This window comes from Thunnus maccoyii, chromosome 2 (genome assembly GCF_910596095.1).
Source record: "Thunnus maccoyii chromosome 2, fThuMac1.1, whole genome shotgun sequence".
Classification (NCBI taxonomy): Eukaryota; Metazoa; Chordata; class Actinopteri; order Scombriformes; family Scombridae; genus Thunnus; species Thunnus maccoyii.
Genome location: NC_056534.1, coordinates 32,660,815 through 32,766,397, shown reverse-complemented (window position 1 = coordinate 32,766,397; position 105,583 = coordinate 32,660,815). Strand labels below are relative to the sequence as shown.

Genomic DNA, 105,583 nt, shown 5'->3' with positions numbered 1-105,583 from the left:
ATATTTGAATGAAGTAAACTAAAAAATAGTAGCATTTAGACTAAAATAATATAGATAATCCTGACTTCTGATGAACTCTGGTGAACTCTCTGTCTGACGGCTGATGAAGTTCAGAAAGCCCTAAAAGCCTGGTTAAAAAACAGACTTAGTTAACAGAGATCTTTTAGGTTCAAATTCAGTCTGCATTTTTTAAATATTGCCAATAAATTTGTCTCTTGTACAAAATTAAATTTTCTGCTTTGGTGTGCATCCAAGAAAGAAGAATATTAATTTACAGCCCTTTTTATTCAGTCATTTATTACGTGCTCTTTTCTTATTAGCCTATACGACAAGTTCAGGTCCAGATGTCATGTTAATGCAGAGTATAAGGCATGAACAGTTTCCCATTACATGCTGGTAAAGACTTTCCTTAAATAACCCCTAACTGAAATAGATGATATGTCTTTGAGATGTGAGTATACTTTAAGTACAGTAAGAATATGTAGTCTACATTGAATACAATAATTAGAATAGAATACACTTTTATTGTAAAATATAGGTGTAAAACTGTCTTTGGCCCATCTGGCAGTTCATTAAAACATTACACATAGACACACAACACACATCAACAACACTGACAGTGTGTCCACAAGGATCCACTTTCATTTGGCTTCTGTCACCCTCCAAAACTACAAAACCCAGAGGCTTCCGCGTCTCAAATCTCTTTGCGCTGATTGGTCAACTCAGAATCCAATCCGTTGGCGGAGACGTGTCTTGCAGTCAGAGCATCCTTCCGTCATGGCGTCTGTTTGGGCTAAATCCTCTGCTAACCTGCCGGCCCTGTCCGTTGTCCTCCTCCTGTTGCTATGTCTGCCGCCCGGGGGAGGCCAAAAGAAGAAAGAGGTAATGCTTCAACCGTTTGAATGTATTTTTCAGTGAATATTGTCGTGTCGTTTAATGAAAGGGGAGTGCAGGTTGAATCTGCCGTTGTGCGTTAAGGTAGCGAGGGTTAGTCAGAGAAGGACAGGAAGTTCGTCAGAGCCAAGCTCGTGTTATGCAGGTACAATAAATGCAGATCGAAATAGATAACGTTAAATGTGAACATTCTTTCTAGCAAAGAGACACTGCTTATAAGGTGTCCGGTTTACGCTTTGTTTTGGCCATTTTCTATGCAAATGAGCGTTGCTAGCTTTCTGCACATGACAGGCGTAACTTACATGGCTGTGATTGATTGGACACAGAAAATTATCTTATATGGTCTACAGCATACACAGAATAGTCAATGGTGTGATGGAGGACAACTAAATATTGTATTTCCGTAGTATGACTTTGAAAATAGCCTCACGGTTCCAAAACATCGCTGCGTGAGCGCTAGAAGAAATTTAATTTCGAAAATAGTGAGTATCCATACAGGAAGTGCTTTTACTTTTTGGAAGCTTGACAGTAGCGAGAATCACACAGTATCGTGCATCTTGTACAGCTAGTCACAAGTAGCTAGCTGTATGTAGGTTACTGCTCATTTCCCGACACAGTCACATATCACTGCGGTTGGTTTAGAGAAAGCGGACATGTGGTAATTCCAATGAAACGATAGTCGGTCTGTTTCAGCTGAAAGGGAGATGCGGAAGACGCTTCTTTGGCTTGTTTGCTCTATTTTGTTACTGGGCTGAAAGGGCTGTTGGCTCACATATTGTGTCTGTTAACGTGCTTTATATGGAATCAACTGAATCTAGTTATAAATATGCTAGTGTGATTATAGTAATGTCACCCACACGTGTTGGTGATAGATTTGGTGTGAGCTGTATACTATTTTACATGGGAGGCCTAAACAGAATGAAATGCTGAATCTGAAGCCCTGACAGTTGAAGTGTAATATGCAATTTGTAGTGATAGAACAAAAATTATCTTTGTGATTATTACGCATATTTATTCATTCGTCTGTGTGTACCTTGATCTTTTTAAAGCAACTTGAATCCAAACCACTCTGTCTTTCTTAAGGTATCTTTAGTTCATTTGGTTATGTGCTGGTGATTCCTGCTTTTTGTTATCTATAGATTATAGATATATATATATTTTTATTAGAAATATTAAATATTATTATTGATGAATTTTCATAATATACCTTACTTAGAATTATGACAAATACTGTATTAGTCATTGGAGCATGAAATTTAATACTTGACCATGGAAATAGAAGTTTAATTAATCTTAACCCAAGATCCAAAGCTTTCCACCAACTTTTGTAGACTGTGGGATTATTTTGTTGAACTATATTATTCATAGCCTTTCTCCAATTACACTACAGTCCAGTGCACCTGCAGAGCAGCTGTCTCAAATTACACTCCTTCAATAGATTATATGTCAAGTTCCAGGTTTTATCTGTACAACTAACATTTTAGTGCCTTTACTTGCATCAGCTACAATATAAAAACCTCACATTTTCACACAATCAAAGAAATAAGAAGTGCTCATCCTCATTATAGTGCGGTAAGAAGATACCTGACACATTGTTGAATAGTTCTCCTGCATGGCCCCCACTGACAGCACTGACAGCCGAGATTGTAATCACATTGGATGGAAGCACAGGAAATAGTGCCAACGTCTGGTCTAGTTCAGGTGAAGTTTAGTTGACCTCACAAACATCCAGTGCAGCTGAGAGTGTGCAAAAATAGAGTGTCAAGAATAAGGGATTATGCTTCTCTGGTCTGCTTTTCTACAACCTTTGTCCCTGTTTCCATTAAAATTCTGTTTGCAGTTAGAATATTTTGAGACAGTTGAAGCATCAAATTGATGACTGATGTTTCAACTGTCAACATGAGGTTCAAATCAGGGGCTTGAACCAGTGATGTTTAGTGGGGAACGTGTGCTGTTAAGAGCTGCAACGATTAATTGAGGAAACGATTAGTCGACCGAAAGAAAATTAATGTTGAACTATTTTGATAATTGATTAATAATTGAAGTAATTTTTCAAAGGAAAATACTTTTGATGGTTTCAGGTTCTTTGCTTGGTATTACATCATAGTAAACTCATGTTCTGATGTTTTATAGACCAGACAGTTTATTGATTGGAAAAATAATCAGCAGATTGATGGATAATGGAAATAACTGTCAGCCTTCGTGCTGTCGTAACTATAATGTTGCACCCCCCCCCCCCCCCCCCCCCCCCCCCCATCAGCACCTTTCTTCTCAGCTGATTTTTGCATATGAATAGAAAATTGATTGAGTGGACAAATTGGGGGAATGAATAAAAGAAGGAATGCATGGACAAATACTTGACAGGTCAACAAATATTTGAATGAATGAATAAATAATTGAATATAACAAATTGAATGAAAGAATAAACTGATGAATAAATGGACAGATTAAACACTGATGGAAAAGTGTTTGAAAGAGTGTGAGAACGAATGAATAATTCAGACTGACATATTTGCCCTGCAGTTCCCTGCAAACACTTCATTTTTTTTCTATCACTCATTTTGATGGCTCGCGAGGTGTGCAGTACACAGTATGTAATGAAGGTGTCACAACCGTTGGAGCTGTGGAGACACTCATCACTTCTTTTTTTATTCTAATATTTGGGAGACTTTTTTCTTAATATTTGCACACATAGACACAAGGAACTAGTTAAATGATTGTATAGAACCAAAATGTAATTTAAGATGTAATGTGTATGAATATGCAATTATATCTTGCTTCTATCTATCTATCTATCTATCTATCTGGACAGAATCTAGTCCGTGGATAGCTGAAACCAAATTGTAATATCTATAACAGTTACAGTTAGGAGTTTAAACTTCAATTTTAACCTTTTTTTTTTGCCCAAGGACAGTCTACTGACACCAATGCTTATTTTCAGCAATGCCTTGCTTCACATTCACAAAAGTACACCAGGGAGCTGCCCATTATAGCCACAGTCTGCGACTGTTAGGCACTGACCTACTCAAGGACACATCTCTACATTATCTAATGAGTGACACAGAGAGCATTTCTCAATCACTTACCCAGCTGAAATGTATCCAGCTATTATTAGTTTGCTTCTTTGACATTGACATCGCAACTATCTTTAAACCTTTGAGTTAAATATTTTGTCCGTCAACATTTAACTTTGGTTAATCCCGTCTGAAAGATCTGAGTGTGACTCTGCACTTTGCTGGTTTCAGCTGCGTAACTGTCCATAAGAAGATGGGTCTTGGTAGTATTACTGGGGACAGCTGTACCGAGTAGCAGACAGCAGAAAGCTGCACACACGTACACACACGTACACAAGACATACTTTCAATGAGCCACAGGAGAGATATTGAGGGGTTATAATGTGAGAAATGTACCTTCCCAGTTGCCTGCCTGGGGCTATGGCAGTGGAGGTGGACGAGATGGAGGAAGATCTTATTTAGCTGGAAACGGACAAAATGGTGAAACAGCATTTTGTATTCATCTCACTAACTTCTGCTCTCCTTCACAGCCATTCGTTTTGTATTTGTCACCATGAGTTTTGGATCTTAACTGCAGCGGCGGGTAACATGGGCTAAAAGTTATAATGAAGGCTGTCCATAAACATTCCAACATTCAAATGTTTGTTTGTTTGTTACAGCCGTATTTAAATATTGACTCAGTATTCAAAGCTGCGTTTATTGATTTGTCTGTCCTTGTCTCGTTTCCCCTCCTTGGTTCAGCAGTTACTTAATTATTATGGTTATAATGACAGCTACAAACTAAATCATGTCTTTGTTTCACTGTTGCACTAAATGCAGTTTTAGGCTGTCAACTCTGTCTTTGCAGTGTGGAGACAGGAAGAGAAAGAGAAAAGAGACTTCTGACATTAAAACATCGCTGTCAGGCTTTGGGTCAAGTTTCTTATGTAGACTTCTTTTTGTAGTGTTACTGATCAGAGTCACCATTGCTCTCTGATACTGTAATAGGCGCTGTGGACAAATACAACAAGCACAGGAGAAGGCCACTGTAGAAGAAGAAAGCATGAAAATCTGCATGTTACAGTCATTTGTTCAAACTTTCACACTGGCTGTGTTTGCTGGAAGCCCCTGGGTCAACTTGCAGTTTGTCAGTTGAGTTACTGCTTCTTTTTTTTTTTGCTGCGTCATTGTACACAGAACAATGCAGGAAAATGGCATGACAGGCTGTAAACTTTAACAGTCTTGTCTTACATTTTTAACTAAATAACTGTGATGGAAATAGAGAAGGGTGATGGAAGTGAAGGACAGCGCCACACAGAGGAGTGTACAACAAGTGTACAAAGTTGGCTAAACAAGTCGCTTCTACTCTTTCATCACTCAGGATACGCATATTTCTTCATTTCTTCTTGTCGGCAGGAAATCACATCTTTGGCAAATCTGTTAACTGACGATGAAGTTCAGTTGAGGAAGGGCGCTGTCATGCTTTGCCTCTGCTCAGAAGGCAGAGTGGGTCAGTGTACCACACTTAAGCCGTAGTCATCTTGCTTCATGAGTTTGCAATGGAATTTCAAAAGTGTGCTGTGTCATGCCAAAGGAAAGTGATATTACTGTCAGAGCACTGAGAGTAGCAGTTTCCAGCCACTGATATTTATGTTCAAGAATTTTTCTTTTCCTTAGAGGCAATCAGGATGGATGTACAGGTGGGTGAAAAGATAAAGAGAAAATTGGACTCTGATAGGGAAAAGGAGAAGTTAAGAAGAAACGTTAAGCATCAAGATTGTGACAGACTGTAAGAAAGAAGGAAATTAAACCATATTAAAAAAAAAAAAGGAAGTTAGGGCAGCAGTGCTGGACCCCTGTCTTTTTAAAACCTGCTATATGCCCCTCAGGGAGTGAAAGAAATAGTCATGGAGAGAGAAGGAATATTTATAGCCCTTCAATACTCCCTCGTTCATCACCCCAGCTCTGCTAGATATTATATCTAGCTTGTGTTGTGTTTCTGTCTTAAGGCTGACTACAGCACAAAGAAAGAACCAATGTAAGCACTTCCTATAACTAGGCATATGGAGGCAGGGGAGGTAAAGAGAGGAAAAAAAGAAGTCCAGGGCAGCGAGTCTGAGGCAAGGAGAATTATATATATCTAGAGAGTTATATGTCTATAGAGAGATAAAGATTGCAAAGTAGTGGGCTTGCTACCACACCCAGGGACCAGTCTTGTAAGTGGAACAGAATAATAAGAGCCGGCTACTTTTGCACACAGAGGTGCAATAAACTACCGGGTAGGCCCTTCAGGGCATAACCCAAGCCACTTGCAGAGTTTAGACTGGGGCTTACGAAGCTAAACACTGTGTAAGCAGTATTGACTCTTGGTTTTCTGTCTAACCTGTTCATTGGAGAATAAACCATAGCTCACTGTTTAAACATACTGCACTATATGTTTCTGCCCATGGATTTTATAGTATAGACAGACTATCTGAGAAAAGATAGCTTTTACTGATGAATTCCTACCATTAATGCATATTTAGTTTTTGACATGTTTCAATTTATAGTTTTATACAAGATGCATTTGTTCAGAAAATCTGCACTCTTTATAACCATTGCCTACCACATTGACATGTTTGGGGTGATATGATAAAAACAGATTTGATGTTGAGAGATACTGCAAATATCTGACTCTGGGACATATTGTATGGAGCTAGGATGTTGCTCGGCTAAAAGACCTTCTTCACATCACAGGCACACCTGCAGGACACTGTTTGACCACGTTTGTGATGCAAGTTGTTCTCAGTTACTTCAAACGGTTCTTTTCGACTGAGCTACAGCAGTGTTGCATTGTTCAAAGTGAGCTAACTTTAGCTTTGTGTGGCACAGTGGTGACCCACTGAAAGCAGGGTGTTGTGAAGCTAAGTTTGCTCGTATTAATTTTCCCCTTCAAGTAATATTATTTGACAGCCTGCGATGTGCATTAAAAAACTCTGCCTGTTGTTTTCTGTGTGAAATTCCACACAGCAGGTGGCATCTTGACACATATAAACTCTCCAGAAAAACATCCATTTTTATCAAATTCACTTAACAAATTGGCTCATCACTACTGTACTCTGACTACTACTACTACTACTTCTGTCTTTATAGTGCATTCGATATGATCTACAGCTGTTTTTACATGACTACATGATGGGGTCAGTTGAGTTTTACTGCCAGCCTTCATCAAGTTTAGCAGAGAGAAGGAGAGAAGTGGTCAAGGAAGAGAAAACGGCAAGAAAGAGACACATGGCTATAGACAACAAGCACTGAGATGGAGAAAATGATTAGGGCTGCAACTATCTTTATTGTCGATTAATGTAGTTATTATTGTTTTATATTTATTTTTTAGTCTCTAAAATTTCCTGGAGCCTAAATTGATGTCTCCAAATACTTATGGGAGGCCAACAAGTGTAAAAACTTGTAAAGAAGGCAGAGCTGTCTTCAAATATTCGTTTTGTCAGTCTGGTCAAAACCCAGTGAAATAAAGCCAATTAATCAATATATTGATTCATGTATCATCACATGCATCATCATAATGTATTTATAAATACAAACACTGTCAATTTCTTCCCATTGAGCTGATATGAAAACTATTTTGCCGTCAGTCAGCCTGGTGAAGGCAGTTTGTCCAGCCGCTGTCCTCTCAGCTCCCCAGGAGCTGCAGCTGACAGATGGCTGCTTCTGTGGACAGAGACACTGAATGCAGGTCGGAGATCATCATCATCATCATCATCATCATCATCATCATCATCATCATCATTACTGGATGATGTTGACATCATCACTATGTTGTCAACATCATCCAGTGATGATGATGATGTTGTCCTCCTCCTCCTCTTTGCTTGACAAAAGAAGAGGAGAGTCTTAAATCCCTTCAGTCCACACCGACTCTGACTTGCATTCAGCATCTATGTCCACAAAAGCAGCTGCCTGTCAGCTGCAGTTCCTGGGGAGCTGAGAGGACAGCGGCCAGACAAACTGCCTTCACCAGGCTAACGAACAACACAATGAGCTGTTGCAAATGCGTGTTTCTGTGTTTCTGTCACAAACTGTATCACTGCCAGTATGAATAGTTTTGATGCAAAATATTCGCAGGTGAGTATTTTGCATTTTCATGTCATTTATTCGTCACATCCCTTGTGTTTAAAGGCCTTAAGTGTGGTACATTTTTATGGCCCCATCATTATCAATGAGGCCACAATTTCAGGACTGTCTGTGAATCGGACCAAGTGACTTAACAAGTTTCCTGCAAATAATCTATTGGCCATAGGAGTTCAGAAATGTTTCTCTGCTGCTAACTTGCTTCTATGAAAAGCCAGCCCTTCTCTTTAAACAAACCCATTGTGCCTTTTATCAAGCTGTGCAGAGAACGTGGATTGTAGTTTCAATATTGTCCCATGCTGTGTAGGTGCTGTTGTAAGTGTGTAGAGTCGGAAGGAAGGAAGTTGTTTACTGTGTATGCCTTCATGCGTGTGTGTGTGTGTGTGTGTGTGTGTGTGTGTGTGTGTGTGTGTGTTTTAACAGACACCACACTGGGTTTGATTTAGGCTTAGTGCTACCAAATTGTACTGTGTTTGTCCTTACATTTTTGTCAATTTTTGTTAACAACCACTGCACTCCAGCAGCAGTTGTTAACACTCCAACATCATTGCTTCTGTTCTTTCTTTTTTCTGTTTCACTTAATTTATTACAGTCTTTGTTTATTTCTGCCTTTTATTTCTGTCTTTTGTGAAATGGGTCTTTTTCTTTGGTGCTCCTCTCGCTCTCTCGTCTCTCTCTCTGAGTCTCTGTTGATTCCCTCTGTCCCTTTTTCCTTATCAAAATGAATATGTATTCAATATGTTTCAAGTGTTAGAGATGAATTTTGTATCCATTCCACCCTTTACCTTGTGTGTTGCCAATACAGTCCAAACTGCAGCTAAAAAGCAGCCATAATGGTGCCATATTTTGTGCAGTGAAATGTTTCAGTGTTCTTCCAGTGAATTCAGGGGTGATTTGTTTGGATCTCGCTCATTAGCCGTAGTCATCTGAATTATTGATGCAGTAGTGTCAGGCCTGTTTTCCCAGTGACTGATGGCCTGTGTTCCCAAGTCATTTTCCACCTCTGTTATTCCTCCCTCTCCTCCTCCTTTTTTCTCTCCTCTTTCCAACACTTCTATAACTAATTTTCTGCGTGGCAAAAGGATTCAATCTCCCGCTCTCCATCCCCTTACCCACCCTTTGCCCTCCTGTGTCACCTCTGCTGTATTTTTTTCCCTCAATCACCCTTCTCAGCGCACCCTTTTAACATTTCTATAATTATGTGGTGTTATGAAATTTGAGATTTGTGTACTCCAGTGATCCTGAGAGCTACGCTGGATAGGGTTTTATAACCCTGGTAGGTAGCGGTGCAACGGATTGTAGTTGTTCTGTGATACGCACGGATTGCCCCCACGGTTCGGCATGCATGTGAACCACGGATTAATTGACACATTTTCTGACACCAAATAAATCCATCCCTGTGGGGACATGGAACATCCAAACCATGCTCCAGGCTGGCAAGGCTGCCATAATTGCCAAAGTAATGGTGTGCTACAATCTCTCAGTCCTGGGCTTGGCAGAAACAAGATGGACACAAGTCAGGGGAGGTCAAATTGGCCAGTGGGCAGTCCATTATCTACTCCAGACATGAAGTTTAGGGAGCATACAGAGGGAGTGGCCATCATGATGACGAAGGAACTAGAAAGGCTCTAACTGCATGGAAACCCATCAGCATCAAACCCTCATCTCTGCAACCTTCAAAACCATTAACAGGAGAGTGAAAGTCCACGTAGTTCAATGCTGTGCACCCACCAATGATTTAGATGATGAAGTCAAGGCCAGGTTCTATGACAGCACCACCTACTCAATAGTATCGGACCCAGAGACCTCATTATCCTGATGGGTGACTTCAACGCCAAGATTTGAGGCCAAAATGAGCGATAAGAGGCAGCGATGGGAAAACATGGAGTGGGGAAAATGAATGAAAATGGGGAGATGATTGCTGAGACCTGTGTCAACAATACTCTAGTGATTAGGGAAGTGTATTCCCCCATAAAACTATTACCACAAAATACTTGGATGTCACCAGACCATGTCACAGAAATCAGATTGACCACATTTGTATCTGTAAAAAGTTCAGAAGGTCCATGGAAGATGTCAGAACAAGAGGAGGAGCAGAACAACACTGAATACCTCAGCAAAGGTCGAGTGGCGAAGCAGTTCAAGGATAAGGGAAAACACAGAGCTACAGCAGAGAAGGATGGAAGAATGGACAATAAACAAGGAGTGGGAACACCTAAAAGCTGTTTGGAGCTCAACCCGTCAGAAGGGCTTAGGGAGAAGTACCCAAAAGCATAAGGAGTGAATAACACCGGAAACCCTCAACACAATCCAACAGAAGAGAGAGTTAAAAGAAAAAGTGAATAACTCGAGGACAAGAGCTGAAAAGTCTTTGGCCCAGAAGTATTACAACAGATGCCACAAAGAAGTGCAAAAGAACATCAGGAGGGCCAAGAGAACACAGGTGGAGAGGCTAGCCAAGGAGACAGAACTTGTGGCGACTCAAAGGAACATAAAGGAGTTATCTACCATTACAAGGAAACCAATTACAGACAAGAACAGCCAACTGCTTTCAACCCAGAAGGCGCAGCTCAACAGATGGGTAGAGCATTTCAAAGAGGTGCTAAACAGGCTACCAGCACGCACAGGCAACGTTGTGTGAGCTCGATGTCTGCCTGTGCATCATCTCTTGTTTTGTCTTGAATTAACTACTGAAGGAAAGCAGATCCATTTTCTGACATGCATATTTACTGTTGCATATTTAGATAAATAGCCTACAACTACATGGATGCAGTCAAAGTCCTTGTTGCATAACCTCTCTTAACTATGCTCTTATTATATGAGTTGTATTATCAAACCAATGATGCAAATCAGGGATTTTATAGAAATAAAATGATCACACTTCATTAATATACTTGATACTGGTTCACTGTGTGTGTATAGGGCAAGCATTAAGCTGGGGGTGCACAATGGTAAATGGACTGCATTTATATAATCTCTTTCTAGTCTTCTGACCACTCAAGCGCTTTACACTACACGCCAACATTCACCCATTCACACAAACGTTTATACACTGATGGCAGAGGCTGGCATGCAAGTTGCCAACCTGCCAACCGCCGGTCTTACGATAAGTGGACTCTGCCTCTGAGCCACATCCGCCCAATGCAACCCTCAGTGCTGACACAGTCGAACAGGTCCATCAGAAGAGTGCTCGCTCTTGCTAACGGTTATTCATATGATCATGGGCAATATCAAGCAGTTACGCAGGTCTCCTTGTCAGTCCACAGTCCTGAAGTCCGACCTGCCATACCTTCAGCTGCATTCAGTTGAACATTATGAATGTTATAATTTCTTTATTGTTGCTATAGAAATAAACATTCTACCGGATGCATCTGGATGGTATGTGTTTGCTAGCTTTCACACTGACAAAAGCATACGTTATCGGTCTAATGCGGATACTTTCCATAATGTGAAATGGATACTGTCATATTAATTGTTGAGTTAATGACCATCATAACTAATTCTAGCAAGACATTAATTAAACTTCAAAAGATTAAAATGCTTCCAGTTCACCTTTGGATAACAAAGATCATTTAAAATTGCCCCAGTTTTGCATTTTGTGGTAATGGAAACTGGATTTTTTGTGTTGGACTCACTAAATGAAAATCCATAATAAGGAAACAACACAATTTTCTATTTTGAGGATAAAATTCAATGGAAAATGGCTCTATTTCTATTTTTAAAACATTGTTACAAACATTGATAATTTTAAAAAAGCACACTTTTTTCTGATTTCAGTTTCAGAATATGAAATCAATTGAGACAAAGGTACACTGATTGTAGAGGGATACACTGTGAAACTGCCTAAGAAAGGTGACCAAAGAAAATGTAACAGCTACTGAGGGTTCACTCTACTTCCTGTACCAAGTAAGACCTCTACCAGGTCATCCTCAACTGTCTCAGGATTCAGGATAGATTGCTCATACACAGACCACTATGCATCATCATTGAACAGTCTATTAAATGAAGCACACCCCTGTACATCAACTTCATCGACTTTGAGAAAGTGTTTGACAGCTTAGACAGGACAACACTATGGCGCCTAATTGACCACTATGGAATTCCCACCAAGATCTTAACCTAATCAAGAACTTGTATGATGGAACCTCATGTAAAGTCGTGCATGCAGGCCAGCTGTCCCAGAGCTTTAATGTCAAGATGGGTGTCAAGAAGGGATGTCTACTATGACCATCCCTGTTCATCCTGGCAATTGACTGGATCACGAGGGAAACAACTTAAGGGAAAAGAAATGGGACTCAGTGGACATTGTAGGAGCAGCTAGATGACCTTGACTTTGCGGATGATATAGCTCTTCTTTCACACACACAGATACATATGCGGGAGAAAGACAGACAGACTCTCACAAGCTGTGACAAAACTTCGTCTTACACCCAATGCAGCAAAGACACAAGTGATCCACTCCAAAACCAGCAACCTTATCCTCATGTACAGCACTGCCCTAGTGGAGGTAGACATATGCACATACCTAGGCAGTGCTGTGTACACCACCGGAGGGACTGATGCCGACATAAAATGCATGATCAATAAGGCTAGGGTGATGTTTACCATGCTCATGAAGATCTGGAGCAATACCAAAATACGCATCTTTAACTCCAACATGAAGCAGGTGATGTTGTATGGATCAGAGACATGGAGAACAACAAAACACACAACAAACAGGCTGCAAACATTCATTAGCACCTGCCTGAGGAGAATAATAAACATCTGGTGGAGAGACAAAGTAAGCAATGTGGACCTGTGGAAAAGAACAAGCCAGGATCCCATTGACTTACAAATTCGAAGGAGACAGTGGAGTTGGATTGGACACACCCTCAGAAAATCTGCCACAAACATCACCTGACAACCCATGAAATGGAACCTCCAAGGAACAAGGAAAAGAGGTCGCCCCGGGGAACAACTGCAGAAGAGGTCGCAGAAATGTCTGGGAGTGGGCTCAACTGGGAGGATCTCGAAAGAACCGCCAACAATCGAGTGAGGTGGAGGACATTTGTCAACGGCCTATGCTCCATAGAGGAGCAAAGGGCTTAAGTCAAGTAAGTAAGTCATGAAATGGTTTCTCTCTTTTTTTTTCATCACCTACCTTTCTCCGCATCTGGTCTTCTCCTTTTCCTCTTTGCTTTCCTCTTCCTTCCCCTCATCCCTCCCTCCTAACTCACCATTTTCTTGACATTTTTGAGGCTAATTTCTGTGCCAGCCCTGTTCAATCTGAAAGGAGTGCAGGGTGTTTCCTTGTTGTTGTGAACATTCATTTCTCAGCGTCATTCATCACTTGCTGCCTCAGAAGTGTCCCTCTCTCTGTTGCCTAGTTAGCCATTCAGTAAGTCATTTACTCTGCTGGATAGTCAGTTACTTATTCACTAAATCAGTCAGTTATTTATGATATCATTAATTTACTCATTCACTCACTTAACTACCATTCAGTCATTCTCACTCAGACATTTCTTTTAGTTACAAATCGTTTTATAGTGTCTGGTCATTATTAGCAAGTTATAACTTTGGTCATTAACGTCTTTTTGTCAATTGCTCTGTAGCATGATGTAGTTGTTAACTCAGTCATTCATTTATTCGCATAGACACTGCCTCACTTAGTCAGTCATATGTTGACTTGCAGTCAGTCATCAAATCTGATCGTCAGTCACTCGTTCACTCGGTCACCTATTCAGGAAATAAGTCAGTCAGGCAGTCATGTTCTCATTGATGAATAATTACTAGGTGTGTTTTCAGTCTGTCACTCAATCCTGGGTTTTGTCATTCATTCAGCGAGTTAGTTAGTACCCATTCATGTCATATTGGAGTTACTGTAATTACTATTTTCTGACTTGTCAATAGTGTTTATGTCAACATTAAATTTGTATTTACAACTGGGAAACATATCCAGGTGGTGCTAAGTAAAATGGAATCACCTGAACACCAACATGGATGCATCATTTTAGCCAAAGTCAGTCTTTGATTAAACCCAAATTCAGTGTTTCCCACAGGTTTAGAATTTACTTGTGGTGGTGGGTGGCACGGCCTGTGACCGATGTGCATGCAGAGGCTCTTGTAGTTTAGAGGGGGAGAGTGTAACCGAGGTTATTTTATGTAGCTGAAATGTACAGATGTCCCCTAAATGCCTCACATTTCAGACATCAGCAGACCCTCCAATTTACAGATGTACCCTAAACGCCTCACATGCAGACTATCAGTAGATGCTACAATTTACCAATGTTCCTTAAACACCTCACTTGTAGACGCAAGCTAGGCAGCTGCGCACTGAGAAGCCTGTAGTCCCCACTCAGTTAGAGCAGCATACAACTCAGACAGATTTTATCTACCTGAGTGGGTCTTAATCTACCTGGGCAGGCTGTCTAAGTAGAGCTATGTATGGGAAATGCTGAAATTGATATCCATATAGTGTTATATTGTCAGTGCACATGTATAAACATGGGAATATTTCCCTCCGCTAACGTGACAAATAGGGCATTAGATTTTCAGTCAATGATTGACTCAAGCATTGACTTCTGTGTGACTGCCAAACTTTAATATGCTAATATCTGTCTTGTCTGACTGTTGCATCAGGACAACTAATGCTAAGATAGTCCAACCTTTTGTTTACTGGCCGGACAGTCTGTCTACCTGCTAACGACTAACCAACCATACCTCCTCTCTGATCATTAATTCCTGTCTTTCTTCATCACTCCTTATCTCCAGAGGGAAAAGTTGTCATAACTCTCCTTTGCCCCCCCCCTCTCTCCTTATCTGTCTCTTCTCTGTCACTTCACTTCTCCTCTCATCCCATTTTCCATTTTCTTTCCCCCTCATCCTCCATGCCTCTACTCCCTTCCTTCTTCGCTCCCTTCTGTCGTCCCCCCTCACACACCCCCGCAGTGACAGGCCTTGCCGTATGGCTGATATGAGGTGGCATATTATCCCATTGTGTGTGTGTGTATGTGTGTGTGTGTATGTCTGTCTGGCTTGTGGCTGATAAGACGTCACACTCTTATCCTCCCAGACAGACCTGTGTTGCCGTGACGGTTCACAGGCCACACACACACTCACACACTTATACATAATTGCACACAGAAACACATAAGTATACATGTTAACAGATATGCACTTAGATACACACAGTCTTGAAATGTACTAGGTTGTTAGATTGACACCTTATAGTGGAGCTTCTCCTAAAGCTGTGTATGTGTAATATATACGTGTGTGTGTTTTTGTGTGTGTACATGTTGCCTGTCACACATATCTGATGATTCTCTTATTAAACTATTAGTCTTTCTGCTTCACTGGCAGAAAGCCTGTTAACACTCAGAAAGCCTGTTAACACTCTACACAAGGCGTAAGACTATGTATGTGTGTGTGTGTTTTGGGTTTCTCTGCATGGTAGAGAGGCTGTCATAAGACTGCCTTATTGAAATCACTTGTCATGACAGTGTAAGTACAGACAGTAGGGAGTAGGGTTGGGAATCGAACTCGGTACTTTTAAGGGTACTGACAGAATAGCTGTAGTACATTGGTACTACCAAGCACTGATTCACATTAGAACAATTGGTACCAAATTTCGGTACCTTGTGGGACTGAGAGTGCAGCTCACTTACATCTTACACGGAGGCTCTGACACTGATGGGAGCACTAACCCACAGATAGAAAGAAATGCGGCAGCTCCATTTTACCAGCCTGTACAGCGGCTAGCAGCTAGCTAGCTAGCATGGCCGTGCTGTGCTGTGTGTAGCCCATAGGCCGTATAAAAATAAGGTGTAGCTGTGGTTTCTCCAGTTTAACAGCACAGGTGACAGTTGTATTTATGGTGTTTTGTGCGCAGAGTCACACAGTCACACAGCTGATGGACTGTTAGCCTAGCATGCTAATCCTATATAAACATATGGATGAGACCATATGTTTAGGTATAGTCTCTCTGTAATAACAAAGTAGTATTAGTTTGTTATTACAGAGAGAGTAATGTACTGAAAAAAGGTAATGTTGGGTACCAGTACTGAATTCTAGGTACCGGTAACAGTATCAGTTCAAATGTTAATGGTACCCAAATCTAGTAGGGAGAGAGAAACTGAGAAAGGCAGGTTTCTTTTTCTCAGAGTTCTGTCTTTCCTTGTTTGACCTGAGGACAGTGCTCTTGTAGCCAGAGTGAGTCCTTGTTAAGTAAAGCTACACCTAGAAATAATCGAACTGGTTATGAATTATTGAATTATGTTAACATAGCCTTTTGAAAGCATGTATTTATCCAGGGAATGTCAAGTAATCACCATGGTCTTTCTAGCTCTTCTCCTGCTCAGACACAGTCGCTGCTCAGTGGTCTCGTAGGTGTATTATAGATTCAGCTGGAGGAGGGTGTGTGATGTCGAGGGGCGGGTGCAGGCATCTCTAACCTGTAGGCTTCGTTGGTTATTGAAGTAGAAAAATTCATCTGAAAGTTAAAGTCCTGAGAGAAAAAGTTAGAAATGTGCGCATCCTCCTCCACCTGGTTGCATTAAGATTTATAGGAATTACAATTCTGTCTAAGCTTGCCTGTGTAACTGACAGGTTATTTATGGCCCCAAAACAAGTTATTAAGCACACACACACACACACACACACACACACACACTCAGAAAAATGGTAATATAACATGATGAACTGAAGCAGTTTAGCATAAAGCTGTAGTCAGGATAAATGCTAAATGCCATTTAGTGTCAGACCAAGTCTTTTTCTCTGTCCCTCTCAATTTCTCACTTTCACTCCCACTCTGTTCCTTAACTCCCTTTTTGTGTTTATCTTTTTTGCTCTACTTTTTTTTGGGAAGTAGAGTATGGTTACCAATAAATCAGCAGGGTCGATATACCAGCCCATATTAGCCTTTTGCAGATATATCGGTATCAGAGTATGTCAGACAGTAACAAGTCTGTAACAAGTGTCAGTAAAGACATAGATACATACATACATACATACATACATACATACATACATACATACATACATAGTTTGTCCACCAGAAAGCACTGACAAATGCCCTGTCTAGGTACGGCCGAGACAAAACATGAAAAAGTAACATCTTTCCCAAGTCCCAAGCAGCCACAGAGATGGATATCTGAGATGTAACAACAGAGGTATTTATTTACAATGTGCTTTAAAATAGAGGGAACTTAGAATTGACTTCAGGGTGGGCAAAGGCCAACATAACAAATAAAACAAATCTGACTAGGAAGGTAATGAATGTGACTTAACAAAATCAAAGAAACCAAATTATAATGGCTTTACCCCCTAACTAAAATAAACAGGAAAAAAGATCAAAAGAGTGCCAGCTTATAAACATGTAGATGAACAAGTCAGGATTTTTAAAAATTTCAAAAGTTGGCTCAGCAAATGTTGATGGGAAGAAATGGTTTTTTTGTACCAAAACAGGGCAGACATACTGCATCAGCTTTGGGCATAGCAGCTCATTTTGCTCATGGATCACTGTCCACATGCTGTCTGAAAGCTTAAACCTATTTAGAAAGTAGTTGATGGTAAATAATGCAAACAAAAGCCAATGCTTTCAAACCATCCATGTGTTCAACGTGATCACTACCCAAAACAGATGACGTGCATGCTGGTACGTAGAAATAGAAACATGGGCAAGGAGAAAAAACGAAACAGCAATTTATTGTACGGGCAATTTATGGATTCAGGAGTAAGAGCAGCTTTTCTATTACTGCAAACTGGAGAAGACTGTCTGACAGAATCAGTCATTTCAAAGTTTTGACTAAACCCTCTAGCGGCCATAGTACTTATGACTGATCCTGGCATCAGATCAGAAAAGGCCTCTATGTGTCATTGTGGCGTGAATGGACCGACCAAGTATTTTGTCTCTGAATTCACATGATACTGACATCATTACCTCAGTAAGGATGCTTAAAGTAAAGTTGTTTTTCAACACCTCCAACAAACCCATCATCACTTCACTTGTCACTGTAGCAGTAAATAATGAAAGGAAGTGAAGCATTTTGTGTTTATAAAGTAAATCAGACAGATGGAAGAATGATTTGAATATCATAATTTTCAGTATTTGGTCTTGGGCAATGTATTAATTCATATCAAATCAAACAGAAGGAAGATCACCACTAGAGATGAAACAGTATGAAAATTTCACATCACGATGATAGCAACCAAAATGATCACAGTTATCAGTATTGTTAAAATGTGCTGATACACACACTGAAATCATCTCACCAAGCTTTATATTGAAAACCACAAATACAATTAGCAACACTATGAACTTATTGTTTGCATAAACATTAAAATAATAACATAGTCAATACCTTATGGAAATACATTAAAGATAACATTACAGATGGCACTATGCAGGCATGAGAGGTAAATGCACTTTGCACTGCAACAAACAGGAATGCCTGTCTCATCTATTTCATGTATGTGCTGTATCCCTGTTCTCATTAAGCTGTTGCTTTTTGCTTTTCTTTTTTCAACTTGTTGTTCTACAACATACAGGAACTCAGCTGCAGTCAGACTGAAAACAGTGCTGTGTAATACAATACAAGGGGTTGTGTTGGTGTGAGCGTGTTGTTTTAAAATGCTGGTTGAGACAATGAAATACGATCCAGCAAGTCTGCTTAAAGGCTGATCAGAAAAACAAAGCATAGCAGTTTGTAATACTCACAGGGTGGATTTTACAACTCTGGAAAGTTATCACACAGCAGCCCCGTTTACTTGCGGGCACATATGAATTGTGCACGCCTGCGAGCCCATGTCTGAGAGACTGTTGCTAACTTTGGTTGATACTGGACAGTATTTACCGTCAGTTTTTCAAAGCATGGTGTTCAAACACAGCTTTAATGATTAAAATTTGAAATGGTAACACTAACCGTTGGCAATTTCACTGTGGTTTATCATGAAACCAGTAACCATTTCTTCCCTAAACACGACCTATCATTATATTCAAAGTCAAGTCAAGTCAATTTGTCAAATTGAGTCATCAGAGACATGACTTGAGTCCACAAATCTGCTATTTGGGGATGATAGTGGCCAAAAAAAATCAAATTCTTTTTTTTTTTTTTTTCAAGCTTTGGGTTGATTCACAATTTAAGTCGATTTTTGTTTGCCTGCAAAATCCAGGCTTGAAACACCATATTTTTCAAAGACATATAACAGATAAAAGACATGCACAACCTACAAGGCTATCATCATTATGCATAAAATGCAGCATTCAACTAGCTAGCATTAAAACATGTCTTTGCTGCAAGCGGACCTCATTTATTGTAAATCGTGATGAAAAGGTGTCTTCCTGGACCAGGAAAAAATACAACTTTTGGATGCATGGGACATTAAAATCTAGGCAAGATCTGTTTTAATTAATCTTTTAAATAATCTGGGTACAGACAACACTTGAAAACAACATGCCTTAAAATACAACAGCCAGATCAACACCATCCATTGTCCTTTTCCAATACAATATGAAATGCCTGATACCAAATAGGTCATGACCATGTCCCCAGCTTAACAGATTGTTTTGAATCCCATGCTGTCAAAAAAACAGTATTTTCTCAGATTTGACATCCCCCCTGCTGGAATGCAGTGTAAACTTACCCTGATTGTAACTGTAGTCTTCACTAAAATAAACAAGGAGGGTAAGGGAACGCTCTTTGAACTATGGCTGACAGATCATGTCTTTAATGAGGAGCTTGATTTGTGCTGATTGTTGCACCCCTTGTTTCAACTGAGCAACTGGTGGTCACTCGCCTTCCCAGCTGTTCACATTATTGACCAGCCAATTAGTCTCACCAGCAGAGCTCAGAGCAAGAAATGATTAGTGCAACTAGCTCACCATCTCCCTCGTGAGACTGACACTACTTTGTATTTGGCAGTAAGACAGCTGTAGCTTGCTGGGCTAGAAGAAGTTACATTACTGTTATCAGAGCACTGTAAGGCTGCATTCAGACTACTTGGATGGGGGGGGGGGGGGGCTTTAATGCATGCATTTTTTTCCCAGACAATAAAACGAGAAAGATTGTGGACAGCAGCTTTCCTCTGGTAGCTTTATTGCTGGCTCGTTCTGAAATGAGCTCTTTAGTCAGTATGCCAGCCCATTCAGGTCTAACTGCTTCATCAAAATTATTGTGTGATAACATGTCTAGAGGGCATTATGTAAAATGTTCCCAGCATGTCATGTTGTACAATGTCTTTTCTCTCTGTCTTTACATGATCTTTTCTCTGTCTGAACAGAAATCTTAACAAAAGGAATTGTAAATCCATCGAGGCAGCGGTAGCATAGCAGCAGTCTTCATATTATCCTCATTTGTGTCCAATTTTGAAATATATTGCTCATGAAAGCACTGCTTTTTCCCTACAAATTGCACACCACTCCTAGTTTTGGCATCATATTTACCTGAGGTAACATTCTATCTTAAGGCAACTATATGTGTAATCACAGTTTCTCTTGCATACTGACATTAGTAATACGTTCTCTCTGTGGGGAAGAGAAAAACTCAGCTGTGTGAGTCATTGAATTCATTTAGCACTTTGTTTCAGACCAGAAACTTGAGACTTAAGTTTGCATGTAAATACAATGAATACAACTATAACATAAGTACGTATATTTTATTTATGTAGCACTTTTTAATAAACCAAAAAAGGCTGTAGTGAGATCTTTGCCCCCAACCAAAGATTTTCCTAGTCGACAAGTAGGTGTTAGCTCAAGCCATTAGTCGACTAATCATCGCACATTTATGACATTAATTTAATTATTTATTTTAAATATATTTTTTGGGGGGGATATCAGAAATACAAAACTCCTCCAGAGTGAGACGTCTGTCCTCCCTCCTGCTCTCTGCTGTAAACACACGTAGCTGTTAGTGAGCAGCTGCTCTCATTACTCCCCAGCTCTCAGCGCTAGTTTTTAGCAGAAACTCTCCTGCTCCCTGGCCCCGTTTACACCTGCCGTTAACATGTGTCTCCTCATGTGTCTTGAGTGACCACTTGTGATTTCACTTTCCCGCTCTACATGCAAATAAACACGGACATCATTTCCGTTTGCAAAGACCAGATTCGTTAGTTTTTAACTGGTGGGAGGACCAGAGGTCCATGTACCCTTCGTACAAAGCTGTGTTCAACTTGTTTGATAACAAGATAGACAAATATACAATGTATTGTGTGCCCCGTCATGAAAATCAAATGTCCGTCCTATTGATTTGCTGTAGCACCGCGTAGGAACATATATGTGTAACAAATATAGAGTTATATGCAGTGATCTCCCCATTGAGAGACGCTGTGCACATTTACGCACGAGGCACAGCAGCGTAACTTCACTGAATAACACGCTGACAGGATCGGTCAGGATCTAATGTTAATTAATGTTCTGTGTTCTACACATCCAATAGGTCAGCTGTTACACACACACACACACACACACACACACACACACACACACACTCCAGGTTCATAATGTTTGGAGTAAAGCAGCCGTCCTCCGTTATGTCGAGCAGCACAGCAAAACTAAAAACTATCAACTTGACAGGACAGAGGAAACTATCCAGCAACGTTTAGCTTCTGAAATAGTTTTTTAGACAGACAAGCGAAAAACAAGTTATTTTCTTTTTGAAGAGGAAAACAGGTTAGAGGTGGATTACGCTTTTTTAATTCATATGAAAAACAAAATAATGCATTTCTTTATCCTGTTATCAAGTCAAATTTATTTATATAGCACACTTCGGCAGGCGTAAACTCAATGTGCTTAAAAAAGTAAAGGTCATACATGACAAAAACATATAACATTACATTAACATTACATATATAAAACAAATAAGATAAAACATAAAATAAGATGTTACATATATAAAAACATTAAAAAAAATTAGAAGGTGAGAAGGAATTACAATAGGAGAGTAGGGTAAGAAGGTATTATTATTATCATTGTTAAAAGAAATAATAATAATACTGTTCCTAAAAAGAAAGTTTTACCCATTAACCTAACTAAAAGCTTGCGAAAAAAAAAAAATTAGTCTGCTTTTAAAGGAAGACACTGTCACAACAGATCTGAGTTCATGTGGTAGAGAAATGTGGAAGAGTAGGACCATAATGACTGAAGGCACCATGAGCTGATTTATTATTTATTCTAGGTGTGGTGAGAAGACCTTTATTTGATGATCTCAAGGGTCTGTCTGGTGTGTATTCAGAGAGCATGTCAACAAGGTAGGAGGGAGCTAGGACCCAGGACACATCATGTTTACACTGCTAAATGAATGTGGCAGCATGTGGCTCAGACCACCTGTGAATGTGAGCTGAGTGATTGGATCTCAATGCGTCCTCAATGAGTCTTGGGTGCTTTCACACCTGTACTTAGAGCTGTCCACTTGTGATTGGATCACCCGAGGTGCATGTTAATGCCAGGTGTAAACAGGGGCTCTGACAGCCTGCTCTCAGTGTGACTCTCTCTGGATGGCGGGCAGGATGCTCCGGTCCTGATTCAAAGCAGTGGTCGTCCTCTAGCTTGTCCCCGTATCCGTGTGCTCCGCAGCCTGGCTGTACACGGAGGAGGACCTGCATCAGAAACTTGTCCTCGGCCTGGCTGGTCCAGTTCTTCTCCTCCTGGTGCAGATACTGCATCCAGTATTCCAGCACACGGAGGGCCCTGGCCCAGGTTGTCAAATAATCTACATTATTTGATGGTCTGCTTTCAGACTCGACTTAGTTCAACGTCAGCCTCAGGCCTCTGTAAACAGAAACACCAATCTCTATTCAAAATATGGCTATTTATTCATTCCTCATTAATCAGTAGAACAACTTGTAAAGTATCACTTGGTGTGTTTTCTGATTCTGTTTCATCCTCTGCTCAGTTCTGAGTGATGGACTGATCCTTGTACTTTTTCTTTTCCTTGTGGAGTTTAAGAGGTTAACTGGGGTAAATATCTTTTTTAAGGTAACTTGTGGGTAGTTTGTGTTTCCTTTGCACAATAAGCCTAGTGTACTTGAGATATTTTCGGAGATTCTTGACTGCTATTCTTCCACGTGTAATAAGTCTAGTGAGACTGGATGCTCACCTAAGCAGAAGCACAAATGTGAATGGCTTATGAGGCTAATTAGGATCCCATTAAGCTCACAGTTATTAGGCACTATTACTAGTGTTAGCTTCCAAAGGCTAATGAGGTAGCATACCAGGCCAATTACACTTGTATTTCTAATATGCTTATATATGCATTGTGCGCTTACCCCTGACTTTGACCATTAAAAATGATTACAGGAGGCAGAGTATAAAGTCTGCATGCTGGATAGGTGCATAAAGTTAAAGGAGCGAGAGGACTAAATGGAGGGTTTAGAGATAAAGGTCACACAGTAGTGAGACACAGCACACCTGGGAAGCAGAACAGAGGAGGGCAACTGACCTGATAGTCAGACAGGCTAGCAACTTCATGACCTATAGTAGGTCCAAATCCCTCACTTCCACGTTTTCTGTCTTTTTACTTTACACATAAGCCAGCAGTTGCCACCTTTGCTTCTCCCCTTTCTGTTCTCATCATGGAGCTTTTTTTTTTTTTTTTTTTCTAACACCAATTATTGCTGCTACAGTATTGTTGGCAACAGAAGCAAATTCAGGTCAGTCACACAGGGGTGAGATGGTTCTCTCCTCTACTTGGAAACTGGAAACGAGGGTGTGACAGTATAGACTTTTTCTTACCACAGTGATAGGACAGCACAGCAACAATCATTGCATATACATGGACTTAAGTAACCATGTGACCCCAACCTGTCATATAAATGTGTTTTTTTTTGCTATGTACACGAGTAACAGGGTTTCTAATCGGCTTTTTACATTTCATGATATAAAAACTTCAGACTTGGAAAGTAACAGTGGAGCAGATGGATGAAAGGAGAGATAATTAGTCAGAGCAATGCTTTGTTGTATTTAAAATAATTCCATCCAAAGTCCTAAAGCTGAAACTAATACAAAGTAATTTATTTGCTGCGACTCACACACACACACACACACACACACACACGCACACACACACACACACACACACACAAAAGCAGTGTCTTCTGTGTTGATACCATTCTAATAAGCAAACCATGCAGGCTTTACAGGAGAAATCTGGTTACTTATTTTCAGCATGTATACACGTCAGGCATGTCAACGTGTGTATGTCAACCTCGGTGATAAGTGTTTTGGTGTTCGTGTCCCCTTTTCCATCTTATGAGCTCACTGTAGTGGTTCTTTTTTTCTTTATCATTCCACAGGGAGGGAAAAAGTTCATATCTTTATAGTCGTACTTTGACAGAAAGCTGTACTTCAAAAAGTCTCAACAGTTGACCGGTGAAAAGCTTTAATTGTGAAACAGCGGCAGGAATTATTATGTTCGTATCACCAGAAACTTCAATCACAGTGGAACTTATGAGGAAACCGACACTAACCTGATTGTTGATGAAAATTAGTGGCTGCAAAAATGGTTTTCACTGTAATAAGCCAAACTTCTCAGTGTGCATCAAATTACCACAGCGATAAGGAAATACTCGCCTTCGCACAAAAAAATAATGTTCAATTGTCTCAAGTTTCAGTTCTCTCAAGTTTCAAGTCTCTTTTTTTTTGAGTTGGATCTAATTATTAAATAGAAGTGGATGGCATAGCATATTAATGTTGTAGTCATCTGGTGTTAGACTGGGCACATTGTGAACTCTGAATTTGTCAGTGCGCTAAATTCCCCTCAAAATTTACTGCATTTCTTTCCTCATCAGTCCTTATTTTGTTCTTTTTAGTCTCCTTGTTGTGTCTCTCTTTTCTCTCTTTTTCACTTCTACAGGGTCATATGCTAATGATATACCCTTTAATCACTCAAAAACCTTTTTAAACACACCCGCTCACCATTACACACACACACTATCATAACCTCTGACATCCTTTGACTGAAGTCCTTAAGATTTGTTAATCAAACGGATGTTTTTTCTTTCTAATTTGATGTAAGATGGAATAAAAAAGGACGCAGCTGTAGATCAAGCTGTACTTCTTATTCTGGTTTGTCTGTAGAGCTTAATTACACCTTAAGAACACTCACAGCTGACCCGCGTTACTAAAATCACTAAGCAAACAAAATGCAAAATTTGGACTCTATATGGCTCTTTCATCTCCTGATCACACAGCACATTGTTTTGAAGGCGAGCATTCAAGTACAGGCAGATGAACACACACAGTCACAGCAGTAAGTCTGAGCCCAAACATGCAGAGCCTTGAATCTTTGTGATTACTCACCCATGGATAATTTTGCCCGAAGCAGCAAGTTGATAAGTTATTTATTTATTTATTTATTTATTTTTAACTCAAGCCCTCTTCAGAGTAAAAGGGGACTGAGCTCAAGTAAAGATAATAGGGTGTGGAAAGACTTGATGGTAACATGTCCCCCTACATTATGATGAATTAGATGAAATGTGTCAAAGAGATGAAGGAACCCTCATATTCATTTAGTCTTCCTTTCAGATTCAACAGAATGACCAACACTTCTCTAGGGCTCCATTTCTGTCTTTTCTTACAAGAATCCACTAGTTCCAAATATATTTTTTTGTTTTTTTTAAGTTTTTACCCTAAAGTTGGTTTTGATTGCTTTGTTCTTTTCTTTTACTAAAGACAGAAATGTATAAACTTGGCTATACTTTCAGCATGTAGTATTTATAATCCATTACAATGATTACATCTCAAGGAATTAAAATAAATTTCAATTACTTTGTCAGTAGCCACATACCCTACCTCTCCCAACCCAAAATACTCTTTAATACTACTACTACTCATAATAATACTAATACTAATACTACAAGCAAGTTTCAGCTCATTGTTTACCTGTTCAGCCCACAAATTTATCTCTTTGGTTCACTCTCTCAGGTCTCGTAGCGTCGTTTTTGGTCGCAGCAGCAATTTCCTCTAGTTGATTAACTAGTAAAGGCAACATTTCCTGGAGAAAACTTGAAGTTGTTGTTGAAGCGGCAGCCAGAAAGCAGTTGAAACAGTAGCCAAAGTGGAAGTGTTAAAAAAAAAAAGAAAAAAAAGTGCCAGCCGAAGTGCACAAATTGAAAGGAGAAATGTCAGTTAACATGTAAATGGTGAAAGCAGCTGAACTTGCTCCCGGAGAGACAAAAGCAGCCAAAAAAGTCAGTTGCCATGCAATGGATGAAAGCAGCTGAAGCGTCGGTGACAGTGCAAGTGATGAAAACAGTCGAAACCTCACCTAAAGTGGAAGTCGGCGAGGCAGCCAAATCTCCTGCGAAGCCGAGGAGCCAAAGCCCCCATCGAGTCTGATGACGTCAGCTACCCGAAGCCTGAACACTATACGCAACAACACAAATATCAGTCTAAAAACCAGACGAACTGGGCCACAGAAAAACATGTGGCGCTGCATGAAAAAGCCGAACTCTTACAATAAAGTACAAAGAGTGGAGAAATACGTTTTAAATAAAGTGGAAGGCGGGAAGAGGAGCTGGTCCAAAGAGAAAAGAAGTAGCTCTACTATCACCACCAGTAATTATAATAGTAACATTGACATTTTCTGTAGTTTCTCCTGCAGGTTACTTGCATGCATCTTTGTCACTTGCTTCATAGACATCTTCATAGATATCAACATGATCCTGTCTAAATATCTCTGTTTAGCAGGAAATAGAACATGTGATCTCACCTATTTTTTCCTGGAGGTCTTTTTGAGTGGATCATTCTCTTCCCTGTTGCAGCGAAATCCTGTTTGAAATAAGAGTTTTTTTCTGTAGTACGTAATTTACTTTCTCCCCCCCCAAGCCGTTTTGTGTCCCAAATCAGGAAATTCACCCCGTTTGAGTGGGGCCGAGCTCCTGCATTAGGAAAAGAACAGTATGCTCAAGTTATCTTTAGTTTATTATGACTCATTCCCAGTTTGACAGCTAGGAGTCCTTTCACAAACTGAACTACATCTTCCCCCTTAGCTCCGCCCCTCACATTAAATATCCTGATCCAGTTTTGTTGTGATTTGTTCTCTAAAAAGTCTATGTTGTTGGCCGTATCTTGCTAATTTCTCAGTATATTGTTGATTTTTTTTTCTTTGTTCACACATAAGTGGTCCTTCCTCCGCCTCCTCTGCCTGTTCTCAGGTATCCTTCAGCTCTTGTTTAAGTTCTTTTACATCATGACACAGATCCATGAAAGCTTGTTTTGTTGTTTTACAACTTCATAACCTTCTGAGGTTTTAGTTTTGACCTGAACTAGAAAAGTTATATGTATCAACTCATTTGTACAGGACTGAGATTGGTATATCACATAAAGGAATATTTTGTAATATGTCCCAACCAGGTTTTACAGTAATTTAATCTGGTAAATGTTTATCTATTGCACCAGCAGTAGAGTGATTGCATGGCTTACAGAGGTCTTTACTGTAGTCCCCCGTAGGTGCCTGGTTCAAGGTACGAGGGCCACAGATGTAGCTGTAGAGGAGAGAAAAAGCATCTTTTACTTCCTCACTATGCAGAGATTTTCCTGCCTATCCCCTCAAGGAATTTGAATTACTTTTTTCAAATCTAGTGATGCGCTTTTTTTTTTTTTTTTATCACATTTTCACCTGCTGTTGACTGCTTTAAGCTTACATAAAATCCCCCCAATAAATGTAAATCCTTGAGGAAACTAATTTAACACAGATTTGTTTTTCCTTGCATTTTGCCAGATAATCATGCGCTCTCTTTATAACATGCTTTCGGCTATTAAACTGAAAAAGTAAGGTAATCATTCTGTTTGTTTGTTTGGCTTCATGGCTTGATCCCACTGGGCGCATCTGCGTCGTGTTCCAGCTGTGACGCGGCGGCTGGAGCTGATTGTTGCCACTCTAGTCAATGCTTGTCATCCCACCAGACGTGCCGCACCGCGTTTCAGAAGCGTCCCTAAAAGCGGCTTCTCTCCGCTAAACATACACGCCTAGTCTATTCTTGACGGAAGCCACGTTCAGCTGCATGTAGCAGATCTTGAACCGGGCGGGAAGTCAGACACAGGAACGGCGTAGAGCATCTGGTCAATTTTGAAAATAAAAAGCCCTTTGCAGACTCCCAATCATATTTCACATCACTACATCAACATTACGTTATAACTGGTGGCACCAGGCCAGGAGTCAACCAGTCCAAGGATATTTGTCACCATGAGGAGAGGAGAGGTTCATCTTGGAAGTGGAAAATGACAAGATTTTATATGACACCGCTGCTGCCATGCCCAGGTCCCCTGGCTTCTTCTCCAGGTAGAGAGAGGGGTGGCTCTTTTCTCTCTGGAGCTGCTGGAACAAAACGCTCTGCTTCTCAAATGCTCCCAGTGGGGTATAAAGCCGTGCAGAGGACGGGAACAAAACCGCGTCGCAGCAGGGAATGCGACGCAGCCGTGCCAGGCAGAATCAAGGCAAGACGCACTGCACACTGTGTATTGCATTGATCATCTTAAACTACAGCAGGGATAAGGACTTGTGCACATTTGTGCATTGATCAACTTAAAATACCGGTGTGGTATCGACTGGTCGACGCTCTAACATTGTATTTGCCCAGTAGCCACTGGTAAAAAACTAGGAGCAGCTCCCTCTGTTCTTGACTTGATTTGTAGCACCAACCTACAGCTGTATTCAGGTTTAGTCATGTATTACCAGCATAAAATCAGCATGTTGGTGTCTTTTCAGCCTCTCGTATCTACCGGCCTGACCGCAGAACTTAATTGTTGGTATTTATTTTATAACTACTGTCTTTCTTTACCTTTTCTTACTTTATTGCTTTCTGTCTTTTTGTCTCTTTCTTTTTACTTGCCCAAATCGTTTTCCTCCTTTCTTCATCCTTCCTTATCCCCTCATTTCCTCCTTTTTTCATTTACTTTATTCTCCTCCCCCTCCATATCTTTGCTTTATTGTGGGGAGCAGTATAGTGACCATATGCTCCTCGAGTGCTTGCGTTTCCCCTGTTGTTTTTACAGTAGGATTGGCCGCTTGCCCTTTGTGTCCATCCCTAGTTTTTTATTGGGATGCCTTTATAACAAAATCAAACTGCACTGATGCCCCATAAACTCAATTGGAGTATGTGCTCTCCCCAGAAAAATGATCCCCGCAAAGACAAGGTAAAGAAAAATAAAGGGGAAAGAAAGAAGGGGTGAGGAGAGGTCAAGCAGACTGACTAAACAGTTCAGCCTCGGCACGCTGCTCCTATTCTGTGACTGAAAAAAAATGTATAGTAACTACATTACTCATGGACCCGGTGTATTGATGGTTCACATGACTGGACCAGCTGTAGTTTGGCTTCTCACACCATATAGTGTATTGTTTAATATTCTCCCATATGTTTGAACAGACAAAGCGGGGCTGGAGAAGGTGAATGAGTAATTCTCTCTCTTTCCTCCTCTCATAAACTGTGCAGATATAAATAACCAATGAAAACTGAACTGGGCAAGTTCAGAGACAACTGGAAACAATCCCAGAAATAAATAGATAAATAGATTTTAAAAAAGCTGCAATTTTCTGTTAAAACAGTTTATATTAAAAAAACCTTAATTTAGTTTGTGGTCTTAATTCAGTTGTGTTATAATTTGGTGTTCTTCCAAAGAGAATTCAACCTAGCCACCCAGACCTAATGCATATTGTTTTATTATTTTTCACATTTCGCTGAAGCTTCAAAATTAGTCTCATATCTCCTCCTAAGTTGCATTTAAATCATCTGAAAAAGTTCACTTGATGAAACTTGCAGACACCCTAAACCAACAAACACAAAAGACTTTTCCAGGCGCGGCAGAGAAAGGAAATGACAGAAGATTTAAACCTGCCATGTGGAACTTTTGTCTGCCCCTTCTGGCAGTGAGAGTAAGTAGTAATTACCTGGATGTAACTGTGGCTCTACATGCGTGAGCCGGTCCCCGTCGGTACTGTTGTGGCTTTAAAATGTTGGATAAATTGTTTTGAGCATCACAACCCCTACGAAATGACTCTGAATGTCAGAATTTGATCCATTTGGTCCGATAACATTTGTAAAGTTATTTATCCCTCAAGTTAGTGGAGGCTAAACAGGAATTAGCTGGCTTGGCCGACAGAAGTCTCTGGCTTGCATGCTCCGTGGGCACCCTTCAGCTTTGGCAAACCAGTCATTGCTGGTTGACGTAAAACGCAGCACTACCGGCGCGCCAGTACGGGAATGTCTCCACAGACACCGGATTAAAAACTCTGATATCCAGTGAAATACAGAGAGATTTACCTGGTGGGGATAGGCCTTATCAGCATTGTGTGAACTTGTTCGGCGAGGGCCTGAATGTAATGGACGTTCATTTATATGTAAAAGAACTCCAGCTTTAAAATGTCACAACATGTGCTTGGAAGGTTTAAAGAGAAGCTGTAATCTGTAGGGGAAAAAATACAAATCTTATTATATTCTATAAGCATCACAGAGAGACACAACTGCTGGCACTAATGGGGAGAAAGATATAAAATAAAATAAAATCACCAGAGGGTGACGGACGGTAAGACGTAGACAAAGGCGGGTGGGGGGGGGATGCATTTTATTTCAAATAATTGTTATTAGGCAGATAAGCTGACAAATCCCCACCCCCCCAACCCCTTCACTGACAAGTCATGGTATTTCTGGGAATCACAGATTATGGGCTGACAAATGCGGAGCTGGCAATATGAAAGCATATTGGTTTGATTTAGTGGAGATGAGAGATGGAAGACAATAACGCTGACAGACAAACTGACTCACATAGACAGACACGCTATCACAATGTTGAGTTGGTGTGTGTGTGTTTACATCTCACTTGATCAACTGCTTCCTCTTTCCCTCCGTCCTTCTGTTCTCAGGACTTCGCTTATTGCCTCCGATGTCGTGTGTTTGTGTGTGTGTGTGTGTGGTCTGGTCTGCTAGAGGACAAACAAACTGAGGCAAATAGCAGGTTTGTGTTGTGATTGTTAGCGAGGGAGGAACATTCATATATTTCCTCTCTTCCTCTGCTTATTTTTCTTTCCTTTTCATTGATTCGCTCTCTTCCCGTTTCTACAAATAAATAAATAAACCTCTGAGTAATGGTGATCTTTTCTTCCCTCCTAATTTCTTCTGACCTCCTGGTATCCCTTTGTGTGTGTGTGTGTGTGTGTATGTTTGTGTCTGTGTGTGTAAGTATTTTGAGTTTTACTCAACACAGAAAGTCCACAAGTCATCATAAGCACACTATGATTACCAGAATTGACTTGCGATACGTTTTTTGTTGGTTTTTGCTTACAAATAACTTCTTTGTGTGTGTGTGTGTGTGTGTGTGCGCGTAGGGGAGGAGGAGTGAGAGAGAGAGGGAGAGAGATGAGTCTTTGTGCCTTGTTATACGAAGCCAATTTCCAGTAATCCCCCTTTCAATGGGAGAATTGGAGGAAACTGTATTGGAGTCTGATGGCCAAAGCCGAAACCCATTCACTTTACAATAGACCTCTGTTTAGACCGCTCAGAGCAAGGGATTGTGGATTGAACAAATGCTCTTAGCTTTTCATGTTGGAAGGTTCACAGATCAAACCCCTGACTGGCTGGGGAAATGTAGGCTGGCCCTATCCAGTGACTACAAGGCACTTAAAGGTACCCTGTGGGGGTTTTCAACACTAATGGCACTGTAGAGCACTTGTTAAAATAAGCATCGCCCCATAAATACGTAGCATACAGAGATTTCTAAGCATTTCATGTCACAGTTAATCGTTACAAACATCCTCACGGCTGGGGGGGACAGTGTGAACCTCCCCTCGTTATGCCCTCATCACTGGGCGGAACACATGACGGTGACCACCTCATCATAAAACAACATCCTCAGTACGTCCTGTTTGTCAGATTGCTTAGGAGAGGGAAATAAATGACAGAGTTCAGCCGTAACAGTGTTTGCTTCTCTAAAGTGTAGACCACACAGTTTGAACTGATAGGTCAAGGTGATTTGACCAGCTCAGACGTGATGCCCCCTGATGAGGTCCCTTCATTTTAAGGGGTCTTCCTGTCCTTCCCAAGTGTGTTGATGTCAATCTTGGGTATACGGTACATTTGCATTTTCTTTGCACACCATAAGTTATTACTGTTTGAATTTCAACTTACCGATTTGCTTATTAGCCAATCTGCTGACTAAATAACAAATGAACTGACTGACTGTTCATCTGAGTGTCTGATCATTTGTCTGGTGATATTTGAGCTGGCTGGTAGAGTGACCATATGATTGAAGAACCGGCTGGCTGATAAACTAACCGTCTTCAGTCATGCCACCCATAACCTCTTACTGTGTGGTCAGTCCGGCCTCACACTCTATGTGTCATCCTTCTCCCTGTCTCTTATTTTCCTCCGCTTTCATCATTTCCTTTCCTCACTCCGCTTGTTTCAATTCTCCCTCTCAGTTTCTATTTTTTTTCTTTTCCTCCCCATCCGAGTGCTATTTTTCTTTCAGTTCTCCAACCTTTTTTTTTTTTTTTAATCTCCTCTTGGTCTGTGGATGCTCTGCTAGAGAGAGATCATTTTTCTTTTTAAGTGATTTTATTTATTTAGCCTTTTTATTCTTTATTTAGCCATGATATCCGCTTCTGAAGTCACAGTAGTGACTTTGCATCACAAGAAATGAGGAAACGAGTGGGAGTTACTAAGAAGATTATAGGAAAATGAAAAAGTAAAGAAAAACAGGAGAAAAGAGAATTGAAGATTAAGTAGAAAAATGGACGTAATGATAGAAGAGAATGAGATGAAAAGAGGAAAAGGGGAATTAGAGAGAAATTTAGTCCACAGTTCAGTGCTACCCATAAAGTCTGCCGTCCACCCTGTGACCTATAATGTGTGTGTGTGTGTGTGTGTGTGAGGGAGAGAGAGTGGTTATGACATTCATAGACTGAGTAACACAAAATCAGACGGATAAAGCAGGATATCTGCAGACAATTTGTGCGTCTTACTCACACACACAAGTACATACACACACATGCGCAAATGCACCCTTTAGATGTGATTCATTTCAGTGCCCTCTGTGCTCAGTGGGGTAGAAAATAAATGTTTTTAATGGTCTTAGGCTGTTTGGAGTGCTTATGTGTTGAATATATTTGTGTGTGTAGGTCAGGTAAAGTAGGGAGAGATCACACTGATGTGTAGGAGTCACTTGAAGGTCTAACATAAGGTATTTAAATAGTTTTGTGCATGAATTACTCCTCGGTAGTGTTTTAACTAGTTTAACTAGTAATTTACAGTTATCATTTTGCGTTAATAAAGGCAATAATGATTACAGTTAATTCTCAAATAGTGGCCATATTTACCTCATCTAGAGAGTATTATCAGGCCTTTATTTGAGATGGAATATTGTTATTAAAGACGGGTCTTTTATTTCTAATTCCCTCGGTTTTATAAGGTCAGATAATAAGAAGTTTTCCCATTCTCTGATCTGCTTTTGTTTGCTGTGTTAATTTGCTGTTGATGCTATCGCACTCACGAATCAATTCTAACTGGTTCAAGTTTGCATACCAACCACCATAGCTTAATTCTCTTAATTCTCCTTTGACTGCACAAGTGGATCCTCATTCATTTGGAGACAAAAGGGCTTTTTTTTTTAGACAAAGCATACACAAATATTTTAGTTTTAACACATATTTTTAATGTTGATGATGATACTTGACTAGTCAGTAAAAGATTCCATCATACTTATAAAATAGGGTAATAAAATGCCAAAACTAAATAATGATAATAATAGTAATAAAATAAAAGTCTGCAATGTTAGCTTACAATACACACTTACATACTTTTGCCAGCTGCCCTGCTCTCCTTTGTTTTTCAGCACCTTTATCGTCTCATACTTCCCTCACAAGTATTGCTTCTGTATGGATTCAACACAGTTGGTTGTGTGCGTTTGTGTGTGCAGAACATGAGTACGGCAGTGCATCATTATTGCCGGTATGATTGGCATCCAGGAATTTCCTTTTTTCGAGCTGAATGCACATAGGCCATAACTTGGTAGATAAATTACATACAACAAAAAGCAAATGTGTACAGAAAGGACTTTGTACTTCCTCCTGTGTGTATGTATATGTGTTTGTATTGATGTGTTGTATCCCATTTGTGCTGTGTTTCTTAGTGAATCTCCTCCCTCATTATACATGGCCCATTAGCACAGGAGTGTGTGTTGTCTAAAGTGAACAAGAACTACAGCAGAAACACATGTCATGCTACTGGTTGTCTTTTTTTTCCTCCCTCTGTGTCCCACTCTTGTTTTTTGTTTGTCTTTGTCGAGCTTGTCTCCAGGAAACTGATTTGAGAGATTTAGTCTCCAGCTCTCGACTGTCTGCAGCCAAGCCTATGACCTGATATGTGTGTATTTGTGTGTGTGTGTGTGTGTGTGTGTGTGTGTGTGTGTGTGTGTGTGTGTGTGTGTGTGTGTGTGTGTGTTGTGTGTGTTTGTGTGTGTTTGTGTGTGTGTGTGTGTGATTTAGAGAATGAGAGAGAGTTTGTGCCCGATTAGCGGTAGGAGTGAGGAGCAGTACTAAATTATTTAGCTACCATCTACTTGATCCAATACTAGTGAACTGCTGGGAAAGTAGAAAGATGAAGAGGGAACAAGAGTGGCCAAAGATGTCATCATCATGCGTCACCCTTTGAAACTGGTGTAAATGGATTGTGGACTGTGAAGAACAGGCGTGTTTCTTAAAAGAGTACAACCACAAACCATTAATTTGAGCTTTTCGGAGCTGCTTAGAACGGAGTTATTATATCGGGGTTAATTGTATTACTGCTAATAGTGAACTATGAGGAGACTGGTTTAATCAAGCCAGAGCATTAAATGAATATCAGACTGCAATGCTCTTTGAGTCATAAAAATAAACAAGATATACCCTCTATTACACATTCCCATTAACAGTAAGTTTGTTGCTTAAGGAAATGGGTTAAGAAAGGGAAGACATTTTTATCAGTGTTTCTGTATGTGTTAAACTTGGAAAGATGCTGAGATGGGGACAAACATCTTGGATGAAAAATGCATGACAAACCTTCAGCACAGATTCAGCACAGTCTAATTCACAGAGAAATGCTTTACGGTGTAAAGTGAAAAATGCTTCCCGAACAGATTTTTTTTGCTGTACTGTTTGCCGGACCAGATTTAATCAACAGCAGACTCCTACAGTTCACACACAAACACAACAAGAAAGAAATACCCAAGAAATGTGGCTTTTCTGTGAATACATACACATACACACAGTTAGACTGCCAAGTCAGAGCTCCTTTTCTGGAAATTATCACCAGGTTTGTTGTATTCCATATTCTTTGTTTGCATACCATCAGTCTGTACAGGCCAAGAGTCAAAATTTAGATCTTGGAACTCGCATCCAGCAACACCTTGCCATGTATAAGCCTTGGACTTTCAAAGCAGCCAGTATATACACTAAGGCTTCTGGCAGGTGAAGGGATTTTTAGAATGTCATCAGATTTTAGAGATGTTGTCTGTTTTAAGGCAAGAAAAGTCAAGGAGTTTGATATCTGTGGGGAAGAACAGAAGAGAGTACAAATGGGAAATGTTATTAAAATGTACCAGAATGTCTTTGCAACTTCTGTATACTTCATGTTTTTTTTTTTACTTTATGGTACATGCATTTGTTCCGTAAAATTCAGTGTTTTTAATGTTTGAAAACATTTGCCATTTCTTAACATTGTTGGACTCGCAGGAATAATTATCCTGCTTGAATCTGAAAGTCGTAATGGAATGTGTTTCACTCTCTGCCCTTCTCCTTGTCTGTGTGTCCAGAACCTGCTGTCAGAGAAGGTCGACCAGATGATGGAGTGGTCCTCTCGGCGTTCGGTCGTCCGGATGAATGGGGACAAGTTCCGTCGCTTCGTCAAGGCTCCACCCAGGAACTACTCTGTCATCGTCATGTTCACAGCTCTGCAGCCTCAAAGGCAGTGTTCTGTCTGTAGGTATGTATACGTACACAGAGAAACACTCAAGACTGGTGCACCTACGATAATCCACAATCCGGTATGCCTCTTGTAGTAACAGCCATTCATCCATCCTTCTCTCTTTTGCCTGAGATGAATCATGTCCTCCTGCAAGTGTACTCAGTTCACTGAAGTTCCACCTACAGTGGAAGAGTCTGTGAGCTCTCAAGTCACACACACACACACACACACACACATAAATGTCCCAGAATTCATTTGATATTTCACGTACCCTCCTTCCACATATACATATAGACTTGCACCTTGGAAAACACAGAAAACAGTATGATATAAGAAGAACTTGTGGGTCATGTTGACATTTGGATGAAAGGGACTCCAGCCAGCTGTACTACCAGAGGTGAATGAATAAATTCCACAGAGCAAGGTCAACAAGACCTACTTACCCACTTCTGCACTGAAAGCATGTAATGCATTGGACAATAGCAAACTTTGAATTTTTACATTTTACAAAAACAGACGTACATCATGTTTGCAGCAGAGTCTTCTGCAACATGGCACCTAAAAATTCTAATAAAAGATTAGCAAATTCATTTTAAGGTTTAGTTTGGGTATTTAAATTAATTTCTATCTCAATCAAATCAATTCAAACTCCTAGATGATCCCAGGATTTCAGCACCATGGACAGCTCTCCACACAGCATATACTAGAACTCTGGAGCTGTCCGTGGTTCTGAAAGCTACTCTGGAGTGAGGTCAATTGTCAACTTATGCTCATATGTTATGGGTGTTTCGTGAGTATCCCAGGATCCTCGTGTCTTTATTGCAAGATGACTACTTTGCTCTGTCTCTGATCTAACTGGGACCGCATGTTGAAGCAAAAATGAAATAAGTAAGACACAACTGAAAATGCAGCACAATGAGTGGTCGTAAACAATGAGTACAAACAAATTTGTTAGAGTATTCATGGTTGAATGTAGGCTTTGTCCTATAGATTGATGATAATGCTGGATAACCTCTGTGGCTTACAATTGTGACTTAAGACAGAACCTGCTGTTTGTATACACTAGTGGTTTCCAAACTTTTTTAGACGACGACACCGTCTAATTTTTTTGTCATTGCAACCTGATGAAAAACCACCTGGTTTGAACAATTTCATATTATGTTAGGCTACATTATATCATTATGAAGTTAATAATAATATAGGCTCATTCTCAGTCAATGGATACTGTTAAATATGTTAAATGTATTTCTTTAATTTTCCTCAATTAAAATGAGTTTATATTTAAGATGTATAAGGAAAAACAAACAAACAAAACAAACAAAAAAGCTGCAAACATGTTAATGGGACATGTGAGCTGTTGATGTAGGGACAGAGAACAACCTGCAGGTCTGACTCCACTGACAGGACGTCTCTGGTCTTGTTTTATATTTACATATACCAGCGATCAGAGAGCCACACGTGTAACACCGCAGTGAACGCACAGACAATGACAGATATCCGTCTTCCACAAACAGCCAAACCCTGTCTGTTAAGCTGTTAGCAGAGTAGCTTTGTCGGTTGGCTCAGATTCACTTGTCTCTGTGTTGAGAGCTGAGATGTTTCAGCATTCCTTTGCACTATTTACCGTCTCAAATCTTTGTATCGCTGCTCTGACGCTCACTTCCTTTTTTGACTGCTGAGCTCCTCCAAAGCTTTCCCGAGCCAGAAAGCGTGTTGTGTTACTATGACATCCAGCAGCAGGGAGTTGTCATGTCAGCTGCGACTACCTGCATATTAAACAGTTTTTAATATGGTGATTTTTGATATTTTTTGCTTATTTATTCTGTTTTACTGTATTTGAAAACATTACATAAAATGGTGTTAATGTAAATGTGGTGAAACGTTTTTAAAAATGCACAATAGATGAACAGTGATATAATCTCGCAGCACCCTTGTCCCATCCTCACGGCACCCACTTTGGGAACCACTGGCATACAGCACCTACACATAGAGGTTTATTCAGGGTCCTGTGAATTTGATTTGGTTTTATTTTTCTTTCTTGCTTTGATTACTTTGTCAATAAATTTATCTATACATTTTTTTGCATTCGTATTTACTTCTTTGTATACCAGTGGCTACTCTGGTATTTGGGAATAACTGAAAATTGTGGCATCCCACAACAAATCACTCTCTCTTTCTGAAAAGTATTATTATTTGGTGAACCCAGGTTTGAGACCCATATCAAGAAATAGACTAATGTGGAAACCAGGCTTGTGATTTTTCATTTTTTTAGGTATGAACATGTCAAGTTGCTTCACTGAAATTCATCCCCTTGGAATGCATGGTATACAGTATGTTCTGCAGTCCAGGCTATTAAAAACTGGCTCTTGATGTTCTAGTTTAGAGTAATCCATGATTGCTTCAAGTTGTAAACCTGGCTAGCACCTTTTTATGTTTAGTATAAACTAGACTGTTGACCCATGTTCTGATGTCCTTGGGGAAGTCCAGTTAGTTGATGAAATCAGCATTGACCTTCTAATCAGCCATTCCTCTACTTCATCAGTTACTTGATTAGATAACTTATTCATCACTCATGTCAGCACCTCTTCGCATCCTCTCCCTCTCTCTCGCTCTCTGTATCTCTGTTCATGTCTCTTTCTTTTTTTTCCTCCTCATGAAAAATCTTTTCAGTGCAAACAGGTAGAACAGACACATGTTATTTTCACAGTTGTAACACAACACACACACAAACATAATGTATTTCTATGTCTCCTTCATAGCTATGCTCTCAAATTCAAATCCGCCTTAATTGGCATGACCATAATTAAGTGCGATATTGCCACAGAAGGTTGTACAAGATTTACAATTTTACTCACACACACACAAACCCACTCATAATTTTATGTGGGGCTGACCCTTGACACCTGTAGACCCTTTTCCTTTCCTTATTTTTCCCCTAGGTCTGGTTCTTTCTGTCTTTGTTTGTTTATTTGTCTTTTTGTTTCTCTCTGTCTTTCTCTTTCTGCCTTTTCTTTCCCAAAGGTGTTCTCTTAACATAAACGATAGCATCACATCTATGTGAGAACAACAAGAGAGAGATTAAGAGTAGGAGATGGATGTCAGATGGTGACCTGAGCATCTGCATTAAGGCAGTGAAAAAGATGGCTAATCACCGGGGTCCTCACTCCCACATCACTCTTAAGCTTTGTCCCAGTTCCATACTTACATACACAGTCTAACAGGCTTTCAACTAAGTATTGCTTTCTCACTGGAAATGTGACAAAAGTAAATATCGGCAAAGACAACCTTTTATTCCTTTTTTTCTTATTCACCTTAGCAGTGACATTGTACTTTCATTTTTAGAGAATGTGGCTCAGGCAGACAAGAAACACAGCTGCTTACAGTATACCTATAACAATACATACTTAAAACACTGAATGTAATTTATGTAGGAATATAAATGTAAAATGTCATACTGAAAGACAGCAGTGTGTAGGGATTTTGTTACCAGACTTTAAAAAATAAATGATTTAAAAAAGTATTTATAATTTTTAAATAATGAATGTCCCTACCTTGTTGTGCTGGTTAATTTATGATGCCTTGGTGAGACAGATATGGAGACTGCTACTATAATTAAATGATCAGTTGTCATAGTTACACAGATAAGATGAGACACACAGAAAAAATTAACATACTGAAAGTGAGGATTACATCGTTTACACTGGTTGTGTTTGGGGAACACACACTTGGAAATCAAAAGTAAAAAGTATTGCTGTATTAAATGCAGATTAATAGATAAAGGAAAGTGCTCGAAAGCAAAATGTGTTTGCCTGCAGCAAGAATCTTCATGTATAACTTAGGTTTGAAAATTAATAATTAAATGTTACACTTTTTTTTGTCCTTTTTAATAATCAGATAGTGTTCAGATAACATGAGTTACTTCACTGCTCACTGAGGTATGTATTATTAAAGTGTATTATGCTGAATGACAAACACACAAGCAATCTTAACTTTCTCACTGCAATTTTTTAAAATGTATTTATTGTTTTTTGCAATGATGATTTGATGGAATTTCTTAATTAAAGAAAAACTCCACCAACCCCCATCAGTGAAACAAACAAACCAACAATAAATAAATAAATAACATGGACTCTCACAGTGATGTTGATAGGTTTTCAATGTACGGGACCCACAGGTGGTCATTTGTGTGGGTCCCCAATAAAATGATGGTGTATATTCATGTATGTTGAAAGTGTATCTGGAAATTAAACAAATAAAATCCCAAATCTGAAAACTTTATTTACAAAACATTATAGTGTCTGTAGTGTCACAACCCGGCTCAAGGCTGGACAAAGGAGGGGAGACCACACATGAGTTATAACTAAAAATACATTTATTGTACATTACTTAAAGATAAATGAAACTAAACACAACCAAAATCAACATAGTGGAAGGTAGAGGGGAGAGAGGGCAAATGACTGGACTGCCTCCAGCTTATATGGAAGCTGGTCAGTCCAGGTGAGCTGAATCCTCCTGACGACTCGACTCCACCCGCCAGGCTCCTGCAGGCAGAGGACTCAGAGTCTGTTCAGAGAGGGTCGTCACAGTAGCAACATAATAGCACCAAAACAAATGATCAAATTAAAGAGAGTTGAGTATAACACATGTGAATAAAACAGTACAGTACACAAATGTATCATCACCATGTCACAGTCTACAAATAAACAAACTAATGTCACTAAATTAGCACCAAAATCATCTACCCAATGGATACACAAGATATATGCATATGGCTTCAACAAGGCGTGTCCCCTGGACAGTAAAGCATCATCGGTCATAATCAACATGAGTGAATACAGCATTGATTAGAGTTGATCATTCTTGACAGTAGCCACGTGAGTTTATTTACCACGACCAAATTTGTGGCTTTGATTGTTGATAATAATCTGTGTGGTGAGGATTGGTATTGTTGCAGTGAAAGTAGCATTGCCACAGTGATTTAGACTATGAACAGGAGTCTCGTCTGCACAAGATAGATGCACAGGTGGTAAGAAAATGATGACCAGTGGAGTATTTTATTTTGACAGCGAGGTTTCTATGGTTTATCTTTATGATTTCAACACAGATTCGTGGTTCACAATGTAGCGTTATCAGGGAAAAAATAGGGTGCATCCCCTGGACACGTCAATAGTGAGTTTACTGAGTCACAGGACGCATATCCTGTAACATCACATCATTATATTACATATTATATACTATGATATTTTCACATTTATCCTATTGTGTTACTGTATGGAACCGGGCTTCACAGTCAACTGTTAAACCCGTTACATCATTATTCCAATAAGCACTGAAAATAATGGATCAAAAACAAATTAAATGGCACCACTGAAAAAGTACAAGCTGCTTAGTTATGACAGCTTTAACAAGTTTTCCTTTTATCAAATAAGTAACATAAACACCATGTAACAAAAATAAAGACCAATAGAATCACCACAAGTGGATCAGCAAATGGCAACTGCAGGATGGCACAGCGCTAAACTACTAATCTTTTTCAGTAAAAGGGATACATCTTTGTACCCACGGAAATAAAAATACAAACTGATCTGAAAACATTTAATGAAAAAGTGAAACACTGACTGAAACAAAAACAATGATCATTGATCTATGACCATGCACATGCACAAACAGATAGAGGAACAGATACATACAGATAAACATACATGCACACTATTATTGATTATGCATGTATGAACACGGACACATACACCTATAAATATTATGCACATAAATACATCATTGCCATGAATTAGGTAACATACACATGTGCACACATATGCAACACATGTAAACTGATTGTTATGTGATGTTAATACTGTTGTTATTGAGAATTTCACTATTTATTATGAGCTTTATTTAATGAATGTATCTCTGGTAATGATATGTTAAATGAAATGTGACATATATATAAAGTTTTATTATTATTAACTTAAATGATCTCATGCAAAGTGATATCCACAGACATAGATGAGCACCGTTTTAATCCCTGACAGTCTGCTGGCCTCAGTTTCAACTTCATCTCCGCTGACTTTTTTAAACGGTAGACATTTCAAAGGGACCATCCCTAACATTAGCTGCGAAGATAACAATGCAACATCACCGCGCATAACACATCCTGACAGACAGTTTCCCACTAATTAAAGCCAGCACAAGAGGCAGTTGACATAAGACAATGTCAAAGTGAAGTTTAGCAGAAAGAGAAAGCCATATAGCTTAAGTCAGAGGAAAAAAACGCAGAGATGATAGAAAAGAGACTGCTTCTTGTCATTTCGCTGTTTATCTTGTCATGCGAGAGGACAAGGTGATATTCTGGTCTGACTGTGTCTGGTTTAAATAACACGTTCATTAGGCTAAAAAGGAAATAGAAATAAAGTGACAAATGAGGTTCTAAAAAAAGAGGAGGAAGAGAGAAATGAAGAATGTAGTACCTTCACATGTCATGAAAACCATAATATGAGATGAGAAGAGACACTACTAAAGGACCTAGTGTTGAGTTTACCTTTCTAACTCACATCATCTTTTTCCTTTTCTCCTCCCTATTTTTCTGACCCAGCATCTTTTTTTGAGTCTAGCACAGTCTCTTTCACTTTGTCCCTCTGCTTACGTCTCCTCTTCTTACCCTATCTCTGTCTTTACCTTTTTGTTTTTGAGGTCATTAGTTGTGGTTTTTCAGGTGTTATTGTCCTCCTTTTTCAGACTCCTATTTGTCTCCGTATGAATAAATGCTTTCATTTCATCCTTCGTGCGGTGCCAGTACCCATGGCTAGTCAGAATCAGAATGACACTTTCTGCAGGTAAATAAGTGGAAAAACTGAAAAAAGACAGGTAAAAGTATTTGTAAAAACACATTCAGGAGCAGAGGAGAATAACTGAAAACGATGTCAACAAGACATCTTGTATATGTAACATTTTTTATTTTGGCAGCCATAATGTTTCCTTTTTGATAGCAATATTTGCATCACATGTCTTTAGATGATGCAAATGACACAAATACAATTTTGACATCCACAGAATTTGTGGATAAGGAATTAAAAATGATCTAACGACGTTTTCAGAAAAAGAATACAAGAATCCACTAACATAAGCAATGAAAAGTATGTGAGTGTCTACTGAAACACAGTTTACATTTTAGCATCAGAACACTGAACACTAATACAAGTTTAGGGTCATTGTCTTGCTGGAAACACTACATGTGTGTGTGTAACTAAGATTCAAATAAAAATGTGTTTAATTTTGTTTTGAGTGTATAAGAGTCCTTTTTTTGCCTACATGTAATATGAATAATTTGACTTTTTTATTGATTTTCTCATTCTTTCTCTTTCTCATTGTCATATCATAGGCAGGCTAATGAGGAGTACCAGGTCCTGGCAAACTCATGGCGTTACTCATCTGCATTTTCAAACAAGCTCTTCTTCACAGTAGTGGACTACGATGAAGGAGCTGATGTTTTCCAACAGGTAACTAGTTATTTATTGTTATATCAATCCAAAACCTACTACAACTTGAAACTGACGTGCTTTTTTTCTTACTCCGTTATTTTACAGTTATATGTATTTCTTTGTCAAACGCATGTCCAAAGTGACAAAGAAATGAGGTCTTATCTGAGCCGCAGTAGATCAAGAGGAAGCCACTGAACGCTCGGTTTCATATGCCCTCTGCCACAAGTGCCACATGGTTGCAGGCGCATTCTGCAAGGCATAAGTCAACAGGAAATGAGGTTTTTTGTTTTTTTTTTGTTAGAGAAAGAACATGTTAGTTGATTAGGTAGTCTCAGAGGATGCATGTCTTTAGATTTTTTGAAGACAGAGATCGATTCAGCCGACTGAATCAATTTGGGTAACTTGATCCACCACTGAAGGGATGAAATACATTCACACTGGGCCATGAAGTCCACGTAATACACCCTTTGTTGCAAGTTTAAGTGTTTAAAATTAATCGCTGTTTGATATACTAAAGGAAAACTTGAATTTTTTAGATTTTATGGCTGGTTTATTTTTTATGACAGGGAAGGTTTAAATTAAAAGGCTAGAAGAGCAAAAAAAAAAAAATGCCAAAGATAATTGCTGTTGTGTTGGCATGGGATTAGGCTGATGTTAAATTGCTTTGCTAAATTTATAGGTCCTGACACTGCATAGTGAAACTCACTCACTCTGAGCTTCAGCAGTAGTTCAGCAAACGATCTTACAAAACATCACAGTACACACAGAGGGACATATAGGCACACAAACATACACACAATCTGCTACCACAGAAAGACATACAAGGACAAACGGACAAAAGGCAGACAAACATATAGATACACACAAAGAAATACATGGACAGATGAACACACGCACATAAGTGTTTACATATGTCGAAGGACAACCACAGACAAAAGTCATGCAAGCAATATGCCAGCTGCATGCACAAATACATACACACAGCACATCCTGTATTTGTCTCGCGTAGGTATTGACAAGACAGAGTCTAAAAGAAATATTTAAAATGTTTTAATAATCTGTGTATAAAGAATTGAAAGAATAGGTCAGAATTGATCACTCCCTGCTCATACATTGTACAAACAGCTCCAGTTTGCCATCTAATGTCTAACGTAAATATTAAGGTGTGTTCATACTTAACGAAAATGTTCTAGGCCGTGTGGTCGAAGGTGAAGGCACATCTATGCCAGTTGAAAACTCGAGTGAAAAATTTTGTTCCTTTGTGTTCCTCTGGTATGACTATGATATCAGAAATGCAGATAAGTTATCAGATAAATTAAAAACTCTTCATCTGAGGCAGCACCTGCAACCTGCAACTGCTGTCTACAAGCACTTTTAACATGAATACAGAAACAGACACAAAATATGGAAGTTAATTCCCTGTTGTCCTTTTTTATTCTGTCCTCTCAGAACTTTAAATAGATATGCCCACTTAGAAATAGTCTAATTTTTTTTGTTCCTTTATCTTGGTTTTTAGACTGATGTATACAGTTCAGGTAACATTAAAACATGGTTCTAAAGTATTCAATATTTACTTCAGAAGTCTGCTATTGATGATTATGATTTTGCTTGCTATATTTCTTTATTGCTTTAATTGTTACTTCTTGCTTTTTTGCTTTCTTGTGACATCTTTTTTACTTTTCCTAAAGGCTGTTTGCTTTCCATGCTTCTATACACATCTTGGCTATTGAGGTTTAAATGATAGTAACATACATGCACTTCCTTTTGTACTTGTTTTCTTTTTTTTGTGCATGTGTTTGCATGCATGTTTTTGTATTTGTATTGTGTATTTGTGTATACTTAGGCTACACCTTTATACATGCGTGTATACATTTTCTTACATTGGTATGCATACGTATGCATACAGGCATGTATCTTATACATTATTCACCTTTTACCCCTTGAAACAGGAGGCTACTCATATAATGGAGAACGATGAGCTGCATAACAGTTCTCTGCTCCACTTCTTTCTGTCCTCTCCTTCTTTTTCCCCTCCTCTCCATTTTTCTCCAGGTGTCTTAGAGATAACAGGAGAGAGTAAACCAGTTGACTTTATTGTTGTGGATAATTGTAGGGAGTCTTGGGATTTGGAGTTAAATAGGTGTGAAACATTGAGGGAGGGAGAGAGAGGGTGGAAGAGAGAGATGAAAGATGTTTTACCCATTGTCTTTATTTAGCTCTGTGTTTGTGTGTGTGTGTGTGTGTGTGTGTGTGTGTGTGTGTGTGTGTGTGTGTGTGTGTGTTTGAAAAGAAAGACAGAAAACACAGTAATGCATTTGAACAGTAGAATATATTAAATTTATGCAAAATACAATTATTGGAGAAGTCCTCTCTATCCAGTTATTATCTGCAATAGCCAGAACACACCCACTTCCTGTCTTGTAATTAGATCTATACATGCACACATACACACAGAGAAGCATATGTTTGCTATACACCGATATGATAGAAATACATTACACCGATGTGGTTTCTGATATCTAATAATCTGTGTGGGTTTTCTTTTTGTCACCACTCCTGTGGTAAGTCCTTTCATATTGAGTATCTGCCCAATACAGAGTCCCCACCCAATACTGTTTTCCTACAAAGTACAGCTGCATAGTGCAACAGTTAATCAAATTTAGATAAGATATTTTAAACAGTGGAATAGATCTCCATAATAAAATATAAGCTTTTCTTTAATGGTTTCAGATAGTATTTATAGGTTTGTTATTGTGTATCATACTTGATAATAGATATGAGGAGTGTCAGTCCATAGCGGTTGTGTTGGTAGGTGTGGATTTTCATTTGGAAAGTCCTTCATTGGTAGCATGAGCAGAATATTGAAGTTCAAATGCAGATTTCAGCCAACAGCATCACTTTAGTTGCACTGTGCACATGAGAAATGTCACTGAAAGAGAGACAGAGTAAGCGTGTGCAGATTTGCTCTATTGTTGCTGTCAGTAAGGATATTTTGATCAAAAATGCCGGCTGATATTTATTTGTTTGTGTTACTTTGGGCATCACTTGCTCACAAAGCTGTCTGTGTTGGGAATACTGGGAATACACCGTATCAACGTTTATGTCACAACTGTGAGAAACATTTATTTATTGTCGTGTAAGCTGGCTGCTTAATTTTTAACAAGTTATGAAAATTTAAAAATGGCTGTGTTAAGCAAAGAGAATGATCACATTCCTTGTGAGAAAAGACAGGATTTACTTTTTAGAGTGAACCAGTTTATCAATTTGTTGACTGAAATGTAAAAAAGGATTTAAAAACAATCTACCTACATACGGACATTACACATGGCTACATAGATAGATGGAATGTTGGACAGCCTGAGCAATTATTGATATTTCTGTTTTGTTACTTGAAGGACACTTTAGCTATTCACCCTCTGACGTTTTGCTTTCATAAAAGTAGAATTTATGGCAGAGCGGATGTATTGGATCGCATTAGATTGCACAGGTGTTCCTTGTAAAGTGCTTGGTGAGTGTACTTTTTCAGATGAATTAAACAAAAAAGAAAATAGGCCTCAGAGTTGAAATTTGTATCTTTGAACAATGTGTTACTTCATTTGTTTGAGAAGTTATACATTAATTTAACATCCCGCCACATTTACTTTCTCTCTTTCTTTCCAGTTGAATATGAACAGCGCTCCAACCTTCATGCATTTCCCGGCCAAAGGAAAGCCAAAGAGGGCTGATACGTTTGATCTGCAAAGGATTGGTTTTGCTTCAGAGCAGCTGGCTAAGTGGATTGCAGACCGTACAGATGTCCAGGTATTGTATACACATGTATTTACAAACACCCACACACGCGCATTTGCAAGAAATGTAAAAGCCCATTTGGTACATACGTCCCCAATAGAAATATATATGTAGTGGTTTGAGCTATTGAAAAGATTGAAAAGAAAAAGATTCTTTATGGAACAGTTGAACATAGACGGAAAATTCTGTCAATTAAGAATTTAGTGTGATGTAGTGTTGCACAATAGTGCTTTCTGAAGTGTTGTTCCACACTGGTTCCACACACCAGATGCACCTTAGATGTGGTTGGAGACCCTCCCTTTCAGGCGGTCTTGGTTAGGTTAAGTCTACACCGAAGTTTGATTGACTGTTTTCACACCAGTCTAAATAAACCGACGGGGAGGGGGGGGGGTAGTGTGATCTGACCTCAATTCAACCCAACTACAAGGCGTACTCTGCAAGTTTGAGCTAAACAGCTCCCATAGCTGTATAGAGTGCTATGCATACTAGGATGCAGCTAGTTGGAGAATGAATCAAGGTCCTTCCCATAGACTAGCAACAAAGTGCTTTGTCTTCCTAATATTGGGGCAGATAGGACCCTCTTCAGGATCCTTTTCCTATGTTTACATTCTTGGTACCGCTCCAAATACATCTAACCAATGAGTAGAGTTAACATCCTCAACTGGCTTTTAGTGATACATTTAGATTCACTTTCCTTTTTTCTGTGGGGGGAAAAAAACAACCAAAGGGAAAATGCGAAAAGTTTACCAACTCATTCACTTTTTCGGACCAGAGCAAATGTACTATAGTCCCTTAGTCTTTTCAAGGGCAGATGCAATGCTGACCATGTCATAGCCTTTCAAGCTCTAAGGAGCAGAGTGTTATGCATGCACATGGGCGTCACATGCCCCTGCTTGGAGGCACTTAAGTTGTTGGCACCTGAGAGATCAAACCTTCGACCGTCGGACTACAATTTCCTCTTCCTTGAACAACCTGTCAGCCAAGTACCAGTAGACATAGTCCAAGCATCCTGCTGACATCCTGTTGATGGATCTGGATTCAAAAGGCTGCCTTTCAGAGAAGGCGAGGGGGAGCACTTACCCTAAGTGCTAGCTGTCAGGCACTTCAATGTGACTTTATGAATAAAGAACAGAACAGAGAGGGAAAAAGAAAGGACAGATATATGATTAAAAAAATACAGAAATTAATAAATTGGTGTGATAGAGGGACTATTTAGATGTTTAGGTTTAATGACAATAAGGTTAGATGGGGATAGTGCAAGAGGTTAAACTGTTGTGCAAACAGACAGCCAGAATTTCCTGCTGTTCTTTTCTGTTCTGTTACATAAGCTTCACAAAAATAATTGTCTGATTGACTTAATGTAGTCTGGGCAACCACATTTGTTCAGGACATGTAGGGAGTGACAACATTACATTACATACGCTGTCATACCCATATTACTGCTCACTGCACTATTAAATGTTTTATTGAATTACAATTAGAACATTTAAATGGATTCTAGACAGAGCTGTTTTGATTATCTTAAAACAAGCCTCATCATAAAAATTTAAATCAAACACAAAAACTGTATTTGCTTTGTATATTTACAGTGAGTAACCCATAAGATGAAGTCTAGTCTTTGTTCTACATTTTTTTCTTAATTTACATACACATATTAGGTCATAGGCCAGGCTGCAGACTCATATGTGACAGAGCTGTAGATTAAATCTCTTTTCCCCTTTACTCTGTCTGAATCATGTTTAAATCCAATAACACTTTGCAGCAACAGATGGCACACACATTTTGAAGGGTGATATAATTAGCGTTGGTGACACACACGTGTTCTGTGTTTTGGAACATTTTACCCTTGCATTTGTTAATAGCAAATACAACATGTTGTCAGTCTAGCTTAATGGACACACACAGACACATACACACACGTACATACACCAGTGGAGGCTGGTCCATAGAGGCAGAGGAGGTTGATCCTCCTCTATTTTTTGAGAGGCAAAAGGGAGATCAAAATATAAAAAAGAATATTTGGTTGAAATAAACCATTACAAATCTCAGTATTATTTATAAATTATTTTTCTCTCCTCTTTGTAAAAAATCCATTACTGAAATTCTGTTTAGAATGCTTCAACAGTGACACCTGCAGGGCGGGAGGAGAAAGGGCAGTGTGTGAAGTGGTTGGGGGGGAGGTGCAATTGGTGGAGGTGGAATGGGAGACAGAGGAGGACGGGAGCCTGCTGTCCTCTGCAGGGCGGGATCTCTTACATTTGACTTAATGTATTTCTTCTTTTTTCATGCTAATATGTGATTGGCCATGACACGTAAAGTGACGCTCCAAGGGAGGCTGTCCTCCCTTACCAATCAACAAAGCAGCAGAGTAGCAGCAGTAGATAGCTCCTTGCATTAGCCAATGCAACAGCTGGCTTGTTGTAGCAGCCTGAAGGACTCTTCATACATCCACAGAAGGACTGTTAAGGACCGTTGTTAAGCTAGCGGGAGAAATTATCTGGACTGTGCAGTGCAGCAGCAGCAGGACGCTGCCGGGGAGGCTGGAGAGAGAAGCAATCGGAGAAACAACCAGGAGAGTTAGCTTGTTTGTCATTGTTGCTAATGATATCAGACTGGTTAAGCAGCAGCCATAAAGTTCTGTTAACTAACATACAAGATGACCAACAGCTATAAATGGACGTTATGACATGAATACTTCATCTCCATGAAAGAAGGAAGAAGACAGCAGATAACATGAGTCAGATACAGCTTCTCTCTCTCTGTCTCTTTGGTCGCTAATTTCATCTCTGATGGTTAAATGTCTCTGTATGGCTTTTTTGTGTTTTTTATCTGAATGCAGCAGAGATCATATAATGTGTTGTGGGTAACATTAGTTTGCTTGTTGAAGTTACAGTGAGCTGTCTGGACTCACTCATTCATTGTTTTTAATTGAGTGGTTGTTCAGTCACCTGTTGATGTTGTTGTGTGATTAGTGAATGAGTGCAGGAGGTCTGGCTGCTTGCTTCTGACAGTTTCTTTAGTTCGTTTTTAAGCTGAGCCGTATATTGAGTAATAAGCTTAAAGTAACTGGAATAACACGTGTTAACTAGTGGTGTAACAGATCGTAGTTGATCCGTGATCCGTACGGATCGCCCCCCACGGTTCGGCAGGCATATGAACTGTGGTTTAATTGCAAAATTTAATGTCTCATTTAAGACAAAATAAACAAACTGCTCTAAGTACAAGTCATGGGCAGACAGCGTGTCGCTAACAGGGATTTTGAAGAGCAACAATCAAACCAGCCTCTAACAGTTCCAATGTGACATTTGAGTTATGTTTACCTGCTGTTTAATGAGCTGCAGCTGAGCAGCTTATTAGCATCTAGCTGCTAACTGACGTTAGCGGTGAATGTTTGTTATCATCAAGTTTTGATGATGTGGACAGAGGCTGTTTCATTCACTGTTTAAAAGAGGAAGGTTTCATGCCTCACATTGCAATAACTGAGCATTGAATATTTTATATATTTTATTTTATTTTATTTAAACATTGGACATCTTAAATGTTGTTTTCATTAAAGACCATGGGCAAAAGTCCATTGCTGTTTCTGGCTGTAAGTGTGTTACAGAATAAATGGAAAACAAAGTTTTTATTTGTCTCCTCCCTTTTTTTTTCGCTGATCCTAATAATGATCTGATCCGTGACTCAAATCCATGATACGATCCGAACCGTGAGTTTTGTGTTCATGTTAACACCCCTAGTGTTAACATGTCAGCTTTGTAGACTGTATTTTGTATGTGGTGCATATAGATAAGAGTGTGTAAGTCATGTATTTGATACATGCATTAATACTTTCTGATGTGAACCTACACTTTTAGATCTGTGAATGTGTTTAGTGTTCAATCTTTCTAGTATTCAGCACTGATCTGTTCCTGTATCACATTATAAGCTTTGTGCTACTTTATATATTTCTGTATACTAAGAAAATACATAGGAAACACGTGTAAATCATGTGATATGTTGTCTGTTTTTGATGAGAGCATAAATTTGTTGTCACAATAGAATAGTCCTATAAATTTGAATTTCACTTTGTTGTTAAAATGACACATTTGAACCACTCCATGGCTAAAATGAGCACTTCTTTGTTTAGAGACATTATGTATATGCTAAATGTCTTTAAAGAAGCAGCCTTTTCACCACTCAAGCAAATTGTTTTATTGGCATATAAAATTGCCCCTTGGATTTCATCAGGTGGGACGATGATATAGTTTGATGCGGTTTGTTGTAAGATTCCATGTTGGTTTTCCTCCTGTCCTCCCCAATTTTTTGAGTCACCAGCCACCACTGACATACACACACACTCATGTCATGGCCTGGACTGTGTTTATTAAATTTAATAAAATGCTGCAGAGCTATTGCTAAGAGGTACAGTTTGAGGTGTGTTTTAATCATTCGAATCATTTAAATAAAGGCCTGCAAATCATGCTTTTTATAACATTTTTAATTAAATTATCTTTTTCTTAAGGGACTTAGCGAACACTTCCAGGATTCAGTTTCAGGATAACGACATGACCGAGTAAACCCTTTTCATCATTGTACTTGTTTTAAAACCATCCAATGGGATGTAATTTCTTTAAGCTGTCTTTTTAAGCTATTTTTTGCAGAAGAGCATGGAAACAAATGGATGGATTATTTTAGTGACATCTGCATTTAAAACCCAAAGATAAAATGGTGCTGAATTCGCTCTTCAGCTCACAGTCGGCACATTTTGACATAAAAGAAAAGAGCTCTAATGCTGCATTGCTGTGAATAGCATTAGAAGACCGCTAAGCCATAAATTTCAATGAACAAAACCTGCAGATGAATGTCTTTCTAACTTTTCCAGTGAGGGGAAAAGTTCAGAATTTCTTTCTTATCAAATGTGCCAACAAGTGAATGGATGTCTATTTCTGTGTTGAAGTTTTAAACCTAAAATGCTGCATTCTCACCACCATTAATGACTTGACTCTCTACTTTGCTTCTGTCATATGTTGCCAATAAAAAGTTAAACTCATAGGTTCACTTCCTACTTATGGTAAGTGGTTAACAACTTAACAACTGGTCACATAAAAAAAAAAACATCTCACTTTTATGCTTTGACTTTGTCGTGGATTTGAGGCCTTTGTTTTCTTAACTTTGTCCCTCTTCTTGTTTCCTAGCTCAGTGCAGTGCAGTTTTGTTTTTATCGGCAGCCTGTATGTTTTTGAGAGCACTACCCATTTACTGTCCGTTCACAAACTGAGTTTTACCATTCAGTTAGACTGAGTCACTGCCGAGTCCAATCAAACCAAACGCCTTTATAGTAGAGAAAACAGACAGGAAACAGAGAGAGAGATGCAGCAAAGATCCATAGCTGGATTTGAACAAGGGGTGTTGCAGTTCATGGTCAGTGGCTTAACCCCTAAGCCACGCCGGCACTGTGAAAAGAATAGTTAATTAAAGATTACAAAACTAAACATTTTAAATAATATTAAAGTAGGTCTATGAGGATTCTCAGTCATGGGAAGACTTAATTCAAGGGCAGCTGTACTTCTTATCCAAAAGGCAAATTCGGTTCTGAAGAAGCAGTTTGGATAAGAGGCAATGAGAAGATAACAAGCGAAATGTCTTCAAGAATCTAAAGCAAGTCCAGTTGCCCTTGACTTAACCATTATAGATATCAATAATGGTAACACAAGTCTAAAATTTGTCATAAACATATCTTTTCATACTTAAACTTGTTTTTCACTGTCTTGCTTTCTGTTTTTATTCATGCCCAATATCGATTAACATGCTCCTTAGTTCTGGGTTGCTGTGTATTTGTGTATGTGTTGAGATGTCTTTCTGTCTTTGTTTATCCCTGACACTTCAATCCAGTTATTGTATGTACTGTTTCCTAACTGTCTATCGGATCAAAAGGTGTTTCTCTACAAAAATTCAACTATACAGTACATTCAGACCATATCAAGATTATTCAACGTGATGTTTTTAAAACTTGCTCTATACAGTAGTACACAATTAAAGAATATTTTTTTCTGTTAACATCATTGTGTTGGGGATAGGTTCCAACCCTGACATACAAAGGAAGCAGAAAACTTATTCTGTTGGTTTTAACCAGGGGAAAAAAAGAATGTGTATTCACAGCATTGACCACATAAAGAAATGCCATTTCTATCATTTATACAATTCTAAAGTGAATATATACAATAATTGAAAAAAGTGTAAAAGTTTTCTTTCTTTCTCTTTCTTTCCCTCCAGATCCGTGTCTTCCGCCCTCCTAATTATTCAGGGACTATTGCTTTGGCTCTGTTAGTGTCTTTGGTCGGGGGTCTGCTGTATCTGAGAAGGAACAACCTGGAATTCATATACAACAAGACTGGATGGGCCATGGCTGCACTGGTATGACAAACACACACACACACACACACACACTAGGGGAAAAGTTAAATATACACTATGCCAGAAATATCCACCCTCATAAGCCAGGGACATAAGTTAAATGAGACTGCACTGGAAACAAGCTGGAAGGACTAATCTCCTTATTAGCAAAATGTTCTGCCTATTTTAACAAAACTTATATTTTTATGTGTCATAGTGATTTGTTGAGTTGGATCAATTTCACACTGGCTCAGTTAAAATCATATTGATAATACTAGCATTTCCATGCTAATGATATTTCATTCAAATTCTCTTCTGTCTGACTTTCTCCTCCATTTCTTTCTCTCTCCTTCTATGTGTCTCTGTCACAGTGTGTAGTTTTTGCAATGACATCCGGTCAGATGTGGAATCACATCAGAGGTCCTCCTTACGCCCACAAAAACCCCCAGAATGGACAAGTGGTATGAGTCATATATTTTTTTTCCTCCTGTCTCTGTGTATATAAATTCATCTTACTATCTGTTTTTCTCTGTTCTTCATTCTATCCTTCCATGTTTGTACTTTACTGGCTACATGGCTTTCTTGCTGCCCCCTTCCATCTTTTCTTGCTTCCATCCTTTATTTTCTTTACAATTGGTATATGTGTTTTCAGGAAAATAATATTTGAAGGTTAATATGAATCTGTTTTACAGTGTGGAGAGTAAGGATGTATTAGATCCATGATAGGAACATCTGTAAAGCTGTTGGCCCCCAGTAAAGTACACTCTGGAGCATTACCACGTGCTAACAGGTCAACACTGGGACAGCGTGTGTGTGTGTGTGCGCGTGTGTGTGTGTGTGTTTAGTGGGCAGCTGGGAGCCGTCATTGTGTGTTAGTATCACCCCATAGACATGTCACAGTCATATTGGACCAAGCAGAGTAAGAGAGAGGGCAGAAAAAGTGTCTCTTTCTTTCTTTCTTCCTTTCTTTCTTTTGTTCTTTCTTTCTTTCTCTCTGTCTTTCTTCCTCGCTTCATTCTTCTGCTTTTATTTATCTACCTCACCTCGTTTATTTTATGCAGTTTCTCAGTTTTCCCGTACAATTGCCACTTATTACAAGTATGTGTGCAAACACTCGGTTATGCTCACACATCATTTGCAGATATAGTTTTGCTGGTCATCATTTAAGTTTGTTCATTCAAGTGTGAAATTAAAATAAAAATATGAGAAAAACTGAGAAAATGAGGGAGAAGTGAAAGAAGATGATCGGAAGAGAGAGAGAGAGGGAGGGACATGGAAGAGAGAGAGAGAGGAATAGAGGGAAGGAAGAAGAAAATTTACCTAAAACATGATCATGTACCAACAGTACTGTGTTTCCTGAGTGCCATGTGTGCATGTAAACCTTTCCGCAGTGAGCGGGTGCATGGGGTCACAGTCACAAGTATACAGAACAGTGAGGTTGTTGAAAGAAGTCATTTCAGCTCATGCAGAGAATGAAAAGTACGGGTATTCGTAGCAAGCACTCCAAGAGAACACACGCAAAGTCAAAAGAGAAAAGAAAATCACTCATGCCCCTTTCCTTCCGCTATCCCATACTGTCCCTTTCTCTTGTTCTGTGTAAAAGGCATTCTATTTGTCAGGCTCCGTTGGCTCTCTGTCATTTTTCGGTCTGTTTGACAACAAACAGCTCACAGCCTCATCCTCTGTAGCTCTCAGTCCTTCTCTTTTCCTGTTATCTCCCCCACTCCCCACTTTTTCCCACCTCCTTCCTTGCTTCTAAACCACTTTTATTCTTGCCAGGACAAGCATCCACAGGTGACAATGACACTATTGTTGCTGATAGAAGATGACTTCCTAAATCCTAATTGATTTTAAAATTTGCTGCCAAGAGGTTTTTACTTTTTTAGTGAATGATTATGCAATTAGACATACTAATACTTAATACACTCTTCAAGTAGTGTGCCACTTTCCTCTACTTTTGACACTATATACTGTGTCTGAGAGTATCCTGCTGAATATCCTGATGTCACAACTTGTGATTATTGTGACACTCTGTTATTGGCACTTCTCAATCTCAACTCAACCTCAGGATTTTTTTCTAGACCGGTGCAGCTGTCAAGTCAAAACTATCAATACCAATTTGATATTGTGAAATCTCAGTTCATTCTGGTTTTTATTAGACATTTTTATCAGTCAGTTGTTGGGATATATTTTATTTGGTGCTTATCTTATGATTTTTTGGACATTTGGCACAATTACCCATTTCAAATTGTATCTTTTATTTTATTATTTTGTGTCTCACCTTTCCTTCCTTCCTCTATTCATGACAAATCTTCCATTTGCCGTTTACTCCATCGTTTACTTCTCCTCTTGCTCTATCCTTTTTTCTCTCTATTCTCTGTTTAGTTTGATATGTCTCCTTGAATCAACCTGATTGAAATACAAAGGTGAGCAGGTCATTAAAGATTTATTACTGAGCATGCAGAAAACAAATTATGCCAGTTAGGGGCAGCAAGGCTGAAGCTGGCGGAGGGCCCATTGTATGCCCTTTTGAATTTGGGAAACTACTAGTTTACTCAGGCAGTTAGGGATTCATGGTTTGGGAATAAAGGAAACCCCAAAGCAGCCTCTGAAACAACTGAAAAGAGCAGCTAGTGGATCCAGCTTGAAATAATCCAGGTGAGGTCCAATGTGTCATCAAAATTTGTCACATTAATTCAGAAAATTCTGTTTTTATCTGTGTGAAAAAAAACACTTTTAGCTTTTAGCTGCATGCTGTGTTCTTAATTAAAGATGATTAGTTATCTAAGTAACTAGCTGCAAACTGTACCTTTGTCCACCTTAGAAGTACTTTACAGAAATGCCCCAACTGATGATATTCATACTGACTGTGACTATTGATTGTCAGACTAACAAAAGCTACCAGCTGCCAACATATTATAGAACTGCACCACTTTAAACTCTTAAGGTTATAGCTATCCCTTCAACCAGTGCACCAAGTTGTTGCATAATGCTGAAAACAACAAAAAAACATACTCCTTCTTTTATATGTTGTTTCTTGTTATTTGTATATTTGTCCTGATAGTGTAGATAGTGTAGGCAAGTAGGAGATGAAATGGAAATTTAGGCCAAAAGCTAAGTCTATCATGACATTTACTGTCTGACTCATATTATGTCATACTGCAATTAAAGAACAAAACGAGCAGTATAGAGTTTCACCTTTTGGAAGACAATGTAGTCTTAAAAACCTTCCAGTCAAGTAACTAATCATCAGAACATCAGTACACTTGTTGATAGTGGGGGTTATGTGTCAAGACTTTTACTTGTTCTCACCTGATGAGAAGGTATGATATTAGAACATGGATCCAGGCTCATTACAGTAATAGACATCATTACATCACAGTAGCCTGTGCTTGCTAGATAGCTACTTTAGCTTTTTCTCTTTAAAGAAGAAACAGCAAAGCTAACAGCCTAAACATCAGTGACTGTGTAATTTGATGACTAATATTGGCAAACATATAAACAATACTTAAGCTTTTTGTAGATTAAGTAAACCAAGAGAGATGTATTATTACTTATGTCAGATTAATACTAACTTCAAGATGCGCAGTAACCTCCCATATGCTGGTTTAAGTCAACCCTATGACAGAAAATATGTCAACTGACCAGTTAAATGATGTGAACCTATTATGGGCTGGCTTTACTTCCTGGTAATCTCTGCTACAGGGTTAGCCTCCTATGTCTCATAGCCTGACCTTAATCATTCCTCTATACTGTAACTGCAGTAGCCTCATTGATAACCCCAGCGACATACAGTACACATTTTTAGTCCATCCACTTTTTTCTTGAGCTTCCAGACTAGATTGCTACTCTTTAGACACTCAACCAGAATAGCAGCAGGGATAGCCACATTAGATCCTGTGTAAATGGCCCTCATCTCTCTCTTATTTCCTCCTTCTCCTCACACCTTTTCCACCTTCATCCTCCCTCCAATACTCTCCGTAAATCCTTCTTTTCCTTTCTCCATCCTCCCAACAGTGAAAGGCTTAAACTGGGCAGATGATATTAAAAAGATACCCCTGTTATCTTTCCTGTTCTCCTTCCCTCCTATTTTTGTTACTTCCTCTCACCTTCCTGTCTAATCTCCCACACTCTCCTCCCTCTGTCTCTCTCTCTCTCTCTCTCTCTCTCTCTCCCCCCAGACAGTGTAATTCCTTTAAAATGATGAGCGAGCGAGGCCAGGTAGACTATATTGAAAGGATTTGTCAACTGACGAATAGCACGACCAAGCAGATGAAATTGTATTGAGTGTCTCACTGTGCAGCCAAGAAAATACTGCTAGCTCATTTTTGTGCAGACACACACACACACACACACACACACACACACACGCACACACGCACACACGTAATGGGACACAGACACAGTTGTGCTTCAACAAAAATATACACACACTAAGACAAGCACACACATGTGAACCATACCCAAGCTCACGTACACAAGTACTCCTTCAAACATGCAGGCACCATTCAGACAAACTCACCCACTCGAAATGTTACAATCATGTACACAACAAAACTCAGTTATTAATGATGAAGTTAATTATATATCTAATTATAATCATTTAAAATATTAACATGTTGTTGAGTGTTTCAGCCTGAAAGGGGGGGTGGGGGGTGGGGGGTTATTTTTACACTTACAATGGGGAATACCTTTTGTGAAGCCAATGTTTCCCCCCTGGTTTTACTACAACCAAGCACTTCCTTTTTTCCACACTATTGGCTGATGACATTTCCATATTTCCAGCTGATTTCACATGATTGGTTGATGGCTTTTGGCAGCTGTTGGCAGCAGCCCTCTCTACATAACTGCTAACCTTTCACATTTTAAAGAAACACTGCTGTCACTTTTATTGGCTCTCTGCAAATAGTTGACTTTTGGCTTGCAGAGGACATCAGTGTGTTCTCTGTGTCAGTGAGGGTGTGTGGTATGCCACTTTTTTTTTTGTACCTGGACACTTCTCTCTGTGTGTGTGTGTGTGTGTGTGTGTGCATTTGATTGAGAGAGTGAATGCTTGTGTGTTTACCTGTGTGTTTTGAGCCGATATGGAGTGAATTGAACAGTGTAGTGAAGCAGTGAAATAAATTGTCCTTTAGGCTGGATATTTGTTCAGACCAGTAGACAATGACCATCAGTCTCTCTTTCTCCTCTCTCTGTTGCACTCACACCCACACACACACACACACCCACAGCCACACACAAAGTGATTGGAACCATTGTTTTTAGCAGAAAACTTTAATTAAGAACCATATATTAAACACATACCACCTGGAGGTAGGAGAGAAAGAAAAACAAAGGGAGGAGATTGGTTTGCAAGTAAAATATAGAGAAAAAGTAGTAGCAAAATGCAAACCATATAGAGAATGTAGTGATATAGAAATATCAAATTATACCTTCAAATAGTTTTAGACTGAAGGGATTTTGAGTTGCTCTCACAGCACTGTGTGTGTGTTTTCTTTTTGGGTTTTTTTATTTTTTTACTTTTATTCAGGAGTATGAATGCTCTTTTGCAGGAATGCCATGTACACACACACACACACACACACACACACACACACACACACACACACACTTTGATATTCCTGAGTACAACTTTAGCTATTGGCCGCTGAGAAGGTTTAAAGGAGCAGTTGGAGGTTAACTACATGTACCTTGCTCAAGGGTACCCCAGAGTGGTAATAAGAGAGTGGCAAGTGCTGTTCCCTTATCTCCTGCCTTAGATTTATTCAGACAGTAATGGGATTGAACCAGCAATCCTTTAAGTCACAAGCTTGCATGTGTGTGTGTGTGTGTGTGTGTGTGCTCTTTTTGACAGCTCTTTGCCAGCAGATAAAACCTTCCATATATTTAAAAAAAATAAATAAATAAAACTTAAGGAACGGAGAAGTCACTTCATTTTACTGATTGACATGTTTTCAAATAAAGAAAACAGCTTTTAAATGGCTTTAATTGACTCTTGGGTAATTAAACGAAACTCTCCATGGATTGTGTAAACATTGAACTGCATAAACAGTTAGTAGATAATGAGATTTTAAAGCATCACCTGAATACCTAAAATAGACTACCATATTTGTTCAAATGAAGGGTTCAGTGAACCTGCCCATAGTCCCTCTACTGTTCTGGATAAATCACTTTCCACATGCTCTCAGATCTGCTTAGAAAGACATTAAATCAGTGATGTGTTGCAGTTTCTCTTTTAAATAATAAATATTTAAATTCCACTATAGCTATCAATAAAACATGATTTTATTGCTATTTTAGCCCACTTGGAATATCTTATGAATGCATCATCCAAAAACTATAAATATATCCAACCAGGGCTGGATTTTGCCCGTCCAGTCTGGGTGTGCTGCAAAAATTGTCAGGGGTGCATACTGTTACAGTCGACACGTTTTATCCTTGTTTGTGCACATTTGTTGTTTTTAACTGTCTCTTCTCTTCTTAACTACTTCTTTGTGCATCACGGCCAAGGAAAAAAACACTAGTTTTGTCAGTGTTTCAATGCATATAAGTTGATGTATCTAAATGCAATTAATGTGAACATGCTTGAGGAAAATACTACTCTCATATGTTTTGATAAATCTGAGTTTATCTCCTCACTGCCACCCAAAATAGGACGGTAAAATCATTTACCCAATCACCCAATTTCACATTAACTTTATTATGAATTTTTGAAGAGCAAACTGAATTTACTACGACCTTTTTTCTCATGTTGTTATCCACTCACCATCAGACTTTTTTTTTCAGTATATCACAGTAACAATCCTAAACGTTTCAGGTTGCAGGTGGGATTTAATTTTACCATTTGTCTCTCCCTTCATTATTTCTACCAACAGAAAAATCTCGTACATGGCAGTGTCTAGATGGATGCTTGTTAAATCCCGTTTTGTAAACACAGTCTTTATTATTGCTGGCGTCAGACTTTTGAAAGCAATGTGTGCATCTTGCTTTACAGAGTATTCTAGTGGCTAAGTGTAATACCAGCTTGAGTTAAATGGACGAGGACCCCGGATAAATACCAGCATTAGGCACAATTTCAGCACAGGCTACAACAATGTGTTTGTGTTTAAACTGTGGTCTGAATCAATACCAACCTGTTATTGGAAGGGGTGTGAGGATCTGGGGCACCACAGCCGCCCACGCCAGCACCCCTTTAGATCAGAGCCCAACTTGTCCGACTTAATGTTTTGCAACATTTTCAGCTGATTCACAACCGAGCTCTGTCATACATACAAAAAGTACCAGTTGTTTACTTTTCAGTTTACAGATTCAGTCTCTCTCAGGGTTTTCTCTTTCATGCTGTTGCTCTCGTTTTATGTAGCAGGTATTCAGCTGACACTCTTACCCAGAGCACCTTGCAAGGTTCACTTCCTGGATCGCCTATCATTATACCCATTCCCACAGAGGCACACAGTCAAACCTATCTTTTGTTTATATAAATGAAGCATATATTTCCACCCCATCTCTCGTCCTATCCGTTACTTACTCTTTCTCCTCTCTGTTCTTTCTGCTTTGTTGACTTTTCATTTATCCCTCTTCCTGTCTGAGTGCCTCCTGACCTTTACCAAACAAAACACACGCACACACACACATTCACACACGCTATCCACACGAATACATGATACGGGATGGAAAAGGATGAATATAGCTATTTGTAAAGGTTATCTGGCCTACAGCTATTAACAGCTACCACTACAATGGTTTGGTTTTGGAGAGAGAGAATAGTAAAGAAGGAGGGACAAAGTATACTCGTTGCCCACATGCGTTGAGTTATCAGTGTTGAAATAGCTTGCCATTGATGCCAACTGTTAAATTTTTATTTGTACTGTTCCTGTCCGTGTAGGTTTTCTGTGACATGTAACATATAGGATGTGCGACATTGAGGAAATCATTGATCGCCACAGAAACAGATATGTGAGACGCCTATAGTGTCTCTCTCTGTGTATAGAGTGTATGTGTGTGTATATTTAAGTGGATATTATGTGCCTGCCTTGGTCAGACACCTCATTTGCTTCAAATTCTGATAAATGGGCTGTTTCATGCATTTCTTATATGAACAAAATTTTTTAATGTCAGTGTATTCAAATGAGCGCATAGACAAAGACACGCACAGGCTGTTCACATCTTCATTCTCGTAAAGGGGGAGGAGGGGGTCTAGATATATATATTTTTATATAGTTTTAACGTTGATATTTAGATTTTTGAATGAGCTAACCTTTTACCATTTATTTTCTGAAGACCATCTGGAGGATTTCTTTTTTCTTTGGCATTTATACAATGACCTATGCTCATAAATTCATAGCATAATAAGTCATGTTTGCCAAAACAGGTGGTTCATTCTGTGAAAACAATGTTGGGTCAACCGACTTTAAGTAGGTTTAATCTCTATACATACCGTACTATACAAGACAGATTTCTTTTACCTGTCAGTCAGATTTTTTCACATATACATCAATTTCAAGTTATTTCAACAGACCTGCTTTGACCTCATTCGCAGACATGTGGCTCTTAAAACCTTATCCATCAGATTAATTGGAGCAGTAGTAGACAGGTCCACAATGTGAACCTGCATAAATTTATGACTATAAGCCACAGTGAGGCTATTTAAAATGGGGGAAAAGTATGTGTCAGCATGGTGTGGCATAAATGACATTAAAAACAGTGATAGTATATGATTTTGTTATAAAAAATATGAACATGTCTATGTATAAGACATAGACATGTCTAGATCCTGCTAACACGTATTGTCTGTGTATTCCAATCTTAAAACCCCCATTATTGTCCAAAAACTAGTAAAAACACATCAGTGAGCCACATTATCCTGGGTGACATGTTCCTATTACGTACATGTAAATACTCACTAGGTCACTAAATGTGTATTAATGCGCAGCTGAAAGTAGTCCCAAGCATAAACAATGTTTACTCATTTTTGTGTAGCGTTTGCTAAAAACTACAGTGCCCACCTGTTTTGGGAAATGCAGACCTGCCAAGCTGTAAGCATTTTGCGTAGCAGAAAGTATGCTGGTATGAGTTGTTACTTTAAGGTAGCAAAAAGAGGCCAGTTGTCTTGTTTTCCACCTAAGTGATGGATAAAAAATGTAGCTGAGCCAATCAAGACATTCAGCTGGCATGACTGTTTCTTCTACCAATAAAAAAATGATGGTTTTACCTCGTACAATAGTTTTTAATGTCAGTTATGCCACACTGTGTGGAGCTAGAAGTTACTGTAGGAAGCCTCCCAAATTGGTAAAGCCCATGTATTTCTATTTCACCTGTCATGCTCTCAGACATGCCCGTTTGCTTGTGAGATTATATTGACTAGAAAGTCCAATTTCTTTTGAACGAAATGAGCTGTAGCACTCACAGGTTTGATATACATTTGACTGACAAAACAGGTGTTCTAACCACGAATACTTGTGATTTAATAGCGCTAACATTAGCTAACGGCATAGCTAACGGGTTGTCGGTAACTTCAGGGCTACATAACATGTTGCTGTCTTTTCAACAACTTAATTGCTGACACAGGTGTTTTCATTATTTTAACTTTACTAGTGTGCAGTGTTTTGCACGATAGCCAGCAGTAATAGATAGTAATAGAAACTATATAAATGCAGCACTAGTGGTAGGTTAGTGTGTAGCCCAAGTGAAATTGTGTTCCATGGTAAGCTATGTTTAGGCAGGTGAAAGACAAATGGACAAAGAGGGTTAAATGACCACAAAAACAGTGTAGGCATCTGCAGATATTTTTGTAAACAATCTGTTAATGGTATCAAGGTTTTTCCTATGAGTGCATCCCTCACTTCTTTGTCTGTTTGACCACTGTATGTATGCAAATTGTGTACAATAATTCATTGTGCGAACAGCAATGATTCGCATCTGACGCATCTAGGTCGCTGAAGTGGTACTCAAAAAATTTGTCAAGGGTTGGCAGGTCTGGAAATGGCTTAGCCTTAAAAAAAAAAAAAAGTATGTAATCCTGACCTGTTTTTAAAGATTTATGTTCTTGGGGATTTGGGATTTGTTAACAATTATAAAAATATAGAATATTGCCTGCCTCATCCTTTAATTGGTTGATAGCACGGTACCTACTGAGTTCCCTGGTGCAATGGAATTCATATTTCCCACTGTTCCCACTGCAAGCAACTTGTTTAGTGCTGTATTATGCCACACAGTGAGTCACATGAGAAGCTCTGACTATATCTAGACAGTGGTTTTCACCTTCAAAGTTCAAATCAGGTATTTTTGTGACTTTGCCTTCATAACTTTATGATTTTGGATTATTGAGCTTGCCCTGTGGCACCGTTTGGCAGCATTTATAAGAATAAAAACAGCTAGAAGGTCAATAAAAAAATCATCAAAATTTAACAAGATGTGCTTTTAAGACATGTAATTGGGCGCATGCCCTTGTCCTTGCCATGTAGTCAAACATTGTAGTGCAGTTTGGATGAGAGACACATGCTAATAAAAGGTGGGTTGATTCAAGCATTTTTCACAGGATTCATTCAAGCTTTTACAGACATGGGTAACAAGAACGATTGACCCTGTATATATTTGAAAAGGGCTGTTAGAGCTGAACAGGGCTGCTTTGTAGATGTGCTGTACATCAGTGAAGGTTCTCTTTTGATTCCACAGGCCTTTTGTCAAAGTTCTTTTGCTGTATGTTTGCTGTCAAAAGCATTGAAAACAGTATTCATCTATTTGATATATAGGTGTCGAAACAGATTAATTTGTCTCAGTCCATTGTCATTTAAATAATATATAAAACAGGCCCTTCTTTACATAATATCTGGCTCTATTCATCACCAAATCATATTTTAAAGGCTGTGTGACTACATTGGCATATTCACCAGTGTATTAGTTAGACTATGTAGGTAACCTGTGTGTTTGATTAAGTAAGAGCACTAGAGAGCGAGATGTAAAGTGTGACTGTTGAGTTAGCTCTTCCATTCATCTCCATGTTAACTTAATGAGCTGTGGCTGCTTTTACTTCCAGACCACCTCAATGGACATCTTTCTAGTGAACACACACAGACTTTCTTTCACGCTGACAAATTCTCCCTAAACAGTCTCATTCACAAACATGCATTTACCTACTAGTTTTCAGTATACATATGCATAGCTACATACACTGAAACACACACACACAGAACTGCACACGAATGAATGGACCTCCTGCATTCTAATCAATCAGATTAATTGGAAGTGCCTGGCCATGGATTGAGGAATTTTTCATCCCCCCAAGCACTGCTCTTGCTTTTATCCTCTATCTGCAGTTTCTGTTTACGTTGAGGAGGTAACATGCAGAGAGCAGTGTATTGAAAAATAGCATGAAGTAATGTTTGTTTAGTTTTAGTAATGGAAGAAAAATTTCACCCTTGGATACAGATGCAGTTAATCTATGGTTTTCCAAGCTTTTTTGTGATGTTTATAATATTTTTTTTCCCTCTACCCAATTCCCTTGAACCTGCCTCATCTACTCCTTGTGTAGTCACTGCACCAAGGTTGCATTTATGTTGGTGTCTATATGGCTATAGTTTGTAGTGCTGTTGACTTGTATTGCATTATATAAAAAGCTGTTTCTAAGGTTTTTTTTCCACCTCCATAAAGTTTAATAAAGGTAGGATTTATTGCAAAGCTATTGTGTTTGAGTGCATTAGATGTGTATATACCTCATAAACTGGCAACTCAGTGCATGTATAAGCTTAGATGAGAGTAGTAAAGGCCCATTTTAAATGAATGCTTTACCAGAGTGTAAAAGAGAACCTGCGAAACATCTGCCAAGTTCCATTTTCACAATTTTCAACAGACAAGTCAAACCTTTTTACAGGCTACCACAGTACTTCACAACAATGCAAGTCATTGAGCACCCAAGTCACTCTCCTCAGTTTGATATGCATGCATTTCTCAAAGCCAAATGCCATTAAGAATTCTCTGTCTGCAAGCTGAAGCGTAAGATGTTTCTATGCTTGTGTGTTTGTGTTTCTCCAAATTAATTTACTGTCAGCGTTAGACGAGCAAGTGCCCTAACCCTTGTGCTAGTGATTTTTACCTTTACATAACCAGGAATTTAACATTTTATGCAACAGCAGGGCCAGCACTCTAACCGCAGATGTCAGTGACTGACTGACTGGGTGACTGACTGAGTCGCTGAGTGATGAAGTTACACCATTGTTCGGCTGGCTGAGTGTTGGAGTTTCTCCTTTGGGTGTTGCTCTTTCAAAATGAATTGGCGCGAACAGTTTTCTGTTACGTCCTTAGGGGGCGTGTACAGCGAACAGTTTTCTATTACTTCCTCAGGGGGCGTTTACAACTGTTCCACTCATTGACTGCAGCTCATTCAAGTTTCGTCGCACGTTAAGAGTGTCCTGCAGCCGAGCCAGCAGATACCCTACCTCAGTCTGCACCTGGACTCCCACGCCATGATTGCACAACTGTTGGAGGAGTGTGTAATACGTTACTTCAGTGCACTTAAGCAACAAATATTACTGGGGCCACTACAGAAAATGGCAGATGAACATTTAATATCCGGGAATTCACATTTTAGACACTACCACTGACAATCACTGTAACACATTGGCCACAATTTGGTACATTGACCATACACAGTCCAGCTTTATACTAGGTTTTGACCTGGTCTTGTTTTTTTCTATTCTGCTTTCTTTGAATAGAAATTCCTCATGACCCCACTGAGTTGCACTTGCAGTGGCATTTGTAGTTATTAGGAATGCAAGAAGCAATCTCTCACCAACCTCCAAACGAAGTGCAGAACAATCAGAACAAACTTTTTTCATTGCGCTAATGAAGAGGCCCAGGTTACTTAGTCAATAAAAAAACATCATGATAAGAAAAACCCAGTTAGTGCAGAACAACAGGTTTGTGTTGAAGACAAAAGTATCTGTTTCAGGCTTGAGTCTTTTGTCGTCTTTATGTCTGCTTTCAAGTGCAAAAAATCTTCATTTCTCTCCACTGAAGCAAGAAAAAGCTGTCCACCCTTTACTCCTCCTCCTTTGTCATCTTCTATTCATCTTTCCGTCCTCATTCCTGTCTGATAGGAAGACGAAATGAACACTGGGGCAGTCAAGTGGAAAAACAGACCCTAGATGTGCCGTAAACCTAGACGCTAATAATAAGTGGGGATTCAACAATGTGAAACACACTGAAAGACTTCCTTCCTCTCGCTCTCCATCTATTTGTCTCATTTCCACAAGACTTCCTCCTTGTCTCTCTTTGTCTATCTCTCTGCCCCTCCCGCATCACACAGATAGATGGCAGTCAAATTAGGCCACTGACTTATCAAAGAAGCTTGCTCATATAGAGGTCTAAACATTGTACTGTTCAGTACCATCGTCAGTGGGATACATACTGCCTCTGCTTTAAAGGAGCTGTGTGGCCTCAGCACCAACTGTAACAGTGCTCTGTACCTTGATGTGTCATATTGGTTGGCCAGTTACAACACATTTACAGACAAAAAGTCAGAGTCAATATCACAGATGTTGGTATTCTGGTGGACATAACAATTTAATTCCCTCCCTAACCTGTAACTGATATACTCATTCTAAGCTAAACTCTACCCTCAACCTTTAACACAAGAACAACCCTAAGAAGTAGTAAGAACTGAATAAAACAACCTCACATAAGCAAGTATAAGCAAGAACACACTGTTGTGCACATAAACACACACATATACCCGGACATATGCATGGTATTACAAAGACAACTATTCGGGGTGAAATTGTGCACAATCTTCACAGTTTTATATTTACTAGTGCAGCAGGGGAAACAAAAGAAATGTCACCAGTAAACTCAAAGAATTTCACCACTTAATTTATGGGCTGTAATTTTCACTGTAAAAAATACAACCTCGTTGAAACATTTTCTCTCTAATGCTAATAAAAGCATCCAATCTGAATGAGGTTGTGGCTTCATCTTCTATCGTACTTGTCAAAAATATGGTACACAAATATTTGTATGTTGTCAATAAGTAATTGAAAACATAAAAGACAATATGTCGCCCATGCACCAACTGTGCTCATATTATAAATCCAGTACTCTTCATCCAGATGTCTTACTTTCTGTATCACAGATTTTATTAGCATCATTCAACAGAGCATCCTCATTCTTTAGTGAATTACTCACCAGCTGCGTCTTCAGTCCCTGCATAAAACATCAGAGTTTAAAGGCTCAAAGGTCACCATATGAAGGGATAAATGTTAATATGTCAATAACTGAGGTTAGAACATGTTTGTGTTGTTTTCTGGAATAAAACAGATCTTTAGAGATTTGTTTGACAACAGTGTACCATGCCTGTTTTGCTCATTGATAGATTTGGAAACAGCATTAATGCAGGATAGATGTATTAGAAGAGAACTGTACAACAGTGGCAAGTTTAGCCGTGTGAGTCTCAATTTAGAGGTTGGGCAGTGAACATACGTTAATACGATCTTGTGTGTGAGTGTGTGTGTGAGTGTTCCTGTAGGGTTAGATTGACCTCCCTGCCCACTCAGTGAAAAGGTAGCACCTCTTTACACCTACGCACTAGATGGAAGAATTCTTTATGACTCACAACACACAGGCACAGTCACACACATGCATGCACTCTTAAAATGATTTGCACACACACGCAAATGACATATTCTTGCTCATACATTTGACAGAACTATGCAGGGGTGCATCAAACACACACAAAAGCATCTTCCTGCTCCCGTACTGCAATGAAGACATATCATTAGAGGACAAATTACCGGCCAGTCTGTTCTAGTTCTACTGTGTTTATCATGATAAAGCAAAAGATATGATTAAGCTGGGAACAGGATGCCATTTTGGCTCTGAGTCCAAAAACCAAGGTCCACATTTGCCTTTAATTGGGACAGTCATTGTACTCAAAAGATAAAGAGATGGGAGGCATCATTTTAAGGTTTTTAAGCCAGTTTCTTTTTTTGGGATGGTACAGGATGGATCTTATGGTCTTTATCTTTTCTGTAACTTTATGAACAATGAAAACATTTGTCATAAAAGCTTATGATTTATCTTTATTAGTGATTTTACAAACCTTTACTTTTCTTCATCCATTGTTTCCACTGGATATCTCCTACAATCCTGTTCTTCATCATTCATAGCTCAGCCCTCCGTTCCCTCACTTTCTTCTCTTATTTCTTCAATCTGGACCTACACTGAGGATGTAACCTTTTGTCGATTTTAAACTAATATGTCTGTCTGTCTCCCTTTTCCACAGAGTTACATTCATGGAAGCAGTCAGGCTCAGTTTGTGGCCGAGTCTCACATCATCCTTCTCCTGAGTATCCTTTCACCGATGTGTTTGTGTGTGTATGTTTCATGTGTTGACATAAATTGAAACATGATTCTGCAAAATCATCCTGAGCAATTTAACACTATGAAATGTACAACAGCTCATCTTTGCAGCAAATTTCTTTAGTTCCTCTCACCACAATTGCACCTCCACTTTGTTACAAACAACACCAAGGAAGCCACCTTTTTATGTGTCTGGAGCAGCGTTCAAGTTTGTTTGTCTGCTACGTTTATTTTCTCAACACCAAAGGCTTTGTCATCTGTGTGCAGTCTCCATAGGGAGGCTGCCTGCTGGACTGAACAAACAGACAATACAAAGACAAGTGATTGTCCTCTTTTAACTTCACCTCCTTGCCTGATTTGCTCCAAATTCAACCCCTAATGATAGGCTGTGTCTGTGTGTGTGTTTACTCGTGTACTTGTTTGGCAGGCTAGATGTTTCTGTTTGTGTTTGTCTACTTCTCTGTCTGCTTGTGTACTCGTGTGTACTTGGACTGCTGTGTTGTATGTGTGTGGGTAATGATACCGTTCAATCCTAGCTGTTGTACTCATCCCCATGGGAAATAGCAGGTCCAAGGTCGCACCTGCTGCAGAGCAATATTTGTTTGTCCACGCACAGTTTATTTTTTATTTTCTGCCCATCTGATTACATCTAAATGAAACACACACACACACACACACCTGCTGAAATGCAAACACACCTACTCTTGTTGTCTGTGCAGGTGGTGTAAACACATTTTATGACGGTCATTGATGCAGTTTAATTCCTTAATGCGCACGCACACGCACGCACACACAGGTACCAAATGCAGTTGCATAACCAATCATTTTAAAAGAGACAGAAACACTGATATACTATATGGATATATGTATTTTTCTCAAATTCCCACACGGCCATATAGACAGACAGATGCAGCCCTAACTTCTCTCCATGTTTGATTGGCCTATATTGGAGGCCAAGGAAAACAGGATTTGAGCTTTCAGCACCCAACCTCTCAGACTTCTTGTTTTGGTAATGGAAACCTTAGCTAATCCTGTTAAATATTGTACCTTTATCTTATATATGCTAGTGTGACTTTAAAATCAATCAGTCAAGCAGGAAAAACGTCAATAAGGTGGTCTATTTAACCTGCTACACCCGTTCCTTGTGCTCTGTTGCTGCAGACAGGTGTGCAATCCCTGCAGGACCTGGAAAAGTCCACTTTTGTAGTTAGAATACAGTCCATTTCAGTACAGTCTCATTCTACAGTGTACTCTGATAGGTCTCTATTTGTCATCATGACTGTATTATCACAAAGCTTTCTACAACCGCCCCAAACTGCTGCCTTCAATAGTTCAGTTCTATTGCTGTGTGTGGAGAGTGTTTGCGTCACACCAGCATATCATGTCTTTTACCATATCATCAAGAGGATGCCTCAATTTCTTCTCTGTATCTACTCATGTTAAAGCCTTTGTTTGTGCACCCCATCAGGTTTTCTTCAGTTATATGGATCAGTATGCAGAGCACACTGAGGAAAAGAATCTGTAATTAGGTCTTATGCCACATGAGGCTGTGCTTTGCAGTGATTTCAGTACAGCTCAGGTGTTCAATGGTGCAACCCCGGATTCTGTAAAATAGAGATGTTCAAAATACATATAGTGCCAGCTTTACCAAGAAAATGGTGTTGCGCAAATGTGTGCTGTGGTTTTCATTTGCACCTTTTACACAGCCTGTTCAAGATGGGAATGCTGTGCCTTTATTCCGCCTTGCTGTTCTTTATGAAAGTGACAGACACGGTGGGGGGGCAGGATTGCTCCATCGATAAGCCAGCTACGGAGGTAGTCACAGAGCTGGATCGACGTCTGTGTAAAAGGGACAGCTGGCATGGTGTGGCAGGGAGCTGACACTTTTGTGTTACACGTCACACCTCTGAATCCGGAACACCGGCATGCTATGTTAAAGCACACATGGGGGCAGCATTATGCCGGCTTTATTAGGCTCAGTGTAAAAAAGCAAAGTAAAAAACAGCTTAATGATGGATCTTCTTTATTGCTATAATGCATGATCTCTGTATAAAAGAGCCTATTGAGTTTGCAGCCACAAAGCTTATTTTTTTGCCAGCACTACCGACTCATTAGGCCACAGTCAGACCGAAAAGAGCAGTGCATGAAAAAACGCAGCCCTCCCATTCACCTGAATGGGGGCACTGCGTTCTTGCAGCGGGGTGCCACCGCACACAGCTCGGCAAAAAAACGCAGCAGCCATCCAGCAATAAGTTGAGCCAGGCTCAACTTTTGCCACAACGCAACCTAATGTTATCCAGCAAGGCACTGCGTTGGCCAGTCACATACATGCGAGTGTATATTCCTGGTGGGTTACTTTGTAACATGAATGCTGTATGCAACTGTTTACCTTATGAGCGTCACAACAATAAATAACAGAGTTGCCGCCGTGTTAACTTTCCAGAGTTGTAAAATCCCGTCTGTGAGTATTATAGACCGCCTTACAGTGTTTTGGCTCCTGATAAGTCTTTTCTGTAACTCCAACTTGATTTCTTGGATCATATTTCATTGTCTCACCGGTACCTCAGACAACACGCCCTGAACACCGCAGCCCCTTGTACTGTTTTTGGTCTGAATGTGGCCTTAGTACACCAGCTACATCAGAAAACAACTGTCCAGTCGGAGAAGAGTATGTAAATTACATGCTCAATGCAACACACACACACACACAGAACTGCCAATTCATGAGAGGCCAGAGACTACAGACTACTTTGTATCCCTATGTGTGAACACACCGTAAGACAGCAGCTCATTATGCAATCGGCTCCTTTGCTGCGCCTGGTACTGCTCTCCAGGTGCATTCTGTGCGTGAAGGAACTCAGAAACTCAGTAGGTGCAGTTCAGCAGTGGGATTTCTGTGACATCACCAGGTTTAGATGATAGAGAATAAATAACATATTACCAGATGATTTATCAGAGATAAACTGATAAGGTATTATACAATCATAAAAGAAAGAAACATTTAGTTGCAGCTTGCAAATTCAAGTTTGATGAACACAAACCAAAACTCCCCGTTCACCAGCCTTCTCATTTTCATGATGGTAATCAGACACTGAGCTCATTAATAATAGCCTAATTGCCTCATTTGTTTCTAAGAGGCAATTTTTAGTTATACACAAGACTATATTTAACCCACTACAACCTTCCTCCTGTAAATCCCATTTGCACTTGGTCTTCAAAGGTCTTCTACAGATGCAATGACCATAACTGTTTTATAGCATCAAATATAATGCATTTCCTTCTGTTAACAAACCTCTTCTTTATTCAATGATTTAAACAGGTTGTGTTTAAAAGCTATAATGTGTTAACTTCAATCACTGTGTGTGCCTTTGTCAGTCTGTTTGTAGTTGACTTGACATCACCATAATGTGAGGGCTTTTACAAAAAATCATAGAATTGGGAATCCATTGTGGCGTTTTGCTTACAAGGCTAAGGTAACAACACAGCAGATTTATTTCAATAATTTAAAAAACAGTTTGTTGGTTTTGTGTTGCCATATGAGCCTTTATCCTTGCTTTTCACAACAACAAATGCTTAGGTCCCTCTCTATTTTCCTATCAGCAAAGTCTCTTGTGTTTTAACTGTAGTCTTCTTTTACAGCATATAATTTAATTGCAATAAACCATTAACTGCGGCCCTCAAAATCAACAGTTTAATTAGCTCGTCTCTGACGCAGTCTCAACAAAGCATGAGCTTAAAATATTTTTTTTAGGGCTATTGTACATGTTCATGTTATTCTGTCAACACCCTATACATATTTGACCAGTAACTGTACATGTGACCGATGTTCCTGCAAATATACTTGAGTGCTTCTTATATAAGAAAACACCTCTGTGCAATATCACTAAAATGTTAAATGATTCAAAATTGTATCATCTTACAATAATTGTAGTATTTTTAGTGTGAAGTGTAGGGTATTTGATCTTATTTGTAATTAAAAACAAAAAGGTTAGATAGACTAAACTGAAAATACAGGCCTCAGTGCAACAAAAGTGATTACACCTGTGACCTCCAATTAAGATTAATTGCCTGAACAAGGTTATAAAAGAACCTGTGAACTTGCTCAGTTTTGGCCTGGATGTGTCTCATGCAACATGGCTCCACATGGTAAAGAAAGCATATTGTGAGACTTCATAAAGATGGGAGAGGGTACAAGATCATCAGTAGGACACTGGACAGAAGCCAGAGCACAGTTGCAGCAGTGGTTAGGAGGTACAGGAGGACCCATAATACCAATAACACAAGGTGCAGTAGCTGTCCTCAAAAAATAACGGCATGCACAATTTGCTTTTTACAAAACCTTGCATTGAAAAACAGACGGGCAAATACTTCTGACTTGGCACAAGTATTATCTGTGGAAACTGGTGTTTCAGTGACTGCTCAGACAGTGTGAAGGACATTGCAGGAAGTCAACCTCTACAGATGACACTCAAAAAACAGCACAAAACTGCAAGATTAAACTCTGCCAAAGAACATGAAAAAGCCTGATGAATACTGGTGGCACATTCTTTGGTCAGATGAAATCAAATTAAATTGGTTTGTATCAGATGGGGTCCAGCATGTTTGGCTTGGACCTGGCCAGGAATACCGCAGTGACTGCACAGTGCCGACTGTGAAACATGGAGGTGGGAGTGTGCTGATGTGGGGCTGCATGGGTGCGATAGATGTAGGGGAGATGACATTTATAGACGGCACTATGAATCAAGTTTGTATACCCAAATACTGAATGAAAAGATAAGTAGTATTCTCAAGAAGGTTGGCAGGAGAGGAATTTTCCAACTTGACAATGATCTCAAACACACAAAAATCACATAAGAGTTTTTAAAGAAGTAAAAAGTGAAAACCATGACCTGGCAAGTATGTCCCTGGACCTGAATCCAATAAAAACACCTTTAGGCTATTTTAAAGAGGAAGGTAGAGCAACAAAACCCCCTCCAGCAAAGAGCTGAACAGAATTATCTGTGAAGAATGACAGAACATCTCCCACAGATTTGGGCAAGACTGATATCATCCATGTCCAGCAGGATCCAATCTGTTATCAAAAACAAAGGCGGGCATACAAAATACTATAAAATAAAATAATGGAGTCTCACTAATGAAGGGTGTGCTGACTTCTGTTGCAGTTTGTTCTTAAATATGGATCTTTCATTATAGTTAATTAGTCAAACATTCTGTTTTTCAAATGAATTGGCTTAATTCTTCTTGGGTATTGTCTAAAAACAAATACAATTGTATTACATGGACAGGATTTGTAATTAATTAACATGTTAATGATCTGTAAGTGCATACGTGTGTGTCCAGCAGTTCTTCTGGGGCAGTGTGTACTTCCAGCTTCTCCCTCTCCTGTATTGCGAGTGTGTTTTTTCCTTGACAACCTTGTCCCAGATGCTGCAATCACCATGGGGATGGTGCTGCTGAATGAGGCTGCCACCTCCAAGGGAGACGTTGGCAAGAGGAGAAGTAAGTAGAGAAGATTGTTTTCTACATTTGTTCTTCTTATTGTCCTTTTTCTTTCCTTTTTCAAACTCAATTCCCCAATTTTGGAGTGTTCCAAGTGTCAGGAGGTATAAACAAGGTGTATGTTTTTATTCATGCTGGGTGGCATAGTGGTTAGAGCCGCCTTGTAGCGAGCAGGTAAGTGGTTTATCCTTGCAACAGCCAAAGTCATTTTGTCATAATCAATGTTTTAGGAAGTAACACTGGTGAAGGAGAGGTTTTATTTTTTTGTAGCACAAACAAAAATCCTGTAAAATGTCAATTTTCATAAGATGTACAGTTGAAATCATAACTGAAAAAAAATATTTGAAGAAGTTACTCACATACATTCACACAGATATTGTTCAGCTCTAAATTTGTTAACTAATCCAAATTTCTTATGGTCACAGGCAAGTAAATTTAGGTCTTAATAAATTCTTCTGGTTCCTATTTACAGTCCTAGGTCTCATAGAAAAGGACATTTACTGACTACAACATTAACAGTCAGGAAATCCTCTCTTTTACTTACCCTAAGTGCCAGGAGGATTCCCTTTCTTTAAGATTGGACTTACACTCTCTAACTTCATAAGAAGTTAATTTTTCTTACTATCATTCACTATCACTGGAAAATAACATTTCATTGCTTGGCTTTCCAACCACTCCAGGCTATGCTGTGTAGGAATAACACTACACTTGAAATCAATATTAAGCACTAGTAAAGTTAATAGGGGCACTTCCTCTATTGGTTAATTAATTAACAGTAAATTAATAATGAATTAATTACTTAGGAGGAAAATAATTGAATTAAATTACTCAGTCTTATATCTGAAAGTCATGAACTCTGAATACAGTGACCTCCATCTTTGCTGTAAAGAAAGACAAAAACAACGTCTTGGCAATAAGTCAAGATATTTATTGAACTACCAAGGGATAGGGATGAAAGGGAAACACTAAGCATATGTACATAAATACAAGTAAAATGGGTGAGTGAATGGATGCATGACTGAATAAGTAAATTACGAATTAACAAATGAATGTTTTCAAAAACGAGTCAAAAATGCAATGAGGGGCCAAGACTCTAACAGCCAATAAAAATGTAATTTTTGCATAGCTCTTGCATCAACTCTGAGACAGAAGCATGGTACATGGTTTTCCTACTGTTTCCGTGGTGATGAGGGCTTGATGATGAGGCGAACTTCCCAGACAGTGCCAAGCATGGTGAAGCAGACTCGGTGATCTTCGGGTCACCAGAGTGACAGCCAGATGAGAACCACTGCAGCAGGTTGAGTGAAGCATTTTGGTTCACTGGTTCCCAGGAGGTTGAATCCAGTCTCAGACTAGCTGAGGCCACATAGCAGACACACAGCAGGGGTTTGTGTTCTGGTCTTGTTGTGTTCAGTGGCAGGCTGCAGAGTTTGGATGCTGGAGCTCTAACTAACCTAAAGAGTCCTTGGAAAAGCTTTTAAAAAGTTAAACTACACAATAAAAATAGGAGATTAGAAGAAATAATATATTAAAATGACAAACAGCATGCAATGGCTAATGATACTTGGCCTTTGGTTTTTAGGTGTCTTTCAGTCTTTCTTCTTAGGGAGAGTTTCTTTTCTGGAGCTCTCAGGGAAAAATGAAAAAGCCAATGGCCGAAATGCAACACGGCTGGCAAGGCTTAGAGGAAAAAAAAAAAAAACAGAAGACATCACAGCAGCGGTCAGCAAGCAAGCAAAACAAAAAAGAAGCCAAGTCAGACAAAGAGTTATAAACTTTTATAGTCTAGGAGGCGTGTTTTGGAAGAAATAAGTGAGTGAACCCCTCTATTACTAATTAATTTCTTTGTGTGAGGAGAAAACTGACCTTCAAATAAAAGGGAGATGATTTTATTTCCTATCAACTATCTGAAAATTACGTGCTTGCAAATTGGATATTCACTCATTTCTGTCATCAATGCCGATGTCATCAACACATCATGAAAACCAGTGAGATTAACCAAATAAAATACAGAATAAAACCCAAAACCTGTGGCTTCTCCCAAAATTTACAACTAAGAGATGGTTAGCTAGCAGAAGAAGGGAGAATGGTCTATCCAGGTTGGGGCAGTCTGTGTCTGAAAAGAAAAACAAAGACGTTCATTTCCAAAACTGTCCATTTTCCTCCTGTGGCTGCTGGAGGAAGGCACAGGTTTTTAGTCTTGTTCATGTCTCCTTGACATCCTTATGCCTTTAGGTCAGAGGTCATTAGGTCCATGTGTGTGTGCTCCTTAACCTACACACACAGACTTTTAGGCCAAAAGGAATCATAATGTTTTCAAAGAATTAAACTTTTCTTCTGTTTCTGGGCTCGTTGTCCTACAGCTGAATAAGACAAATGTCTTTTGAGCTTCCTCTCATGTTTTGTGCTTACTAGCCTATGTTTTGTCAGAATACATGCTCTATTGCTTGATCATAGTTTGCATCTTGACATTGGTACAGTGGGCACAGTGAGAGATGAGTTAAAGACACATGGTAGCATGTTACAAAATGTAATCTTGGGGGGTTTTTTGACTACACAAGCTTTTCAAAAATCATATATGTTTTAATGTTTTATTTGTTTGAATGGTTGGGTCTCTGTAAATTAAATCTTGGCAGTGTGTGACGCTGCCTAACTCCCAGCCAATCAAAAATGGGCAAAGAGGCAGGCCGAATGGCTGAAACAAGCCACCTAGCAGCTGGTGGACCTGTCACTCAAAGCAGCCATGTCTTTCATTATGCATAACTCTACGGCCGTACAGTTGTCATGAAAGGGGAAATAAGCTATAGAGACCAAAACCGTTTTTTGTACCAGGCTGTAAACATGTTTATTTTTGCTGTAAAGTTGGGCATTTTAACATGGGGGTCTATGGGGAATAACTCGTGTTTGGAGCCTCAAGTGGCCATTCAAGGAACTGCAGTTTTTGGCACTTCTGCATTGGCTTCATTTTACAGTCCCAGAGGTTGCTGCTTGGTCTAGACCTGCTCTATGTGAAAAGTGCTGTGAGATAACTTCTGTTGTGATTCGGCGCTACATAAGTAAAATTGACTTGACTTGACTTTCTACCAAAAAATATTTTATATAAAACCTGTTCACCGTGTGGATAATGCCAATTTATTTTGATTTTTTTTTTTTTTTTTTTTTTTTCAAATATCATTTTTCTGTGCTATGTGGAGCAAAAACACAATTCCATTCACCCCCATTGTAGTTGAATGACAGCAGAAATTTCAATGGTGGACATCTCTAAATTTACCAGCAGCAAATGGAAAAAATGTTGTTGGCAGGAGAACAGATCCTTTCACAATAAATAAAAAGTTTAAACTTGCCAAAAGAAACATGTCCTTAAACTTTAAATAATTGTGAGTTCAATCTCAACCAGCTCAAGATCAGCAGCTTTGAGGAAGACACTCCTGCCAAGCTGATTGTGCTGCATGGTACCCTTGTTGATGTCCACAATCTAAATCTAGATATGAACTGGAAGAACTATATTGATGAGTATATATATGTGTAGAGAAGTGGATGATAGACTAATGCACACACACACACACACACACACACATATCATTGCAGCACTTTCATTAGTGTGATGTGTATTTGCATAACTGTCAATTAGTTGGAGCGTCTCTGAAGATGAAAAGCACTTGTTTTGCTCTCCAGTTAATCACTGAGGTGACCCCTCACCTCCCCCATAACTGCTTCTGAATACACAACTATATTATTAAGATAGGCCAGATGAATGGTTGATTAAGTTTGGCATGCAAAGATCCCTTTTCTTTATTTCATCCATGAAATACCCTTAAATGTACTTGAGCTGTGGTTGATGAACGTTGACAAGCAGGTAGATTTTTTGTGACTTTATCGAAAAATAAACCTGATTTGGCTGAACAAGAAAATGATTCAGTTCGCTTGTAATTAATCAAATTAATCTTGAGACAGTTAAAAGTTAGTTATCTTACACCCTCCCATGTGTGTGTTTAAAGTCCCTCAAAATGCTGCTTTTTTTGATAGACCTAGTATTTTTATTTTCACATTCATGTAAGAGCCAAAGTTGTTCTTATTTGACACAAATACCATATGTTGAGGCGGCAAAATTATTTGTATTTGAACAAAAGGGGAAATAGGCATAACAATCCTGTTTTTGTTTTTATTGCACTTCTAATTTTAGGTTATTAAAATGTTAAAATAGATGTTCTTCAATAACCTATTTTGTGAAGGAGAGTTTCTACACTGGGCCTCGAACCCAGATCTCCCAGACCATGGGTGACTGCTCTGACCACTCAACCAAAGCTCTGCTCCATCAGACACACAGACCTGCAGCTATTTATACATCCTTGAAACACAGGGACAGACAGCAGAGCAAACCAGAGCAGAGAGACAGAGACAGCAATCTAACCAAATCCCTGCTGTGTGCTGTTATTTGACATGTCCTTTTTTCTTCCCGAAAACAAATCATTTTTAAAATATTTTTACAAAATAATTATTCATTAAAAACCCACTATTTGTGCTTTTCTGAATACTGGATTCAGATTTGGCTCCACCTCCAATGTGTTTTAATTCAGCTGAGGATCGTCTTTTTTTCCCATGTCATCCCCCTTTTTCTCCATGTTTCCTGTAACCCTGTACTGTTGCCTGTCCAATAAACAGCGAGGATGCAAAAACAAAGGCAAAAAATCCTAAGAATTGCTCAAATTGCACTCACGATCTATTCGAATTTAACATCTGATTTGACAACAACAGTAATGTCTATGTACGCACCCAAATATTTTTCTATTTGCCAGTGAAGGAGCACTTAAAGGCACAGTTCAGCGGTGGCCAGCCAACCTCAGACAATCAATAAACCAAATTTTTGTTATGCCTGAAATCAAAATAGGCTACATACAGTATATAACAAAGCTTAGTACACCACTGCGCAATATCACTAAAAAGTATTTATAATTAAAAACAAATAGGTTAGATAGACTCAATTGAAAATACAGGCCTCAAAGTACAACCTCAGTGCAACAAAAGTGATTATACCTGTGACTTCCAATTAAGACTAATTGCCTGAACAAGGTTATCAAAGAACCTGTGAACACAACAACTTTCTCAATTTGGCCTGGATGTGTCTCATGCAACATGGCTCCACATGGTAAGGAATTGCCTGAACAAGTAAGAAACCAAATTGTGATGGAAGATGGGAGAGGGTACAAGATCATCAGTAGGCTACTGGACAGAAGCCAGAGCACAGTTGCAGAAGTGGTTGGGAGGTACAGGAGGACCCATAATACCAATAACACAAGGTGCGGTGGCCGTCCTCGAAAAATGACTTGGCACTGACTTCTGACTTGGCATGAGGATTATCTGTGGAAATTTGTGTTTCAGTGACTGCTCAGACAGTGCGCAGGACTTTGCATGAAGTCAGCCTCTACAGACGAAGTCCAAAAAGAAAACCATTGCTCACAAAATGGCACAAAACTGCAAGATTAAACTCTGCCAAAGAACATGAAAAGAAGCCTGATGAATACTGGTGGCACATTCTTTGGTCAGATGAAACAAAAATAAATTGGTTTGGATCAGATGGGGTCCAGCATGTTTGGCTTGGACCTGGCCAGGAATACCGCAGCGACTGCACAGTACCGACTGTGAAACATGGAGGTGGGAGTGTGCTGATGTGGGGCTGCATGAGTGCAATAGATGTAGGGGAGATGACATTTATAGACGGCACTATGAATCAAGTTTGTATACCCAAATACTGAATGAAAAGATAAGTAGTATTCTCAAGAAGGTTGGTGGGACAGAAATTTTACCAACATGACAATGATCCCAAACACACTGCAAAAATCACATTAAAGTTTTTAAAGAAGAAAAAAAAAAAAGAAAAAAGTGAAAACTATGACCTGGCAAGTATGTCCCTGGACCTGAATCCAATAATACACCTTTAGAGTATTTTAAAGAGAAAGGTAGAGAAACAAAACCCCTCCAGCAAAGAGCAGCTGAAAATAATTATCTGTGAAGAATGACAGAACATCTCCCACAGATTTTGGCAAGAATGGTATCATCCATGTCCAGCAGGATCCAATCTGTCATCAGTAATACAAAGTATTTAAAAAATAAAAGAATAGAGTCTCACTAATAAAGGGTGTGCTGACTTCTGTTGCAGTTCATTCTTAAATATGGATCTTTCATCATAGTTTAATTAGTCAAACATTCTGTTTTTTCAAGTGAATTGGTTTAATTCTTCTTGTCTAAGAACAAATAAAACTGCACTTAATGGAAATGATTTGTAATTGCTAAACATTTTAGTGATATTGACAAGGGATGTACTCAGTTCTGTCATATACTGTATTAATGAAGTAAAGAAAATCAAATCAAAAAATGGAAGGCAGCACTTCAACTCAGCAACCATGAAAAATCTGTCTCTTCTTCACAAAATTATCATAATGAATGCTGTGGAAAACATTATGCTTAAACACTAATTAAGATTGTGTTCAAAAGTCAAATAAATATAATTAAAATGTTAAACAAATGGGTGGACACATGTACATGCTCAGAAGAAATAAAACATTTAAAGGATCTGTAATGTATCAGAACAGGAGAGTGAACTAATCAGCTGTCCTGAGTCCAGCAGACTCTCATACCAGAGCAGGTGGAAGATATTATTGATATGGCTCATGTCTCCCTAGATTCCCATGGTACCTGAAGCCAAACGCACATTTGTAAATGTCTCATCAACTAACTAAAATTTGTGCAGCAGTCGATCCATTAACATATTCATGTTCATGCAGAGCATCTCCTCCACATGTCATAAAATAATCAGATATTGTGCTCATTTATTACTTCTGCTGTTTTTCCTTTTTTTACTTTATTATTTACATTATTTCTTTATTTACTGCTCCTCTGCACATGTATTATGTTCAGTAAATGCTATTTTGTCTGTTACCTATAGAATACAGGTTCATTAAATGTTCTCATACGTAGTACCATACTGTAGCTTTGGAAATGTGTACCGGCTCTTGAGAGGTGGAGAATTTGGCACACAAAACTGCCCCTCTTGTGAACCTTAATCAATCCAGCAGAATGCCCAATCAACCAAACGTACACTAAGTGGTTGAGATGTACTTCACTGATTACACTGAAGGTGAATCTCGGATGACAAACTTTCAAGCTGATGTGCCTATTTAATAGGTCACAAATGTCTCTGGATGTAGAACAAGTCTGAAACCACGAGGCAGCCCTTTTTCATCCTTGGAGAAAAAGATAGTCTTAAGGAGTTAATTTAGAATAATGGGGTCTCTGTTTAAAGCTTTTATTCTTAGCCAAGAAGGCAATTTTCTAACTGGGATTTTTTTGCTGTTTGAAGCAAAACACAATACTTAACTATAAGCCATAAAGTGCAATTTGTGCTGTTTTTAAAATGTATCATCAAATTAATTGTGACACTTTGGTTTGGTAATTGCTGTCACATTGTAGTATTACTGGTCTTTTTCAACATGTATGAAGGAATTTAGCAACTCCCTGATTAAAGCAGTGACACAGATTTCCACTAAAGGCTGAGCAAGTGGAATACAATGTTAAAATACAACACAGATGTCACTACAGTCTGACATTCTTCTCAGTAAAAGATTTTTTTTTTAATGAAGGAATACAAAATGAGAAGTTGATGCCATTGATGCCATAATATGGAGTTTTTCTCATTTTATAGCCCCTTCTCCAGTGGTGAGAGATTTGAAACTAGAGCAAATCTGGCAAAGTGCTGAAAGCCTATCAGTAGTGGCCTCATGTAGTTGATTTTAATACATGAAATTAAAAACATGGTGCAGTCTCTGTTTCGAACAGTCTAGTGACATTGTCAACCAGGACTTACCTTGTGAGGCAGCTAGATTTGCAAGATCACAACATCACACAATTACGTGAGAATCCATCTTGTTGGGCTTCAAGTTATACGCTTGTGTCTGAACCACCAGTGGTTCAGACCAGTCAATGTCTTATGAGGACCCTCACATGATCTTGCAATCTCGCGAATCCCGCTGCCTCACAATGTAAGACGGTGATAGACGGTGATAGACGGTGATAGACAGATCCAATCACCACCAATCCAGTCGCCAAGTATTTTTTTGAAAGTGCCTGCCCTTTTCCAAATAGTTTCCAAGGACGACTTCTGAGATGGTTCTACGTAACAACCACCTGGTACGGCAAGTTAAACCAGGACAGCTATAACCCACAAAAGTGTACAGTATCAACATATACATACAAACTGCTACATACAAACACTGACATGTGCTGTCAAAAGGAAACACAAATGTTCTAACAAAGCACACCAATAAAAAAAAAAAGAGACACACAATGATTGACAGTCCCTCGACACCTCCTGATGAGTCTTGTCTAGAGGTGTTCAGGGTATAACACCGTTCATCACTTCAAATGTGAGGTGGACACTTGACCACACTAATGACAAACTGGCCTCCGACCTCTTCCTTTACTGCCCAACCAGAGTTTCTGCTCTGCATAATCCCTAGATTATGAAAAAGGGAGTTAGATATTAGATAGCCTGTACTGGTAATTGCCTCAAACACAGAGACACAGTTACACACAAGTGGATTTTAATTAGAGTCGGTGTGATGAAAAAGCAACTTGAGAAGCCTTTCAATTGCTTCTATGAGGCCACACACTTATGCATATACATATGCACACACACTAAAAAAATCTAAAGGCAAGATTATCAACTTTTTGTTCTACTTTACCCATGAGTTCTCCTTGAGATGTTAAAGCTTGGCAATTAAAATGATAATGATTTTATAACTACCTCAAGACTTGTGTCTCAGTATCAGACTGAACAAGAGCACACTCACACTTATCTACATGCACACACGGACACACGTGCATACAGGCTCATATAATTATCATCTGTGTAATTCTGATACATCACATGTTTAGTACAGACAATTTATTATCATTTATCAGTTCTCTCAGCGGTCCATCCAACGGGTCTCTATTTTTTTTTTGTTCCTTTGTTCGTCTCCATCCTCTCTTTTTCCATCTCACCCCTTTTGTGTTCTCCTCTTAATATGTACAGAGACATGTATTTTTTTTATTACATCAGCTACTTTAATTCAACCTCAGTCTTTGTATAATTACCACCTGCTAATTTTAATAAACTGAAACAAACACATCATGCAGATTACTTTTTTTTTTACTGCAGCACAAGCATACTAATGCTGTTATGTAAAGCACACACATCATCAACACACAAACACAGATAGAATAAACAATTATATCCCACCGCTGTCCCTGGGACGAATATGCACACACACACACATGCGCAAATATGGACACACAAATTAAATAAGTGCATTAAAAAGCAGCATAGAGAATAGTCATCTGTCAGTAATAGAGAGAGGATTATGCTTGAATGGTAGTGTAATCACTGGATGTGGTGTTGAATTCCTGGCATATAGCTTACATACTGCTGAGTGCAGCTACAGGAAGTTATCTGCAGCTTCCATGGACATCTGCACCAGAAATCACAGCGTGCATACACTGTTTAACAGCGAGGGAGTTACTGAACGAGTAAATGGAGTTAGAAATTCATACATATGCACTATCCATATATGCGTTTGGGTAGGTGGGGGGTGAGAGGGTAAATGGTAAATGGACTGCATTTATATAGCACCTTTCTAGTCTTCCAGTCACTCAAATTGCTTTATACTACATGCCTGGTCATCAGGAGGAGTTTCTAATCATTCAAACACACACTCACACACCAATGGCACAGCCTTCAGGAGAAATTTGGGGCTCAGTATCTTGTCCAAGGACACTTCGATATGCAGACTGTAGGGGCCGGGGATCGAACCGCTGATCTTCCGATTAGTGGACGAAATTAGTGGAGAGAAGTTGAGGAGTCAGGAAAAAGTGAGATGGGTATGTGAAAGAGCAAAATACTTTAGAAACAACTTTAAAGCAAGGCCACAACCCCTAAAATTACCATATCTTACTGGTGAAGTGCCAACATGCGGTATAGCGATACCAGATTTCAAGACAGCAGAGCTTATTAGAGTTTAAATGAAATCGAGCCAACTATAGGACCTGACCCCAAAATGCAAAGACTTAAGGTATCTCTTTATGAAGCTCCTAATTAGTTTATAGTGCAGTAACAACTGTTCCTTATGCTGAACCATAAAGAACCGAGGTATTAAAAAATAGATTTTGTCATTGTGTAGCAAAAACAAATCACATTAAAATAACAATAAGGAGCCAAGGGAAAGTCACTGCTAATGTTCAGTCATTTCTTCATTTGTTCTTTTCTTTATTTCTTAAGATTTGGCTTAATTTGATGAAAAAAGCAGGCTGTACATCATGCAGCCATATTCTCTCTTCTGGCAAGGTACTAAAAATTACAATAGAATAAAATAATGGTAATGAAAAAACATGGTTTGATGACAGCGCTCAGTTATTTCCTCGTTTATTCTTTTAATACTTGATTTTTATAAATAATTTGATTTTTTTAAAAAATGCATACTGTTGTTCATTTTTAACTATATTTGATGAATGTAAGTAAGTGAAGTAAGCAGTCAGATCTGTTTCATTAACATAAATGCCAAAAGTCTCACGTTTCCTTGTAATTGTGCAGTGTAAACATTAACAAGCGGGTTTTTCTGTCTCCATTTGGCATAAAAAATAATGAACTGTGGGTGATTACATCCAGCAGTTAAGTCAGTTAATGTGTCAGTTGCACATCAAAGAATGAACTGCACTTAACATTATAATATCTATTCATATTTTTCCTGCTAATTAGATAGGCTTTACTTAATATGGTTATTGGCTTGCTCATGCTTGGGAAATGTAAATATACAATATTTTACCACGCCAATATATCATGATTTGACTTGAGCCAAGTCACACAGTAAAAAGAGGGATTACCACCTTTTGTCATTGAGTGAAATCATTCAGCTTAAACAACTTGTCATTTCGCCAAGGTCATAAATCACTTGGCATATTAGCATGCTTAGTGCGTGTGTGTATGGGAGTGTCATTATCCATGGATGCATACTAAGACACCTCTCAGTGATAATTGATGAGCTATGGGAAATACATCCCACTATACTTAATGAAGATACACAGACGTTCTGTTGCTCCGGCACTCAAAGGAACATACGTAGATGTGGCAACCCAGGGAACACGAGGGGCACGAGGGTTCTCCCTGGAGACACACACTCAAATATGCAATGCCTCTCAATCAAGTCACCCAGTCAATGTCACACACAGGTTTGTATTGCAATACTTGTCAGGAAATTTCCTAGAATTAGATATCAACGTTGCCTTTATATAGCTACAGATATAGCCTTTCACCTCTTGAAAATAATGTATTTAAAGTAAATGACAAAGTCTCTTTTTCTTTTTTACCCTGAGCTTGTATCTGATGCCCTTCAGTCTTCACATGAATAGAAATATAAGAAAGCGCACATATACTAATTACTGAGTGGGGCATCCTGTGTTTTTGTATAAGTTTGTATGCCTGTGGTAGATGGATTATGACTTGAATGTCATATCAGTTGCTGTCTCACACACACAGACACAGAAAGAGAGAGAGAGAGACAGAGAGAGAGAGAGCTCAGTCCCAGTATAATAGAACCCCTGAGGTTTGTCGGTATATACCATGATTCTCGTGTTGAATTGCAAATGCATGATATGCAGAGAAATTGCAAGAAAGAAAGGGGAACGGTTATGGAGGAGCTGACGCTGAGCGATGGCAGCAAATGTAGTCTCAGGGTGTTTTCACACCTATAGTTCATTTGCTCTGGTCTGAATCAGGTGATGAGCTGTTTAACTCGGTGCATTTTCGCCTTTGGTCGGTTTCTTTTCACACAGAGAAAAATCCAAGTGAGACAAAATGCAGCAGCACAAGCCACATGAGAATGCTGACTCCACTGATTGGTCAGATGTGTTCAGGGCGGGAGCAAAAACGTAAACACAAGAAGAAGGTCCTGAAGGAGGTCCACTGGACAAATACAACGTACTATGTTGCGCTAGTCCAGGTCCGACCTCAATTCATTCTCCGGCTAGTTGTTGGCAACTGTTAAATTCACTCATCTGCATCCAACTATGCAAAGCTCACCTGGCTACGAGAAACGTTTTGCTCAAACTTGCAGAGTATACCTAGTAGTTGGCTCAGATCAAGATCGGATCACATTCCCACCACAAACAAACTGCTCCGGAGTTTTTGTTTGGGACAGGACCAAGACCACATCCTCCAAAGGGTCTCAGTGCGGTTGTTTTTGTCAGACCTTCCCAAACGAGTCACACCAAGGGGGAAAATGAACCAGAGTTCGATTTAACCAAACTAAAAAGCGCAGGTGTGAAAACACCCTTATACACACTTAGATCACAGATCACATCACACACACAGAACACACAAACTGTTAAAACACTGAAAATGAATGACAGCACATACACACAGATTGACACTCTGACCATCTGTCTTACATTTTCCCAGCTAAATTGTTCTAACATTATGCCTCCCCCCCTCCCTCTCTCTCTCTTACACACATAACTTTGCACACACACACACTGAGAACAAGCGGATATCTCACTATTTAGTCTCCAGGAGAGGTCCTCATCCTAATCCCTGATTAACAATATCAGTCGGTGGTGACAGTTTAATTTAACACAGTGCTTCTCAAGGATTAGCCGCTACATGAGCGTGTGTGCATAGACTCTTACACCCACACACGCAGACACACAATTCCCCCGCAGATTAAAGATCATGCTTATGTATATTTCACTTTGGAATGGCCACCAAGGAAATAAGATGATAATAGTTGCAAACACAGTTTTCCTGCAAGACTGCAGGGGTTGATAATGAGAAACAGGCAATAGCTTATACGTTGAGGAATTATCTAAATAAATGTGAACATAAAAGGCTTTTGTCATTAGAGAGAACACCAGGAAATGTTTAAGGTGTGCTTTTAAACAAGCATTTTAGCAAATGTTTGAGTAACTAATTTGTCTTCTATCAATTCGGCGTGTGTGTGAAGGCCTGTGTGGGTGTTTACTATACATGTGAGTGTGAACCAACAACATAAAGAGAAGAGGATGCAATGTGTTACACCATGTTTAAACCCTGCAAGCACATTCAATTTGAACAGAGATCAAACAGTGAGTTGCATCAGTCTTTATAATGTGCGTGAAATGATTTAAATGAATGCCTTCAGCCAGAAATAAAATATTCTCACGGGCCATTGTCTAGTAATTATTATTTATATATCAGGGTGTCTGCAGGACCTGCAAAAAATTGAAAAAAATGTTAACTCTAATGCATTGAACTCCTCTGTGTTATTAGTTATTGTCTAGTTCAGTTTCAGAGATCATGTTACAGGTTATTCATGTACTGTTTTTCTTTGCTTTCTGATACTATATGTGCACAGTGGCTTCCATTTCTATGTGTAGTTCAGTATAAATTACCTTGAGAAGCCTTTACAACAAGCAGTTTAGCATGATGACATGTGTGTGATGTCTCTCTGTGTGTGTCTCTTTGCAGTCATCTGCCTCGTTGGCCTTGGCCTGGTGGTGTTCTTCTTCAGCTTCCTGCTCTCCATTTTCAGGTCCAAGTATCATGGATACCCCTACAGGTAACTATAGTAACCATACAGTACCGCTGCACAGATGCTTGCACAAGTTTCATCCAGCATAGTCAACAATTATTCCAACATAATATGCAAGCACACAAAGAATCTTAAAATCACTGAAGTTGACATAAAATCACTGCGAAGGTATTGCAGGCACAGTGAAAAAATCCAGGCCAAAACAGGATCCATCCGTTTCCATTATTTGTTTGATGGAAAGACAGCTGCTCGATTGGTAACGCTCCCTCCAAAACCTACACAGAGCCAAGGCTGTTTCTCAAGAGACCGATACTAGAGACCTTCAACACAGATTTTAAGTTTGACTTAAAATATCGCTGACATTTTCATGTACATTCAATATATATTCACATATTTTTTCTCTTTACCCTGAATATTAGAAGTTGTGAATGTGCCATGGATGTTTTCTGGAGGTCGTCATTTAGTGAATGAGTCTGAACACTAAAACCCTCCAGCTTAGTGGTCCAGAACAGCAGCAATTTCGTCCCACTTTGAGCTAAAGGTTACCACTACATAAAAAAGACTGAACAGAAACTCACCTCTGGAGCTGGAAGGCATTCAGGATGTTGAGGGCACTTCACCAGGGCTGAAAATTTACTGTCATGGGGGCTTGAACCCTGTTGTGACCTATAGCTTGAAATTAAGAGCAAATTGCAGTGTGTCAGCTCAGTGGAGGGGTTTAAAGTCCAACGATTGTTTTGTAGTGACTTCAACACATTGATAGAAGGTTAGTTGTGGTGTGATTCAGATCTCTAATCGCTGAATATTGTCTTAATGATTTCCGAGACATTTCCCAGAAAGAACCATGGAAACTGGGAAAATATTTTTTTAAAAAAACATTTAAACATCATTAAATATTCGTTCATCACTATTTTTTGATTTGAAACTTTATCTTTATCTTCATATATGTTGAATTGTAGTAAAGTTTCACATTTTCGCATGTTCAGCTGACCTGCTGCACTGACTAAAACACTGTCTAGGTTACACTAGGACTTTATTTGAAAATTGCTCGTAAATTATATGGGGCACCACTCTTCGCTTTGAAGAGCAAAATAAAATGAATCAGTCATATATATTTATATATATATATAGTCATAAATTATGAATACAGGGACCTCCATCTCTGTCGTAAAGGAATACACAAATACAACGACTTGGCGATAAATCAAGATATTTTTTTGAACTAGCAAGGGATAGGGATGAAAGAGAAACACTAAGCATATATACATATGTACAACTAGAATAAATGATGTCGAGCAACAAAGAAGACAATCAATTAAAATAAACATATAAATACAAATTTAAAAAATAGAGTAACAACAAAATCAATTAAAAAAAGGTACAAACAAAAGTTAAAAGGTTTGAGATAGTGGATGACCAAGAGATACCAATGAATTACTTTTTAAAGTGCTTTGTAGTGTGTTCCAGGTTGACGGTGAAAAGCAGCCAAAAGCAGTTCTTCCAAGCTCTTTATGAACACGAGGGACATGGAGCGTAAGCCAGTCATTAGTCCTGGTGTAAAGTGGTCCAGTGGACCAAACTAGCATGGAGGCAATGTAAGAAGGCAGCTTTCCAATAAGGGCCTAGTAAATAAACAAATACATATGCAAATCCCATATTAATGAATGTTATCAAAAACAAGTCAAAAGCACAATGACGGTCAATTAACTCTAAGTAAAGCCAGTAAAAATGTAATTTTGCATAGCTCTTTGCATCAACTCTGAGACAGAAGCATGGTAGATGGTTTTCCTACTGTTTCCGTGGTGATGAAGGCTTTATGATGAGGCAAACTTCCCGGAAAGTGTTGAGCACGGTGAAGCAGACTCGGTGATCTTCGGGTCACCAGAGTGACAGCCAGATGAGAACCACTGCAGCAGGTTGAATGAAGCATTTTGGTTCACTGGTTCCCAGGAGGTTGAATCCAGTCTCAGACTAGCTGAGGCCACACAGCAGACACACAGCAGGGGTTTGTGTTCTGGTCTTGTTGTGTTCAGTGGCAGGCTGCAGAGTTTGGATGCTGGAGCTCTAACTAACCTAAAGAGTCCTCGGAAAAGCTTTTAAAAAGTTTTAACTGCACAATAAAAATAGGAGATTACAAAATAATATATATTCAAATGTCAAACAGTATGCAATAGCTAATGGTGCTTGACCTGTGGCTTTTAGGTGTCTTTCAGTCTGGAGCTCTCGGGGAAAAATGAAAATGACAACTCAGGATGCATTTTTAAGTTTCCTGCAATAGTAATTTGATCTGTTTAGCAATAATCAAACTGTAATAATAAAGCAGTCAGTTCCATCACAGATCTGGCATAATTCTATAGCAGATGTGTATTTAAATTAGACAGTGCTGCTGCATATTGCACTGCAAGATGAGCCATTTAAAATTTACATTTGACTTTGATTTCCTAGTATTGAAATGCATGTTTTGAATTTTGAATGGCATTTTTAGGGTTAAGTCTACTCTAATTTCCTCAGATTCTGTTACTGTTTGATAAAGCAGATGCATCTTTAGCAATCTCTTGAGCAATTTTATCTGATTACATGCTTCCAGACTCTAAAGCTGAAGTTTCAGTTCAAAAAAAAAATCATCAACATGTTGTATCTCTTTCTCCTTTTTCTACTCTGACTCTTTATCTCTCTCTCTGTCTCACAGCTTTCTTATTAAGTAAAAAAAGAGAAGTGGAGGTCAGAGCCGAGACGAAGAGGTGGTAGGTGAGAGAACAAGAGTAAAAGAGAAGATACTTGAAAGGAGAAGATACTTGAAGAGGAGGAGGCAGTGTCACTATTGAGTCTAGAATTAATGGTGTGGTTTCTTTTATTTGTATGTTCTTTTTTTTTTTATCAACTGCTATCATCAACTCTGCAAGCTGAACAGAAAGTAAATTATTCCTTCTTACCCTGGAAAATAAAAGTGTTTGGCATGTCTCTGTGTCTGCTATTCTGTTATGTTTCCTTTCAATGGTTGAATATTTTCAAAGACTTGACAGCACACCTATTTGATGACTTTTATGTATTGTGTAAGTAAAATGGGTGTTGAAAGGACAGGAAGTGGTCCTTAGCGAACTGTTAAAAGTTAAACACAGGAGCGGAAAACTTGATTAGTGATTAGGAAAGCTCACTAACCATGTGTAAAATCTACATAAATACAATCTCTCTTGTCTCTTTGTGTGGTGATGATACATATGCAGCTTTTTGGTGAAGTACTGATAAAGATGCTAAACTAAACAGTAAACAGCTGGTAAATTTCCGGACCAGCTTTCAGTTCAGGAGGTGACCGGTTTTTAATTAACGGCAACAATAAACAGCATATATAATAAAACTGGCATATATGGAAATGCATAAATGTAGTCATTTATCATAACCTGTAATATTTGCATCTGGCATTTGGACTGAGACAGGCTAGTCTCAGACTGAGTTTACACCAGACTGTGTGGTTGGAATTCATTTTCTTGAACAAGGACAAAAATATGCTCTTTTCCTGTCTCTCTCCCTATAAACTCACAGAACATTCATATTATATATATCTACGAAAATCTTTCAAATTAATAAATGATATATATTCAAATGACACTTTTGAAATACAGTATATATAACAGATAATAGGTGGCAGCTAAAAGCACTTGGGTGATGTTAGGCGAAGATTATTATTATGATTTACTAACATAAAATATCAATTTTACTCATGAGACAGGACACAGACCCAAGGAAAGAGTATTAAACACAAATGCTTCTAACTCAGCCTCCACATTCTTCCTTTTTACTGCACTAAATGAATATTCACTTCTCAAACCAAAACCTGATGCAAATCACAGACACAAAATAGTATCACATGAGTTCACATAAGACTTTTCTTTCTGAATGTGAGAAGCATGGGTCATTTAGAGAATACATAGATTTCTAATTCTTTCACTTGTGGATTGCCCACTAAAAAACTGAGTGGGTTGGAGCATTGAAACCATTTATGTAAGCTGCTGTGCGTGGGCAGGAACAGTAATGGTGCAGCAGATAGACCATTTTTGACAAATAAAATAAAAACTATTCCCTCTCAGACTTCTTGTCTATTTTTGTTACAGGCCTTGAGAAACGTGAACCGTTACTGGAGGCTGTTGAAATTGCATAGCACTTTAAGTTTTCCAGCTTTTCCTCCCTTTATTTATGTAGTCAGGCACTGCAATACATTGAACTTACTGTATATCTTTTGATTCAGTTTGTTATTGACTTGTTGAATTGTATATTTGATCTTGTCAGTACATGAAGGCAATGGAAGTAACTCAAAGGTTAAAGCTCCCTCCTGTTTACTGTAGAGAGGTAGAATAATTAGAATAACTACCTTTAGCAAGAAGGGACCCTGAAAAGATGTGAGATAATTATAGCTGCACTCGCCCTCTTTATGCTTCTTTATTTTGTGAGTAGAATAATCACTATAATAACCAGCCTCAGTTCAGCTCACTGATGGACCCAGAGTTTTACTGGAGAAAAGATCATTTTTGTGTAGAGTATGTGTAAGTGCCAAGTTGTAGCTTGAAGCTAGAAGTATTTGTGCTTCAATATATGTGAATAAAACAGAACAACGCCAATTGTCAGCGCTAAGAGCAGAATTTCCTGTCTGTTTCCCCCTCAACTGTTTTCCTTTACAGTGTGGAGGAAATTAGCAGAAGAAATGTGCCCTACGGGGGGATAAGTATTGGAAAATGGAGTGAAATGAATGTGGATATTAGACAGAGGGCAGATGTAGAACAAAAGATAATATCATATAGAATCATCTCTTCACTGCTTCAAAAAGTCACAGCTTGCATGGTTAAATTAGCCAGAAAGCGTTCACCATAAGAGTATATTACTGTAAGTGAAGGTTTGACGCAGGCTGATTTTCACTACTAACTCAAAGTGAGTCTATGAAACTATGTTCTCTGAATCCTTTGTGGCATGAGGCCTCATTACAAACATCCAAAAATTGAAAGCTGAGCCTCTAAGGTACAGTATTAATGACACTATCCAAATGAACAGTCTGAGGAAAACATTTAACAAAAACAATGTTTGGTTAGTGTTAATTGTACTAAAATCTACAGAATATGTCTGTTCTGGATCTGCAGATAATGAATATTAAGCACAGCACAGCTGTCAGCAGAGAGCAGGGAGATTGAATACCCTGCTAAATGTAAGAGTGGAACAGCTAGGGAGACACACAAGGAGAGGACATTGCACAAAAACCCAGAGGTCCTCTCCACTAACTACATCCAACAAAAAGGAGGAAGGAAGAAGAACAACCTCATTTTTCACTGATTCCATCTACATCTGGAAGGGTACTCTGTACAACAATTAGCATTTTTAACCAGTGAGGGCATATACCCCCAGCAGATTTTCCTTATTTTGATGAAGACATTTATGAAACTCTCCATTCAGAAATCACCTTTCCGGGCTCAAGGAAACATGCTTCTAACAGGAGATCTGAATGGATGAACAGGAACTGAACCTGATGTCATTGACTCACAGGGCAACAACCATGTTTTTGGTCAGTTTCCCCTGTTTACCACACCAATGATCACCCATCAGAACCACCTTGACTCTGAAATAAATCAAAGTGACGGGGAGGTACTGGATCTCTGTCAGGTCTTAAGCCTGCACATAGTTAACAGTAGGTTTAGAGGGGACTCTTTAGGGAGATTCACATATCCTGCGGCTCTTAGGTCTATTGTAGTAAACTATTCAACCACCACCTCCCTCCACTATCAGTGCGTTCACTGTCAGACAGCAATACCTCTTTTCAGACCACAACAAAATAAATGTGTTCTTTAACTCTCAGGTCAAATAAGTGACACAAAAAGGGAAACCAGTAAGCTGTATGAATTAAATCCTACTTACAGATGGGCCCCAGACAGTGGAGACAAATTCATCGCTGAATCAAGAATGCAAGACCATCAGAAAAGAGAAAAACAGCAAATGAAAAACAAACAACCCAGCCTTACGCATTAGATAAAATGAAATTTTAAGCAAATCTAAACATACAATTAGGAACAAAAAACAAAATCATACATGAAAGTTGAAGATATTGACAATGCTATTAATCAAAATCAATTCTAGGATATGTGGAACAACTTCAACACAAAGCAACCACGAGCATTACATATCCGAAATGGTGACATCTGAAGAGCATGTTTTGAAAATCTGTACAGACATACCAATAAATCTAATTAATTCAGATCAATATATTATAAAAGAAAAACTCAATTAAAGACAACCAAAACCCCCTTGATTTCCCAGTTACTTGGGAAGAATTGACCACTCAGACATAATATCTCCAGCCAAGGAAAGATTTTGGTCCAGAGAGCATTAAAAATGAAATGCTAAAATCCAGCACCCCAGAGATGCAGGGTGCAGTGTTGAAGTTGTTCAATATCGTATTACAGTCAGGATGTTTTCCTGACATCTGGTGCAAAGGGTTTGTTTCCCCCCCATTCATAAGAGTGGAGACAAATCAGACCCTAGTAACAACGATGGCATCTGTGTCAGCAGTTGTGTAGGTAAATTATTCTTTAGTATTATAAATAAAAGAATACTAGATTTCCTTGACAAACAATCCATCTTGAGTAAAAAATCAAATTGGCTTCCTCCCAAAACACTTCACTACCAACCATGTATATACCCTTCACACTTTAATTAACAAACATGTACACCAACCACAAAATGGTAAGATATTCACTTGTTTTATTGATTTCAAGAAAGCTTTCGACTCTATTTGGCTTGAAGGGCTCTATTACAGACTTCTATAATGTGGTTTAGGGGGCAAAATGTACGATCTGGTTAAATCAATGTATTTGGAAATTAGGTGTGCTGTCAAAGTTGGAGACAAACAAACTGAATTCTTCACCCAGAGAAGAGGTGTTGGTCAGGGTTGCAAATTAAATCTGACTTTATTTAATGTGTATATAAATGAACTTGCTGTTCAGTCGGATCAATGTTCTGTTCCTGGCCTCCCTCCTAGATAGAGAGATGAAGTCTCTGTTTTATGCTAATGACCTTTTTCTACTGTCTCCTACTGATCAAGGAAAACAGCAACAGCTGGACATGGTAGCAAAGTACTGGAAGAAGTAGCCTCTCGCAGTAAATATGAAGAACAAATACCAGTTTATCATAAATAATCATATCAGTTGAACATAGTATGAGTTATACCTACTTCGATATAACCATAAGAGTTTCAACATGGCAGCGAACGCACTGAAAGAAAAAGCCTGAAGAGTTCTAAATGTAATTAAGAGAAATATGGCTTAAAATATTTTATAGTGTCATCCAGCCCATTGCACTGTATGCTAGTGAAGTCTGGGGTCCACTCAGCCATCATAGCTCTACTTGTTGGGACAAACGTCCAACAGAATCTTTACATACATTTTAAACTGAAAAACACCAACAAATGCATGTAAACCCCTCTGATAATTAACATTCAAAAGAGAGCACTCAAATGTTTTAATAACCTTAAATCCAGACCCCTAGACACCCTCCATAACAAAACCTTCCTAATCCAAGAGCTGAGCCCAGAAAAGAGTCCCATATGTCAGTTGGTGCCTCTTCTCAGACAAACTCTGAGCAGTCTCACATCAGCACTGCTTTCCATACACCAATCAGAGTAAACCAATTTAAAACGCAATGTAAAGAAACCTACATGGAACATTGGAAAGAAGAAACTAAAAGCCAAAGTAGATTCAAATGTTATCTGGCCCTGAAAAGAGATGATTAATTGTCAGAATATCACAAACTGACAACCAAAAAAGGATGACACAAAAAATCATGGCAACCAAAAAAAAAAAAAGAATATGTGGTCACTGTTGGACAGGTGAGGTTGAGACAGAGATGCATTTCCTCCTACGATGTAAAACATTCAATGAAATAAGAGTTCAACTCTGTCATTTCAGATTTCAAGGAGCTTAATGAGCTAAAAATACTCCTAAGACACACACAAACACACACACACACACACACAGGTTATACTGCATATATATAATTAACATACATCAATGTTGTATTAATGTTATTTTGTTTCATTGATTCTTGATGCTTTGGCAATATTGTTGTAAATATTTCACAGGTTGCAAAGATGAACATCTATTGTGACTTTTTGTGAAGCTGTTGTGCAGCACGCTGATGGTTTATGATAAAAATGTCCAACCAGCTTGTGCTTTTTAGAGAATAAATACTAAAACAGCATGTCATCCGGCGGATTTGTCAGTTTTTATGAATATGTGTGATTGCTTGTTTCTTCCCCTCTAATGTGCTAGCACCCTATTCAGTGTGCTTTCAGCCCAATGCATGCTGGGATAGGCCTCTGCCCCTATGACTACAGAACATTTATTAATCTAATATAACAAAAGTGTGTTGTATAATTCAAAAGCATTAGTTGTTCCCCAGTATGAGTCGCAACAGTTTGCATCCATCCAGCTATTCGAAAATGAAATCAGCAAGGTTAAATAAAAATAAACAGGCTTTCTGAACAACAGAGGAACATATTCACAAGAAAAGAAACCTTTCAAGAATACATTAGGACTGTGTGATTAGTTGTTATTGTTCCTTTGTACCCGCTTGTGTTTATTGTGCTTTCATCTGAAGAAAAAAAAAATATCAAAGAAACGCGATTGGCATTTAGATGGCGTGCAGGTTTGACATTTCTGGAGGTCATGGTGGACGTATTTTACAGATAGTAATTCAGAGACAGCTTCGACTTCCAGGAACATCTTTCTCATTTCTGAATTCCTGTTAAAGAGCTGCGTGTTTACAGTCTAGATTGCACACAGCCAATAACACTTTTTGCTATCTCCTAATAAAAAAAATCAAGAGGGGAGCTCGTGGAATTCCTCATATTTTGCTTTTTATTGGAATTTTCTCTCTCCTCTTCTTTTTGTTTGTACTCTTTGGCTTTTCTCTTAGTTTAATACTTTGAACTGGTGCCCCTGCTGAGGCTGCTTTGCACTGTCACAGCACTTATTCTCTGCTTCTTCACTGCAACATTTGCAGTATATATATACTGGTGTGTGTGTGTGTGTGTGTGTGTGCATTGGGAATTTTGTGACCTTGATAAGTGCTATAAAGCTTGACTTACTCAGAGCACCTTACTACTGCTATTCATGAACTGCTGTTCTATGAGGTTGTTTGAATCATCTTTAAGCAACTGTGACTGTCCTTTTGCAGTTTTATTCTCAGTTTTCATTCTCTAGTTTGATATATTATAATTGATTTTAAATAAATTCACAGTCACTGGTGGGTTATTTCTTGTCAGCAGTGTAACGAGTCAGCACCGGGCCCAGTGCGAGATGGTCAAAGTGGGCCTGCCCATCACAATCAGACATAGCATAACGTAACGTCAGCAGCAAATGAAAGAAGCGAAAGTGTGCAGCTTAAAAATGACCAGCAACAGTGAAATACACTGCACAGCTGACACCTAAATGAAATGATTACTAGGAAAACAGACCACCGTGCTGTAGAAGTTGAGTCATAATAGCAAGGCCAAGATAGTGAAAGACTAGCCCACTTGACAAATCTGGTGTCAGAGCACCATAACAGATGAACACGTAATCGGTTTCAGCGCACCTTGACAAATATGAAAAAAACTCACCGTCTCTAGTGGTGTTGGATGGCACGCTGCTGCTATTAGAAGGTGTCTTATTCAGCTCTTGCTCAGTGGAACAACCACTGCTCGCTATCTCGTCTTTCTGTGTAATAAACTGCCAATTTTGGAAGCTTAGCTTTTTCTTTCTTAGCTTTTTCTATCAATTTCGTTTCCGAAACCCACTTTTGTGTTTGTACTCCATTGCTCGTTTCTCACTTACTTGCTGTCTTCTGTGTGGAATTTGCAACGCAGTAGTACGCATGTCCATAATTACCATAACCCAGAATTCTGTGCTGGCACACTTTGCACATTTTTGAACATTAAATCATCCATTAATCCTTATTTAAACTTAACTTAGAAATGTAACATAGAGGTGTGAGTCAATAAACTATATGCTTGTATATGTAAAACAGTTTTATGTTATTGTATTGTTACTTATTTGGTGAATGAATGACATCAAGTATGTGACACCATATAGCAAATGACTTGGCTCATTCAATACTATAAATACTTACTGCTCACCACTAAAGTTTAGTGGCTGCGTGTATACTGTAGACTCAGTGCTCGAGATGCTTTTGATATAACAGTGGCGAGATAAAGAGGGGCCCGTCCGTGTGGACCCTAAACTGTTGCAGGCCCTTATGCTGCTGCATTACCAGCGTATACGGTAGTTTTGCTGCTGTTTCTGGTGCTGCAACCTGCCGTCTGGTCTGACTCGGCCTCGGCGTCTGATGTTCCGGTCTTATCTCACCTCTGTGTCGGCGTCCTGCCGTGCCATGATAAACTTTGCAGAAACTCTTCAGCTGTCTGTCTGTTCAGGGCATGATGCCACCTCGCTGTGGACCAGCCTCTCCTCTCATCTGCAGTCCACAAACACTTTCTCCAGGCATCCACACCACAGCTACAGTAATTATCATCAGAGCGCTGCTTCAGTTGTTGCTGTTATGTTGCATCAGTGTCTGTGTTTGTGTGTGTGTGAGTGTACATTTGTGCTTGTATCTTTGTGTGTGTGTACATGTGTCCACCAGTATATGCATGTTTTTTTTTTAATTGGTTGTGTAAGTTGGTGTGTGTGCTTGTGTAATTTTAGAGGGAAACAGTCAAGTTAAAGTTGACGTATTAAGTTGAAGAGAGTTTACATCTCTCTGTGTCTCAGCTGTTATAAATAAAGACAAAAAATCAGTAATGAAAGTTTCTTTTAAACACAAAATTATTATTCCCTCACTTCCTGTCTTCTTCGTCAGAGGTGACCAGTATGTATTTTATTGATAGCCTGTATGTACATAATAAATATAATAATAAGTGAGCTGTAATAAGTGAGCTGTAATCTAAAGTGTTACCAAATAATAAAGCTTAGTGATTCCGTTTTTTGGGTTACAGAATGAATCTAGTTATTGAGAATTCCTCATGAGAGGTAACAACTGTTTGCATTAACTCACGTAAGCGTGGTCATGCACAAAATCAAATCGCCAATGTGTACGAGTGCTCATTTATTTTCATTTGACTCATTCTCCCAAACATCTTCGAGTGCCTCGAACACCCTCTACAACTTCCTACAGTAATCACGCCGCTGATGAGAAAAGATACTTGAGGAAACTCATTGTGTTGAGGATAATTCAGCAAAGTATTGCTTTGATTCCAACCCACCCTACACCCACCACTGACGCCACCATCACCGTTCCCACCAGATCCGGCCTGTGGATAAGCCTAGATCTACCCTGAAACATAATCACTGAGATTTACAGCAATCACAGCAGTATTACCTGAGTGTGTGTGTATATATGTGTGAGAGAGAGAAAGAGAGAGAGGGAGATAGAGAGAGAAAGAAGGGAAAAGCAGAGTCTGTTATTGAATGATGAAAAAGCATAAATAAAATGATGACACCGGATAACGCTGTGGCGTGACAGCTTGTGAGTTGGGAGATTCAGAAGTACCATCTACCACATATGATATTACCACTTCTGTTTGCAGGCAAACTCATTTTGAGGGGAGATTTCAGCTCAGATCTATTTCCTGATGAAAAATAGATAATCACAAATGGTACGGAAGAAAATCTTTAGAGAGAGTCTGTAAGTTGGTGAGTGAGTTGTCAGGAAGAGGAGATGTCTACAGTATTTTGTGTGACTTTAATTACCTCTTTTTTCCCCACAAAATATCAACACATTACATTGAAACTTGTTAAAATTCTTTACTTCTTAAAAGTTCTTCAAACTCCCTTTGATCAGACAATTGGAACATTTGCTCCTTTTTTTTTGATCAGTCTCAAATGTAAACCATGGTGATCAAGCTATGAACAATATTTTTCTTTGTTCCTGAAAAAATTACATTCATCAAACAGAATTTTTCCCAGTGTCTGCCAAACACTCATGTAGGAGTTAAGTTCATATTTGTTTACTCGTTTAAAGAATAAGGCTGGTGTTATTCTATATTTTTCTAATTGGAAAGTATTTCAATACTTTCTGACTTCTCAAGCCCATTTGCTCTTAATGAAGACTTATTTCTTTTTTTTTTAAAAAAAAAGGTCACAAATATATAGTTTCATTTTTAAAAAAAAGGCTCAGTAATTTCCTGAACAGCTTGACACTTTAGTATTTTGTTAAGAGGAATAATTAGTGCTTTGTTGTATCAGTATGTGGGGTCAACTCATAATAAACTACAGTGGACTTTTCATGGGATTTGTTAACAGAGAGATAAATACTATAAAAAGACTATATCTAGGTAAACTGTAAGCCCAGAGTTCTTTCTTTCTGTCATCTTTGCTTAGATGTTAAAACGCTACGTGCATAATCAGAGTTCAGATTAAGCAAGGAAGATTCATTAGAGATGCAAACATTTTTTTTAAATGAAGCAGGGAAATGGTCAAGAAAGATAGTTAGCAAGATGGAAACGAGAAGAGATCCACCAGCCTAATGTGCACGTTTGACTGTTAATAAGCCATAAATTCAGCCTTTCTATGAAAGCACAGCGAGTATTGAGTTTAGTGATAGAGTGGTGCAGTGGTAGAGGATTAATTGCTGCCACCTTGATAGAGATGACTGCTTAAATTTGCTGGGAATAATAGAAAAAAATAATCTCTGGTAGTTATCAGAAGTGTGCGGCCTTTCTTTAGCATGAATGACTACAGGACTTTTAATTCTGAAGCTGATCATTTGCACTATTAGTATGCATTTCCTGCTCCTACCATGCATGAAATATATATGGTTTAAAGAGACACGGCTATATAGAGCATAAAGTACATGCACCAGGTCCTCTCTCACCCATACTGTATGCACGTCTCTTGTCTGACTCCTCACCGAGACAACATCCTGAACCCGTCAGTCAACAGTCAACTTCCTCAACAAGTCTGAAAGTTTCCCCCTGTCAGAGATCTAAGGAGCTGCTGTCAATTGAGACCCTCCATCCTATAACACCACAACACTGTCTCCATGACAACCAATGCCCTAAGACCTACTGTATATAAAGTGCACTTATATCATTGTAACAGAGCATTGTAGGAGAGTAGTGTGGATGTATAATTGGTGTAGGTGTGCAAGACACACGGAGAAAAACCAGACAGTTACACAAGCCGCTCGACCAAAACACCATTTGCATTTTCTTCTCGTGTCCTCTAAATATAACTCTTATGTTTTAATTGTGTTGTGTTTAAACAGGATGTCTCTACACATTTCTCTCCTTTTTTTAAAAAACATAACTCATTTTAATAGCAGTATCTTGCAGAAGGTTAGTCAAGATCTTTCTTTTTTTTTTTTACCTCTGGCATTAAAGCTGTAATTGCACTTTGTAACACACACATACACACAAATACAAGTAGACACACACACACACATGCAGACACCTACAGGTTATATTCACATACACAGTGTGTCATGCAGACTGTAATTACATGCTGTTACAGTGACGGCCTTAGGACCTGTCAGCCTCAAGTTTGCTCCAATACCTCAAGGAGGTGTCTTGTCTCATACACACAAACACACACACACACACACACACACACACACACACACAGTCACAGTGATATCCAGCTAGTGCAGGAGAGTTAGGTTTCAAACTGTTCATTAATTTTCTGTGAAATGTACTTGCAGTACAGCAACATGTAACGCACAGTAATTGCAAGTCTTTACACCTCCTTTCCTAACTCACTCAGTTTCTCGTTCTCACCGTATTATCACTGTCTCTCAAGCTCTCTCTCTCTCTCTCTCTCTCCACTTCCTCTTTCCCTTACTCTGAGGGCACCGAAGAAGACAACAATCACAACTCATCAAATCACCATCAGCTCCTAATTAATGATATAATTGTTGCTAATTGATAAATTGATTAAAATGCCTAGGCAGGAACCAAACACACCCCACCCTTTCTTTCCCAAAGGGCTGACAGTGGCGACGCCTCCTCCTCCCGCACCCCCCCAACACAAACACAAACGCCTTGCCGCATGACTTCAAAGGGGGGGAATTAGATAAGTCAGTGGCCATCCTGCGAGGGAGCAGCGAGCTAATTTTCCTTCACAAACAAACTGTCAAAACATACGTTTCATACGACGACTGGAGGGGTCTGAGATCATCATCAGTGTTACAACTTTAAAGAGAAGTTCCTTTTTTTAGCCGCACAGTCGCTGGGTGTCGAGAAAAGAGCCCTTCAAAGGGGAGCCTTCAAAGGGGGGTTTAATTATTACAGGAAGACTCTCAGTCTCTGTTGTCATCTCTCTCTCTCTCTCTCTCTCTTTCTCTCTCTTTCCCTCTATATTTTCCCATCTCTCCCCTCGCAACAACCTGCCAGATTTAGATGAAATCAGGTGAAAAAGTAATAACCCTCAAAATGAGATTTTAATTATATCAACACTGTATCTCTTGTCACCCACCGCCACCTCCTTCTCACACACTTGCCAGATTCACTAACAAGGTGGAAAAAGTAGTGACATTCAGTTAAATATATGTCAGTGTCTCATGTTCACTCGCCCCTAGCCAAAAGCAGCCAGATGCAATTACTGCAGTTCAGCTGATGTTTGAAGGCTGATGCTTGTATATTTATTTACTTACATATTTACAGGATGTATCAACTGCATTTAAATTTAAATTCTGTTATGTGCAGAATAAAAAAAACCTGACTTGGGAAACTGAGACTCTACATTGAATATCAAAACTATCATGATGAGAATGATCATTTACAAATGCATGTATCTGTCATATCTAAAGAAAATTTCACATATTAATCAGTTCATTTGAAATGATGTTTTTTTTTTTGTTTTTGTTTTTGAACATGAACTCCATGTCTATGACAGTCTATTTTCTGTTGCTGCAAATTTGGGGCTAAAAAGTATTGATGTGTTACCTAAAAATTCAAGAAGAGAAAATAATTAGCAAACATTTTTTTAAAAAGTATAATGTTAAGTTGGTCAGCAGTTTCTATGCATCCAACACAGAATAGTTAGGAAAACAGTCTCAACTTGTAACTATATCACCATGGGATGATAACATAACCTTGAAAAAATTTACATAGCACCAGGGTCTAATCTGCACGTTTCCTGGTTTATATTTATATTCTAGGGCTCGACTGGAATATCTTTGCATGATTTACAGTCCAAGAAATTCCTTATTTATCTTATACTCGTCCTTTATGCAGCCCCTCAATTCAGCCTCTGTCTGAAACAGGCAGTTTTAGCTCCTGTCCCTTTAAGATCTCCCTCCTGATGAACCCACTCTCCTCTGATTGGCCAGCTTCCAGAGGATGCATCTCAGCTACGTAAACAAACAGTAGTAGCAGGATTTCACTTCTTTCTCTCGTTCTTTACTCGAAATGTCTTAAATCAATACATGTTTGAGGATCTTTTGACTTACAGGGAGAATTTTACATACCTTCACCTCAAATTTAGGAACTCTGACCGTGCTTAACATACACATCTGACATCATAACAGTATAAAAAAAGTAGGGAATCAATCTGAAAACTTATGTGCTTTAAAATATGGTAAACATGGTAATAGTATGGAATTTGAATTTAATGGGACAAAACATTAAAAAAAAAACTAACTTTCTGGTCTTACAATTCATTCCAGAGTTATAAACAAGCATTACCAAGAAGAGCAGCCTCACAATGTCATTTACAATAGTATGAAATGTGATTTACAGCACATATTGCTATATCTTTATGGCTCAAAGAGAACAAAGGCACTCGCTGATTTTATATTTATTCTACATTTATCCACTGATATTAATTTTTTAACAATTTTCCAGTATCTATTCCATATATTTTTCAAACACCTCCATAAGTATCTATAAAGAACACCAAACAATGTCTCCCTTCTGCCTCTCTTGTGTCTTCCCCAGCTCGTCTACTCCACTTTTAGAAAACATCTCTGAACTGTCAGAGACCCTGCACTCCTCCTTCCCATTTCCCTCCTCCGGTTTCCCTGGAGATGTTTCCTTAACAACCCCCCCGAGGCCCTGGTAACCGAGACAGCTGCAGTTGCCGAGATAGTGGAGGGACAGTTGCCGTGCACCTACAGAGAGATGCTGAGCAAAAATAGTTACTATGCCAAGGAAGTCAAACCTCCTGTTTGGGGTGTCAGACACCACACACACACATTCACACATAAAGTAAGGGAACACTCGTGGTATTTGCCCAGTGACGCTTCAAAAAGAAAGTTGTACATAGGTTACCGCTCTTTCAGGAGGCCCTGGGTAAACCTTGGGGCCTCATTTGCATATTTTCCATTTGAATATCTCCTTTGTCATTTGATTTTGACAGTGATGAGTAGGAATCTAGCTGCATGGCCTTTCTGCTGCTTCACACACACACACACACACACACACACACATAAACACCTGAGAACACAAACCCAGAGAAGATTTAAGACATCGACACAGAATGAAACACACAAAGAGAAAGATATACAGACAAACAAAGCTGACCACAGGTGATAGATGGACAAAACACACAGACACAAAACACAAACCCACTCATGCACACAAACACAAAGAGACAAACCAGCTAGAAATTGCTAACTTGTGTGTGTGTGTGTATGTCTTACAATTTGAAACATTATCTGCAGGTTATATTCCAATTACATGTTGAATCTAAAGTGCTTGATTCACTGTTGCTTTTGCTTAAAACTCCTGCACACACACTAACTTGCTTTATCAGGAGAACACTGACCTGACTTACATTCATTCCCTGAGGACCGTCTGTCTAACTCCAGACTTTATACTAACTTGTGTTCATTGTTGAGAATGTTGACTCATGTGTATTTGCTCACAAAGAAGGACATCACATCCAGAGCAGCAAGATTAGAGGGGGCACAGCCATGTGATAGTTGAAGTGAGGATACATCCGCAAGTGGTTTTCCTATAAAGAAAATCTCCTTCAGCAAATCCTGAAGTGCTGCTGCAGAGACGGGTCATTTGTGGTGACAGCTCACCAGCTCATAGGAAGTGGATGAAATCACTGTCAGGTCTATACAGGGCAGTTATTTTGTTCTGGACTCACACTTCTGACTGTTTAGGTGATTGGTGGTGTCAGTCAGAGGATGGGGTTAGGGTTACCCTGTGGGTCTTTTAACTGGCTGGTGTCTCTCCTTGCTGTCCGGCAAAAGTATGAATCAAGGAACCTTTCAAGCACTTTTTCATGGGACAACCATCTCACCTCACCATGCACTGTTTAGTGGTGGCTTAATGCTCTGGAGACAATAAAATTCCCCATATGCACAACCCTCTGCATCATTTTTGGCATATGATGCAGTGAAAAATGACAAAATTGGGCATTTCTGCTCTTTTTTTTCTTCTTCAGACCAACAAGTCTCTTCTCTTTGTCTCTTTGCTTGAGGCACCATCTGTGCACACATTTGACCCAAGTGCACAATAAAGTTGTTCTTTATACCACAAGTGTTTCTAGAGTTTTGACCTTAGACTTTTTTTTTCATCATAAAATGCCAGAAGTGCAGTCCGAACATCCTCACCTCTCGTTTGTTC

The 105,583-nt window shown here is 39.0% G+C and overlaps 1 protein-coding gene across 1 annotated transcript; it reads left to right on the top strand.

The window, feature by feature from the left end:
* Nucleotides 1-716: 716 nt before the first annotated feature.
* On the top strand, nucleotides 717-90,957 carry tusc3 (tumor suppressor candidate 3). Its single transcript, XM_042394432.1, has 10 exons — nucleotides 717-882; nucleotides 35,764-35,933; nucleotides 43,294-43,411; nucleotides 47,054-47,194; nucleotides 53,435-53,575; nucleotides 53,926-54,015; nucleotides 68,826-68,889; nucleotides 74,327-74,401; nucleotides 87,933-88,023; nucleotides 90,686-90,957. The coding sequence occupies exons 1-10, from the start codon at nucleotides 778-780 to the stop codon at nucleotides 90,699-90,701; spliced, it is 1,011 nt and encodes a 336-aa protein (XP_042250366.1). The 5' UTR covers nucleotides 717-777; the 3' UTR covers nucleotides 90,702-90,957.
* The last annotated feature ends 14,626 nt before the right edge of the window (nucleotides 90,958-105,583 follow it).

What these genes read in the sequence shown, in the direction of transcription:
- tusc3 (XM_042394432.1), top strand. Translation starts at nt 778, where the DNA reads ATGGCGTCTGTTTGGGCTAAATCCTCTGCTAACCTGCCGGCCCTGTCC. An exon ending in GAGGCCAAAAGAAGAAAGAG is followed by an intron (nt 883 to 35,763) that starts GTAATGCTTCAA and finishes CTGTGTGTCCAG; the next exon opens with AACCTGCTGTCAGAGAAGGT. An exon ending in ACCCCCAGAATGGACAAGTG is followed by an intron (nt 54,016 to 68,825) that starts GTATGAGTCATA and finishes CCTTTTCCACAG; the next exon opens with AGTTACATTCATGGAAGCAG.